The sequence below is a fragment of the Triticum aestivum genome, chromosome 2D, assembly GCF_018294505.1.
Source record: "Triticum aestivum cultivar Chinese Spring chromosome 2D, IWGSC CS RefSeq v2.1, whole genome shotgun sequence".
NCBI lineage: Eukaryota > Viridiplantae > Streptophyta > Magnoliopsida > Poales > Poaceae > Triticum > Triticum aestivum.
The window spans coordinates 278178219-278322397 of NC_057799.1; positions in this window are offsets into that span (position 1 = coordinate 278178219).

A 144179-nucleotide genomic window follows, 5' to 3' on the forward strand; every position below is an offset into this window, starting at 1 on the left:
GCAATTGATGGGATGGATCAAAATCTCCTAAAATGTATGAGGAAACTATGGGGGTCTCCTCATGAGCAATATTGGAAACATCATATGGAGAAAATGGACAACATCCAAAACAATTCATATCCGATGGTAGGTAGTCATGGCATGGCATGTGGGATAAATGATGCAAAGGGAGCATATCAATATTATCACAAGAAAAACAAATGCCAATAACCATGGGCTTGTCATCTATGCCATATGTGCAAATTGGGTTAATTTTAATGGCATATGCATAGTCACTACGAAGAGATTGCAAATATGACATATGATTGATCTCATGCATAGCATATGACAAGTCAAGCGGATTGTCAAACATGATGTGACCTAAAGAATTGTCACAAGAAATCCTATGTAACATGGCATCACAACTAATAGACTCCACATGGCAATCATCATACTCATCATAAATGGGTAAATCATCCCATGGGGAAATCTCACTAGCATGAAGCAAGGTAATAGGTGGATCAACATCATGCAAGCAATCAATGTCAAGAATGTCCACTAGTGGGACTAGAGCATCACCGTCACCTATGTTACCTTGTTCATTCCACTCAAGTGGTGTAGGTGAGGTGGGAAATACCAAATGGTGGTCATCTTCATCTTGATGGAACCATGTGGGGGTGCATCATATTCCACCATGGCCATCGTCATGTCCATAGGAAGGACGAAGTCGTCGTGAAATGAGACCTAGCACCAAATGAGAAGACACAATAGAGGTAGAGGTTAAGTCGTTAGAGTTCAAAATCTCCTCACTCTCTCTATGTGGTGGTCCACTCACTCCCTCAAGGTAGGTGCACTCAATCGCACGTATGGTGGAGTCACTCATCTCACTCAAGTGGTGGGGGTTGTGGCTCTCCTCACATGGGAATTGGGGCAACACATCGGATATGGGGCTAGTGGTGAAGTCACCCTCACTCTCAATATGGTGGCACAAGTCACTCAAGTCATCATACGTCGCCGTGGTCGAAGTGAAATACTCAACCATCTCATCGCCGTCACCGTGGATGAAGGCCGAAGATGGCACATCATCACTCTCGCCTCCTAATATGGAAGCATCATCCTTGCTCGTCACCATGTCGCTTGCCTCAAAAGCTTGGTCCTTGAAGGTCTCCGTAGTCGTACTCGTCGCCGCACCATCTTGAAAAAGAGTCGTGGAGGACTCGGCATCATCAATGCCACAAAGAGGAATGGCGGTGAAGTCGAACTTGGGAGCATCGTCTTGGAGCTCGTCGGGCTTGGACATCTTTGTGGTACTAGCCTCATGCTCGTCGTCTTTGAGTTTGGACTTCGAGAAGTGTGCTTGGGGTGTAGAAGCCTTGGCCTTCATGAGTTCTTGTTCCGCCTTGAGAGCACCAATGTAGTTGTCGTCGAGGGACTTGTAGTTCTCGAGGAAGATGGTCTCGGAGATGTCATTGTTCAATCCCATCCTGAAGTGGAACTTCATTGACATGGGGTCGTCCACGCCGGCTCGTCGCAAGGCAATCTTCATCTCCTTGAAGTACGCGTCGATGGACTTGGATCCTTGGTTGGTGTTCTCCAATTGGCGTAGAAGTTGTTCCGTGTAGGTTGGAGGCATACACTCTCGCCGCAAAGCTTTCTTCGTCTTAGGCCAACTCATGTCGTAGGTTTCCGAAGGTGTGTGAAGCCACCGTGTCGAGGCGTAGTCGTGGAAGTTTCTTGTGGTGCACTTCACTTGATCTTCGGGAGGAACTTGATGTAGCTTGAGGTAGTCATCCATTAGGTGCTCCCACTCGAGATACTCCTCGGGTTCTTGAGTCCCATAGAAAGGAATCGCATGGTCGGTGTCGAGGTCGTAGTAGCTCGTGGAAGTCGCGGACTTGAGCTTGGGGAGCTTCTCTTGAGCGTAGTCTTGAGGTGCTTGTTGGCGAAGATGCCGTATATCCGAAGGTGAAGATGCCTTGAAGTCGCTTGGCGAAGATGCCAAGGGAGATGGTGAAGTCGTTGAGCGGTTGTTGGTGTAGAGCTCTTGACCTTCACGTTCTTGGTGGTAATGGTGTCGATGCCGATGTGACCTTGCCGGAGATGGTAGCTCGGAGGCATGTGCTCTTGAGCGTCTTCTCGAAGATGAGGAAGATCACTTCTATGACTTGATGAGGGATTTGATCTCCTCCATTTGAGCTTGCATCTTGGCGTCGTTGGAGTTGTTCGTGGCATCGAACTCATCGTTGTTGTAGACCGAAGGTGAAATGCCTTGCCTATCCATCACAAGACTCGAGCAAATGTGAGTGGGAGAAAGAGAAGAACGATACCAAATGTACCTTGACCGATGTTGAAGATGGATCAATGATCACTCAATGTGTAACAAGGAAATAGCACAATTGGTACCAATTGTTGTCGGTTTCTCACACCTACAAAAGTAAGGCTTATAGTGGAGCTCGGTGAGGATAGTGGCACAAAAAAATTGATGCAAAATGTTAGCAAGAGTCAATAATGTTGAAAAATATTCACAAATTCGCAAGTGAAACAAGTAGACCAATAGCAAAGAGTGGCACACAGAAACACACACACGGATAGATAAATGGGGTCGTGCAACCAAGGAACGAGCACAAAATGTGGAGTCCACGGAAAACGCTCGTATTGCACAACTCAAGAGAGACGCTAGCACGATTGCTCAATAGGCGGATACGACACTTGTACACAACCTATGATATGCAAAATGGATAAACTTCTATCCCAAGTATGCTATGCATGTATGGTTCCCGGTGTTTCTCTCAAGATGATCCAAGATGATCGGATATGACAATCTTATATGCAATGTGGTATGATGCTATGGCACTTGCTTACAAGCTTCTTTGCTCTTCTCTTTATCTTAAAAGCTTGTTATTTTTTTGTATGTATGGCCACTTTGCAAAATGCACAAACCAAGATAGCAATAGTGTGTATGCGGGAACAAACTTGTGGCACAAGAGATGATATGAAACCAATATGGTATGGTATGTATGCTATGGGAAGAATGATCACTAGTGTGCACAAGTAACGTTGCCGGCAATACTCAAATGGCTAGTCTCGATAGGCAAGTGACGCAAAATGGGCTAGGGGGTTATCAATGCAATTGCAAGGGGATATACAATGGAGTCGTCGAGGTTACCGTCCTTGGCGATGATGAGTGGCGGTGTTCTTGATGTAGATACCAAGATGATGGAGACTCGTCCCTAAGTAGCCAAAACACCTTAGGAAACGGAAAAACCACAACTCAAAATCTCAAGGACAAAAGTCAAACGGTGGTAGTATAAGCGGTGGTGGTTTTGCGGAAGCTCAATGGGATTGCGGGAATGCAATGATGGGTTTTGAGACGCAATGCGGAAGTCGAGGGTAAGGTGGATGGACTATACCCAGTGTCGGAATTGGAAGCACGGTCCCTAAGTAGCCGAAACACCTTAGGAGACACAACTCACAACACAAACAAAATTGGGTTAAGTTGGGGTGGTGGAAGTGTATGGTGGGTAAGCCTATACGGAAGTTATGGTGGCGGTTGATGAAGAAGCAATAGTCCCTAAGTAGCCTAAACACCTTAGGAGACTCGAATCACAACTCAAACAACCACAAATGCTATGGGGGACAAAATTGGTGAGGTTGCGGAAGTCGGTGGTGGTTATGCGGAAGTTATGGTGGTGCTATGCGGACGTGTATGTGGGCACCGGGACAAAATTTGACGAAAGTTAGGCGGTAAACGGAGTGGAGGATGGAGTTAATGCTGTGAGGGGCCGGATGTCCGGGCTGATGGCCGGATGTCCGGGCCGGGCCGAATGTCCGGGCTCGGGATCCGTGGATGAACACCGCGTGGAGAGGTCAAATCCGAGGCAAAATTCGGAAGATTTTGTGGATGGAAATTGGGGAAAAGCTAGATCTACCTGCAACACACGAAATCCGCGGATCAAATCCAACAAAACTTCATCACACCAACAAATCACAAAAAAAAATTGGGCTATTTTTTTGGGGCAATTTTCGGATTAGGACGAAAAACAACAAAATCAAGCTAGAAAACAAAGAGAGGGGGCTCCGAAATCATGATCAACGTGGCTCATGATACCAACATGATGTAGGGTGGAACCCTAGGTGACCGATCTTTCACGAAAGGAGCGGATCCCTACAACGAACGTGATGAACACGAGGGGAAACACGAGAGGAACACGAGGGGAATCACTCAACCAACAAGAATAGATCACACATGCACTAGATCGATGAACACAAAGGTGAGATACAAGATCCAAAGTCAACAACGGACGATACAAACGGTAACCGGTTCTTCTCCGTGAGGAGGTCTTGAATCCACGAGGGGATCTTCCTGTGAGGGGTCTTGAATCCAAGGTGGATCTTCTCCGTAGAGGGGCCGCAGTATCTCTCATGGAGTAGATCCGATATGGATGAGCAAAGATCTATCTCTAAATGATATAATCCTTTTCTAACCCTAGAAAGAGGAAGGGGATGAAGTATATATAGTCTAGGGGGGTGAAGAGGTACATGGGCTTCGGCCCTTTACTGTGCGCAGACAGACGGAGCCGGATGTCCAGGCGTTGGGCCGGATGTCCGGGGCTTCAGGAGGGGCCGGATGTCCGGGCTGACGGTGCAACCTTCTGTAGTCTGTGGATATGCGGGGCCGGATGTCCGGGCGAGAGGTCGGATTTCCGGGGCTTCCGGAGGAGCCGGATGTCCGGGGCATGGGGCCGGATGTCTGGGCCCTGTAGTACTTCGCTGGCTGGGTTGCTGCTGTTGTGAGGTTCCAGGGGCCGGATGTCTGGGTCCTGGGAGCTGTCTCCGTCTTCTTCTTCTGTCGTCGCTTCCAGGCCTCCCTCGCGGATGGTGTAGTTGTACCTTGGCGCTTGCACTCCTCCTCGTCATCCATAGTGTTCCGACAATACCTATGCATGCACACGAGTGGAGTGTCAAGTAGTATACCATCCTCGAAGGTGTCAAGTGCGCACGTGTAAAGGAGATGATTCACCTTTGTGTATGTGAAGTAGATGTCGCACGTGTCACTCGCCGAATGGACTCTTGACATGGTGATGTCCATAGGATGCTCCGCATCACCGGGCTTGCCCGAGCACGGTCGTCGTGCGCATACCACGCCCAGCCCCCGCTCACGAGGAGCTCGCAAGGGGAGGGGCAGCAGGCACCAGTCCCAGAATAAAGCATGCAACCAAAACGCAAGAAATCAACACGAACAAGAGAAGACTCCCCCACACTTGACAACAAAAAGGCTTCAAGTTCAATCCAAAATGGCGGCGAAACGAGTTACAACAAAAGGGATGAAAGCAAATGGCCACGTCCGGCACCTAGCTAGTCTTCTTGTCTTCCCACCAGCGCGGAGCTAAGTGCTTCCACTGGCTGTGAGCATAGTCATTGGGGACAGTGTAGACGGCTAGCACGGAGCATGGTGCTTCCACTAGGACGTGGGCAGGAGCCCCCGAGGCCCGAGGGCGGCACTCCGGAGACTCCGGGGCATGTACAGCCCCACTCATTATTACATGAGAGTGTCATGAGCGGAGACCTTCACAGGCGTGAGCCTTGCATCATATCGCCAGACGAGGCCCCCGCCCTGCGCCACCCTCGACCACCGTTGGGGCGTCCGAAAACCAGGACGAGGCCAAGGGGCAAAGTGGACGCTGGCCGCGCCCTCGGTGACCACGGGCCCTCTGCCGGCGGGAAGGGCTAGCTGGCGCCTCCCCCGGCAGAGGACCTACCTCCGTGCTGGGCCTTGCTCTAGGCCCCTCCCGCGCAGCCCCCAGTGCACCGCTCCCGCCGGCGGTGGAGCCACCGCCCTGGGGTCTCCGACTGCTGCCATGGTCTGGTTCACCTGCAGCCCATGGTTAGCGTAAGCTTGCTCCCGAGGTATTGGCCATACCCCGTCGTCGTCGTCGCTGAAGGGGTCGGCGAAGCCTCCGGGTGACTCATGGAAGGCCCCCGCTTCGGGCGTTCCGCCCACCCATCCTAGCTCGGGGAATGGGTTGAGGCCTTCCCCTGGCATGTACTCCAGGTTCATCATGCGGGGCATGTAGGCGTCCTCGGTCACCCCGCGGGAGCTGATAGAGGCGAAGGTGTCCCGATGTTTCGATGAGATAGCAATCGTTTTCTGTGGGAGTCGACTTTGACAATCCAACTACGAACGTGCGAAGACGTCGCGCCTTAGCAATCGCTAAACCAACTTTCGAGGGGTTATTGACCAAGCCGGAGCACGATCAACCTGACCACAAGAGTTTGTTTCCTACGAGCAAACGAAGAACAAGCAAGAAACTGAGAATGCAATCTGGATATTGCGAATAAATGAGGAAAAGCTTTATTAATGAAGGTGGGGTTCTGAGACGCCTTTGTCTGGTCGTTGAACACAAACGAAGTACGCGAAGTTGCAGCTATGGCGAACTTTTAATCTAAACAAAACCCAAAGCCTAAACGATGCCCTAAGGGCTGTATATATGGAGGAGAGAGGGGAAATTTCGTGGCCCTTGGAGGAGGGGTCCGAAACCAACCCTAACTCTTGTTTCCCCACACATACAGACTCTAAAAACTGCCTATAATCAAGTATTTCGAAATTACATGGGCCATGCCCAAAAATAAGGTGACGCAGCACCTAGAATAGCCTCTGGACAAAATTTATGAAGTGGCATCTTGTATATTTCGTCCAAGGCTTCATGCACTCATTATGGTGGCATCAAAGTCCTGAAATCATCACTTGTAACTCCGTTCTTGTCCCCCTTCCACATGCCATCATCTCCATGCTTGAACTTGCTCCAAGGTTCATCTTTCTTGTCCAAGCTAGGACCTTCATTTGTAAGCAAAACAAATGTATGCAATTTAGGCAGCATCATATTCTCATGAACATTAGAATCGAAAGTACCTGATAATTCAATTGGCGTGCGCGAGCTCTAGTAATTGGTCCAGTATGTATAGCAGCAGGGGCTGTGGGTGTAACAATGGTATTGATGTCCTCATCATCCTGCCCTTCTTGAAATAAAGTCGTCCTCGACGAAAGCTCATCTTCCTCTCCCAAATAAGGCTTCAAATATGCAATGTTAAAAGTGGGACTAACCCCAAAATCTGCAGGCAGCTCAAGTTTATATGCATTATCATTTATTTTCTCTAACACCTTAAAAGGACCAGCAGCACGTGGCATTAGCTTTGATTTGCGCAAATTAGGAAATCTATCCTTACGCAAATGTAACCAAACAAGATCTCCAGGTGCAAACACAACATGTTTTCTACCCTTATCTCCAGCAAGTTTATATTTACCATTCATACGCTCAATGTTTTCCTTAGTTAACTCATGCATTTGTAAAATCAATTCAGCACGTTCTTTAGCATGAAAATTAACCTTCTCCAAAGATGGAAGAGGCAACAAATCAATAGGTGCACGAGGTAGGAAACCATACACAATTTCAAAAGGGCACATCTTAGTAGTAGAATGCAATGAACGATTATAAGCAAATTCAATATGAGGCAAGCATTCTCCCCACATTTTCTTATTATTCTTCAAAACAACCCTAAGCATAGTAGACAATGTTCTATTGACTACTTCAGTTTGTCCATCAGTTTGGGGTGACACGTAGTACTAAAAAGCAGTTTAGTCCCCAACTAAGCCCATAAACATCTCCAAATGTGGCTAAGAAATTTAGTATCACGATCTGAAACAATAGTATTTGGCACACCATGCAAGCGAATAATTTCATGAAAGAACCAATCAGCAACATTAATAGCATCATCGCTTTTATGACATGGTATAAAGTGTGCCATTTTCGAGAACCTATCCACGACAACAAATATGCTATCCCTCCCCTTCTTTGTTCGAGGTAAACCTAAAACAAAGTCCATAGATATATCCTCCCAAGGAACACTAGATACAGGCAAAGGCATATATAAACCATGAGGATTTAGTCGTGACTTAGCTTTTTGACATGTAGTGCAGCGAGCACCAAAACGCTCAACATCACGTCTCATCTTTGGCCAAAAGAAATGTGTAGCAAGTATATCCTCCGTCTTCTTCACGGCAAAGTGTCCCATTAATCCTCCTCCATGCGCCTCCTGCAACAACAAAAGACGAACCGAGCTAGCTGGAATGCATAGCTTGTTAACACGAAACACAAATCCATCATTAATGACGAACTTGTTCCATGTTCTTCCTTCTTTACAATTCTGCATTACATCTTTAAAATCAGCATCATGCACATATTGATCTTTGATGGTCTCCAAACCAAATATTTTGAAGTCAAGTTGTGAAAGCATGGTATAACGACGAGACAATGCATCAACAATAACATTTTCTTTACCCTTCTCGTGTTTAATGGCATAAGGGAAAGTCTCAACGAATTCAACCCATTTAGCATGTTGACGATTCCGTTTAGCTTGACTTTTAATATGTTTCAAAGATTCATGATCAGAATGTATAACAAATTCTTTGGGCCATAAATAATGTTGCCATGTTTCTAAAGTCCATACAAGAACATATAATTCTTTATCATAAGTAGAATAATTCAGACTAGGCCCACTCAATTTTTCAGAAAAGTATGCAACAGGTTTGCCATCTTGTAATAACACACCTCCTAATCCAATTCCACTAGCATCACATTCAAGCTCAAAAGTCTTATTAAAATCAGGAAGTTGGAGTAAAGGAGCATGTGTCAACTTATCTTTCAATACCGTGAAGGCTTCTTCCTGTGCGGTACCCCAAACAACAGGCACACCCTTCTTTGTAAGCTCATTGAGAGGTGCAGCAATGGTGCTGAAATCTCTCACAAAACGCCTATAGAATCCAGCGAGGCCAAGAAAACTCCTCACTTGTGTGATTGTTTTGGGATGTGGCCAACTCTCAATAGCTTCAATCTTGGCTTTATCAGCTTCAATTCCCTGTGGAGTAACAACATAGCCAAGAAAAGATACTCGGTCGGTGCAGAAGGTGCACTTCCCAAGGTTACCAAACAAACGTGCATCATGTAGAGCAATAAAAACAGCACGTAAATGTTCCAAATGTTCCTCCAAAGATCTGCTATAAATCAGTATATCATCAAAATAGACTACCAAAAATCGTCCAATGAAAGCACGTAAAACTTCGTTCATTAGTCTCATGAAAGTACTAGGCGCATTAGTTAACCCAAAAGGCATGACTAACCACTCATATAAACCAAACTTAGTTTTAAATGTTGTTTTCCGTTCATCTCCCAGTTTCATACGAATTTGATGGTATCCACTACGCAAATCAACTTTGGAGAAAATTGTAGAGCCACTCAATTCATCAAGCATATCATCTAGACTAGGAATAGGATGACGATAACGAATAGGCACTAGTATAATAGGAACTACAATCAACACACATACGCGACGTACCATCCTTTTTAGGCACTAGTATAATAGGAACAGCACAAGGACTAAGAGATTCGCGTATGTAACCTTTGTCGAGCAGCTCCTGTACTTGACGCATAATCTCTTTCGTCTCCTCTGGATTGGTACGGTATGGTGCACGGTTGGGTAGCGATGCACCGGGAATTAAGTCAATTTGATGCTCAATCCCTCAAATAGGTGGTAATCCCGGTGGCACGTCTTGTGGGAAGACGTCAGCGAACTCCTGCAAAATGTTAGTGACAGCAGGGGGCAAAGAGGAAGGCACGTCCTCGAATGAAAATAATGCCTCTTTGCACACAAAAGCATAGCAAACAGATTTGCTAAAATCTAGCTCATCAATATCAGATTTTGTGGCAAGTAAACATGCACTTTTCAATTTAATTTCAGAAGCAACACTACATGGTTTATTATTAGGTTTCATTTGTTGCTCAAATTCTTTTGCCACAATCTGATTTTCACTCTTATTTTTCTCCTGTTTTTGCTTTATGAGCTCTATTAATATCATCTTTCAAAATGGATTCAGGAGTCATAGGAAGCAAAGTAATATGGCTATCCTTATGAACAAGAGTATACTGATTATTTCTACCATGGTGTACATAATTTTTATCAAATTGCCATGGTCTACCAAGTAATGAGGAACATGCTTGCATGGGTACCACATCACAATCAACATAATCAACATATGCAGAGATACTAAAATGCACATGAACAGTACGTGTTACCTTAACCTTGCCGTTGTTGTTGAGAGATAGCTTCTCCACCATCTCCATGCCAGCCAAGTTGTTGCAGCTCCCTCCATCTATGATGACGCGAACAAAACTTTCCTTCACAACTCCCTTTGTATGGAACAAATTATGCCTCTGATTTTGCTCAGCTTGTGTGACCTGCACACTCAAAACACGTTTAGCAACTAAACATTCATACCTGTCAGCATCTTTAGGAGCCATGTATCGCGTCTCATGATCAGAATCATCTCCACCGTGTTCTTCACGTGTAATAAGAGCCAAAGTCTCCTCATCATAGTCACTAGCAGACTCATACCCACCATCCTCAGTAGCAATCATCACACGCTAAGATTTGCATTCTCTCGCCAAATGTCCTCTTCCCTTACAACGATGACAAATAATATCACTTGTGTGCCCTGCTGATGCCATGGAAGAAGAAGAACTCTGTGCAGGCCCGATAGGTGTGCTCTTGGCAGATAATGGTGGTTGTGCCTGCTTCCTTGTATCACGGTTGGAGGTAACAGCTGATGGAGGTGTTAGAGCAGTAGAATCTGTGGAAGTAGAGGATGCACGCGGTGTCCATGATGAAGGTCAACCTGCAGAAAAGTTAGTCCGCGCCAATGCCTGTCGATCCTGCACTTCACGTTCAGCTTTACAAGCAAGATGGAATAAATGAGTGATATTATTATAATCCTTATACTCTAGAATGGTCTGAATCTCTCTATTTAATCCACCCATAAAACGTGCAAGCATAGCTTCATTCTCCTCAACAATACCACATCTAATCATGCCAGTTTGTAATTCATGATAATATTCTTCTACAGAATTTTGTCCTTGTCTTAAGCGCTGCAATTTTTGAAGTAATTCACGTTGATAATATGGTGGAACCCAACGAGTACGCATAGCAGTTTTCAAAGCAGCCCAAGTAGCTGGAATAGGATATAATCTACAATGTTCAGACCACCAAACACATGCAAAACTAGTGAAAGCACAAACAGCAGCAGGAACACGTCTCTCCTCGGGATATTGTAAACATGTAAAACGTTGTTCAGTTTCTAACTCCCAACTAAGATATATATCAGGAACATATCTACCCTCAAATGGTGGAATATTCAATTTTAGTTTAGGAAGATGGTCATGATCTCGTACCTCATGTGGTGGTGCATCCCTACCGTTGCGATGATATGCATGAGGACGACCTGGTGGTGGTGGTGCTGGTGGTTGCACGTAGTTCTGATTTTGATCAACCTCATCCTCGTAATGGTCCTCCACCTCTACAGTAGCAGCAGGATCTATAGAAGCATCAACAGCAGCACCAGAATTTTGCCCAGGGTCAATGGGAACGCGCTGTGCTCGTCCCACTTGATTTGGAAGGCGACGTTGTTGTTGTTGTAGAGGTGCGACAGGTGCAGCCGGTGGTGGAAGACGCGCAAGCAGGTCATTAAATCTGTTATCGAGCTTTGTTTCGAACGTCTTCTCAAGGCCAGTGATCTTCTCCATGGCCTCTTCAAAATTGTTCAGCACATCTTGCACCTGTTCAGTCATCATTTGCTGAAACTTATCATGAAGCTCCTTGTTCATTAAGTTCTCCCTGTCAATCTTGTCGACTTGTGATCCTGGCATGGTTAGCAGCAATAGAAACACACGAGAATATGATCCTACAGACTACTAACAAGTGGTGGTGGTGGTGGGTGTCACAAATCCGTCAAGCAAATCTCAAATTCTTACCAGTTCTTACCCAGCAGCAGGCGGTGATCCGCAACCGATGTAGTCAAAACTCTCAATGCTTGGATAGAGCGATTACCAGGGAGAGTCAAACGCACGATGTAGATGTATGTGGAGCTGGGAAGGCTTATAATATGGTAGCACAAAGGGTCAGCAATAATCAATTCAGAGATGCAAAGTTGAATAAATGATCAACGACGGGACTGTGCTGGTCCTAGGCTAGACCGTGCTAGAGACGCGAGCCTAGAACACTATCAAAATCACGACGCTGCACATAAACAAGGGAAAAGCACACTCTAGAAAAAAATTTGCTCTGTTTTTTTGCGCTCTTTCTTTTGCGCTCCTCTTTTTTTGCGAAAAATCACTATAATGGCGAGTGTCTCAAAACTCTTCCCAGGTCAAATTGACAGGATGGGCACGAATTTTTTTTGACTTTTTTTTTGGAAATCAGGGCAGCGACGACGAAAAAGTGCGACAAAAAATCACTATGATGGCACGTGGCTCAAAAGACTCAGAAAAGCCTAAAAACAGGATAGGGAAAAAATATTTTCGGCTGCCAAAATTTGGGCCTAAAAACTGCCCGAGGGTCTCCAGACCTTTTTTTGGAAACCTACTCAGGCAAGGAAACACAAATCGGAAATTAGACGGATCTCGAAAACAAACCTAATATGAAAGTAACTCGGATTGGTGGTGGATATATGGTGGTAGGATATGGCAGCGGTGGTGGTATATGGATACAGATTGGTGGTGGTATATGGATACGGATTGGTGGTGGTATGTAGATACAGATTGGTGACGGTATATGGAGATGGATTGGCGGCGGATAAGCGGTGGTGGTAGATGGCAGGGGCGATGATGATGGTGCGGCGGCGGCGTGACAACTTATGACCAGAACTCGAAACTCTAAAAAACTAGACTCTAAGACCAGCAAATAGACACGATGATGCAACCGCAAATTCAACAAAGCAAAATACTGAAAAGACTATGCAAGGGCTCAGACTGGTTCGGATATGATGAACTAACCCTAATTTTTTTGTGCCTTTTTCGTGGACTATAGGTATGAAGGACAGACTCGATCTAAACTACGGAAAACTGGAAAATCTCACCGAGCAACCTGGAAATCTGATACCACTTGATAGAGGCGAAGGTGTCCCGATGTTTCGATGAGATAGCAATCGTTTTCGGTGGGAGTCGACTTTGACGATCCGACTACGAACATGCGAAGATGTCGCACCTTAGCAATCGCTAAACCAACTTCCGAGGGGTTATTGACCATGCCAGAGCACGATCAACCTGACCACGAGGGTCTGTTTCCTGCGAGCAAATGAAGAACAAGCAAGAAACTGAGATTGCAATCTAGATATTGCGAATAAAAGAGGAAAAGCTTTATTAATGAAGGTGGGGTTCTGAGACGCCTTTGTCTGGTCGTTGAACACAAACGAAGTACGCGAAGTTGCAGCTATGGCGAACTTTTAATCTAAACAAAACCCAAAGCCTAAACGATGCCCTAAGGGCTGTATATATGGAGGAGAGAGGGGGAATTTCGTGGCCCTTGGAGGAGGGGTCCGAAACCAACCCTAACTCTTGTTTCCCCACACATACGGACTCTAAAAACTACCTATAATCAAGTATTTCGAAATTACATGGGCCAGGCCCAAAAATAAGCTGATGCAGCACCTAGAATAGCCTCTGGACGAAATTTATGAAGTGGCATCTTGTATATTTCGTCCAAGGCTTCATGCACTCATTATGGTGGCTTCAAAGTCCTGAAACCATCACTTGTAACTCCGTTCTTATCCCCCTTGCGCATGCCATCATCTCCATGCTTGAACTTGCTCCAAGGTTCATCTTTCTTTTCCAAGCTAGGCCCTTCATTTGTAAGCAAAACAAATGTATCCAATTTAGGCAGCATCATATTCTCATGAACATTAGAATCGTTACCAAGAAACGAAAGTACCTGATAATTCAATTGGCGTGCGCGAGCTCTAGTAATTGGTCCAGTATGTATAGCAGCAAGGGCTGTGGGTGTTACAATGGTATTGATGTCCTCATCATCCTCCCCTTCTTGAAATGAAGTCGTCCTCGACGAAAGCTCATCTTCCTCTCCCAAATAAGGCTTCAAATCTGCAATGTTAAAAGTGGGACTAACCCCAAAATCTGCAAGCAGCTCAAGTTTATATGCATTATCATTTATTTTCTCTAACACCTTAAAAGGACCAGCAGCACGTGGCATTAGCTTTGATTTGCGCAAATTAGGAAATCTATCCTTACGCAAATGTAACCAAACAAGATCTCCAGGTGCAAACACAACATGTTTTCTACCCTTATCTCCAGCAAGTTTATATTTACCATTCATACGCTCAATGTTTTCCTTAGTTAACTCATGCATTTTTAAAATCAATTCAGCACGTTCTTTAGCATGAAAATTAACCTTCTCCAAAGATGGAAGAGGCAACAAATCAATAGGTGCACGAGGTAGGAAACCATACACAATTTCAAAAGGGCACATCTTAGTAGTAGAATGCAATGAACGATTATAAGCAAATTCAATATGAGGCAAGCATTCTTCCCACATTTTCTTATTATTCTTCAAAACAGCCATAAGCATAGTAGACAATGTTCTATTGACTACTTCAGTTTGTCCATCAGTTTGGGGTGACACGTAGTACTAAAAAGCAGTTTACTCCCCAACTTAGCCCATAAGCATCTCCAAAAGTGGCTAAGAAATTTAGTATCATGATCTGAAACAATAGTATTTGGCACACCATGCAAGCGAATAATTTCACGAAAGAACAAATCAGCAACATTAATAGCATCATCGCTTTTATGACATGGTATAAAGTGTGCCATGTTTGAGAACCTATCCACGACAACAAATATGCTATCCCTCCCCTTCTTTGTTCGAGGTAAACCTAAAACAAAGTCCATAGATATATCCTCCCAAGGAACACTAGGTACGGGCAAAGGCATATATAAACCATGAGGATTTAGTCGTGACTTAGCTTTTTGACATGTAGTGCAGCGAGCAACAAAACACTCAACATCACGTCTCATCTTTGGCCAAAAGAAATGTGTAGCAAGTATATCCTCCATCTTCTTCACGCCAAAGTGTCCTATTAATCCTCCTCCATGAACCTCCTGCAACAACAAAAGACAACCTGAGGCATGGGCAGGGAGCAGAAAGGCGGCGTACCTCTGGAGGCAGAGCCAATAGTTTGGCGACGCGTTCCAGCGGCGCATCGCGGCCACTCTCCGCTAGCCTGCATTGAAGCAGCTCCCGCGCCACGATGAGCGCGGCTCGCAAGTTCGCCTGCTCCCGTTGGGTGTGCGGTGCCGTTGCCGCAGCGTAGCCTGAAGATCTTGTGATGGCACGCGTGCGCCGTGGCGCGAGGGTGGAGGGCGCTTGGCCGCGCCGCCCGCGTTGTTGGCGTCCTAGGAACAGGGGTGCCCAAACTTGCCTGCCTGCAGCCCACGGCGTGGCTCCACCAACGGCCCGGTACGGCCCAGCTTTGGCAGCAACAACTCAAGACCCTCGCGAGGCGGACGACACCAAGACCTCCCTGGGGCGGCCTAGCTAGGTCGGCTCCCGAGGAGCGGAGATATCTATGCAGGGGGCACCTCGCGAGATTCACATGATGTGAGCCGTGACGACCAAGGCCAGGCGGGCGCCAGCGGGCGCAGTGCACCAGTTTCCTCTTTGGTGCTAAAGAGACAAGCACAGACGAGGAGTCCCGAGGCATTAGGCAAAGGTTTCCATATCGGTGCAACAAGACCAAGACCAGCAGGACGGCAGGACGCAGGTCACCGCGGAGCCCACAGCAGCATCACCATTAGAGCCTTTGGCACGCAAAGACTACTTTTGTTAGGATAGCTTGTACTAGTTGTCTCCCTTCAAAATTGGCCGTTGTGGGATCCCTTCCCACCTACATTTGGGAGGAGGACCAGGGCCTCTATAAATAGGACTAGCCACAACCATAGGAGGCAACTCATCTTGGATTGGATCCATTCCATCCTCACATCCACCAGCTCATCGAGCTCAAGAACACCTCTCCTCGCGAGGCTGTTCATCCACTGTACTAATTCATCCTCAGCCCTCGAGGCAATCCACCACCACACTGGAGTAGGGTATTACACCACGCGGTGGCCCGAACCAGTATAAACCTCTGTGTCTCGTGTTCTTTGGGTTCACCGAGCTAAGCCGTGGAATCGTTGGGTACGTAGGCTGGGGAAAAAGAGTCCTTCTTGCGCACCCCAGAGTTCGAACCTCTCAAGGGTCTGCGGAACCCTGAATCCGACATTTGGCGCGCTAGGTAGGGGTGTGCCGAAGCTTCGCCTCCCCGCCTGCTTTGTCTCTCCGTCCGGCTCCCATGGCAGGCGCCACTCCTCCGACTTGATCGACGGGCGCGCGTAGAGGCGCCATGGGCCTCTGAGCCTTCACCCCCGCCTTGCAGCAAGTGCGGTGGCCACACAAGTTCAAGCCGGAGATGCCGCCTTGCTATGACGGCGCGGCGGATCCAGCGGCCTTCCTGCTGGCATACGAGGAGACCGTTCTAGAAGCCGGAGGCGATGACAAGGTCATGGCCAACTGGTTCCCCATGGCCCTCGCCGGCGCACTACGCGCCTGGCTGCTCAACCTGCCAGGATCTTATGTGGCCTCCTCAGAGGAGCTGCGCGGCCTTTTCATCGCGCGCTTCGCAGCTCCAGCACCCCTCGCTGTTGCGGCCCTCCTCGGTGCCTCGCAGGCACCGCTCTTTGACCGCCATGTCAAGCAATTCTTCTGCCACATGGGTGCCGCCTCTGTGCAGCAGGGAGCCCCTCCGAGATGGGCGGCGCCCAAGTCCGACCTCACCTTCGACTCAGGGGGCCACCCGGCGACCACCGCTGGCTCGGGCACACTCCCGATGATCTGCACACCCACCATCTGCAACGTAGCGGTGACTAAGACCCTCATTGACGGCGGGGCCAGCCTCAACGTGCTCTCCGTGGAAGCTTTTGGCTCGCTTCACGTACCGTACGGCCGGCTCCGTCCCACCAAGCCCTTGTCCGGAGTTGGCAACGGTTCTACCAGCCCTCTAGGGCAGATCCACCTCCCGGTCACCTTCGATACCCGTGACAACTACCGCACCGAGCATATCGACTTTGACATCGCTCGCATCGGCCTCCCGTACAATGCCATCCTCGTGGACCCTGCCCTGGCTCAGTTCATGGTGGCGACCCATCCGGCCTACAACCTCATGAAGATGCTGGGAAGCAGCGGAGTCCTCATCGTGGCTGGAGACACCAAAGAAGCCCTGACAGCCCTCAAGCTCGCCTTCAGGGCCGTAGCGGCAGCATGCCCGGCCGACGGAGCCACTCCCGGGGCTAAGGGGGCTGCGCCAGCCAAAAAAGAAAGAGTTGTTCACTCAAGATCGGGCCAAGACGAAGCAGGTGCCGGTAGACGAGGATAGGGCCTCGGGGGCCACCTTCACCATAGGTGCCGACCTCGCCCCAGACCAGGAGAAGGAGTTGGTGAATTTCCTACATGCGGACAAGGAGGTATTCGCCTGGGAGCCCAAGTAGCTAGTTGGGGTCCCAAGGGAGTGATCAAGCATTACCTGAGGGTATGCCCTAACTTGCGCCCGGTGAAGTAGAAGGCACGACGGCAGTCCACGGAGAAGCAGTCCTTCATCGTCCAGGAGACCCGCAAGCTACAAGAAGCAGGTGTCATCTGTAACATGCAATACCCGGAGTGGCTGGGAAACCCAGTCGTCTGCCCAAGAAAGGCGGGAAGGAACGTATGTGCGTCGGCTTCACCAACCTCAATAAAGCCTGCCCTCAAGACCCGTTCCCGCTTCCGCGCATCGACCAGATCGTCGACTCCACCGCCAAGTGCGACTTGCTATGCTTCCTAGATGCCTTCTCGGGCTACCACCAGATCAAGATGGCTGTGCAGGACGTCGAGAATACGACCTACTTGACCCTGTGCGGGGTGTACTGCTACACCTGCATGTCGTTCGGGCTGCACAATGCTGGGGCGACCTTCCAGCAACTGATGCACATCGCTCTGGGCCAACAACTCGGGAGGAACGCTGAGGCCTACGTCGACGACATTGCGGTAAATTCTCAGGAGGCAAGGACCCTCATTCAGGACCTAGAGGAGAGTTTTGCCAACCTGCGCAAGGTGGACCTGCGGCTCAACTCGGAGAAGTGCGTGTTCGGCATCCCCTCCGGCAAGCTGCTGGGTTTCCTTGTGTCGCACACGGGGATCGAGGCGAATCTGGAGAAGGTCAAGGCAATAGAAGACATGAGCCCGCCGCAAACTCTCAAGGAAATGCAAAAACTCACGAGCCACGTCACCTCGCTGGGGTTTTTTATCTCCAAGCCGGGGGAGCGCGCCCTACCGTTCTTCAAGCTGATGAAGAAGAAGGGCCCATTCGAGTGGACCCCGGAGGCCGACTTGGCGTTTCAAGGCCTCAAGAGATACCTAACCAGCCCACCGGTGATGGTAGCGCCTCGTCCCCTCAAGTCCCTGGTGCTTTAGCTGGCCGCCACACCTCATTCCGTCAGTGCAGCGCTGGTCGCCGTCCGGGAGGAGCGCCAAGACAAGGGCCTGCCGCACCTTCGGTTGGGATGGTGCGGCACCGAGACAGTGCCCCTGAAGCCACAGCGGTGCCAGCAGATGACCAGGCTCCACAAGACGGCGCTCCTGAGACTGCGGTGGCCCCGATGGGCAACGAAGCTCCTGAGGTCCCCCGGCCTCAGGAAGCGACCCAACCTCCGGAGACCTCGGACTCCATCGACGCTCCCGCCCTCGTCAAGCACCCGGTGTACTTCGTCAGCACGGTGTTACGGGACGCACGGGCACGCTATCCCATGCCTCTACTCGCTCTCCTCGTGGCCTTGCACAAGCTGCGTCACTACTTCCAAGGACACCCTATTAAGGTCGTCTCAGCCTACCTGCTGGAGAGGTTGCTCCGAAGCCCCAACGTTGCGGGAAGGGTTGCCGAGTGGAATATCGAACGGCAGGCTTTCCAGCTGGAGTTCAGCACAACCAGGGTCATCAAGGGAGCCGCCCTCGCCGACTTCGTCGCGGAATGGACCGACGCTCCGGAACCCAAAAGAGGCGAAACTGATCCCTCTCGCCAGGAAGTGAAGCGCTAGATGGTTGGATCATGTACTTCGGCGGCGCGTTCGCTCGTTAGGGCGCGGGGGCTGGAGCCGTGCTCATCTCGCCCACCCAGGACAAGCTCTACTACGTCGTGCAGCTCTACTTCCAGTAGGGCGAGAAGGTCTCCAACAACATCGCGGCGTACGAAGGCTTGATCGCTGGCCTTAAGGCTGCGGTTGCCTTGGGAGTGAAATGTCTCACCATAAGGGTTGACTCACAGTTCCTCGTCAACTTCTCCAACAAGGTATACGAGCCGAAGGATGAGCATATGGAGGCATACCTCGCGGAGGTATGCAAAATAGAGAAGCAATTCTTGGGCCTGGAACTGCAGCACGTGCCCCGTGACACGAACAAGGAAGCCGACGAGATTGCCAAGAGGACGTCCAGACGCCTGCCCCAGGAGCCCGACATCTTTGAGGAACGACTCTTCAAGACTTCAGCAGCCCCTCCGGCTGCGGAACCGGCGCCACCTCAGGAGGGGCTTCCCCCACCTCCAGCCTTGGGAACCCCCGCCTGTGGTCCGACCTCAGGAGCAGCCCTGCTCCTAGCGCTTGAACCCCAGGAGGGGAGCTGGGCCGAAGAGTCCAGGGCATACCTGATGCAAGGAACACTGACAGAGAAGGAGGAAGATGTGGAGCGCGTGGCCCGGCAGGCTACATCATACTGCATTCAGGATGTTGAGCTGTATCAAAAATGGTCGAATGATGTTTCCTTGCGATGTATCTCCAGGGAGCAGGGGTGCGAGCCGTTAGCTGACATACATGGTGGGGACTGCGGGCATCATTTGTCGTCACGCACCTTGGTGGGCAAGGCGTTCCACAGTGAGTTCTACTGGCCCACGGCTCTCAGCGACGCAACCGAGCAGGTAAGGTCCTGCGAGGCATGCCAGTTCCACGACAAGCAAATCCACCAACCTGCTCAGGGCCTCCAAACTATTCCGCTCTCATGGCCATTCGCGGTCTGGGGGCTAGACATTCTGGGTCCGTTCCCTCGAGCGCCCGGGGGCTACCGCTACCTCTACGTCGCCGTCGACAAGTTCACCAAGTGCGCGGAGGTGGAGCCAGTACGTACCATCCCTGCCGGCTCAGCAGTCAAGTTCATTAAGGTCCTCGTGAGCCGGTTCGGAGTCCCTAATCGTATCATCACTAATAACAGCTCGCAGGTCACTAGCAATCTCTTCAAAACATATTGTGCTAACCTTGGAACACAGATCTACTACGCTTCAGTAGCGCACACCGGGAGCAACGGCCAAGCTGAACGCACCAACGGGAAGGTCCTGAGAGGCCTCAAGACAAGAACCTTCAAGAAGAGGCTCAAGGCCTGCGGCAGAGGCTGGCACGATGAGCTCCAGTCCGTGTTGTGGTCCATCCGCACCACCGCCACCAAGCCGACGGGCGAGACTCCATTCTTCCTCGTCTACGGAGCCGAAGCGGTTCTCCCTCATGAGTTCAAGCATCACTCGGCGCGGATCTTGGCGTTTGACGAGGCACGTCAGGATGCCATGCGGGGGATGGACCTCGTGCTGGGAGAGGAACACCGCCGCCAAGCCTCGCTCCGAGCGGCAAGGTACCAGCAGGCGTTGCGGCGGTACCACTGCCGCAACGTCTGCTCCATGACGCTCGAGGTGAGCGATCTCGTCCTTAGGCGGGTGCTCTCCAGGGAAGGGCTGCATAAGCTCTCACCCATGTGGGAGGGCCCGTTTAGGATAACCCGCATCTCCAGGCCTGGCGCCATGCACCTGGAGATGCAGGACGGGATCCCCATCCAGAACGCCTGGAACATCCAGCACCGCTGGAAGTTCTACCCATGAAGCAAGGCCTAGTGCCTGTGAAGGTCTCCGCTCGTGACACTCTCACGTAATAATGAGTGGGGCTGTACATGCCCCGGAGTCCCTGGAGTGCCGCCCTCGGTCCTCGGGGGCTCCCTCCCACGTCCTAGTGGCAGCACTTAGCTCCGCGCTGGTGAGAAGACTAGACTAGGCGCCAGACGCGACTGTTCATTTACTTTCAGTAGCTGGTTTGCAACCTTTTTAATGGAATTTGAAGTTCTGGTGTTTCTCGATTACTTGGCTAGGTTTCCCTTTTCTCTTACCTCGCTCGCTTCTTTGTCTTGAGTCAGGGAGGGCAGCAGTTGCCTGACGCTCTCCCTCGTACGCCTTGCGCGGGGGCTGGGCAGGTGCGTGCTTGTGCTGGGCTAACCTAGACCACGGGCAAACGCACCTCGCCAAAGCCCTGTCTCCCCAGAGCTTCGGCTCCCATGATCTTCGCGAGGCGCCCTCGAATGACTCCCGATTGGCGCACCCCCATAGGTCCGTGCCCCATGGGTACCACGACGTGGTGCGCTAAGCCGTGATCAGCCCATGCCCGAGGGCTCGCGCAAGGAGGAACAAGGCGCCCGACAGATATCCTAACAAATCATGCAGCTTCGCGATGCCTCCTGAGGTCAGCTGCTCCCGAGTTGGCAGCAAGGAGACCTCACCAGATGCCAGAAGGCGCGCCCTCAAGAGATGGGAAACTACCCCGAGCGTACGAAAAGCTAAGTTATCCCTCTACGTCTACGTGGAGCACAAATGTCACAACACAACACAAGAACAATAAACATAGCATAATGGTACGGATACCATGGTTCATTACATGCCCCAGCAGGGCCATCTACTTTTTTCAAATGCAGGAAGAAAGGAAAGGTTACACAAAGTGGGCGCACAACCGCGTCACTCCCCGGACTCAGTCGGAGCCTTCCTCATGCTTCACTGGAGCACGACGTCAGGACGACCCGCCACCATCCTCGAAGCGATCCCGGTGACGTGGCGGCTGGTCGTAGCCACCGTTGCTGGAGCTCTCGCCAGAGGAGGAGCCGCCGCCGCTGGATGAGCCATGGCCATCGCCAAGGGCGAGCTCGCCCTCGGCATCGTCGCGGCCGTCGTCGAGGCCAAGCTCGCCATCACCACTGCTATCCTCAGGGTAGCACCCTTCGCGGCGACCGTCTTCCCCAAATACCCTCACATAGAGGGTCGCGACACCGTCGTACTTGAAGTGGAGGGTACACCGCCTGCTCAGGCTGCGCGCGCGGGCGAACGTCTGCCAGCCGTGGGCCAGGACCACGTCGCCTGCGGAAGAAACCTCCACCGCGATCCACGAGGCCCTGCTGCAGCAGCTGTCGGCTTGCAGCCAGAAACTGTCGAGACCCACGGCCGGCAGCTCATCGGCAAATGAGCGCGGGAGCTGGAGCCAGGTGCCTGCCGGCTGCTCTGACCACACGATGAACTCCGGGAGCACCTCTGCCAAGCGGAAGCGTGGCTGAGGGGGCCGGGCGACCACGGCGCGCCTTCCCACGGCACAGGGGCTGCTCCACCTAGAGCGGCCCCCGCCACGGGAGGAGGCACCGTTGCGGACACCTAGGACGATGTCGGACCCCGAAGTAGTACGTCCGCGCCCACGAGGAGCAACAGCATGGGTCGCGGCATGCTTACAGGGGCGACCATGCCCCCTCTTGGGCGGTGGTGAGCCGAACCCCTCCTGGCGAGCCTTCCCTTTCTCCGCGACCGAGAACCTCTTCGTCGGCGCCATGGGTGTCACGGCAAGATGGCGAAGCGAGGAGGAAGAAGAAGGGGCGGGCAGCGAGAAGGAGATGAGCAACGGGGGCTCCGGCCCTCTCCTCATTGATAGCCAGAAGGAGGCCAACCGTCGACCTCCATGATCGCACGCAATGATGGTTTTCTTCTGCATGCAGCAGGGTCTCGTCAAGCCAAATGGTTGCCAAGGCAGCATGGGAAGCGGAGGCGCCCACGTCCCGTCAATCGCCATGCATCGACCGAAGCTGCAGGCGGTTGGGGCCCGCGGCGCTCCGCACTTGCCCTTTGGCTTCGCCTTGAAGCCAAGTTCGAGCGCGCCTTGGGCCCGGGGGCTACTATCGGCATCCTAGGAACGGGGGTGCCCAGACTTGCCTGCTTGCGGCCCATGGCGTGGCTCCACCAATGGCCCGGTATGGCCTAGCTTCGGTAGCAACAACTCAAGACCCTCGCGAGGGGCCAAGCCTCGCGAGGCGGACGACACCAAGTCCTCCCTGGGGCGTTCTCTCCCGAGGAGCAGAGATATCTATGCAGGGGACACCTCGCGAGGTTGATACGTGTCCAACGTATCTATAATTTTTTATTGTTCCATGCTATTATATTATCTGTTTTGGATGTTTAATGGGCTTCAATATGCTCTTTTATATTATTTTTGGGACTAACCTATTAACCGGAGGCCCAGTGCCAGTTACTGTTTTTTGCCTATTTCAGTGTTTCGCAGAAAAGGAATATCAAACAGATTCCAAACGGAACGAAACCTTCGTGAGGATCTTTATTGGAACAAACACAATCCAGGAGACTTGGAGTGCAAGTCAGAGACGCAACGAGGCGGCCACGAGGCAGGAGGGCGCGCCCAGGGGGGTAGGCGCCCCCCACCCTCGTGGGCCCCTCCTATCTCCACCGACCTACTTCTTTCCCCTATATATACTCTTATACCCTGAAAACATCCAGGGGAGCCACGAAACCACTTTTCCACCGCCGCAACCTTATGTACCCGTGAGATCCAACCTTGGGGCCTTTTCTGACGATCTGCCAGAGGGGGATTCAATCCTGGAGGGCTTCTACATCAACTCCATAGCCTCTTCGATGATGTGTGAGTAGTTTACCACAGACCTTCGGGTCCATTGTTATTAGCTAGATGGCTTCTTCTCTCTCTTTGGTTCTCAATACAAAGTTCTCCTCGATGTTCTTGGAGATCTATTCGATGTAATACTTTTTGCGGTGTGTTTGTCGAGATCCGATGAATTGTGGATTTATGATCAAGATTATCTATGAACAATATTTGGTTCTTCTCTGAATTCTCATATGCATGATTTGATATCTTTGCAAGTCTCTTCGAATTATCGGTTTAGTTTGGCCTACTAGATTGATCTTTCTTGCAATGGGAGAAGTGCTTAGCTTTGGGTTCAATCTTGCGGTGCTTGATCCCAGTGACAGAAAGGGAACCGACACGTATTGTATTGTTGCCATCGAGGATAAAAATATGGGGTCTATATCATATTGCTTGAGTTTATCCCTCTACATCATGTCATCTTGCTTAATGCGTTACTCCATTCTTATGAACTTAATACTCTAGATGCATGCTGGATAGCGGTCGATGTGTGGAGTAATAGTAGTAGATGCAGAATAGTTTCGGTCTACTTGAAACGGACCTGATGCCTATGTTCATGATCATGCCTAGATATTCTCATAACTATGCGCTTTTCTATCAATTCCTCGGCAGTAATTTGTTCACCCACCGTAATATATGCTATCATGAGAGAAGCCACTAGTGAAACCTATGGCCCCCGGGTCTATTTTACATCATATTAGTTTATCGTCAACTTGCCAATTTCTATCGTCGTTTATTTTGCAATCTTTACTTTTCAATCTATACAACAAAAATACCAAAAATATTTATCTTATTATCTTTATCAGATCTCACTTTTGCAAGTGGCTGTGAAGGGATTGACAGCCCCTTTATCACGTTGGTTGCAAGGTTCTTGATTGTTTGTGCAGGTACTAGGCGACTTGCGTGTAGTCTCCTACTGGATTGATACCTTGGTTCTCAAAAACTGAGGGAAATACTTACGCTACTTTGTTGCATCACCCTTTCCTCTTCAAGGGAAAACCAACGCATGGTCAAGAGGTAGCAAGAAGGATTTCTGGCGCCGTTGCCGGGGAGATCTACGCTCAAGTCAAGACATACCAAGTACCGATGACAAACTCTTCTCCCACGCATTACATTATTTGCCATTTGCCTCTCGTTTTCCTCTCCCCCAGTTCACCCTTGCCGTTTTATTCGCCTTTTTCGTTCGCCTCTTTTCGCTTGCTTCTTCTGTGCTTGTGTGTTGGATTGATTGTTTTTCAAGATGGCTCAAGATAATACTAAATTATGTGATTTTTTCAATACCAACAACAATGATTTTATTAGCACTCCGATTGCTCCTATTACCGATGCTGAATCTTGTGAAATTAATGCTGCTTTGTTGAATCTTGTCATGAAAGATCAATTTTCTGGCCTTCCTAGTGAAGATGCCGCTACCCATCTAAACAACTTTGTTGATTTGTGTGATATGCAAAAGAACAAAGATGTGGACAATGATATTGTTAAATTAAAACTACTTCCGTTTTCGCTTAGAGATCGTGCTAAAACTTGGTTCTCTTCTTTGCCTAAAAATAGTATTGATTCATGGAATAAGTGCAAAGATGCTTTTATCTCTAAGTATTGTACTCCCGCTAAGATCATCCCTCTTAGAAACGATATTATGAATTTTAAGCAACTTGATCATGAGCATGTTGCACAACCTTGGGAGAGGATGAAATTAATGATACGTAATTGCCCTACACATGGTTTGAATCTATTGATGATTATACAAAGTTTTTATGCCGGATTGAATTTTGCTTCAAGAAATCTTTTAGATTCGGCCGCGGAGGCACTTTTATGGCAATCACTTTAGGAGAAGCTACTAAACTCCTAGATAATATTATGGTTAATTATTCTCAATGGCACACCGAAAGATCCACTAGTAAAAAGGTTCATGCTATTGAAGATATTAATGTTTTGAGTGGAAAGATGGATGAACTTATGAAATTGTTTGCTAATAAGAGTGTTTCTTCTGATCCTAATGATATGCCTCTGTCCACTTTGATTGAGAATAATAATGAATCTATGGATGTGAATTTTGTTGGTAGGAACAACTTTGGTAATAACGCATATAGAGGAAATTTTAATTCTAGGCCTTTTCCTAGTAATTCCTCTAATAATTATGGTAATTCCTACAACAACTCTTATGGAGATTTTAATAAGATGCCGTCTGATTTTGAGACTAGTGTTAAAGAATTTATGAATTCGCAAAAGAATTTCAATGCTTTGCTTGAAGAAAAATTGCCTAAGATTGATGAGTTGGCTAGGAACATGGATATAATTTCTCTTGATGTTGATTCTTTGAAACTTACATCTATTCCACTTAAGCATGATATCAATGAGTCTCTCAAAGCCATGAGAATTTCCATTGATGAGTGCAAAGAAAGAACCGCTAGGATGCGTGCTAAAAAAGATTGCTTTGTGAAAGCGTGTTCTTCTAGTTTTCATGATAATGATTATGAAGATCTAAAAGTGATTGATGTGTCTCCTATTAAATCTTTGTTTTCCAATATGAATTTTGATAAAGATGGGACTGGAGATGAGTTAACTTTAGTTAAAAGGCGTCCCAATTATTCAGAGTTTTTAGATCTTGATGCAAAAAATGGTAAAAGTGGGACTGAAGAGGTCAAAACTTTACATAGCAATGAACCCACTATTTTGGATTTCAAGGAATTTAATTATGATAATTGCTCTTTGGTAGATTGTATTTCCTTGTTGCAATCCGTGTTAAATTCTCCTCATGCTTATGATCAAAATAAAGCTTTTACCAAACACATCGTTGATGCTTTAATGCAATCCTATGAAGAAAAGCTTGAATTAGAAGTTTCTATCCCTAGAAAACTTTATGATGAGTGGGAACCTACTATTGAAATTAAGATTAAAGATCATGAATGCTATGATTTATGCGATTTGGGTGCTAGTGTTTCCACGATTCCAAAAACTTTGTGTGATGTGTTAGGTTTCCGTGAATTTGATGATTGTTCTTTAAATTTGCACGTTGCGGATTCCACCATTAAGAAACCTATGGGAAGGATTAATGATGTTCTTATTGTTGCATATAGGAATTATGTGCCCGTAGATTTCATTGTTCTTGATATAGATTGCAATCCCACATGTCCTATTATTCTTGGTAGACCTTTCCTTAGAACGATTGGTGCAATTATTGATATGAAAGAAGGAATATTAGATTCCAATTTCCATTAAGGAAATGCATGGAACACTTTCCTAGGAAGAAAATTAAATTACCTTATGAATCTATTATGAGATCCACTTATGGATTGCATACCAAAGATGACAATACCTAGATCTATTATTGTTTTTATGCCTAGCTAGGGGCGTTAAACAATAGCGCTTGTTGGGAGGCAACCCAATTTTATTTTTGTTCCTTACTTTTTGTTCCTGTTTCGTAATAAATAATTCATCTAGCCTCTGTTTAGATGTGGTTTTACGTTTTAATTAGAGTTTGTGCCAACTAGAACCTTTGGGAAGACTTGGGTGAAGTCTCTGCGATCTTGCTGTAAAAAACAGAAACTTTAGCGCTCACGAGATTAGCTATCATTTTTACTGGAGAGTGCTTTTAGGTTGATTCTTTCTGAAGATGATTAATAGATAAATTCCTCAAGTCCACCAATTTATTTCAGAATTTTTGGAGTTCCAGAAGTATACGTTTGATACAGATTACTACAGACTGTTCTGTTTTTGACAGATTCTTTTTGTGTGTGTTGTTTGCTTATTTTGATGAATCAATGGCTAGTATCAGGGGGTATGAACCATAGATAAGTTGGAATACAGTAGGATTAACAACAATATAAATAAACAATGAGCTAATTACAGTACCTTAAAGTGGTGGTTTGTTTTCTTACACTAACGGAGCTCATGAGATTTTCTATTTAAGTTTTGTGTTGTGAAGTTTTCAAGTTTTTGGGTAAAGGTTTGATGGATTTTCGAATAAGGAGTGGCAAGATCCTAAGCTTGGGGATGCCCAAGGCAACCCAAGGTAAAATTCAAGTACAACAAAAAGCCTAAGCTTGGGGATGCCCCGTAAGGCATCCCCTCTTTCGTCTTCGTCTATCGGTAACTTTACTTGAGGCTATATTTTTATTCGCCACATGATATGTGTTTTGCTTGGAGCGCCTTGTATGACTTGAGTCTTTGCTTTTTAGTTTACCACAATCATCCTTGCTGTACACACCTTTTGGGAGAGACACACATGAATCAGAATTTATTAGAATACTCTATGGGCTTCACTTATATCTTTTGAGCTAGATAATTTTGCTCTAGTGCTTCACTTATATCTTTTTAGAGCACGGTGGTGGTTTTATTTTATAGAAATTATTGATCTCTCATGCTTTACTTATATTATTTTTAGAGTCTTTTAGAACAGCATGGTAATTTTCTTTGGCTATAAAATTAGTCCTAATATGATGGGCATCCAAGATGGGTGTAATAAAAACTTCCATATAGAGTGCATTGCATACTATGAGAAGTTTGATACTTGATGATTGTTTTGAGATATGAAGATGGTAAAATTAGAGTTGTGCTAGTTGAGTAACTGTGAATTTGAGAAATACTTATGATGAAGTATGCAAGTCCCGTAGCATGCATGTATGGTAACCGTTGTGTAACAAATTTGAAGCATGAGGTGTTTCTTTGATTGTCCTCCTTATGAGTGGCAGTCGGGGACGAGCGATGGTATTTTCCTACCAATCTATCCCCCTAGGAGCATGCGCATTGCTTGGTTTTGATGACTTGTCGATTTTTTCAATAAGTATGTGAGTTCATTATGACTAATGTTAAGTCCCTGGATTATACGCACTCTCACCCTTCCATCATTGCTAGCCTCTTCGGTACCGTGCATTGCCCTTTCTCACCTTGAGAGTTGGTGCAAACTTCGTCGGTGCATCCAAACCCCATGATATGATACGCTCTATCACACATAAGCCTCCTTATATCTTCCTCAAAACAGCCACCATACCTACCTATTATGGCATTTCCATAGCCATTCCGAAATATATTGCCATGCAACTTTCCACCTTCCCGTTTATTATGGCACGCTTCATCATTGTCATATTGCCTTGCATGATCATGTAGTTGACATCGTATTTGTGGCAATGCCACCATGCATAATTTTACATACATGTCACTCTTGATTCATTGCCCATCCCGGTACACCGTCGGAGGCACTCATATAGAGTCATATTTTGTTCTAGTATCGAGTTGTAATCCTTGAGTTGTAAATAAATAGAAGTGTGATGATCATCATTATTAGAGCATTGTCCCGTGTGAGGAAAAAAAAGAGAAAGGCCAAATAAAAAAAGGAGAAAGGCCAAAAAAAGAGAAAGGCCAAATAAATAAAGGAGAAAGGCCAAAAAAAGAGAAATGCCAAAAAAATAAAAGAGAAGGCCCAAAAAAAGAGAGAAAAAGAGAGAAGGGACAATGTCACTATCGTTTTTCCACACTTGTGCTTCAAAGTACCACCATGATCTTCATGATAGAGAGTCTTTTATTTTCTCACTTTCATATACTAGTGGGAATTTTTCATTATAGAACTTGACTTGTATATTCCAACACTGGGCTTCCTCAAATGCCCTAGGTCTTCGTGAGCAAGCAAGTTGGATGCACACCCACTTAGTTTCATTTGTTGAGCTTTCATACATTTATATCTCTAATGCATCCGTTGCATGGCAATCCATACTCCTCGCATTGACATCAATTGATGGGCATCTCCATAGCCCATTGATTAGCCGCGTCGATGTGAGACTTTCTCCCTTTTTGTCTTCTTAACACAACCTCCATCATCATATTCTATTCCACCCATAGTGCTATGTCCATGTCTCGCGCTCATGTATTGCGTGAAAGTTGACAAAGTTTGAGAATACTAAAGTATGAAACAATTGCTTGGCTTGTCATCAGGGTTGTGCATGATGAGAGCATTTTGTGTGACGAAGATGGAGCATGGCCAAACTATATGATTTTGTAGGGATGAGATTTCTTTGGCTATGTTATTTTGAGAATACATAATTGCTTAGTTAGTATACTTGAAGTATTATTATTTTTATGTCAATATTAAAATTTTGTCTTGAATCTTTCGGATCTGAACATTCATGCCATAATAAACAAAATTACATTGAAAATTATGTTAGGTAGCACTCCACATCAAAAATTCTGTTTTTATCATTTACCTACTCGAGGACGAGCATGAATTAAGCTTGGGAATGCTGATACGTCTCCAACGTATCTATAATTTTTGATTATTCCATGCTATTATATTATCTATGTTGGATGTTTAATGGGCTTTAATATGCTCTTTTATATTATTTTTGGGACTAACCTATTAACCGGAGGCCCAGTGCCAGTTGCTGTTTTTTGCCTATTTCAGTGTTTTGCAGAAAAACAATATCAAACGGAATCCGAACGGAACGAAACCTTCGCGAGGATCTTTCTTGGAACAAACGCAATCCAGGAGACTTGGAGTGGAAGTCAAAGACACAACAAGGCGGCCACGAGGCAGGAGGGCGCGCCCAGGGGGGTAGGTGCGCCCCCACCCTTGTGGGCCCCTCGTAGCTCCACCGACCTACTTCTTTCACCTATATATACTCTTATACCCGGAAAACATCCAGGGGAGCCACGAAACCACTTTTCCACCGCCGCAACCTTCTGTAACCATGAGATCCCATTTTGGGGCCTTTTTCGGTGATCTGCCGGAGGGGGATTCGATCATGGAGGGCTTCTACATCAACTCCATAGCCTCTCCGATGATGTGTGAGTAGTTTACCACAGACCTTCGGGTCCATTGTTATTAGCTGGATGGCTTCTTCTCTCTCTTTGGTTCTCAATACAAAGTTCTCCTCGATGTTCTTATAGATCTATTCGATGTAATACCTTTTGCGGTGTGTTTGTCAAGATTATCTATGAACAATATTTGGTTCTTCTCTGAAATCTTATATGCATGATTTGATATCTTTGCAAGTCTCTTCGAATTATCGGTTTAGTTTGCCCTACTAGATTGATCTTTCTTGCAATGGGAGAAGTGCTTAGCTTTGGGTTCAATCTTGCGGTGCTCGATCCCGGTGACAGAAAGGGAACCGACACGTATTGTATTGTTGGCATCGAGGATAAAAAGATGGGGTTTATATCATATTGCTTGAGTTTATCCCTCTACATCATGTCATCTTGCTTAATGCGTTACTCCGTTCTTATGAACTGAATACTCTAGATGCATGCTGGATAGCGGCCGATGTGTGGAGTAATAGTAGTAGATGCAGAATAGTTTTGGTCTACTTGACACAGACGTGATGCCTATGTTCATGATCATGCCTAGATATTCTCATAACTATGCGCTTTTCTATCAATTGCTCGGCAGTAATTTGGTCACCCACTGTAATATATGCTATCATGAGAGAAGCAACTAGTGAAACCTATGGCCCCCGGGTCTATTTTACATCATATTAGTTTATCGTCAACTTGCCAATTTCTATCGCCGTTTATTTTGCCATCTTTACTTTTCAATCTATACAACAAAAATACCAAGAATATTTATCTTATTATCTCTATCAGATCTCACTTTTGCAAGTGGCCGTGAAGGGATTGACAACCCCTTTATCGCGTTGGTTGCAAGGTTCATGATTGTTTGTGCAGGTACTAGGCGACTTGTGTGTAGTCTCCTACTGGATTGATACCTTGGTTCTCAAAAACAGAGTGAAATACTTACGCTACTTTGCTGCATCACACTTTCCTCTTCAAGGGAAAACCAACGCATGCTCAAGAGGTAGCAGAGGTTCACATGACGTGAGCCATAACGACCAAGGCCAGGCGGGCGCCAGCGGGCGCAGTGCACCAGTTTCCTCTTTGGTGCTAAAGAGGCAAGCGCGGGCGAGGAGTCCCGAGGCATCAGGCAAAGGTTTCCATATCGGTGCGACAAGACCAAGACTAGCAGGACGGCAGGACGGAGGTCACCGCGGAGCCCACGGCAGCATCCCCACCAGAGCCTTTGGCAGGCGAAGACTACTTTTGTCAAGATAGCTTGTACTAGTTGTCTCCCTTCAAAATTGGCCGTTGTGGGATCCCTTCCCGCCTACATTTGGGAGGAGGACCAGGGCCTCTATAAATAGGACTAGCCACCACCATAGGAGGCAACTCATCTTGGATTGGATCCATTCCATCCTCTCATATCCACCAGCTCATCAAGCTCAAGAACACCTCTCCTCCTGAGGTTGTTCATCCACTGTACTAGTTCATCCTCAGCCCTCGAGGCAATCCACCACCACACTGGAGTAGGGTATTACACCACGCGGTGGCCCCGAACCATTATAAACCTCTGTGTCTCGTGTTCTTTGGGTTCACCGAGCTAGGCCGTGGAATCGTTGGGTAGGCAGGCTGGGGAGAAAGAGTCCTGAATCCGATGGGGTGCGCACGAAGAACACTCTCTCCCCAGCTCGCTCGCTCAACGATTCCACGGCCTAGCTCGATGAACACAGAGAACAAGGGACACGGGGGTTTATACTGGTTCGAGCCACCTCGCGGTGTAATACCATACTCCAGTGTGTGGCGGATTGCCTCGTGGGGCTGAGGATGAACTAGTACAGTGGATGAATAGCCTCAGGAGGTGAGGTGTTCTTGGGCTCGATCAGCTGGTGGGTGTGAGGCTGATCTGAATGATCCGTCCGACCTCCCTTGCTACGGTGGTGGCTAGGTCCTATTTATAGTGTCCTTGGTCGTCTTCCCCAAATGTTTAGGCGGGAAGGGATCCCACAATGTTCATGTTTGAAGGGGGACAACTAGTACAAGCTATCCAGATAAAAGTAATCTTCGCCTGCCAAAGGCTCTGGTGGTGACGCTGTTGTGGGCTCCGCGATGACCTCTGTCATGCCGTCCTGGCGGTCTTGGTCTTGTTGCACCGATACGGAAACCTTTGCCTGATGCCTCGGAAATCCTCGCCTGCGCTTGCCTCCTTAGCACCAAAGAGGAAACTCGTACACTGCGCCTGCTGGCGCCCACCTGGCCTTGGTCGTCATGGCTCACGTCACGCGAACCTCGCGAGGTGCCCCTCGCATAGATATCTCCGCTCCTCGGGGGGCAGCCTAGTGAGACTGCCCCCAGGGAGGTCTTGGCATCGTTCGCTGAGGGAGTCCTGGACTAAGGGGTCCTCGGGCGTCCGGCCTGTTATTCATTGGGCCGGACTGATGGGCTGTGAGGATATGAAGGCCGAAGACTATACCCGTGTCCGGATTGGACTCTCCTTGGCGTGGAAGGCAAGCTAGGTGACCAACAATGAAGATTCCTTCTTATGTAACCAACCCCATGTAACCCTAGATCTCTCCGGTGTCTATATAAACCGGAGAGCGTAGTCAGGATAGATATATACACATTACCATAGTCATACATGCTAGACTACTAGGGTTTAGCCATTACGATCTCATGGTAGATCAACTCTTGTAACACTCATATTCATCAAGATCAATCAAGCAGGAAGTAGGGTATTACCTCCATAGAGAGGGCCCGAACCTGGGTAAACATCGTGTCCCTCGCCTCCTATTACCATCGATCCTAGAGGCACAGTTCCGGACCCCCTACCCGAGATCTGCCGGTTTTGACACCGAGATTGGTGCTTTCATTAAGAGTTCCACTGTGCCGTCGTCGAAAGGTTCGATGGCTCCTTCAATCATCGATAAGGACGATGTCCAAGGAGAAACCTTCCTCCCAGGACAGATTTTTGTATTCGGCGGCTTCGTACTGCGGGCCAACTCGCTCGGCCATCTGGAGCAGGTCGATAGCTACGCCCCTGGCCATCAGGTCAGATTGGAAGCTTGAACTACATCACGGATACCCGTGGAGACTTGATCTTCAGTGGGTTTGAGACCGCAACGATTGCTCTCCCTCGCCCCGATGAACATGACTTAGATCTGTCATCGGATCACATCCATGAGATGGTTCATGTTGCTGCAACGGCCTTAGAACCGAAGCAGATCGTGCCCTCCGAGGCCACAAAGTCCGCGGCGTTGGAGCCACACACGGACTCGACATCCTGCAATGTTTGCATCAATGGAACTCCGGACTCGTCTCCGGCTATACGTTCCAGACCAGGTACACGTACAGACACCGAGCTGGATCGGTTATCTATTTTCGAATTTAGTGCTGCAGACATCTTCCAGCATTCACCTTTGGGTGACGTGCTAAACTCTTTAAAGAACTTGTCCTTGGAGGAGTTCTCACAGCGAACTATGTTCGGTTCAAGCTAGAGGCGGATGACGAGGAATTTTGCTTCCCACCCGCCACCCACTTCATAGCCACTGTCGATGACTTAACCAACGTGCTTGACTATGGCTCCGAAGACATCAACGGTATGGACGACGATGACGACAAGGAGCAAGGCCAAGACCCACCATTCACTGGACGTTGGACGGCCACCTCTTCGTACGACGTGTACATGGTTGATACACCTAAAGGATCTGGCGACGACAAAGAAGAGCCAGATGCGAATAAACCCTCTGAGACGCAGTCCAAGCATTGGCGGCCCAAACGCCGTTCTAAGCCCCGTCGCTCAAAATATGGCAACACTAGCACCGGAGAAAATAGTACTCCGGGCGACGCCGAAAACAATGAAGACCCTGTCGGAGCTGCATCCGAACAGGAGGAACACGACAACAGGCAAGATAACCCTGATGAACAGGCCATAGAAGATGACTCGGAGGATGATAGTTACCGTCCACCCTCCGAGGAGGAGACAAGCCTCGGCAACGAAGACTTCATTGTGCCTGAGGATCCTCTGGAGCAGGAGTGCTTTAAGCTTAAGCTCATAGCCACTGCAAGGAGCCTGAAAAAGAAACAGCAACAGCTTCAAGCTGAACAAGATCTGCTTGTCGACAGATGGACCGATGTCCTGACAGCCGAAGAATACGGCCTCAAGCGCCCAGCCAAGAGCTACCCGAAACGCAGACTGCTACCTCAATTCGATGAGGAGGCACCGGAGCACATATCTTCCTCGCGTAATGCGGAACGACCACCACGTGGTCGAGACAGGGCGGCCGACCGGCCACCCCGCAGTCGGAATAAAGCGGCAACTTAGGCCGAACAACAGCCTGCCCCACTGCCCCGTATAAATAGAAACGGAAGAGTTCAGGGTCACACGTACGACCTCCGGCAAACCCTGGACAGTAGAGCAGGACATACAAGATCGATCTACGGATCGCGAGGACGTGCCTCGAGGCACGACGACGACTACCTATTTGGACGTGAAAAACCTAACCATGCCCGGGCCGAAGGCAGCAGACGGGCTCCATCAGAGCTACGCCGCGATGCGGCCCGATATAGAGGCGCCGCACACCCTCTCTGCTTCACAGATGAAGTACTGGATCATGAATCCCCGACGGGTTTAAGCCCGTCAATATCGAATAATACGACGGCAGAACCGATCATGCAGTATGGATCGAGGATTTTATTCTCCATATCCATATGGCTCGAGGAGATGACCTCCATGCCATTAAATACCTCCCACTAAAGCTTAAAGGGCCAGCTTGGCAATGGCTTAATAGCATGCCTGAAAATTCTATCGGCAGCTGGGAGGACTTGGAAGAAGCCTTCCTGGACAACTTCCAAGGAACTTATGTCCGGCCACCAGATGCCGATGACTTAAGCCACATAGTTCAACAACCTGGAGAATCAGCAAGAAAATTCTGGACTAGGTTCCTAACCAAAAAGAACCAGATCGTTGACTGTCCGGATGCCGAAGCCCTAGCGGCCTTCAAGCATAGCATCCGTGACGAATGGCTCGCCCGCCACCTCGGCCAAGAAAAGCCGAGGTCCATGGCAGCCCTCACGGCACTCATGACCCACTTCTGCGCGGGAGAGGATAGTTGGCTGGCTCATAGTACAAACACAGCCAACGAAACGGGCCCCTTCGAGGCCAAAAACAGCACCGGCAAGCTCCAGCGCAACAGACATAAATGCCGAAGCAATGGCGATAACACCGATGACACTACAGTTCATGCCAGATTCAGTGGCTCCAAGTCCGGCCAGCGAAAGAAGCCCTACAAAAGGAGCAGTGGAGGACCATCCAGCTTGGACCGCATACTCGATCATCCTTGCCAGATACATGGCACCCTAGACAAACCGGCCAACCATACTAATAGAGATTGCCGGATCTTTAAACAAGCCAGCAAGGATAATAGCGGAAACAAGGAAGGGGAATCACAGAGCGAGGACGATGACGAGGAGCCCCGACAGCCGAACACTGGGGGGCAAAAGAAATTTCCCCCTCAAGTCAAAACAGTGAACATGATATACGCTACACACGTTCCCAAAAGGGAGCGCAAGCGCGCACTCAGGGACGTCTATGCGGTAGAGCCAGTCGCCCCAAAATTCAATCTGTGGTCATCATTCCCGATCACCTTCGACCACCGAGACCATCCAACTAGCATCCGGCATGGTGGTTCAGCCGCACTGGTCCTCGACCCAATCATCGATGGATTTCACCTGACACGAGTCCTAATGCACGGTGGAAGCAGCCTCAACCTGATCTATCAGGATACAGTACGTAAAATGAGCATTGACCCCTCGCGAGGGAAGCCCATGAAGACTACCTTTAAAGGAGTCATACCAGGCGTAGAGGCCCGTTGTATGGGCTCAATAACGCTGGAGGTAGTATTCGGTTCCCCGGATAACTTCCGAAGCGAAGAACTAATCTTGGATATCGTCCCATTTCGTAGCGGCTATCACGCACTGCTTGGACGAACCGCATTCGCTAGATTCAACGTGGTGCCACATTACGCTTATCTCAAGCTCAAGATGCCCGGTCCATGTGGCGTCATTACAGTAAATGGAAACACGGAACGCTCCGTCCGTACAGAGGAGCACACCGCCGCCCTAGCAGCAGAAGTATAGAGCGGCCTTCTCAAGCAGCACTATAATCTGGCTGCCGAGCCCCTGGACATCATTAAGAGGGTCTGGACTACACTACAACAGGACAGCTCGTCTCGTCACGAGCTGAATTAGCAATTTGGCCTCCGTCCCAGCCCCGATGAGGCAATGGCATTAATACCGCGCGTACATAAACTACGCACTCAAAACCCACGGGTATTAACGGAGGCATAACTCATTCGCGATCCACAAGCACGGCTTGACCGACCCTGGGATTCGCACGCTTTTACTTTTTTTACAGGTTTTCTTCTCTTTTCGAGGTCTATACGGACAACCCGCTTGCAGAACACACCAAGGAGGCAAGGAGCTCTGGCTTACAAGGGAATCCCCAGGTGGTCTCTACTAAACGATTGCCATACTTGCTTTTCATACCCGCATGTAGCTCGCCCTTGGTTGCGGCATGTTAAATAGCCTTACTTGCTTATTGCATTACTTGTACAAAGTACGCCTCGACGTACTAGTTACATCACAATGGTGAATACACGGTAGCGTCAGCTTATTATTTCATTTTCACGTTTCCTCACCTCGGTATTAATCACTTATTGCACACGTACACCATGGTACGTATTACTACGACAGGAGCTTCATTACACCCAACACTACGGCAATAAAAAGTCCGAACACTTTTATAGTATAGTTTGGCACCCCGAACTTATAGCATTATATGCATCGGCACCGAATCATGTCTTTGGTCAATAGTTGGGTTGCCCAGCTCCTGTGCTTACTACCTTACGTTCTACTATATCGGCTAGGGTAGTAAAGGGAGAACTACTGCGATTGTGTCCCGGTTCTTCCGGACGAGCACCTCAGTAGAGAAAGCCAGAAACTGACTGTCATGATGCGGCGATAGCCGGTCAGCTGTTCGAGAGGTTCCAAATCGTTAGAGATTTTTTCCGCTTCTTGCGAAGAATCGGTTCCTCCGATTAGGCGTATAGCGCCCCTAGTTCGGTCTTCCGAATACCAGGGGCTTCGCCAACTTTCTTAATTGTCAAACTCCTATGGCTAAGTGAGGGCGGTAAAGGCCGCATAGTCTGACTGCCTTGTTCGTTGCGCTAAACACCTCATTTAAGGACCAGAATGTGGAGTAAAGAGTGTTTAGATTTATCCCGAACACCCCCGTACTATCTACGTGGGGGCAGAAGCCGACGACTGGTCAACCCTCAGATTTAATAAACGGCCGCACAGGAGGTAAAATTTAAATCATAAGCATTATACTACATAACCTCATTGCTCCATATTACAGGGCAAGGTAATACACATGTTCTCATGAGAATATGATATCCTTCGAACATTGCTCCGCCACAAGGCGGGACCCCTCCAGGACACCATCAAAATAGAGCTCGGGCCGATGATGCTCCTTGCCCTCCGGCGGCCCCTCGGTCATTAGCTTCTTGGCATCCAGCTTTGCCCAATGCATCTTGACGAGGGCAAAGGCCATACGCGCACCTTCAATACAGACCGATCGCTTCACGGCTTCGAGCAGCGGACAGGCACTCACAAGCCGCTGCACAATTCTGAAGGTATAGGATCGGCAGGCCACAGCTGGACTATCAGGTCCTTCATGGCTAGCTCTGCCAACCTGTGCAGCTCGACCAACTGCTTTAGCTGGTCACTGAAGGGCACCGGATGTTCGGATCCCAGATATTGGGACCAGAATAGCTTCTCCGTAGACATCCCTTCTTCGGCTCTATAATGCTCGGCAGCATCTGATACACTATGCGGCACATGTGTAAACGCCCCTGGAAAATCCAAATTCAGGATAAGTACAAGGAACGTTTCTTCTACATACTTGCTATGCATGATGAAAGACTTACCCGCCGTAATCTTCTTGGCCGCCTGAATTTCCTGGAGGGTGCTCTGGGCTTCGGCTCGTGCATCATGCACGCTCTGGCGGGCCTTTGCCAATTCGGACTCTTGCACCTTTCAATCGCGCTCCAAGGACTCAAATCTCTCTATCGCGCCCTGGAGCTGTTGCTGCGCCTCGCCAACCCGGGCCTCGTGCTTCTCGCGCGAGGCGCGTTCCTTGGCCGCTTTGTCCTCAGCCTCGGCTAGCGCCTTCTTAAGGGCTGCCACCTCGGTCGTGGCCCCTAATAAAGGTTATGACATTTTAGTCCGGTCAGACTATTCATTTTTTCGAAATGTACCCACAGGTTACTGCATACCTTGGCTATCCTCCAGCTGCTTCTTCACGAGGCCGAGCTCCTCCTCGGCCCGCTCAGTTTCTGCTTCAGTCAGGAGACCTCCGCAGCATGAGCAGTGGCAGCCTGCAGCGATACCTGCTTATTCACATAGACAACTCATGTTAGACTCCTGCGATATTTATTCTTGATGCTCTGTTCGGCTTTTCCTCCCGAACACCAAAGAGAGCATCAGGGGCTACTGTCTATGCTGTGATATTTTTCTTACAATCACATTACTTACCTCAAAGCCCGTTAGAAGGCTAGTGCAGGCTTCGGTCAGTCCGCTTTTGATGAACTGAACCTTCTCTATTACCGTGTCCATAAGGACACGATGTTCATCCATGATAGAGGCGCCTCGTAGCGCCTCCAGCAGATTATCCGGTGCCTCTGGTTGGACAGAGGTCACCGGTGGAACAGGCACATTCCATCCTTGTGGGGAATGCCGTTCGCTGGACCCTGGAGCCGTGTAGATCTCCGGAATGGTATCCGGCTGAGGTCCGAAGGACTCGGGCCCCGTCACCAGTCCCCATGGGGACTTTTTCCCCCATATGTCCGGCGGACGAGGAGTCATCCTGGGGCGTCACCCCGATGATCTCCGGAATCTCCCCCCGTCCTGGGAAAGTCTTTTGGGACGCCACCTCGTCATCACCCTTGGGTGAGACGGAATGAGCAGGTGGCGGAGACATCCTAGCCATCTGTCGAGGATCGCGGGGAGCCATCGCGTGCCGGACTGCAGTGACAAAGTTTACAATATGTCAATATTACAAACCAGGAAGGCTAGACGTTTGCGGATTCTGGTACTTACGAAGCGGCCCGAGGCTTGGTCCGGCAAGGTCGCTCCGGACTGCTGTCAACATCCCACGCGGAGTTATCCGCGAGGGAGCCTTTAACCCTCTTAGGCGCTTTCGCTTCTGGACTCGTGGGGGCCGCTCTTTTCTTCTTCCCCACCTCAGGTGGGGAGTCATCTTCTTCCTCCTCTTCATCGTCGTCGCTGTCGGTGTCAAAACCGGCGGATCTCGGGTAGGGGGTCCCGAACTGTGCGTCTAGGATCGATGGTAACAGGAGACGGGGGACATGATGTTTACCCAGGTTCGGGCCCTCTCTATGGAGGTAATACCCTACTTCCTGCTTGATTGATCTTGATGAACATGAGTATTACAAGAGTTGATCTACCACGAGATCGTAATGGCTAAACCCTAGAAGTCTAGCCTAGATGAATATGGTAATGAATGTCCCCTATCCGGACTATGCTCTCCGGTTTATATAGGCACCAGAGAGATCTAGGGTTACATGGAGTCGGTTACATAAGAAGGAATCTTCACAGCTGGTCGCCTAACTTGTCTTCCACGCCAAGGAAAGTCCAATCCGGACACAGGTATAGTCTTTGGCCTTTGTATCTTCATAGCCCATCAGTCCGGCCCAATGAATAACAGGCCGGACGCCCGAGGATCCCTTAGTCCAGGACTCCCTGAGTAGCCCCTGAACCTGGCTTCAATGACAAGGAGTCTGACGCGCAGATTGTCTTCGGCATTGCAAGGCGGGTTCCCTCCTTCCGAACTAAGGAATAGTCTTTGGATGTAGTAGATATATCCGGACCTGTGTATATAATTGTAGAAAATAGAATATTCCATGAGTCTAATTTGTTGATAACTGTTTATGACATTGCATCACGCCTGCCCGGTTACTATTTCCAACCGTTGGCTGGCACGTCGCCCCACGTCTCGGGACGCGGTTTTACTGGCACGTCTCGCCAAGGCAGAGATCGTGTTCTCTTATTCACGGGATTTTCATTAATGCAGGCATGGGTAACCCAACCGTCCCCTGGGTACAACTCTCTGGAGATAGGTAAGTTTCGAGACCCAGGTGGATACGCTTAGTATTTGGGGTCTTTATATAGGGTCCCAGACTCGTCTTCTTCCTTTGCGCTTGCTTCTTCCTCAACCCTAGACACCCCAAGTTCCAACCCTCGGGTTCCCATCGCCACCAGCCCTAATCATGTCCGGATCCAGCCGTCAAGGCCGGTGGGTGGCTTCTTCTATCACAGAGGAGGATATTGCGAAGCTCCGCGCAGCGAGGTATCTGACCCCGGAAATCCTTCATCGGCTTCCTGTACAGGGGCATGTCGTTCCTACCCACAAATCCGGCGAGAGGATAGTGTTTGTATCCCACTTCCTCCATGGGTTAGGGTTCGCGCTTAACCGCTTCGTCCGGGGGCTCATGTTCTACTATGGGCTAGACTTTCACGATCTGGCCCCGGACTCTATTCTCCTCATCTCGACATTTATCGTCACGTGTGAGGCCTTCCTCTAGACTCCTCCGCACTTTGGTTTGTGGCTCAAGACCTTTGACGTGAGGCCGCAGGTGATAGAGGAGGAGCAGGCAGAGTGCGGCAGCGTCATAATAGGCAAGCTTGCCAGCGCGGTTTGGTTTGAAGGATCTTTCGCCAAGTCTTCCGATCTATGGCAGCAGGGGTGGTTCTATATCAACGAGCCGCGGGCTCCAAGTGGGCGGCTACGCCTGCGTTCCGACCCGGTCCTCCAATTCAGCTTGCTTCATGGATCAATAAGGGACTCGACTGGGGATCCGTCAATGAAGTGCAGACCCTGCAAGGTCGCATCCGAAGCCTTACCGAGAAGGGCATCGGTCTTGTGAACGTCGTTCAAGTAATGCTAGTCTGCCGGACCCTGCCATGTTAGCGGAGGCCTCTCTGTATGTGGGAGTTTAATCTAGAAGGGCGGCGGCCTCTTCAGCACTTCTTCGACACCACGCATGAAGGAATGTGGAATTTATATTTTGGGGAACAAGAGCAATGGCCGGACACTACCGAAGATGTCGGCCTTGACTGCAATCATCCGGACACTGCAGTAAGTACTCAAACTCCGAACACCTTCTATTCAAGCATCTCTTGAAAAGATACTAAAAATCCGTCCCTATACAGGACTGGATAAAGAAAGCGGTGTTAATCTGGTGTCCGGCGCCCCTTCCCGAAGACTCTGCGACCGCCCTGCTGACGAGAATGCTGATTCCCACACCGTACCAGGTGTCTGCAGAGGAGGGCGAGAGCGGGGAGCCCGAAGGCGATACCCGTCCTAAGGACGAATTAGACGCTGTGTTCGGGGAAACCGAAACTCTTTTGCCCGAGGGCAAAGGCACGGAGGAAGCCCTCCATGGCAAAAAGAGGGCTGCTTCCGAAGATCAGGAGGGGAAGCCTTCCAACAGAGGAAAAATTCCATCGTCGGGCAGTTTGGGCCGGGCGAGCGATGCTGCCGTAAGGTTTTATGGCGAGGACGAATCTCTGGCCAAACCGTAAGTGAAGCTGGGGCACTTTAAACGTACCTCATTATTTTCCTATTAGTGAAGTAATCATCCGACATATGCACATCCATGCAGGTTAACGCCTGGTGTTTCTCGATCATCCTCTTCCTCGGGAGACCTTCTTCCGGAGATGATGGAGAGTGACACGCCATCTCCGGCCTCTTTGCCCAACAGGGGGGATGATACCGAGGTATCGTCCCGAAGGGCTCCTCCCGATCGTCAAGCAGTGCAGGAAACGAAGAAGGCGTTACCCGAAGGTGGTGCCTCTGTCACTCAGGGTTCAGGAATCAAGAATGACGGCCCCGAACCGTCCGGTTTACAACTGGAGACGATTCTGGGGGCGAGTAAGCGGATTCCTTCAAAGGAATGCCGTACTCTGGCGGCGGTTTCCGAAGACCCCGGAGCGCCGGAAATGCTGCGGCGAGCGTCTATTTCAGAGAAGCACCGTGCCTTGATGGTTATGGTGGTCGAAAAGGTTCTATCCGTGAAAAGCGGATTGAACGAGGCCTTCTCGAGCCTTCTAGGAGGTTTTGAGGTTTGTGATGTAGTTTTGCCAATTGAATAATATTGACAGAATGCACCTGTTGTATATGCAGTAGCCCCTGAGACTCGGATTGCCTTCCGAAGGAGGCGATCGGAGGATCAAAAAGTTATGCTCAGTTACTAACCTTGATTTAACTTGGGATACAGGCTGCCTCCCCTTCTGCGGCTACCCGAAATACGGAAGTGGCTGAACTGCAGCAAAAGCTGGATATTGCAGAAGATGACATTGCATTGATCAACAGGCGTCTTGACGACTCGCAAGGTATATATTTCGAGCATTCCTTACACCAATGTGCTTGTAATGTAGGCCTGCCGCCGAAAAGGGTTTTATATGAAATGTGCATGATTGCAGATGGTGCTGCCGCCGTTGAAGCTCTTCGGGCGGAGCTAGCCCGGGCCAAGGAGCAGGCCCGGTGTAGTGATGCGGCTGCCGAGAAGGCATCGGCTGATCTAAGAGCTGAACAAGCAGCTCGGCGCCAAAGTGAGGAGAAAATATCTGCACTGGCGCTTGAATTGAAGAATACTGCCAGCCGCTGTGAATTCCTTGAGAAGGAGAATAAAGCCAAAATGGCTGAACTTGATAAGGCCGTACGAGAGGCGAGTGAAGCTCGGTCTGAATCTAGGGCAGCTCGTGAAGAGATTCGGCAGGCTAAGGAGATAGCGGCCGGTAAGCCCTTTTTGCTTCAGACTAAGTTTGGCGATCCAGACTATGCTCTGCTAAACCAGGTCTGGAGTTCTCCGGCTGAATTTTTGGACTTGCCGAAGAGTTCTTCCGATGCAGTGCAATTTTACCAAGTGCAAGAGGGGTATGCAACGGAGAAGCTTTTCTGGTCACAATTTGGCGCATCAAAGCGCCCTCTGTTGCTGAATGAACAGATGTCCCAATGGGCCGAGCTTCATAGGATATCCGGCGACGCCATGAAGAACGTCATAATTCGGTTGTGGCCGAGTGAGCCTGTTCCCAAGAGCTATTTTGGCCTGGTGCGGCGTCTTGTTGATGCAGTGCCGCGTATCGATGCTGCGAAGCGGTCGACGTGCATTGAGGGTGCACGGATGGCCTTTGCCCGTGTCAAGACGTTTTGGGGGAAGATGAAGGCCGTTGATGTTGTGGTGAAGAGTCCGCCCAAGGGAAAGGACCGTAATGAGCCGGAGCATTATTTTGAGGACGTCCTGGAAGCCGCCCGCCTGATAGAGGGTCAATGCTCGAAGAACATAATGTTCAAGTGAGGTGTATTAGAATTGTAAAAGACAATTTTATAATTGATCTATTTTTATATTTCTGCTCGAAAGCTTGAATTCCTCCTGTGCGGCCGTTTTAATATAATCTGAAAGTTTTCCAGTCGTCGGCTTCAGCCCCCTCGTAGGAAGTACGGGGGTGTTCGGAAAAGCATTTAATCACTCTTTATCCAACGTCTTGGTCCGTAAAGGAGGTGATAATGCAGCGAACCAGGCAATCGGACTATAAGGCGTTAACACTTTCACTTAGCCATAGGAGTTTTATGGTGGGGCTACGACATAGCCCCTGGTATGTATGCGGCGTATAATTCCTTGCATATTTGATCTGAAAAAGATCCCTCGTGTGACACGGAGAATCGCTAAGGATTCCAAGAAGTCGTCAAGTGGTTGATCAGCTCTCGCCGCATCATGACAGTCAGTTTTCGGCTTTCTCTACTGACGTGCTCGTCCGGTTTAGACCAGGGCACAATCGCAGTAGTTCTCCCTTTACTACCCTGGCCGATAGAGCGGAACGTAGGGTAGCAAGCACAGGAGCCGGGCAACCCAACTATTGACCCCAGACAATGATTCGGAGCTGATGCATATAAGGCCAAACTTGCGACGCCGAAGGACGCTATAGAGTTGTTCGGACTTTTGCTGGCAACTCTTTCGTTCCCATACCGAGCGCCTGGCAGGGTATGCCGAGGTGTATCTGTAACATAGTCGTTGAGGCCGTACTCATTGTTGAAAGAGTATGAAAGATTACTTCGGACGAGGTTTACTGGGAGCGGAGCAATACACCTATGACGAATTGATGTGTGTATATATATATATAATAAAAAAGAAACCACAAGCCCGGCTATTTGACATGCTCGGGGTCGGGAACAGAGGAAAAAGGGCATAGTACAGGCTCGGAATAAAGAGTGTGGTTTACAAAAAGTTATTTTGGACCTCCTGTCGCACGTCTGCGCCGCCCGTCCTCGAGGAGGGGAATCCATAACGGAAGTAGCCCCTTAGGTGAGTGTATGGATCCGAACTCCGATAGAGTCCGTTGTAGATGCTGTCGTGTTGGTCACCTGTTCTTTAAGAAATGATACAGAAAAATAAGAAAACGGATAAAAACGTTACGGGGATTCTTACAGGGTTGTCCATATTGTGCTTCCGCCGATGCCCATGGTATCTTGAGTGCGTAATGATGTACGCGTGGTGTAAATCTCGCCGGTATGGTAGGTGGGTGGCGAAAGCCGAACCGCTATTTCCGTTCCGGGAGTGGTCGAACTTCGGAGGGAAACTGCTTCTGGCCCCTGATGTTCGGCTGGCGAGCCGCTCCGTCGTCTTTATTGCCTGGTTGCCTCCTACCCTTTCTATCGGCGTTAAGCTCGCCTGCCTGCTTGAGGACCCAATAGTTTCTGTTGGTATGGTTAGCTGGCTTATCAGGATGACCGTGAATCTGACAAGGTCGGTCCAATATTCTGTCATGGGTGGATGATCCATCCTGGTTTGCCTTTAGTGGCTTCTTCCGTTGACCGGGTTTCGGATTGTGAAATCCGGCGTAAACCGCTGTGTCGCGTAATCTTTCAGTATTGTTGTGTTCGGTTCGTCGTGGCTTGCCGTTGCCGTCTCGAATTTCTGAAGTGCCTGGGTCGCTGGCGTTGTTGCTTTTACGAGCGAGCCAGTTGTCTTCTCCCGCACAAGAGCGAGTCATTAGAGCGGTAAGGGCTGTCATGCATTTGGGTCCTTCCTGGCCGAGGTGACGCGCTAGCCATTCGTCCCGGACGCCATGTTTGAAGGCCGCGAGGGCTTCTGCGTCCGGACAATGGACAATTTGGTTATTTTTGACTAAGAACCTAGTCCAGAGCTCCCTGGCTGACTCGCCGGGCTTCTGGACAATATGACTTAAGTCATCGGCATCTAGTGGCCGGACATATGTTCCTTGGAAGTTGTCTCGAAAGGCGTCTTCCAAGTCTTCCCAGCTACCAATAGAATTTTCTGGCAAACTGTTTAGCCAGTACCGAGCTGGCCCTTTAAGCTTGAGAGGTATTTATTTAATGACATGAAGGTCGTCTCCGCGAGCCATGTGGATATGGAGGAGGTAATCCTCAATCCATACCGTGAGATCTGTTGTTCCATCATATGATTCGATGTTAATGGGTTTAAACCCGTCTGGAAATTCATGCTCCATTACCTCATCAGTGAAGCAGAGAGGGTGTGCGGCTCCTCTATGTTGAGCCACACTATGAAGGATGTCTGGCGAACTCCGATTACGGAGTTCGGACCGGGCGTGGTCGGCTCTGTTGTGTCCGAATGGGTGACCATCATCACCGGTCGGGGCATGTCCCCGCGATCTGTGTATTGACTTCGTGTGTCCTGTTCTGCCCTCCAGGTCCTGTTGGATGTCGCGAGTGTTCCCTCGAGCTGTTTTGTTCCTGTTTTGACGGCCGGATGGGTTGGTATGGTGCTCTGCTTGGGCTGCTGCTTTATGCGGACCGAACTGTGGTCGGCCTACAGCATTATTCGATGGTGGTGTGGGCTCCGACGCCCTGCCATCGTATTGAGGGAGCCACCTACTCTTGGGGTGGCTCTTGTCTGGGCCGCTAAGGCCGTATTCTTCGGCGGCCAAGACCTCGGTCCATCTATCATTGAGCAAATCTTGGCTCGCTTGAAGCTGCAGCTGCTTTTTTCTTAGGCTCCTTGCACTGGCTATGAGTCGGCGTTTAAAGCGCTCCTGCTCAACAGGTTCTTTAGGCACGATAAAATCCTCATTGCCGAGGATCTCCTCTTCCTCGGAGAGTGGGAGATAATTGCTATCCTCTGAGTCTCCATATGTGGCCTATCCATCAGGGTTGTCTTGCACGCCTTCCTGTTCCTCCTGTTCGGATCCTACCTCAACAGGGTCTTCATCGTCCGGAGTGTTATCTTCTCCGGTGCTAGTATTATTTTCTCTTGAGCGTCGTGACTTAGAGCGGTGTAGGGTGCGCCGGTGTTCGGACTGTGTACCAGGAGGTTTATCCTCAACTGGGTCCTTCTTGTCATCGTCGAAAGCGTCGTTGGGTGTGTCTATCATACACACATCGTACCATGAAGTGGCCATCCCGCGTCTAGCGGGTATTGAGTTCTGGCCTTGCCCCTCATCGTCGTACATACCGTCGATGTCTTCGTGACCGCGGTCAAGCGTGTTGGTTGGGTTTTCGACAGTGGCTATGAAGTGGGTGGCGGGTGGGAAGCAAAATTCTCCATCATCGGCCGCAAGTTCGAACCGAACATAGTTCGGTGGCGAGTCGCCCGCCAGAGATAGGGTTTTTAGTGAGTTTAGTACATCGCCCATGGGCGAGTGTTGGAAGACGTCTGCGGTGCTGAACTTGAAGATCGATAACCGATCGAGTTCGGTATCTGCGGACTCGCAGGGTTCGGAACCTGTCGCCGGGGACGAGTCCGGGGTTCCGCTGATGCGGATATCATACGCAGTAGAATCTGTGTGCGGCTGCAACACCGCGGGATCGGTAGCCCCCGTGATGGGGTTGAGCTACCCATCTTGGGACGGCTTGATCTGCTCCAGATCTAAGGCCAGAGTTGCTACATGAGCTATCTCCTGGATGCGGCCCGATGACAGGTTTAAGACGTGTCCATCGGCGCGGCGGGGAGCGATTGCCGCGGTCTCGAATCCGTCGAAGATCAAGTCTCCACGGATGTCCGCAACATAGTTCAAGCTTCCGAATCTGACCTGATGGCCAGGGGCGTAGCTGTTGATCTGCTCCAGATGGCCAAGTGAGTTGGCCCGCGGTATGAAGCCGCCGAATACGAAGATCTGTCCGGGGAGAAAGGTTTCTCCCTGGACAACGTCATCATCGACGATTGAAGGGGCCATCGAACCTTTTGTCGACGGCACATTGGAACTCTCAATGAAAGCACCAATGTCGGTGTCAAAACCGGCGGATCTTGGGTAGGGGGTCTCGAACTGTGCGTCTAGGATCGATGGTAACAGGAGACGGGGTACACGATGTTTACCCACGTTCGGGCCCTCTCTATGGAGGTAATACCCTACTTCCTGCTTGATTGATCTTGATGAATATGAGTATTACAAGAGTTGATCTACCACGAGATCGTAATGGCTAAACCCTAGAAGTCTAGCCTATATGAATGTGGTAATGAATGTCCCCTATCCGAACTATGCTCTCCGGTTTATATAGACACCAGAGAGATATAGGGTTACATGAAGTCGGTTACATAAGAAGGAATCTTCACAGCTGGTCGCCTAACTTGCCTTCCACGCCAAGGAAAGTCCAATCTGGACACAGGTATAGTCTTCGGCCTTCGTATCTTCACAGCCCATCAGTCCGGCCCAATGAATAACAGGCTGGACGCCCGAGGACCCTTTAGTCCAGGACTCCCTCAGTCGTCGGTGGACGAAGAAGAAGTCTCGTCTTCGGACGTCACGTCCGGAACGCCTTTTCGGCGAGGGCCCTTCTTGGCCCCTTTGGCCGCTTTCCTGGCCGTCTTCTCTGGCACCTCATAAGGTGCGGGAAAAAGAATTTTTGTCAGTAATGGGAATTCTTGGTCTTCGGGCTGCAGAGCCGGACAGTTAATCCCCTCTGCTACCTCGATTCAGGCCTGAAAACATGGATGGGAAAGCTTAGGCTTTACCTCAAAATATGCCAGTAAAAGGTATGCCTTGAAAACACGAAATAACTTACCGAATTGGCTTGGCGCTTTAAGTTAAGCCTGCGATCCTCGGTCATAGGCAGCGGCATCTCGCCGGCCTTGAAAAGCACTCTCCAGATGTCTTCGTGCGTCATGTCGAAGAGCTCTTGCAGTGTCTGGTGCTTGGCCGGATCATACTCCCACACATAGCAAGTCCGGCATTGGGACGGAAGGACCCAACGAATGAGCATGACCTGGACCATGTTGACAAGCTTGATTTTCCTGTCTATCATGTTCTGGACGCACATCTGGAGCCCAGTCATCTCATCCGAGGGGCCCCAGGTTAGGCCCCTCTCTTGCCAGGAGTTGAGCCGCATCGGGATTCCGGATCAGAATTCGGGGGCCGCCGCCCAGTTGGCGTCGCGCGGCTCGGTGATGTAGAACCACCCTGATTGTTACCCCTTCACCGTCTCTGCGAATGAGCTTTCGGGTCAGGTGACATTGGGCATCTTGCCCACCATAGCGCCTCCGCACTCTGCTTGTTGACTGCTCACTACTTTCGGCCTCACATTGAAGGTCTGCAGCCACAGGCCGAAGTGATGTGGGATGCGGAGAAAAGCCTCACAAACGACGATAAATGCCGAAATGTTGAGGATGAAGTTTGGGGCTAGGTCATGAAAATCCAGCCCATAGTAAAACATCAGTCCACGGACGAATGGATGAAGAGGGAATCCCAGTCCGCGGACAAAATGTGTGAGAAACACAACCCTCTCATGGGGCTCTGGAGTAGGGACAATCTGCCCCTTGGCCGGGAGTCGGTGAACGATCTCCTTGGCTAGGTATCCGGCCAACCGGAGCTCCTTGATGTCCTTCTTCTTAACGGAGGAGGCCATCCACTTGCCTCCAGCTCCGGATCCGGACATGTTTGGAGTGCTTTCTTGGACAAGGACGGAAGGGCTGAGGGAAAGAAAGGGCATAGGTGAGAAAAGGGAATCCTTACCCCCTTTATAGAGGCCGCGAATATCAAACGCCTCCTCACTCGCCTTAAACTTGCCTGTTCCCAAGGGCCATGCAAATGGCACGGTTGGGTTACCCACGCCCGCATTAATGAGGATCCCGCAGTAAGGGGACACGATCTCTGCTTTGACAGGACGTGCCAATTACAACCGCGTCTCGAAACATGGAATGGCAGATGAAAAACGGTTTGAAATTATGACCGAACAGACATGGTGTCGTGTTGTAAAAAAGCCGTCAACAGATTAGATTCGTGCAAATATTATATTCTCTCTGCGGTTGTGTGTGGTATGCATTACAGGCCCGGATACAATCATCGCATCCGAAGACTATCATGGAGTTCGGAAAAAGGGGAACCCGCCTTGCAATGCCGAAGACAATTTGTGCGCCGGACTCCTCGTCATTGAAGCCAGGTTCAGGGGCTACTGAGGGAGTCCGGGACTAAGGGGTCCTCGGGCGTCCGACATGTTATTCATTGGGCCAGATTGATGGGCTGTGAAGATATGAAGGCGGAAGACTATACCCGTGTCCGGATTGGACTCTCCTTGGCGTGGAAGGCAAGCTAGCTGACCAACAATGAAGATTCCTTCTTATGTAACCGACCCCATGTAACCCTAGATCTCTCTGGTGTCTATATAAACCGGAGAGCGTAGTTCGAATAGATATATACACATTACCATAGTCATACAGGCTAGACTACTAGGGTTTAGCCATTACGATCTCGTGGTAGATCAACTCTTGTAACACTCATATTCATCAAGATCAATCAAGCAGGAAGTAGGGTATTACCTCCATAGAGAGGGCCCGAACCTGGGTAAACATCGTGTCCCTCGCCTCCTGCTACCATCGATCCTAGACGCACAGTTCGGGACCCCCTACCCGAGATCCGCGGGTTTTGACACCGACATTCGCCTGGCGAGGCTTGGCCCCTCGCGAGGGTCTTGAGTGGTTGCTGCTGAAGCTGGGCCGTACCGGGCCTTTGACTGAGCCACGCACGCGGGCCACAGGCAGGCAAGTCTGGGCACCCCCGTTCCCAGGACGCCGGCAAGGTGCCCCCCTCCGGTGGTTCTTGGCTCCAGAAATTCTTATTTATTGAATAAAAATTGCTCGCAAAGTTTCGCTCCAATCCGAGAACTATTATTTCTGCACAAAAACAACACCATGGTAGTTCTGCTAAAAACAGCATCAGTCCGGGTTAGTTTTATTCAAATCATGCAAATTAGAGTCCACAACAAGAGGAAAAGCATTACGAGAAGTAGATACGACGGAGACGTATCAACTCCCCCAAGCTTAAACCTTTGCTTGTCCTCAAGCAATTCAGTTGATAAACAAAAAGTGAAAAAGAAAAAACTACGAACTCTTTTGCTCTTGTTTACATAAATAAGCTTAAACAGCACCCAGGTTTTCAGCCAAGATTATAACTAGCCATGTCGGAAATAACTCTTAAAAATTATATTAACTCATATCAATGACATAATCAGCTAGCAAGCAATAATAAGATATCTGAAACAACAACATGTTGTCAAAACAACCATGATATAATATGACAATAGTGGTATCTCGCTAGCCCTTTTTGAGACCGCAAAACATAAATGCAGAGCACCTCCAAAGTTCAAGCAGCGACTAAACATTGTAATTCATGGTAGAAAAGATCGATTCATGATGCACCCAACATTAGCTACACACAATGCATGAGGATGACAATAGTGCTCTCAGCTTCTGGCGCTTATTTGAGAAGGTGATGACACAACATAAAGGTAAATAGATAGTCCCTTCGTAGAGAGAAGCAGTGATTTGCAGTGGTGCCAGAGCTCAACTTTTTAAAACGGAGGTAAATGAAATTTTGAGAAATGCACCCTTCTTGTTTACTTCGCGACCATTAGTTATCGGTATCTTCCATGCTAAACACATTAGTGGCAGTTCCCAAGCGATAAAAGTAAAGGTTTACTCCCCCTCCACCAACAATCACACTACACGGCTTGTCCGAAACAACAGGTGCTGTCCATACCAACAACAGTGTCAGGGGAGTTTTGTTTAATTATTCGCAATTTGAATTCGGGACCAGGAATCCCTATTACTGCCCCTCTCGTGCAAGGACGAGTGAATAAACACTCATCATGAGAATAACCCTCTTAGCATGGAAGATACTGACTACCTCCTGTCGCTCTGTGAACAATCCAGGCACACAAAAAGGATATTTATTTGAAGGTTTTAGAGGTGGAACATGCAAATTTACATAGGACGGCAGGGTAATCCCGCATATAGGTAGGTTCGGTGGACTCATCTGGAATAACTTGGGTTTCAGGTTTTTGATGCACAAGTAGAATTCCCGCTTAGTACAGGTGAGTGCTAGCAAATAGGTTGAGAAGCAGCCAGCTAGAGAGCGAAAACGGTCATGAACATGCATTATGCATAAGTAACATTGGATAATAGCATGAATAGGATTTGAACACCATGAACATAAATATCACAGAGGCTATGTTGGTTTTGATTCAACTACATGCATGAACATGTGCCAAGTCAAGCCACCCGAACATTCAGAAGAGGATACCATATCATCATGCTACATCACAATCATTTTAATGCAATGTTGACATCCAACATAAGTCATTATCAACTCCTATCTACTTAAGCATGGCATGAGAAACTATAATATCTAATTGTCATTGCAAACATATTTGATCATAATAGGCTGAATCATGGATACTAGGTTAAGAATATTTACAAAAACGGAACAAGTCGAGTTCATACTCGTTTCTCTCTGCCATAGCCAGTTCATCAAATATCGTCATTATTGCTTGTCACTTGCATGATCGAACGATTTGAAAATAATAATAGTGCAAGAGTGACGTGGACTAAGCTGGATCTGCAAACATTTTATTCGAAAAGGAGAAGACAAAGTAGCATGGTCTCTTTGTTAGATCAACAATAATGCATATGAGACCCACTCAACATTTTCATCGTGGTCTTCTCCTCGGTATGACTCAGAAAAAAAAAGAAAAGAAATTCAGAGAAACATGGTGAAATATTTTTGGAGTTTTTTGTTTTTCTGAAAGAAAGCAACTTAAAGAAAGAAAAACAAAAACGAGAAAAACTATTTACACAGGAAAGCTCCCAACAAGCAAAAGAAGAACAAGGAAATCTTTTTGGGTTTTGTTTTTAGTACTACAACATTTAAACCAGGAAGAAAAACCGAAAAGAAGCAGGAAGTATATTTTTGGATTTTCTCAAAGTTTTTCACACACACAAGAAGAAAGCGAGAAAATAAACTTAACATAGATGATACATTGAAAAAGTGTGGACACCGACAACTAGAATGAAATGTGTGAACATGATTGTAATGTCGGTGGAAATACGTACTCCCCAAGCTTAGGCTTTTGGCCTAACTTGGTAATCACCACTCGAAGATGGGGTCCTATGTTGAAGTGCTGGGGAGCAGGCACCTGACGGTCCCACTCCTTAGGCTCCTCATCTTCTGCAGCTAGATTGTTCCCGGAGGCGACAATGTCCTCAGGCATAATCCTGTATCCGCCCCTAACAATAGGATCAAACAAAGCAGGTGCAGGCAATGGAATAATATCACGAGTGTCCACACTGAAAACTAGGTTATAAGGAATAGGAATGTCAGTGTTCTCGCCAGCAGTAAACTGGTGGTGTTCCATAGCCTAACGATCTAAACAAACCTTAGGTCAAGGATAATCATGCTGGCGTATCCGAATGTTAAAGTGACTCGCCAAACGAGTAGCATAAATACCACCATGTATTTTACCCTTGGATCTATTAATGTGGAGGTGACGTGCCACAATAGCCCCCAAGCAATAAGTGTTGTCGCCATAAAGTGCACGGCGTAAAACAGCGAAGTCTGGGGCACTGAGTGCACCTGACGTCTCTCTAGCAAGCAAACACTTCGCAATGAATAGAGCAAAATAATGCACAGCAGGAAAGTGCAAGCTAGTGGCGGTGACACCTGACATCCCTCTCTCATACCCCACAGTCATAGTGTGGTAAAAACCATCAAACTCTGTGGGGCTAGGCTCTACTAAATCCCCGTCACAAGGGATCATGCATATGTCAGAAAATTCAATGAGTGGTATCTGACGGGTTTCAACATATAAATTAAACTGCACCTGAGAAGGATTATTCCTACTTATGAAATGGAAACTTTGCACAAAGGAATTTGGAGGAGATGATACTGTTCGCATTCAGTCGCGATGAAGTCGGTGAGGCCGGCATTAGCAGCATATTGTGCAAACTCTTGACGGATTATGGCTCCCTCCATGAAGGGGTTATGCGGCCATTCGCATGGCCGTACCTCTGCCAATCTCCGGGTGCGGAGATCACTGTCAGATGACTCCCCAATAACTCCCTTGGAGTTCTTCTTGGAAGCAAACTTCCTAAAGATACTCATCATTTTCATATGAACAAAATTCTGAAATTTTTAGTCCACAAAATTTTTCTCAACCAAACTTTACAAGAGTGATAGCAACTACTCATAGGGATGCATAGAGGCCATATCAAGCATTCAAACTACTTAGAACTCTATGAATTCAACATGCAAGCTCATCTACAGCAGCACCAAGGGTAACTGGAATTTTTCGGGGTTCGTTTGGACATTTTTATACATTAATTGAGTTTTCAATGCTTTTATATGCATAATTCAAATTTGAACTATAGGCACATGCTCTAATTCATATAAATTAGTTGAAAATTCAAATCTGTGTCCTCGGTTGCATGCTTAGGTCCCATGCAAGAAATGGGAATGAATGTCAAACACCCTGCCACCGTCACTCGGCTGCTAACATTGAGATACCTGGTTTTTAGATTCTAATAAATCCAAAACTCGTCTGAAATTCATGAAACTTGGCATGCTATCATGGAGCAGCATCAACATGCCATGGTAAATTTTTTTGTCCCATTTGGGGCAGGTTTGGGTATAAGCTTCTCACAAACCAGAGCTTCTCATAACAAGCCTGATGGTTTCGGTAGGGAACGTGCCACCTTTGGGGATGAAACGATATCCATTGCCTCTTATTGCTTTCAAAAAATTTCTAGTGTCAACATAGAACAACAGGAGTGTTGTGTTAAATTTTGGAATTTTTCGGGTTTGTTTGGACACATTTTTATACAATAACTGGGTTTTCTAGGCATTTTATGTGCATAATTCAAATTTGAACTACATGCACATGCTCCAGTGCATATAAATTGGTTGAAAAATCAAATTCATGTCCTTGGGTGCATGCTTAGGTCCCATGCAATAAATGGGAATGAATTTCATACACTAGGGCACTTTTGATTGCCGGCAAAACATTGAGATACTTTGTTTTCAAGTAAATCCAAAACTCGTCTGAAATTCATGAAACTTGGCATGCTATCATGGAATGGCACCCGACATGCAGTGGTATTTTTCGTGTCCATTTTCAGGGAAGGCACACTGGAATAACAACCAACAAAGGCATTTTGAAAAAATAGCTACCACTTTAATATCTCAAACGTTTGTATAATTCAAATCGTGCGCGTTCTGTTAACCATTCACATGACGCCACGTGTATTGGTTTTAATGGCTATAGGAGGTGCCGTGCGAACAGCTGCTTGACTGAACGGGAGGCATGCGAGCGCAGTCCGGTGCACAGGCTGGCCGAGAGGCGTGCAAGCTGTCCTCCAATGCGCATGCTCACTGGGAAGCGAGCCCTTTGACTTCCATGGCCGCCCACCTTCCTCTCCAATAATGGCACCCGAGCCGCTGTTTAATACGGGGAGCCTTAGTGTTCGCCTCTCATTCCCCTCCCTCCCGCAGACCTCCACCAACGCCATGGAACAGAATGATCATCTGCCACTAGTCTTCAAGTTTGGTGAAGTCGATTCCGAGCCGGAGGAGATAGAAAATAAGGAGGAATGGGGCCTCATGGACATGACCCTTAACAAGCTGGCCGCGGCGGTTGCTGCCCCTGCTCCCGTCCCAGCTCCCATCCCCGCGCCCGTGCCAACACCCATCCTCGTAGCATTAACGGGCTGGTCGCCGAGCACTATCGCAGAGCTGGAAGCCGCGGGCGTCAGCGAGGTCTCCGCGGACCCGTGTGAGCTCGTGTATATGCCAGCGCCCGTGCCCGTGCCCGTGCACGCCCCTCCACCCACCGCGGCGCCGGTCCCCGTGCGTTTGGTGCACCCGCCGCGCCCGAGCCTGTGCGCGCGCCCCCTCAACGGCATGGGACGCCGCTGTCAACCGCTACCTCTCAGGGCCGCCAGTTGCCGTCCTCCCGCGCCCTGCCCGTCGATCGCGCGATGACATGATGTTTGATTTACAAGTGAAGAACATTCTGTGCTGCCTTGAAGACTTCAACAACGGCATCCCGGAGGACGACAACGACGGTGCGGCATGCCGCCGCCGCCGCCGAAAATAGTTTTTTTGGGGTTTAATACTGTATCTCGATCATATGAATATAAATTCGCAGTTTGACTGAATGAAAGATATGGTTTGAACGAACTTGCATTTTTCTCTCTTAATGTACAGACTTATCAAATGATTTTGTTTTGAAAAAAGTCAATGGTTTTTAAATATTAAACACTCAACGCAAACGTTATAGTTAGAACACACGTATGCAAACTGAAAGCTTCCCCAGGAAACCAAGGGAAAATGTGCCAAGTAGGATTTGTGAATCCCTTCAATGCAAACGGTTGTTTTGGATGACCCGTGTGCAACCACGTATAAACAATTTGGTAAGATTTGCATCTGTCATATTGGGTATGTTGCCATTTGTCAAACTGGAAAGATTGACATTTGTTGATCTAGTAACATTGCCATTTTTAACCTTGTAACACTGCGATTTCTCAAAATATGCAGCTAAAAATCACTATCACTATCAAATTTTTGCAACTAAAATTCAGTAATTAAGCAAAAATATCATTCATAGATTAACCCATCATTCTTTATACAAATAGTTCAACTCGACAGCTGAACCGACCAAACTTTGCCCCAATTGTTACCAACCACATACTGAAATAGCTAGTTCAACTATATACTAGCTAATTTTAAGTACGTTGTACAATTCCACCACATATATAGTCAGATGAACTGAACAAAATAGTGCCTAAATACTACTACTACGGAGGGGCTTTGTACTACTTCCGGCAGCCTATCCTTTACCGAGCGCGCTCAGTAAGAGGCGGAGGAGGAGCCTACCGACGAGCTGGACAACTGCAATACGGTGCCTGCCGCTGTTGCAGCTTCAGCGACGCTCACCTCAAACGCCCTCTGCCGCTCCAGATGACCCCTCTTGAAGCGGTGATTCTCCTCGTAGATCTCCTGATTCCTCGCCTCCAAGGTGGCGTGTGTCATGGCCACGGCGGCGGTAAAGCTCTTTGCATGCTCGACGAGGCGCTCCTCCTCCTCCCGCAAGAACTCGGTGTAGCACGCAAGGTCGTTGACGCACGTGCGGGCCTCCACCTCGGCCTCCCGCGTTCATACGGCGGTGGTGGAGAGGGTGATGACCCCGGCGGTCGACGGTGGGCTGGCGGCCACGGCGGCCGACGATTGGGTGGCGGCCACGACCACCACCTCCCGCCTTCGGGCCGCAGTGACGGAGCGGGTGATGGCCGACAGTGGGGTGGCGGCCATGACGGCCACCTCCCGCCTTCTGGCCGCGGCGGCGGAGCAGGCGATGACCCTGGCTTTCGATGGTGGTGTGGCGGCAACGGTGGCCGGCAACAGCTGCCGACGGGCAGCGGCGGCGGAGCATGTGGTGGGCGTTCCGTGCACACCCAACAGGGACGCCACACGCACTACACTACACCGGGGACTGCACCGCTGCCGCGGTGTAGCCTCCTAGCTGGAGCTATCCTCTGATGACGGCGGAGTGGCTGAGCGACAACGACGGACCGGTGCCACTAGCGATTGTGGGAGAAGCAGACGAGATAAGCTACTAGGAGGGAGGGGAAAATGCGACGCAGGACTCGCCGGTCATGAGGGTTTATATAGCAGGCCGGTAAGCATTGGGATTTTGGGGGATTTCACCGAGTCCGGCGGGAAGCTTGCGCGGGAATGGGCTCACCGATGATTCATTGGCGCCACTTCGAGCCACTGTTTGGCCAAAAGAACGCCCCCGCGCGCTGCGCAAGCTTGCGCTGTAAGCCGTCTGCGGCGGCGGAGTGGCAAGACGGGCGAGAGGAGAACGAAAGGCCACGTACACATACGGTTAATAAAAAATGTTTGCGGTTTAATTACCTACTATAGCCCCGTCCTGGTTTATAAGTAGGATTTGACTATAAAATATGAATGCATGTCGCCAAAGATTATATAGTTGGATTCGTATTTGAACATAGTTTCCAATTATATAATCTTTATAACATGCATTAACATTTTTTTGGTTAAATTTAAGGGCAAAGTATGGCATAGAATATAAAGGGGACTATAGACCAAGACGGAGGTAGTAGCACACGGCCGCTCTCTACGCAGCGACGCAACTGTCGGCCGGCTTGTAGGCGACCATTTCCTGTGTGTTCAACTGCTCTATGCGTGTGGTTGCTTGCGGTTGAGGCGGCCGCGGCGCGCTCATCTGCTCGCATCCCGCCGCGTGCGCTCTACTCTCACGTCTCTCCAGGTGCTCTGCCCTCGTCCCTCCACGTGTGCTGCTAGTGTTTGGGGCCAACGCACGATCACGCACGTTCGAGTGCATGCGGTTGCACCGGGCACGGCGCGACGATGCAGTTACCCGCTGCAAAAACAGCCATGTGGACGCGCCGACAACCCAGGCCGCCCGGCCCCCATTTATTCATGCGGCCATTTACCTTCATCTCTCGCGTCACACGACACAATAAGCACACCCACGACGACACATACAGAGAGGACATCCAGCAGTTCCAATGGCGCTCCACATGGCTTCAAATCGCTCCCAGCGGCCGCCGAAAACAACGGTGGGTAGTTCACCAAGCATCACGCCGTGGACACCCACGTGAGGGGGAAGGCCCTCTCGGTGGTGTACACGAACGATTCGGTCTCGGTGGAGAGCTCCATCCAAACTATGGAGCAGTTCCTTGTCGAGGACAAGTACCAAGTGGTTGGCTTCACCCTCGAGTACACCATCGGTCGTGCCGGGCACGATCAGAAGGTTGTCGTCGCCCAGTTATGCGTGCAACATGACGTCCTCATCTACCACTACCACCTGGCCACAAGGCCTTGCGAGCGTTTCTCCAGGCTTATTAATAGCTGCGACTACAGTTTTGCTACGGTGGACACCACCAACGATCTAAAAGCGCTCAAGGTTTCGGGCTTGAAATGCCTGAATCTTGTCAACATCCAACACCACTACAAGGTATGGGGCAGCGACAACAACAAACTGAACTCCCTGGTTGACCTCGCCTCGGCCATCATCGACCCCTACTACATGAAGATGAAGAATGAGAGCAAGAAGGACAAGAACGCCTGGCACAGTGTGGCATGAGAGACTGGATAAACAACACGTCAAGTACGCGGCCAAGGACGCATACACAAGCTACGAGATGTACAGGCGGATCATTGACATGAGGAAGTGTCTTCTGCTTGCCCCAGATGAGGGATCGAACCACAGAGCAGTGGCGAGAGCGTCACAAGAAGTAGATGACTAGACGATCGTTTCTCCTACTTTAGAATGCATGCAATTGTTTATTGAGGTGTGTGCGAATGATCTGTATAGTCACTTATGTAATTGGATGTTTATTTCAGTTATATATATATATACATGTTATTCTTCTGTAGACAGAGCAAATCACACGGCTTATTAGCAATTTGTGTTATTATTGGTCTTCACACACATTTTTCATTACGGATCTGTTTGCCGCGTATGACGCACATCTTGTTCAGTTGAACCATTTCCATTGTGTTGCCTAATCACACACAGTTCATCCTAGTGAACTGTATGCCGTATATCGCACACACCCTCATCTGGCTGCCCGTTTCTGTTGTTCTGCATCATCGCAAACAGTTCTTCTGGATTAACCGTTTGCCACCCATCGCACACGCAAATCTAATATGAACCGTGTTTGATGTCGCCGCCATCGCAAATGTTTTGCATCTTTTTTGATGGTTTAATTACATCACCATTTGTGATTGATGCATCGCACACAATTTCGTCGAAGGGTCTCTGATTCGACTGTCACGTTTGGACCATCCTGCAGTAGTGTGTGCCTACACTTTCACTACTCATTTTCTGAGAGAGAACCACCTACTCATGTGTGGAGACCAAGACATTCCAATCCAACTGTCGGGCGATACGACACCTACGGGACCACGAAGAATCCCTTTTGCTACGGTTGGCGGGCGCGGGGTTGTGGGAAGAGCGGGATTAGAAGAGTCCGAATGCGTAATACCCTACTCCTGCTGGTTTATGTTTATCTGGTGTTCTTGGACTAGCTACAAGGCGTGCAGGGTCCAAAGAGTCCGAGTCCTCTCTCAGTATGCCGCGGGCCTCCTTTTATAGATAAAGGGGCTTCCACAGTGGCACACAGGAGCTGGAAAGCTATACAGTGGTCGAGCCTATCCTCTGGCACCGTAGGACAAACACATTTAATGCGCTGCCGACGTGCCCTTCTTGCTTTAGCGGGGACGGCAAGGAAGCTCGTCCCAGCTGTCGCCGCTTCGCCTAGCTTCGACGCGCGTCCGAACTGACGAGGCGTGTAGTGCCACGCTGGCTGGCTGGCTACTGAGTTGATGCGGTGGCAGAGTCTTCACGAAGATCTGCATGCCACCAAACAGGTGCTTGCTGAGTTGGCCTAGAGGCTGCACGTCACCCCGCAGGTGCTTGCCTAGTTGGAGGGCTGGCAGCGGCATTGGAACGGCGCTGGAGTCTTGGTGGGTGCGGGCCGGGCTGCGACCCCGCGGGTGTCTTCGGCAAGAGTATTGCCGGGACCCCGGCAAGGGTCTTGCCGCGGCATCGTGGTCGTCTCCGGCAAGGGTCTTGCCGAGGGTTTCGTGGGTATCCTCGGCAAGAATCTTGCCGGGGATCATCATCTTCTGGTTATCATCTAGTCTTGTGTGCTTCTGGTCTTCACAAAGATCTGCATGCCACCACGGAGGCGCCTCCCGAGCTTTGGTTCCAATGTGGTTGAGGGCGTTTGGAACTCTCAGGCTCAAGGGTGGCAGCCCTGTTGGCGCCGGGCAAGTTGCCCCGGCAAGGTTCTTGCCGGGGCTATGGAGGCCGCCCCGGCAAGGGCCATGCCGGGGCTATGGATGCCGCCCCGGCAAGGGCCTTGCCGGGGGAACTCACCTCGCCCTTCTACTCTTCGTGTCTCTGGCTTGGCATTGCTTCGCCCGTCTTGTGTCTTTGCTTCCTCTGCCCCGCCAAGCATGGCCTCAGGTGGGGCTACATCTGCCCGCGCACAAGTAAACGGGTACAAATAGGACCCCTACTTTTGACACCAACAGGAGCCCCTGGGCCACATATAAGAGCGGGGCGTTATTGGGCCAGGCCCAGAACGGTGCGCGGGCGGCGGGTTTCTACTGCAGTAACTCCATCGCTTGCTGCGCTTCCCCACGACCCGCGTTGAATGCGCGACGTGGGGGTCGCGCGTGACGTGGGCTTCATGCGAGGGGCGGTTGCTGCCCTCATGCGTCACATCGTGGTAAATGGTAAAGAGACGGCCCGCGCCTTCCCCATAAAAAGGAAAAATTGCAGGCGCGCTGCTCATCTACCCTCTGCGCCTCTTCCAGTCTCGGAACCACCATTCCTCTCTTCTTCCTTTGGGCGAAAGATTCGAAGCTCTTGCATCTGCTTTCTGCCGATGCGCCCCCATTGTTCTTGATCCTTCGCCCCCTTCTAGCTGCCATGGCGCCCAAAACCAGCAGGGGCAAGGGAGCGGCCAAGAACGCCGGGGAGAGGGAGGCGCCGGAGAGCGAGTCGGCGGTGCGGCGGACACAGCTCACCTACTTCCCTTCGACTGTTGATGCGATCCACCTCAAGAACTTCTTCTTGCCCCTGTGGGGGAGGGAGACGACGGGGCACCCTGCCACGCGCATCGTCCTTGCCGATTTGGCCAAGGCCGGCCTAGATCGGTAACCCTTTTTCGTCGATTTCTTTTTCTTGCGGGCTCTGCCCCGCTTTCTCTGATTTCTTCAACGACGTCATGCACACCTACGGCTTCCATCTCCTGGATCTCACGCCGAATGTCGTGGCGTGCATGGGTCTCTTTACCCACCTCTGCGAGGGCTTTGCCAGGGTGCTGCCCAGCACTGCGCTCTTCCGCCACTACTTCTACCCTTGCCTCCAACCAGGGGGCGCCATCTCTGGGAGCATCGCCTAGATCCCGAGGACCCAGGAGAAAGGACGTACCCGGAGGGTGCCTAGAAGGAGAGGTGGGAGGAGTGGAGGGGCTGGTGGTGCTGGATCGAGAAGAAGGACCCGCAGGAGTTCTGCCGGGTTCGTCAGAGCCCGTCGACCCGCCGCGGGGACTGGAGCGACCTCGACGCCAACGACAAGAAGCTCTCGATCGCCACCACCCGGATCCATCGCCTCACCACGGCCGGGCTCACCCTCGAGATGATTGGGGCGGACTTCATCCGTCGTCGAATCGCCCCGCTGCACAACAAGGGTAGGCCGGCCTAGGACTTCAGGAATACGGCCGACGTCTTGAGACTTCGTCCTGGCCTGAAGCATAACTTCATGGTGATGGGCACGCCCGCTTCTGTCAAAGGCTCTTTTAGCTCGACGTGGATGGCGATGGCAGGGCTGAGAGAACCGGTAGGGCCGCGAAGGCCGGCAAGGTCGTCAAGGGGCCCCTGTTTGGGTTGCCGGTGGGAGTGGTTCCGTTGAGCAACAACTCCCGCCAGTCCGCCATCATCGCCATGATGCTGGACTTCAACGCGCATGGCCTTGACTCGGCCTGGGCCGAGCCGCCGGCGGAGAAGGCACGGGACTTCTTCGACACTTTGTCAGAGGCTTATGTCCGCGACGAGCTGCTACTCATCCAGGACACCACCAAGGCGGAGCTGGACTACATTGTCGCCAGGGCGGTGGAGGCGGCGCTCACCAGGGAAGCCGGCAGCGATGGTGGCTTGGAGGATGAGGATGACGCGGCCATGGAGGAGAAGGAGGTCGCCCAGTGGGCGGAGTCTGCCGGGGAGGCCAGCAACGCCGGCGATGGGGCTCCCCTCGTTGAAGACGCGGGCGACGAGTCATCCGAAGAGGTGGTCGAGGTGAACGACCCCCTGGCCATGGGGAGGCAGCGCGTCCTGCGGCGGGCTACCTCTGGCGAGCTGGTCCAGCCCGGCAGGATCACGTAGCGGCAGCCACCCCAGGAGCAGCTCGTGCGCGAGACGAGGGCGATGAAGGCCGCGGCAGCGAAGAAGACGGCGAAGGTCGGGGTGGCGAAGAAGATGGCGACTGCTTCCTCCTCGTCCAAGCTGTACCGGACCCCATCCCCTTCCCCTTCGGACAGTACCTTGGAGGCCAATTTGACCTCGGATCTTTCAACCCGGCAAGGAAGAGGAAGCTAGTGGAGGAGGTGGAGGAAGAGTGAGTATTTTGCCCCCGCCCCACATCATCTCCTGACTTTACTCCTGTGTTATCCTTCTTTGATTTGGTGTCATCTTCACAGGGACACGGAGACGCTGGCGCAGAGGGTGGCGAAGAGGGCCAGGGCCTCGACGGGCGACAAGCCCCCGGCGGGTACTTCGGGTACGCCGCTGTTGGTGGAGAGCAGCCCGGACAGTAGCCCCCGACGCAACCCCCGCCTCAGCCCCCAGCGTAAGCTCATCACTCACTCCCCCATTCATGAACTTTGGGGCGTGAATCCTTGATGCTGATCTTGCCGGGTTAGCAGGAGAAGAACGGCAACAGGAGGAGCCGCCGAGGGCCACCCCCAACACGCCGCCCCTCTCGACTACGCCGCCCCGAGGAGCGTCCCCGGCAAGGGCATGCACCACCGAGCTCATGCATATGGACGAGGAGGAGGCGAGCTTGGATGCCGGGGGTTCTGCCCCGGCAACGAATGCTGGCGGGGAGGGCGCTACTTCTTCCCAGCCTAGTGTGGGTCGGCAGGGACCACCACCCTTTTTGGTATTTAGACCCCTCCTCGGCGGACCGGGGGGACATTGACACCGTCATCGAGGAGGTCAGCAGGGATGCCGAGGCCGAGGCCGAGAAGATCGCCGCCGAGGAGGCCACCAAGACCGTCGCCGAGGATGCTGCCAAGGGGCCTGCCGGGGAGGCCAGCAAGGGGCCTGCCGGAGAGGCCGGCAAGGCCGCTGCCGGGGAGGGGGTGGTTGACGACCAACCTTCCTCCTCGGCTGCCTCTGGCTCGGGAAAATACCTGAAGGTGGCCGACGACCTGTTCGTCCACTTCCTAGGAACGGCGAGCACCAGGGCGCCAACCGAGGGGGAGGTGTTCGACGATGAGGCGCTCGCTGCCGCCGGGCTCGAGGTTGTCGACGAACCGAGTGCCGGTGGCGGTGGTTCCCAAGAGGAGCAGCTGCTTCAGGCCATGAGCGCCAACTTCCAGAAGCTCCAGGAGCTTCACCGTGCCCGCCTGGACAGGGCAAAATCCAGGATGGCGGTGGTGGACAAGGCGGAGGCGGACCTCGAAGAGCGCGTCGCTGTGACGCAAGCCTGGTTCCGCCAGGCCCATGACGAACTGAAGGTTGCCCAGGATCTGTTGGCTGAGCGCAAACAGGAGCTCATCCTAAAGCAGGCTAACGTTGAGAAAGCCCAGGAGGTGGCGAAGGAATAGGCTGCCAAGGACGAGGCCGCTTGGCACCAGCACCAGGCCGAGCTGAACTCCCAGGAGGAGGACCTTGCCGCTCGTGAGGAGGCGCTCGCCGCCACACTCCGCGGCAAGGATGAGGAGGTCGGGAAGCTTGTCGCGCAGGGGACCAAGGAGCTGGAGCAGAGGCACAAGGAGGCACTCAATGCTCAAACCCTGGTCCATGCCGGCAAGGTGAAGGAGCTGGAGGTGGAGCGGGATGGGCTGAATAAACAGGTCCTGGAGTTGGCGGAGGAGAAGGACACGATCAACGGTGCTTTGGTGGAAGCGCAGGCCACAGTCGTCGGCAAGGCTGAGCTGCTCTCCAAGGCCAACGACTCCATCAAAGACCTGAAGCTGAAGCTGGAGGGTCTTGAGGGGACGCTTTTAGAGGACAGGGTCCGGGAAGAGACCCTGACAAAGGACCTGGAGGAGGAAAGGCAGCTGCGGAGGAATGAGGCCGCCAAACACAAGGAGTACGCGGAGGGCATAGACCGTTGGGTCAGCCGCCTCGCCGACGTCGCCGGCAGGATCACCACGAAGCTGGCTACGATGGCTGAACGTGAGGTACGCCCCAGAGCTGAACGTGAGTCCCAATGCCAAACTGACCCTGTTCTTCGAGGGCGTTCTTGGAGCCTTGGAGCAGCTCCGCTCCAACCGGGCAACTTATCTGGCCAACGAGTCCCGGAGGCTCTGCCGGGGCGCCCTGACCAAGGTGCTCACCAAGGTGGCATTCTGGAACCCCACCGTTAACTTTGCCAACGCGTTGGAGAGCTTGCCGGAGGAGGCGGACCTCGCGGTGCGCAAGGAGCGTGTCAAGCCCATCATCGACTGTGTCGATGGAGTTGAGAAGGTGGAGGGCCAGCGCTGGGACTAGGCACCCCGTTTCTCGTCGCCGCAGCGATTATTTGATGTAATATAACTCTGCAGTACTTTAATATCAAGCATGCTGTCTCCTTGTTAGATCTTTCTTCGTATGTTTGCACCCTACGCTTGGTGAGATAAGGCTGCCGGCACGTAAACCCATGCCGTGGTGCTTTGAGGACGGATCCTTAGCACCCTGCTGGGCGAGCTCTTGCTGCCGGGCAAACCACCTTGCCATTCTCAGCGTGGCCGCTCGAATTGTCAAGCGGACTCGAGACAGAAACAAGGGCATTGCTAATAGCGGAAGGGTCCCATTGTGTGCAGGTTTCCCATACAAGGAATGAGATCTTTCGAGGAAGACAGACTTATATATAAATGAAAGTAGCCAAAATTTGGCATGATTTAGCTTTTCGGGGCCACGCAGATAGATGTCGAAGCTGCAGACGACACCAGAGGGCGGCTGATCGGCGTCGCCTTCTCCTGTCGAGCCATCCTTATGACAAAGTTGATGCATCAGCTCCAAAACCGGATTCTCACAGCTTGCGCCCCCTACCTGGCGCGCCAAAGATGTCGAGGGATACGACACCTATGGGACCATGAAGAATCCCTTTTGCTATGGTTGGCGGGCGCGGGGCTGTGGGAAGAGCGGGATTAGAAGAACAACGCAGGGGGATTATCCAGGTTTGGGCGGCAAGCGATGCGTAATACCCTACTCCTGCTGGTTTATGTTTATCTGGTGTTCTTGGACTAGCTACAAGGCGTGCAGGGTCCAAAGAGTCTGAATCCTCTCTCAGTACACCGCGGGCCTCCTTTTATAAACAAAGGGGCTGCCACAGTGGCACACAGGAGGTGGAAAGCTATACAGTGGTCGAGTCTATCCTCTGGCACCATAGGACAAACACATTTAATGTGTTGTAGACGTGCCCTTCTTGCTTTATTGGGGACGGCAAGGAAGCTCGTACCAACTGTCGCCGCTTTGCATGGCTTCGACGCGCGTCCGAGCTGACGAGGCGTGTAGTGCCACGCTGGCTGGCTGCTGAGTTGATGCGGTGGCAGAGTCTTCACGAAGATCTGCATGCCACCACACAGGTGCTTGCTGAGTTGGCCTAGAGGCCGCACGTCGCCACGCAGGTGCTCGCCTAGTTGGAGGGCTGGCAGCTGCATGGGAACGGCGGTGGAGTCTTGGTGGGTGCGGGCCGGGCTGCGACCCCGCGGGTGTCTTCGGCAAGAGTCTTGTCGGGGCCCCTGCAAGGGTCTTGCCGCGGCATCATGGTCGTCCCCGGCAAGGGTCTTGCCTCGGGTTTCGTGGGTATCCTCGGCAAGAATCTTGCCGAGGATCGTCATCTTCTGGTTATCATCTAGTCTTGTGTGCTTCTGGTCTTCACAAAGGTCTGCATGCCACCACGGAGGCGCCTCCCGAGCTTTGGTTCCAATGTGGTAGAGGGCATTTGGAACTCTCAGGCTCAAGGGTGGCAGCCCTGTTGGCGCCGGGCAAGGTTCTTGCCGGGGCTGTGGAGGCTGCCCTGGCAAGGGCCTTGCCGGGGGAACTCACCTCGCCCTTCTGCTCTTCGTGTCTCTGGCTTGGCGTTGCTTCGCCCATCTTGTGTCTTTGCTTCCTCTGCCCCGCCAAGCGTGGCCTCGGGTGGGGCTGCAACTACCCGCGCACAAGTAAAGGGGTACAAATAGGACCCCTACTTTTGTACACCAACACCAACCACAAGAATCTTGATCTCTAGCCTTCCCCAAGTTGCTTTCCACTCAAATCATCTTTCCAGCATAGCCAAATCTATGAGAGAGAGTTGAGTGTTGGGGATACTATCATTTGAAGCACAAGAGCGATGAGTTCATCATCACCGCACCATCTATTACCTTTTGGAGAGCGATGTCTCCTAGATTTGTTAGGTGTCACTTGGGAGCCTCCAACAAGATTGTGGAGTTGAACCAAGGAGTTTGTAAGGGCAAGGAGATCGCCTACTTCGTGAAGATCTACCCAAGTGAGCCAAGTCCTTCATGGGCGATGGCCATGGTGGGATAGACAAGGTTGCTTCTTCATGGACCCTTCGTGGGTGGAGCCCTCTGTGGACACGCACAACTGTTAGCCTTCGTGGGTTGAAGTTTCCACCAACGTGGACGTCGATAGCAGCACCTAACAGAACCACGCCGAAAATCTCCGTGTCTTCATTGCGTTTGCACACTCCAATACCATCCCTTTACTTTCTTGCAAATTGCATGCTTTAGTATTTCTGCTGCTCATACTCTTGCCATGCTTGCTTGAAATGTATTGTGAATGCTTAAACTTGTGCTAAAACTCCACCTCAGCTTAAGGAACATAAAAACTACTACTTTTCTTTGTTGAGGGTCTAATCACCCCCTCTAGACACCTCTTCTCGATCCTTTCATTACCTCAGTGTCTCGTTTCATTTTTTTACTCCTGCATCTAACACCTACAAGTCCAGTCTCAACTTGTTGATTGCATGTTGAGAATCATGTAGACATTGTATTGCCACCTCTAGTTGATGCTCGAGAACATCAGCACATTCTAATTCCAATCCATAATCATTCGGTAACGGCCATGCCGCACTGCTCGCAGATCTTTGTGTTGATGTCACTTCATCCTGAAATGTTTCTCTAAGTACACATGACTAGGGCAAAAATATAGTTACAACACTGAAGCGAGCAAGATAGACTATTTTGTACATGGCAAAACAAGACTAACAATATTGTTACACGTCATGAAGCATAAGTAGGTGATATTTTAAGAATTATAAAAATGGTAGTCTGTGCAACCAGCATATAGAAATCTCACTTAGCTCACCAGAGGAGCATGATGTTGGGGCCAAATCCAAAACACAAACAAGTTACAAATTTAGACCACGTGTTGTGTATAAGTAAGCAAGCAGTTGGCCATTCTTAGCTCAATTAAAGTCTTAACGAGCATAATGAACAGCAGAGGGATTCATACAAACTATTACAAGCAAAACTATGCAATCATTAGCCTAGTATAAACTAGATTGTGAGCCTCATGCAGTAATAGTTGGTTAATAGACTTCAAAGCTTTAGGCACACTTCGCCTGAGTGATTAAATGGTAAGGACTTTAATTATGTCAACTAATAGTTATACAAGTACCCAACATCAGGCATCATTGTTTGGGCATCTCATTAACTGGGGACAAATAAATCAATTGAAAAGAGCAATTTAACTATGATTGAAACAAACAAGCAATTGAACTATTGAGTTGGCAGCATGCATACATGCATGCCCCGATAACATCCATGGCCTAGATACATTTACTATATAAAGGAACAAGTAATGTAATATTGTTTGCCCCCTACGAAGTATCTCGACTAGTATGTAATCAATATCCTAGTAATGATAGGGAGGCTAATGATGTGAATATTCGTTTGGTTATGACATTTATGACATCGACAACTCTACCATGGCAGGAAGCAGTTTCACACTGTTCACTACTATAAGATGTTTTAGATATTTAAAAGTAGACTACATCCATAGTGAGTGAAAAGACACATTAAAATGTGTTTACATACATCTGATTTACAAAAAAGTTAGAACATCATATAGTAGTGAGCGGAGGGTTTTTTAATCAATGGCCCAATGACTGGCTTACAGGTGAAGAACCCTACGCAAGCACAATGTCAGACAAATAGGATGTCCTGGTAATTGTAATACAGTGACTTGCCATAACTAGTTGAACAGGCTCAGCGCTGCTCCTCCTTCTCTTGAAAGGCTCCTTCCTAACATCTTGTACTTGGAAATCCTCAATCTTATCTTCATTGCACTCCCTCTGCAAGGTGACACAAACTAGTTACTGGTCTCCTTGGAAGATAAATATGCATACTTTCCAGTCTGTGAACAACACAAAAGGGTGAGTTTATAACAAAACAACACCACATAATGAAACATGCCATATCTCTTGCACACAATGAAATGAGCATTTACTATGTGTGCACTGGGTAAAAACTAGGCATACCTTCGAACTGGATCTCCAGGTACTCTTGGAGAGCCTACTTTAGTGTACAACCAAACCTTTATGGCACCTATGAGTTATACAAGCCTCCACTGCAGCAGCCCTTAGTGTTTAAATCATTGACAAGCTCTGTTAGGTCAAGAACAACAAGTAATTAATCAAAGCAAACAGTCCTGGTATGGCTGGCTGATACAAACAAGCAATTGAACAGATGTGTGAGCAAATCTTACATATCAAGAAAAGAAGCATAGAAGGAGGCTTAAAGACCATCACTTGACTGACCAGATTTAAGGGGCATTTAAACATCATGTGCAACGTATGAACTAACATAAACATTGCATATTTCAGATTCTATAATGAAATGCACATGTACTAGGTTATGCCATGTATGATGCCTAAATGTACACTATAGCAGGCACGAGTGATTCATCATTGCATGCACAACTGAATTGCAGGTTAAAGGCCAGTTCTATTCCGCCTTTTGAGAGCTTATTGTTAAAATAAGCCATAACAGATGTAAAGAAGTCATTTTTGAGTTATGGGCTTGGGCTCAACTTATTCCACTTTGGAGGGGGGTGTTTCAGGTAAAAGCTCACTAAAAATTGAAGAGAAGGGGAATAGTGAAATGACTCTATGTCTGCCTATATTACACTCAGAGTGCCATTGCTCCCGCCCGGTCACACCTGACCCTCAAGTAAAAACAAACACGCAAGCACTCGTTGCCCTGCCCGCTTGCATCTCCTATCCCCTTTCCCTCTACCTCGATCCCCTGCCTGCAGCGCTAGGGTTCCTCCAGCAAGCCGTCGCCACTAGTCCCATCTGGCATGGTCCTCAATGATGCTCTGTCCAGCTAGGCTACATGGCCGGTGGGTAGGTCCAAATATCCCCGACTGCTCCTCCCTCTGGTGCCGCCCCTCATTCTCATGGTCTCCAGCAACTGCTCCACTGTGGTCCGTCCAACGCACTACTCTGGTGGGAGCCGCACAACTACCACCGATGCCCCACTCCGACAGAAGGCACCTCGTTCCCCCTCCCCTCCTCCCAGGTCGTGGCCTTGAGGTGCTGTTGAAGGATGAGCTCATCTAACAAGGTGAGGATCTCCTCTGATTTTTTGCCAAATTTTCATTCTGATCCTCTATACGATGAATTGCTATGAGCTGCTTCTGCTGTTGCTATATCATGCGTTGCTTTGAGCTGCTCCTACTGCTGCTATATGATGAATTGCTATGAGCTGCTGCTGCTGCTATATGATGAGTTGCTATAAGCTGCTCCTGCTGATGCTATATGATGAATTGCTATGAGTTGCTCCTGCTGCTGCTATATGATGAATTGCTATGAGCTGCTACTGGTATATGATGAATTGCTAGCTGCTGCTACTACTGTATGATGAGTTGCTATGAGCTACTGCTGCTGCTATATGATGCTTTCAGGTGGTGCTACTATATGATAATAACCAGCCACTTGGACCATCAAATTTTGATCAATAATTGTTCTTCATTTAAATTTAGGTCATGTGTTCTTCATTTAAATTAGGCAATGGGATCTCTATGGAAGACATTGATCAAAGTAGATTGTGCCAAGTAGATGGTATCTTTGTATTTGCATTTCGAACAAATATGATGGTCTGCTTTCCTATCATATTAATTACTGCACTGGGTTCAATTTGTGATGTTTGCAAGTTAAATTAATTTTCATATGGGCAGCAAAATGACAAAATATAATGCAATCTAGACTTTTCACTGATCGTACCACAGATAAGCTAAAAGGCAGGCAATGAAAAGGACTATTTGGCTTATTATCTGGAGCTTATATTCAAAGGTGCTTATTTTCTTAGGATAACTCGAAATAATTGTCCCTAAGAAACTTGGCCAATAGAACTGACATACAAATAACATGTCACGATGATTGCAATGGAGGCCCAGTTCTTTTGCCAGATTCTCCCAGAATCTGACCCCTACCAGGATTCTTCTAGAATCTTTGAGCCCCATTTGTTTTACAATCCTGTCTAGTTAGGGTCTAATTAGTTAGGATTGTAAAAGAAAAGGGGGTCAAAGATTCTAGGAGAAGCTAGAGAGGGGCAGATTCTGGGAGAATCCTACAAAAGAACTGGGTCGGAGTGACCTACCATAGCACACTGTATAGGCTCACCGCTGCCTCTCCTTTTTTTGCGATGGTCCATGAAATTTCCACATACTTGTACTTTTTCATTGCATAACCATATCTGCAAGTTGACACGAATAATTTCAGATATCTCTACATGATAATACATTGCATATCCCTTGCGCATATTTAAACCACCAATTAACGATTGTGTGCGTAGCATAAACTAGCCATGACTATGTGTGCTGGACTAGCGGGCACTCTAAGGGAGCCTAATGTAGTGCACTGGAATTCCTACATGCCACCTACGATTTTGTGTAATGTACTACCTCTGTTCCTAAATATATGCCTTTGTAGAGATTCTAGTATGGACCACATATAGATGTATATAGATGCATTTTCGAGTGTAGATTCACTCATTTTGCTATGTATGTAGTCTATAGTGGAATCTCTAGAAAGACTTATATTTAGGAATGGAGGGAGTATCATGTATGACATCTACATCTCTAATTTAGCAGCTAGTAGTGGAAATCATTGTCTGCACAAAGGGATTACTGGTCGAAAATCCTAGCAAACCACGCTGGCAGGCACACAACAATACAAGAGAGAGGGACGCACTTACAAGATCATAGCAATGCCTCAGTCCAGGTTCTTGGTTGGCCAAGCTGTTAGATCCATAAGAAACGCCGTCCTTGTAGTTTTTGCCAGCTGCATAACATGTAACAGCGACCTGTTAGTATATTTGAAGTACATCGAGTAGGTGATGCTTGACGGGTTTAAAGGTGACAAGTACCTAGGCCGTGGCGGGTGCTTTGCATCTTGCCAGATGGTGGGAATCGGGTTAGAAACGTCAATGGTGATGATGCTGCGCTGGCTGTCGGGGTCCGGTAAGGAGATCTAGAAACATCGAGTAGGGTGTTTGTGGAGCGGCTTTGGTAGGGTGGACTACGTGTGGGTGAAGCAGATCTGAGGCCGTGGACAAGGGCGTCGGTGAAGCTGCTCCGGTGGTTGGGTTCAGGATGGTGTTGACGATGCGGAACTGCGGACATGGACGGGGCATCAAAAGCTGCTCCGGTAGGTTGGACGAGGGTGGGACGAAGCGGATCTGAGGCCGTGGACTTGTGCATTGGCAAAGCGGCCCTGATAGGGTTGAGAATGGTATAGACGAAGCTACTCCGGTAGGGTTGAGGATGGTGTCGGCAAAGTGGCTCTGGTAGGGTTGAGGAAGGTGTCGACGAGGAGGATCAGAGGCCGTGGACGGGGGCATCAGTGGGGCGGCACCGGGGTTGTGGACTAAGCGTCTCCAGTGGGGAGTACGAAGGAGCCGTTGCAGATGCGCTGCGGTTGACGACAGTACCGGTGAAGCAGATCCGGCGCCGTCAACAAGGCTGGCACTAAATGGGCTGTCGTATAGTGGTGGATGAGTAGTCTACTTGTTTCTAGGGGAGGTGGGAGGGGTAGATGCGGCCGCAGAAGCAGATCCGGCGAGGTGGACGCCGCTGACAGTGAATGGGCTCTGGTACACCGGTGGATGAGCTGTCTAGGGTTTCGAGAGGGGAGGGGTAGAAAGGCCGATGAAGTAGGGATGGCATGATGTAAGATGCTCTCGTGCTGTGGAGTAGTCATTTTTGCGGGAGGGGGAGAGGAAATGGGGGTGTCGTGTGGTGGGGGGAACTGGATGTTACCAAAGTAGCCCCGACCTATTATGTAAATGAGGGCCTACTGTAACTATTGTTCTCCGTGCACTATGGACAAAAGGGGAATTTCACATGCTAAAGACTAGGTGGCGGAAATTTTAGAAGGAGGCGGGAGATTTTGCCGCCCGCGGGATCGTTCGAATTCAGTTTCAACTAATTTTGGACAGTGCTAACGGGAAGGCCATGCGAGACTGTGTACACGGGGCACACGTCAGCAGTTAATAACTGGTATGAAGTCCACCCCAGAAAAAAAGACAATAACTCGGGATGATGCATTGATAACTTGGACGTTCACACAGGCGCGGCCAATCGTATGGGTGTAGAGGCGCGTTCACAAAAAACGGATCAAACGCTCAGCCTATGTATTTCTCATGTAAATATATATTTTAGTGCCATTGGTTATTTCTTTTAAACATAATACATTGACGTGTTAATTTTAATATAGAGGCACAAAAAGAAATGGATATTGTAGTCCCACGAAAGAAATGGATATTGTAGTCCGCTACTTAAAAGTGTTACCTCATATGATTACATGGCCTCCATTTCATAAATTGCGTACCCATTGAATTCATATATGAATATTACATATATTACTTCATAATAGAACCTTAAATCATCCAAGACTAATGAATTTGAATGCAAAACTAACATTGGTGCATGTACATGATAACTATAGTGGTTGTTTGAAGAAACATCCCTGTAGATTTGGCATGCACAATTGAAAAGTACTATTTGGAAATAAAATGCAATATGTGAGTGTCCAATCTTTATAGCATTGAATCGATATTGTATCTTTGTCCATGATACGAAGTAGATATTGATTTATGTTCAAGCGATGCATGTCCACGATCGCTAGATAGTGATACGTGAATGAATTGTGAAATCTCTCTCACACGCATACACATCTCATTTCTCCGTGTGCATTGGAATCACACAGGCGCACTTTGTGTATTTCTCTCCCTCCGTCAAGGTTAGGATTCGTCTTTCTACCCCATCCTACAAGTCTCTCGCAGAAAAACACACGCTCTCTCTATCGAACACGCCCACCCCTTTAGTTCCGCCCACCCACCGCCACTAATGTCTCAAAGTATAACTATGTCTCGCACACATATGCATAAGGTTAACCCGAGTCGTGGAACCATATGAATACATACAATGAGATTCCAGCAGAGCACCTTTTGTTTTGAGATTTCGCTCTTTCTCTCTCTCTCTCACACACACACACACGACATTGTTTCTCTCTTCATTTTTATCTGACACTTGCATGCACACCGCTTGCTTATCTCCGTGATGCTTTAAGTATGCCTCACACACATGCTATCTACCTATCCCTTAATATAGATAGGTATCACACAAACCGCTTTCTCCCTATATCTAAGTGTCGCTACCCTCCCCCCCCCACACACACACCCACCCACACACACAATTCCCGGCACCGAAGGAGTAGGGTGACACCTCGATCTTGATAATGATCTATCTACTGGCTTCTCTCTCAAACACACACACACACACACGCACACACACACACACACTTCCCGACACCGAAGGAGTAGGGTGTCACCTCGATCTTGATACTAATTTATCTACTGGCTTCTCTCTCAAACACACACACACACACTCGTTAGTCGTGCCTCTGTGCCTACCGCGTGCACACTCTCGATACGTCTTTCTCTCTCCCCCTCCCCACCCCCACAACTATGACAGCAGAAGGGTAACAACTCGATCTTGATATTAATCGATGTCGGTATACCAAAGTTTGGGTCCTTTAGCACCCCATACTTGTGCACGGGCAGTCGTAGCCCCACGCGCGGTGAGGCATGAAGAGGGCGATCAAGGATAAAAATGAGATACAAGGCGAAGAGAAGTGGCCAAGCCAGAGACCAGAGAACAGAGGACGAGCTGGACCCCGACAAGATCCTTGCAGGGACGGCTTGCGAGACCCTGGCAAGATCCCTTCCGGGACGACTTACAGAGCACTAACAAGAGCACCACCCTTACGGTTGAGAGCTCTGACACCATCGACAATGTTAAGGCCAAAACCCAGGGGCGCGCACATAGTGGAGTGCAGATCTTTGTGAAGGCCAGAAGACAAAGTACCCAGCAAGATCATTGTCAAGGACGTCTGCGAGGCCCCGGCAAGATCCTTGCCATGGACATCGGCAAGACCACGGCAAGACTCTTCCACCCCATCACCACTCCAGCGCAGTGGCCGGACTGCCAGCCTAGCAAGCACCTGCGTGGTGGCATGCAGATCTTCGTGAAGATCCTGCTACCTCTCCAGCGCAGCAGTTGGCCAGCCAACTTGGCACTGCATGCCTCGTTGGCATGGGCGCGTATCAAGACGGAGCGGGGCGGCGACGGACAGGACGGGTTCTATTCCTGTCCCCGATAAAGCTGAAGGGCACGTGAGCAATGCATTTACTGCGTTTGTCCTAAGACGCCAATGATAAACATAGACACTGTAGCTACTTTACACCTCCTGTGTGCCACTGTGGCAACCCTTTGGACATATAAAAGGAGGCCCAAGGCATACTAGAGGAGGATTCGGACTTTTGGACCTCTCGGCCCAGCTTGCATGCGTACCAGCTAGCCGAAGCTCAAGAACACAGAATATACACTCAAGCAGGACTAGGGTTTTACGCTTCTCAGTGGCCCGAACCTACGTAAAAAGCCGTCGTGTTGATCATTAGATCTGCTCTTTGCACCACCCCTCTTCCCTGCCAAACCGTGGAAGGGATCCACGTGATCCCGAAGGTGTCGTTCACACCGACATCTTTGGCGCGCCAGGTAGAGGAAGAAGAGTTCTGCAAACCTGATCTAGCGGTTAGCACGTCATTTCCTCGATCACCATGGCCCCCAAGAAGTAGGGGATCATGGCGATCAGTTCCTCTGGAGCCGAACCGCCCGTACCAGCACGGATGGGCGACGGGGTAGTCACAGAGGCGCGTATCACGACCATCCACGACACTCCGACAACCAAAGCCAGGCGAGCGGCATCGTTCATGCCCAAGACGACGAGGCGCACGCCATGGGGTCCATGGGCGAGGCCGTGCGGCCTACAGGCGGCGCGGCGACATCCAACACACCCCCGCTGGCTCCTGCACCGCAGTCCCCCCAGGCCGTCCGTGACGTTGGTGACCCCGGGCACCGCCACGAGAAGAGCCCTCGGCATCATTTTCGAGATGTGTAGGGCTAGCAAGCACTAATGAGCCACCAAGACTCCATGTTCCTATTTTATCTTCTTTCTTGTTCACAAAGGACAGAAGGTTCCCTTGCATACAAGTTTGCCAGTGGGATAGAGAGTGTGGATGCCAACAAGTGACGCTCGAGGTGGCGTCTTGCGATAAAGAATACAACAGCAAAAGCTAAGTCACGAGACTTCGAGCAATTTTTCCTTTAATATCAGGTTATTTTCCTCGAATGGTCTCGGTCCTTGTATAGGAAAACCTGCAGGCAAAGGAACCATGTCGGGATTGGTTGCGCCCTTGCTCTGTTTCGAGTCTGCTCAACGGCTCAAGTGGCCGCACTAAAAACGACAAGGTGCCTTGCCGGCAGCGGCACCCCCAGCAGGCTGCTAAGGATCCGTCCTCGAAGCGCTCGCGGCTAGGGTGCGCGCACCGGCAAGCCTTTCCCAGTAACGCGTAGGGTGTGTACCATACAAAGAGGAATCGTACGAGGAAGCTGCGTCATTATTTTCAAGCACATGCATGAGATCACCGTCATCACTCGCTTCCCGTTGCAACAAATCTTGCACTACCCAGATGCAACCGGAAGGATTGTGGAATGGGTGTTGGAACTGTCAAGCTTTGGTCTCAGGTTTGAAAGCACCTCAACAATCCATAGTAATGTCTTGGCGGAGTTCATTGCAGGATGGACCTCAACGTCTGACGAAGAAATTCAAGAGGCCACTCTCCCCGGCAAGGAAACAAGCCGCAACTGGACTATGTACTTTGATGGGGCTTTCTCGCTGCAAGGCGCCGGTGCCGGTGTGCTTCTTATCGCACCCACCGAAGAGCACCTCAAGTATGTAGTCCAAATGCACTTTCCCCGAGAGAGATTGACGAACAACACCGCAGAGTATGAGGGGTTGCTTGCCGGTCTCAGAATCGCGGCAGACCTTGGGATCAGAAAGTTGATCGTCCGTGGGGATTCGCAACTCGTAGTGAAGCAAGTGAACACGGATTATCAGAGCCTGCTGATTGAAGCCTATGTAGATGAAGTGAGAAAGTTGGAAGAACATTTTGACGGTCTACAAGCAGAGCATGTTCCCCGAGCGGAGAATAGCATTGCTGATGACCTGTCACAACGTCCTGCCCTCAAGTTACCTGTGGAACTAGGGACCTTTGTGCTCCAACTAACTCAGCCATCCATTGAACCATCGGCAGGACAGAATAAGCGAAGAAAATCAGGCCCCGACAAGTACTTTCCCACCGAGCTCCCAGGAGCCGCCGGCAAGGGTGTTGTCGAGGACGCCGAGCATGCCGGGGAGCAACAGGCTCTGGCAGGGCCTCAAGCCCTTGCCATAGAGACAACCGCTCCCACGGCTGAAGACATGCCTCTAGTCCTTGTCGTTGAGCCTCAGGCTCCGGCATGGGCACAGCATACCGTTCAGTTCCTCCAAACAAGGGAACTCCCTGAGGAACAGGAAGAAGCGGAGAGAGTAGCCCGTCGGTCTAGCATGTTCCAGTTTGTGGACGACGTCCTATACAGGAAAAGACCGAACGGTGTGAAATTGAAGTGCATTCCCCGGGAGGACGGACTGGAGCTGTTTGCAGAGATACACGGAGGCATATGTGGCTCTCACATAGGATTGAGAGCCCTTGCCGGCAAGGCATTCCGACAATGTTTCTTTTGGCCCACTGCTCTCCAGGATGCAACTGCACTAGCAACCAAATGTGAAGCGTGCCAGTTCCATTCGAAGAAACTACATCAACTAGCTCAAGCTCTTTAGACAATCCCTCTTTCCTGGCCATTTTTGGTCTAGGGGCTCGACATACTGGGCCCCTTTCCCCATGCTGTCGGGGGCTTTGAGTACTTGTACATCGCGATCGACAAGTTCACAAAGTGGCCAGAAGTGGAAGCAGTGAGAAAGGTGACAGCACAATCAGCCATCAAGTTCTTCAAAGGACTAGTTTGCCGTTTGGTGCGCCAAACAGAGTCATCACCGACAACGGCACGCAGTTCACAAGCCGCACCTTCATGCTGTACGTCCAAGACCTCGGCAGCAAGATATGTTTTGCTTCTGTTGCACATCCACGAAGCAACGACCAGGCGGAAAGGGCAAATGCTGAAGTGTTACGGGGCCTCGGGATGAGGACTTTTGATAGGTTGCACAAGTGCGGAAGACGCTGGATTGACGAGTTGCCGGCAGTTCTTTGGTCAATCAAGACAATGCTAAATCGAGCCACCGGCCAGACGCCCTTCTCCCTCGTATACGGGGAAGAAGCAGTTCTCCCCACAGAACTCACATACTGGTCAACTCGAGTGCTCGCTTATGATAAGCTTGAGCAAGAGCAGTTGTGGCAAGATGATGCTACGCTCTTTGAGGAAGATCGTCTTCAGGCTGCTGTGTGAGTTGCGCGCTACCAGCAAGCCTTCCGCCGCTACCATAGCCGCAAGGTTCATGCCCGAAACTTTGAGGAAGGCGACCTTGTTCTTCGGCGCGTTCAGTCGGCCAAGAATTCCAACAAGTTGACGCCAAAGTGGGAAGGCCCTTATCGGGTAATACGAGTCACCAGGCCCGGCGCAGTCCGCCTAGAGACCGAAGATGGTATCCCAGTGAGCAACTCCTGGAACATCGAACATCTTCGTAAGTTTTACCCGTAAGGCGCGGTTGCCGGGCCCCCCGGCAGACCATCTTTTGTATGAGCCTTGCCGGCAAGGCATGTAACCCTTTGTACAAAGCCAGGCGCAGACCCTGAGCAACAGATGAATAAACAAAGCGCTGGCGCCCTAAGAATTAGCATGCATGTTAGGTTGAGTTTCTCTCTGGTAGGGTTGATAGTGCTTAGCGGCAACTAACCCCTGGCATAGAGGTTGAGTGCGTGTCTCTTTGTCCCTTCCAGTCCTTTTTGGTTCGCAGGCCGCACGGGCACTTCAGCGGAACTTTTTGGAGGAAAGGAGGTGAACTGACACCCCGACCTTGGCAAGCCAAGGCTTTTGAGGGCAGGAGATTCAGATAACTCCTTTTTTTCCACTGCGTACTTCTGTATGAAACTTGAACATACAAAACTTCGCTCGATCCCATGCCACCATGCTCCCTCCTTCCCTATGCCCAAAACCCCTTTTGGGCTGGAACTTGGTTGTAGTTGCGATGGAAGGGGGACGGACGACGGGCCTAATCCTACTTTGCCCCTACCTCCACCAAGGGTGTGAGTGTAGTCGTGGTATAAAGCGGGAGGACGGCGAGCCCTGTTGCCGGGCGATGTTGTTTACTTAGAAAGATAACAAGGACTTGTTCCTTGGTGTGAGCTGCTACCTCTTGAGCACTGCGTTGGTTTTCCCTTGAAGAGGAAAGGGTGATGCAGCAAAGTAGCGTAAGTATTTCCCTCAGTTTTAGAGAACCAAGGTATCAATCCAGTAGGAGGCCACGCACGAGTCCCTCGCACCTACACAAACAAATAAATCCTTGCAACCAACGCAATAAAGGGGCTTTCAATCCCTTCACGGTCACTTACGAGAGTGAGATCTGATAGATATGATAAGATAATATTTTTGGTATTTTAATGATAAAGATGCAAAGTAAAGAAAACAAAATAAAAATGGCACCAGAAATAGCTTGTTGTCTGGAGATTAAATATGATGGAAAATAGACCCGGGGGCCATAGGTTGCACTAGTGGCTTCTCTCAAGAGCATAAGTATTATGGTGGGTGAACAAATTACTCTTGAGCAATTGACAGAATTGAGCATAGTTATGAGAATATCTAGGTATGATCATGTATATAGGCATCACGTCCAAGACAAGTACACCGACTCCTGCTTGCATCTTCTACTATTACTCCACACATCGACCGCTATCCAGCATGCATCTAGAGTATTAAGTTCATAAGAACAGAGTAACGCTTTAAGCAAGATGACATGATGTAGAGGGATAAACTCATGCAATATGATATAAACCCCATCTTGTTATCCTCGATGGCAACAATACAATACGTGCCTTGCTGCCCCTACTGTGACTGGGAAAGGACACCGCAAGATTGAACCCAAAGCTAAGCACTTCTCCTATTGCAAGAAAGATCAATCTAGTAGGCCAAACCAAACTGATAATTCGAAGAGACTTGCAAAGGTAACCAATCATACATAAAAGAATTCAAAGAAGATTCACATATTGTTCATAGATAAACTTGATCATAAACCCACAATTCATCGGTCTCAATAAACACACCGCAAAAGAAGATTACATCGAATAGATCTCCACAAGAGAGGGGGAGAACATTGTATTGATATCCAAAAAGAGAGAAGAAGCCATCTAGCTAATAACTATGGACCCGAAGGTCTGACGTAAACTACTCACACATCATCGGAGAGGCTATGGTGTTGATGTAGAAGCCCTCCGTGATCGATGCCCCCTCCGGCGGAGCTCCGGAAAAGGCCCCAAGATGGGATCTCACGGGTACAGAAGGTTGCGGCGGTGGAATTAGGTTTTTGGCTCCGTATCTGGTAGTTTGGGGGTACGTAGGTATATATAGGAGGAAGAAGTACGTCGGTGGAGCAACGTGGGGCCCACGAGGGTGGAGGGCGCGCCTTGGGGGGTAGGCGCGCCCCCTACCTCGTGCCCTCCTGGTTGATGTCTTGACGTAGGGTCCAAGTCCTCTAGATCACGTTCGTTCCGAAAATCACGTTCCCGAAGGTTTCATTCCGTTTGGACTCCGTTTGATATTCTTTTTCTGCGAAACTCTGAAATAGGCAAAAAAACAACAATTCTGGGATGGGCCTCCGGTTAATAGGTTTGTCCCAATAATAATATAAAAGTGTATAATATAGCCCAATAATGTCCAAAACAGAATATAATATAGCATGGAACAATCAAAAATTATAGATACGTTGGAGATGTATCAAGCATCCCCAAGCTTAATTCCTGCTCGTCCTCGAGTAGGAAAATGATAAAAACAGAATTTTTGAGGTGGAATGCTACTTGGCGATTTTAATGTAATTCTCCTAATTGTGGTATGAATATTCAGATCTGAAAGATTCAAGATAAAAGTTCAATATTGACATAAAAGTAATAATACTTCAAGCATACTAACTAAGCAATTATGTCCTCTCAACATAACATGGCCAAAGAAAGTTCATCCCTACAAAATCATATAGTTTAGTCATGCTCCATTTTCGTCACACAAGAATGCTCTCATCATGCACAACCCCGATGACAAGCCAAGCAATTGTTTCATACTTTAGTAATCTCAAACTTTTTCAACCTTCACGCAATACATGAGCGTGAGCCATGGATATAGCACTATGGGTGGAACAGAATATAATGATGGGGGTTATGTGGAGAAGACAAAAAGGGGAAAGTCTCACATCAACGCGGCTAATCAATGAGCTATGGAGATGCCCATCGATTGATGTTAATGCAAGGAGTAGGGATTGCCATGCAACAGATGCACTAGAGCTATAATTGTATGAAAGCTCAACAAAAGAAACTAAGTGGGTGTGCATCCAACTTGCTTGCTCACGAAGACCTAGGGCATTTGAGGAAGCCCATTGTTGGAATATACAAGCCAAGTTCTATAATGAAAAATTCCTACTAGTATATGAAAGTGACAAACAAGAGACTCTCTATCATGAAGATTATGGTGCTACTTTGAAGCACAAGTGTGGTAAAAAGGATAGTAACATTGTCCCTTCTCTCTTTTTCTCTCATTTTTTTGGGCCTTCTTCTATTTTTTATGGCCTTTCTCTCTTTTTTTCTTTTTATTCTCACTTGGGACAATGCTCTAGAAAATGATGATCATCACACTTCTATTTATTTACAACTCAATGATTACAACTCGATACTAGAACAAAGTATGACTCTATATGAATGCCTCCGGCGGTGTACCGAGATATGCAATGAATCAAGAGTGACATGTATGAAAGAATTATGAATGGTGGCTTTGCCACAAATACTATGCCAACTACATGATCATGCAAAGCAATATGACAATGATGAACGTGTCATGATAAACGGAACGGTGGAAAGTTGCATGGCAATATATCTCCGAATGGCTATGGAAATGCCATAATAGGTAGGTATGGTGGCTGTTTTGAGGAAGATATAAGGAGGTTTATGTGTGAAAGAGTGTATCATATCATGGGATTTGGATGCACCGGCGAAGTTTGCACCAACTCTCAATGTGAGAAAGGGCAATGCACGGTATCGAAGAGGCTAGCAATGATGGAAAGGTGAGAGTGCGTATAATCCATGGACTCAACATTAGTCATAAAGAACTCACATACTTATTGCAAAAATCTACAAGTCATCAAAAACCAAGCACTACGCGCATGCTCCTAGGGGGATAGATAGGTACGAAAAGACCATCGCTCGTCCCCGACCGCCACTCATAAGGAGGACAATCAAAAAACACCTCATGTTTCAAATTTGTTACATAACGTTTACCATACGTGCATGCTACGGGACTTGCAAACTTCAACACAAGTATTTCTCAAATTCACAACTACTCAACTAGCACAACTTTAATATCACTACCTCCATATCTCAAAACAATCATCAAGCATCAAACTTCTCTTAGTATTCAACACACTCATAAGAAAGATTTTACTAGTCTTGAATACCTAGCATATTAGGATTATGGGATAATTAGATTTATGCCCCTAGTTGTGTTCCACTCGTCTGTTTTACCCCTAATTCCCAAAAGTCACCGGTTCTGTCCAAGTCACTTCGATCCTCTTATGCTTTTGCCCTTTGACCGTTTGACCGTCAGTTTGAAAACTTCATAACTAATTCATACAAAATCAAAAAAATGCAAATAATATACCAAAATGTTCAGAAAAACATCACCTATATGTCAGTGTCATTTGCATTCATGAAAAAAGTGTTGGAAAGTGCACATCCGAGTTTTAGCGCTTTTGATACCACCATGAATAGTAAACTCTAAAAATTCAAAAAAATTCAAAAAAAATATGGTGGCAAAGAATGACAAGTGTTTTAAGTGCTTGCCAAGTTTCATTAGGGAACGACATTCGTGGAAGTCGTGGCAAAAAAATAATCTATTTTGGAGTGTTGATTGTTTTTTTTGCCGCGGCACCCATGAATGTTATTCCCTGATGAAACTTGGCAGGCACTTAAAACATTTGTCATTCTTTGGCACCAAATTATTTTTTAATTTTTTTGAATTTTTTTAGTTTTTACTATTCATGGTGGTAGCATAAGAGCTAAAACTCGGATGGGCACTTTCCAACCCTTTTTTCATGAATGCGAATGACACTGACATATAGGTGATCTTTATTTGAACATTTTGGTATCTTATTTGCATTTTTCCGATTTAGTATGAATTAGTTATGAAGTTTTCAAACTGACGGTCAAACGGTCAAAGGGCAAAAGCATAAGAGGAGCAAAGTGATTTGGACAGAACCGGTGACTTTTGGGAATTAGGGGTAAAACAGATGAGTGGGACACAACTAGGGGCATAAATCTAATTATCCCTAGGATTATTTAAGAAAATTACCATGCTGTTTAAGACTCTCAAAATAATATAAGTGAAGTATGAGAGAACAATAGTTTCTATAAAACAAATCCACCACCATGCTCTAAAAGATATAAGTGAAGCACTAGAGCAAAAACTATATAGCTCAAAAGATATAAGCGAAGCGCATAGAGTATTCTAATAAATTCCGAATCATGTGTGTCTCTCTCAAAAGGTGTGTACAGCAAAGATGATTGTGGTAAACTAAAAAGCAAAGACTCAAATCATACAAGACGCTCCAAGCAAAACACATATCATGTGGTGAATAAAAATATAGCTCCAAGTAAGTTACCGATGGAAGTAGACAAAAGAGAGGATGCCTTCCGGGGCATCCCCAAGCATTGGCTTTTTGGTGTCCTTAGATTATCTTGGGGTGCCATGGGCATCCCCAAACTTAGGCTCTTGCCACTCCTTGTTCCATAATCCATCAAATCTTTCACCCAAAACTTGAAAACTTCACAACACAAAACTTAACAGAAAATCTCATGAGCTCCGTTAGCGAAAGAAAACAAAACACCACTTCAAGGTACTGTAATGAACTCATTCTTTATTTATATTGGTGTTAAACCTAATGTATTCCAACTTCTCTATGGTTTATAAACTATTTTACTAGCCATAGATTCATCAAAATAAGCAAACAACACATGAAAAACAGAATCTGTCAAAAACAGAACAGTCTGTAGTAATCTGTAACTAACGCAAAATTCTGGAACTCCAAAAATTCAGCCAAAATAGGAAGACCTAGAAAATTTGTTTATTGATCAGCAGAAATTGGTATCAATATTTTATCACGTTCTGGTGATTTTTAACAATTATTTTTGTGAACAGAAAGTTCCTGCAATTTTCAGCAAGATCAAATAACTATCATCCAAGAAGATCCTATAGGTTTAACTTGGCACAAACACTAATTAAAACATAAAAACACATCTAACCAGAGGCTAGATCAAATATTTATTCCTAAAAAGAAGCAAAAAGCAAAAAAGTAAAAATAAAATTGGGTTGCCTCCCAACAAGCGCTATCGTTTAACGCCCCTAGCTAGGCATAAAAGCAAGGATAGATCTAGGTATTGCCATCTTTGGTTTTTAATTTCTTAGCAGAGTTATGCTCGAATCCTGGAGGTTCTTTACGCTTCCATTCATATTCCGATATTTTCTGATCTAAAGAATCCAAGCGCTTATTGCAAAGAGTAATCAACATGTTCATGCGGTAAAGATCTCCAGTAACACCCTTAAGGGGTTCAAGAGCTTTTTGTAAAATTTTCGTTACTTCGCAAATTTTCTCAAAAACTTACGTTTCTTCCTGGGTATGATGAGGCCCCTTTTGTTGAGGTAATGTTCCCACTATACCTTCTATAACTTCATGCGCAATATGGGGATCAATTTCAATAAAATTGCCTTTGGCAACGCAATCCAAGAGTTGTCTATGAGACATATTCAATCCAACATAAAAATTGCGAAGCAAAATTCTAAGGTTCACTTCAAAAGTACAATTACGGTAAGACTCCATCATTCTAGACCAGGCATCTTTTAAGTTTTCTCCTTGTATTTGTTTGAAGTGAAAGACTTCAAACTCAAGGGACAACAGACTTGATAGGGGACTAGCCATAACGACACGCAAACGAAAAAGAGGCGAACGTAAAAATAAGAGGGCGAATAAAATGACAAGGGTGAAGTGGGGGAGAGGAAAACGAGAGACAAATGGCGAATAATGTAATGCGGGAGATAAGGGTTTGTGATGGGTACTTGGTATGTTGACTTTTGCGTAGACTCCCCGGCAACGGCGCCAGAAATCCTTCTACCTACCTCTTGAGCACTGCGTTGGTTTTCCCTTGAAGAGGAAAGGGTGATGCAGCAAAGTAGCGTAAGTATTCCCCTCAGTTTTTGAGAACCAAGGTATCAATCCAGTAGGAGGCCACGCCCGAGTCCCTTGCACCCACACAAACAAATAAATCCTCGCAACCAACGCAATAAAGGGGTTGTCAATCCCTTCACGGTCACTTACGAGAGTGAGATCTGATAGATATGATAAGATAATATTTTTGGTATTTTTATGATAAAGATGCAAACTAAAGAAAACAAAATAAAAACGGCGCCAGAAATAGCTTGTTGTCTGGAGATTAAATATGATGGAAAATAGACCCGGGGGCCATAGGTTTCACTAGTGGCTTCTCTCAAGAGCATAAGTATTACGGTGGGTGAACAAATTACTGTTGAGCAATTGACAGAACTGAGCATAATTATGAGAATATCTAGGTATGGTCATGTATATAGGCATCACGTCCGAGACAAGTAGACCGACTCCTGTCTGCATCTACTACTATTACTCCACACATCGACCGCTATCCAGCATGCATCTAGAGTATTAAGTTCATAAGAACAGGGTAACGCTTTAAGCAAGATGACATGATGTAGATGGATAAACTCATGCAATATGATATAAACCCCATCTTGTTATCCTCGATGGCAACAATACAATACGTGCCTTGCTGCCCCTACTGTCACTGGGAAAGGACACCGCAAGATTGAACCCAAAGCTAAGCACTTCTCCTATTGCAAGAAATATCAATCTAGTAGGCCAAACCAAACTGATAATTCGAAGAGACTTGCAAAGATAACCAATCTACATAAAAGAATTCAGAGAAGATTCAAATATTGTTCATAGATAAACTTGATCATAAACCTACAATTCATCAGTGATGTAGGGCGGAACCCTAGAGGCCGATCTTTCACATTTGGAGAGGATCCCTACAAGGAACACGAAGAACGCGTGGAAGAACACGAGGGAAATCACGGGGGGAAACAAGAGAAACACTCAACCAACATGAATATGATCACACATGCGCTAGATCCAAGAACACAAAAGAGATACATGATCCACGATCAACAAGGGACGATACATAGGGTAACCGGTTCTTCTCTGTGAGGAGGTCTTGATGGGGCCACCCAAGAGGGGGTCTGGAATCCAAGGGGATCTTCTTCCTAGAGGGGCCGCGGTCTCTCTCATGGAGTAGATCCGTAATGGATGAGCAAAGCTCTATCTCAACTATGAGCTAAACCAACGCTAACTCTAAAACGTAGGTAGGAGAAGAGTATATATAGTCTAAGTGACGAAAGGGTACATGGGCCTCAGCCCAAGTCGCTGCGCGCAGGCAGGGCCGGAAGTTCCGTGTGAGGCGGGAAGTTCCGGGCACCGGAGGTTCCGGGGAGGGTCTGGCCTAACCAGAGAGTTGGCGCGGGTGGAGCTGGGTTGGCATCCGGGGGCCGGAAGGTTCGGGCTGGCCGGAGGTTCCGGGGGCCGGGCGGTCCGGGATGGGTTCCGGGCTAACCAGAGAGTTGGCACGCTTGTGCTGGTCGAAGACGTCGGAGGCCGGAAGCTCCGGCTCGACCAGAGGGTCCGGGGGCCGGAAGTTCGGGCTGTCCAGAGTGTTGACGCCTGTCTCTTCTTCTTCAGCCCTCGGGTCCGTGTCTTGAGCATTGTACCTGATCACGCATAGCATCTCAGACTTAGGCAGTAGCCATGTCTCACTTGAAGAGGAGGGAAACTCAAGTAGGAGTGATGTCACCTCGGATTAAATAGCACGAGCCCTAGCTCTTGTCATGGGTCCACTTGGAGCTTGGATAGTTGAGCTGGTGTCCATGGGGATGATCGTGGGATGCTCCGCATCATCTCCCCTCCCTTGGGAAAGATCTGACCTCGGATCGAAATCCTCATCACCATGGTATGGCGAAAGGTCCTTGATGTTGAAGATGTCGCTCACGGTGTACTTGTCGCGCGGGAGGTCGATCTTGTAAGCGTTGTTGTTGTAGCATGCAAGCACCTTGAAGGGTCCATCGGCGCGAGGTAGGAGTTTGGACTTGCGTTCGTTTGGGAATCGTTCCTTGCGAAGGTGTAGCCACACAAGATCTCCAATGTTGAATATCATGGGTTGCTTGTTGACGTTGAGCTTGGTCGCGAGTCGTTGTACTTGGCGCTCGATGGTGTGCCTTGTATCTTCATGCATCTTCTTGAGGTGGTTGACTCGGGCACTCGCGTCCATGTTGGTGCGCTCTTGAAGAGGAAGAGGAAGAATGTCCAAAGGGGACAACGGGTTGAAACCGTAGACGACCTCGAAAGGGGACTTGCCGGTAGTTGAATGTCTTGCACGATTGTAGGCGTACTCGGCGATGGGTAGGCACTCCTCCCACTCCTTGATGTTCTTCTTGATTAGCACGCGGAGAAGAGTGGATAGCGTGCGGTTCGTCACCTCCGTTTGGCCGTCGGTTTGTGGATGGTATGCCGTGGAGAAGAGTAGCTTGATTCCGAGCTTGGCGCATAAGCTCTTCCAAAAGTAACTCAAGAACTTGACGTCGCGGTCCGAGACAATCGTCTTTGGCACTCCATGAAGTCACAAGATTTCCCTACAAAAGAGATTGGCAACATGTGAAGCATCGTCTATCTTGTTGCAAGGAATGAAATGTGCCATTTTTGAAAATCGGTCCACAACAACAAAACGGAATCCTTGCCATTTCTAGTTCTAGGCAAACCAAGCACAAAATCCATGCTAATATCTTCCCAAGGGTGATATGGAATGGGAAGTGGCATGTAAAGGCCATGAGATTGAGCTTTAGGCTTAGCTTTGCGACATGTAGAGCATCGGTTGGTGAAGCGGTTGACGTCGCGAAACATCTTTGGCCAAAAATAGTTCTTGGAGAGCGTCGCAAGTGTCTTGTCGCGTCCAAAATGTCCCATTAGTCCTCCTCCATGAGATTCTTGCAAAAGCAACAAACGGAGAGAAGACTCGGGGATGCAAAGTTTGTTAGCTCTCATAAGGTAACCATCTTTAATGTAATAGCGTTCCCAAGATGGATGTGTCAAACACTTTGCATAAGGAATAGCAAAAGTAGGATCATGCTCATACAAGTCTTTTATATGCTCAAAGCCAATGACATTCAATTCAAGTTGAATAACGAGCATGCATATACGGGAAAGCGCATCCGCCACAACGTTTTCCTTGCCCTTTATGTACTTGATGACATAGGGCAAAGACTCTATAAACTCACTCCATTTAGCATGACGCTTGTTCAACTTAGTTTGACCCTTAAGATACTTAAGCGTTTCATGGTCGGTATGGATGATAAATTCATGAGGACGAAGGTAATGTTCCCATTCACGCAAAACTCGCACTAAAGCATATAGCTCTTTGTCATAGATGGGATAATTGAGTTGCGCGCCGGAAAGTTTCTCACTAAAGTATGCGATGGGGCGCTTCTCTTGCGTTAACACACCTCCTATGCCATTACCACTAGCATCACAATGGATTTCAAAAGGTTTGTCAAAGTTTGGTAAAGCAAGCACGGGAGCATGAGTAAGCAAATTCTTAAGCTCATTGAAAGCGATATCTTGGGATGTTCCCCAAACAAACGGTGCATTTTTCTTACTCAAAGCATGCAAAGGTGAAGCAATGGTGCTAAAATCCTTCACAAATCTACGGTAGAAACCGGCTAAACCAAGAAAACTACGCACTTGTTGCAAATTGGTTGGTTGGGGCCAAGTTTTAATAGCATTGATCTTAGATTCATCAACATGAACACCCTTAGAAGAAACTACAAAACCCAAGAAAACAAGCTTATCAACACCAAAGAGGCATTTTTCCATATTAGCATAAAGTTGCTCTTTTCGAAGAGTTTGTAGCACGGTGCGAAGGTGGGTGACATGCTCTTGGAGAGATTTGCTAAACACAAGGATATCATCAAAGTAGACAACAACAAATTCACCAATGTAAGGGCGAAACACATAATGCATAAGACGCATGAAAGTACCCGGTGCTTCCGATAAACCCATAGGCATGACTAACCACTCATAGAGACCAAACTTTGTTTTGAAAGCGGTTTTCCATTCATCACCCTCTTGTATGCGGATTTGATAGTAACCACTTTTAAGATCAATTTTAGAGAAAATAGTGGCACCGCTAAGCTCATCTAGCATATCGTCAAGGCGTGGAATGGGGTACCTATAGCGAACGGTGATAGCATTGATGGGTCTACAATCGGAACACATGCGAAAGCTACCGTCTCGTTTTGGCACAAGGATGACCGGTACGGCACAAGGACTCAAACTCTCACGCACATGTCCATGGTCTATGAGATGCTTTACTTGCCTTTGTATTTCTTTGGTTTCTTCGGGGTTGACGCGGTAGGGAGCTTGTTTGGAAGTGGCGCTCCGGGGATGAGGTCTATACGGTGCTCAATGCCTCGTAGTGGAGGTAGACCCGGAGGTAGCTCATCGGGGAAAACATCTTGGAATTCCTGCAATAGAGAAGATAACACCAAGGGTAGATTGTGAGAGGTGTTAGTTTTTGGTGCCTCGTCCTTGTACAAGAGGACATAGTGTAGGACACTTGATGGGTTCTCACACACTTCTCTCATCTCTCGTTTGGTGGCAAAAGAACTAAGTTTTTCTTGTCGCTCATCGTGGAGGCACTCAATTTTGGCTTGTGGCGCTCACTCTCTTTTTGGTGGTTCGCTCTCTCACTATTCTCTCCACGATGGGTGGCTTGCTTGTCGGCGAGCACTTGGCTTGGAGACATAGGTCGTAGCACAAACTCTTTCCCTTTCATCTTGAAACTATAATGGTTTGTACGCCCGTTGTGGATGACACCTCGGTCAAATTGCCATGGCCGTCCAAGAAGGAGGTGGCACACGGTCATCGGAAGGACATCACACTCCAAAGTGTCCTCGTAAGCTCCGATCTTGAAGGAGACTTGTACCCTATGCTCGACTTGGATGGTGCCGTTGTCGCTTAGCCATTGAACCTTGTAGGGGTGCGGGTGCTTCATCTTGACCAATTGGAGCTTGGAGCATAGTTCTTCACTTGCTAAGTTATGGCAACTCCCTCCATCGATGATGACCTTGACGGACCGTCCATTGATACCGGCCTTCGTGTGGAAGATATGGCATCTTTGGTCTTCATCTTGTTGATGTTGAAGAGTCAAGACCTTGGATACAACAAGAGCGGGACTTGAATCTTCGTCACAAAAAACTTGATCATCTTCGTCTTCGTTGTTCATTTGGCGGTGCATGGCCACTTGCTCAAGGGCTTCCATTTCTCCTTCACTCATTGAGTCATAGGTTTCGTCGTCGTTGAGGATCATGGTGCGCTTGTTGGTGCACTCGAAAGACTTGTGGCCTCGGCCGCCGCATGTGAAGCATTTGAACGAACTTGTCTTGATGGTCTCATCGGTTGGGGTAGATGATGATGAAGCTTTCTTGAAGTTGCTTGTAGTAGGAGGATGACTTGAGCTTGTCGAAGTCTTCTTGTAACTTGACTTGTCGCCATTGTAGATGGCTTGGTTGAGGTAGAAGGTGTTGGAGTCGTCGAAGCTTGATTGTTGGAGAGGCCATAGGACTTGGATGAGAACTTGGCATACTTGAAGTCGTCTTGCACTTGGCGTTCCGCTTTGGTTGCTTGGTGCACTAGCTCGATGAGGTTTGAGTATGGTTGGAAGTCGGCAATCTTCTTGATAGGGTGATTGAGTCCATTCAAGAAACGTGCCATAGTTTGCTCATCATCTTCTTTGACATTGGCTCGTATCATGGAAATCTCCATTTCCTTGTAGTACTCTTCAACGCTCTTGGTTCCTTGCTTGAGTTGTTGAAGTTTCTTGAAAAGGTCACGGTTGTAGTAGTTTGGCACGAATCGTGCTCTCATGACATCCTTCATTTGGGTCCAAGTGGTGATGGGTGGTTCACCTCTTGCCGCTCGGCGCTCAATGACTTGTTCCCACCAAATGAGGACGTAGTCTTGTAATTCAAGGGATGCCATTGCGATCTTCTTCTCTTCTTCGTAGTTGTGCAAGCGGAAGATTTTGTCGACCTTCAATGCCCATGAGATGTACTCTTCGGGGTCATTGCTTCCGGTGAACTTTGGCATGGTGAACTTTAGCTTGCCATAGCATTGTTCTTCATTATGTTGGGGTCGGGGATGATGACGCCCACGTCATTGCGGATTGTCAATCTCATGTTGCTCTTGGCGAGGAGGGTTGTCTTTCTCATGTTGCTCTTGGCGAGGAGGGTTGTCGACCTCATGTTGCTCTTGGCAAGGAGGGGGTCCATTGTTTTCTTGCTCTCGATGGACTTGACGTTCTTGTCTCGCTTGAGAAGGAGCTTGCCGATCTTGAGGAGGAGCTTGTCGATGCACACGTGCTTGGTAAATCCTTTCTTGAGCTTCGTCGCGAAGTCCTTCTTGATGTAGACGATCTTGTCGACCTCGATTGGCTACAGCACGACTTGAATCTTGAAGGGCACATTGCGCCTCAAGTGCTTGAGCTTCACGTAGTTGTTGTTCTTGACGTTGCGCCTCGGCATCCTGTGCATCTTGATGTTGTCGCGCTCGCTCCTCTTGTTCTTGTTGTCGTTGGCGTTGTTGTTCTTGTGCTTGCGCAAATGTAGCTTGGTTTTGACGGTGTCTATGCTCTTGAGAGTCGGTGACGTGTAGAGGATTACGGTTTGCTTGACGGTCTTGACGCGGGGCACGATGAAGAGTGTCGATGTAGGTGTACTTGAACCGGAGATAGTGTCGTCGGAGTGTCGACTTGAGCGGCTCCGTCGTGAAGAGGATGAAGTTGTAGAAGAGAGGACCATCATGGTTCGAATATCTTCTTTGAGGGAACTCATGGATGTGTCGAAGTAGTCTCTTGTACGTTGCTCGGAGTGTCGTAGATCGGTGGCGAGGTTGTCGATGCGATCGCCCAAAGCAAGTTGTTCTTGATGCAAAGCTCGGTGTGCGCCAAATAGTTGCGTTTTGGTGACGAAGGAAGACATGTCATCGTCTTGCTCCAATAAGAGTGGGTTGGTAGAAGTACTTGGCCTATCCATCATTCCAAACAAAGATATGTGAGTGGGAGAAAGAGAAGAACCAATACCAAATGTACCTTGACCGATGTTGAAGGTGGATCAATGATCACTCCAATGTGTAACAAGGAAATAGCACAATTGGTACCAATTCTTGTCGGTTTCTCACACCTACACAATTAAAAGCTTATGGTGGAGTTCGGTTAGGATGGTGGCACAAAATTTGATGCAATTGTAAGTGAGACTCAATAATGTTGGAAAACATTCGCAACTTTGCAAATGCAACAAGTAGACCAATAGCAAGATAAGGTACACAGAAACACACACGCAAATAGATAAGTGGGGTCGTGCAACCAAGGGTGAGCCAAAATGTGGAATCCACGAAAATGCTCTTGTTGCACAACACTAGAGAGACGCTAGCACGATTGCACAATAGGCGGATACGAAACTTGTGCACAACCTACTAAGCAAAATTGCAACGACTTCTATCCCAAGTATGCTATATGTATGATGTTTCTATGCTTTGATCCAAGATGATCGAGTATGACAATCTTAATGTTGTATGATGCTATGGTTCTTGCTTATAAGCTCTTTGCTTATCTTTCCCGTTTGCTTAAAAGCTTGTTTGGCTCTTTGTTTGAGCTCTTTCTCATGCAATGCTTTACGAACCAAGATAGCAATTGAGTATATGCGATGACAACTTTGTGACACAAGAGATGATACCAAGATATGCACCACGATGATTTGGTATGTATGCTATGGGAGAGTATTATCACTAAATGTGCACAAGTCACGTTGCCGGCAATACTCAAAGGCTAGTCTCGATGGGTAAGGTACGCAAAGATGGGCTATGTGGTTGTCAAAGCAATGACAAGGATTAGACAAAGATGTTGTCGAGATTACCGTCCTTGCTTACGGTTGAAGGTTTCCAAAGGATGAGATTGTAGTCGTTGTCGTAGTGCACGGTCTTCAGTACGTTGGCGAAGATGCCACTGCACCGTGGACGGAGTTGTCGAAGTAGCGGAAATCATCGAAGATGTGCGAACTTTCTGTCTAAGCCGGAAAGTCCGGGCTAGACGGAAGGTCCGGAGTCCGGAGGTTCCGTGGTGGCCGGAAGGTCCGGGGCGAGTCGGGCCGGAAGTTCCGGTGGTCGCGAAACTGGCAAGAACAAAGAATTGGGGCTCGTGGATTTGGGCGAAAAAACTTGAGGAAAAACCCAAATCCGAAGGGGAAAAAATTGGTGGAAAAGAAGGGTGTGGAAGCTAGATCTACGAGCCACACACAAAATTCACGGATAAAATCCAACAAAACTTCATCACACCAACAAATCACAAAAAAATTTGGGGGCTATTTTTGGTGGGGATTTTCGGATTTAGGACGAAATCAACAAAATCAAGCTAGAAAACAAAGGGTAGGGGCTCCAAAAAGTGATCAACGTGGCTCATGATACCAAGATGATGTAGGGCGGAACCCTAGGGGCCGATCTTTCACGTTTGGAGAGGATCCCTACGAGGAACACGAAGAACGCGCGGAAGAACACGAGGGAAATCACGGGGGAAAACAAGAGAAACACTCAACCAACACGAATATGATCACACATGCGCTAGATCCAAGAACACAAAAGAGATACACGATCCACGATCAACAAGGGACGATACATAGGGTAACCGGTTCTTCTCCGTGAGGAGGTCTTGATGGGGCCACCCAAGAGGGGGTCTTGAATCCAAGGGGATCTTCTCCGTAGAGGGGCCGCGGTCTCTCTCGTTGAGTAGGTCCATAATGGATGAGCAAAGCTCTATCTCAACTATGAGCTAAACCAATGCTAACTCTAAAACGTAGGTAGGAGAAGAGTATATATAGTCTAAGTGACGAAAGGGTACACGGGCCTCGGCCCAAGTCGCTGCGCGCAGGCAGGGCCGGAAGTTCCGGGTGAGGCCGGAAGTTCCGAGCGCCGGAGGTTCCGGGGAGGGTCCGGCCTAACCAGAGAGTTGGCGCGGGTGGAGCTGGGTTGGCATCCGAGGGCCGGAGGGTCTGTGCTGGCCGGAGGTTCCGCGGGCCGGACGGTCCGGGACGGGTTCCGGGCTAACCAGAGAGTTGGCCCGCTTGGGCTGGTCGAAGACGTCGGAGGCCGGAAGCTCCGGGTCGGCCGGAGGGTCCGGTAGCCATGTCTCACTTGAAGAGGAAACTCAATAGGAGTGATGTCACCTCGGATTGAATAGCACGAGCCCTAGCTCTTGTCATGGGTCCACTTGGAGCTTCGATAGTTGAGGTGGTGTCCATGGGGATGATCGTGGGATGCTCCGCATCAATCGGTCTCAACAAACACACCGCAAAAGAAGATTACATCGAATAGATCTCCACAAGAGAGGGGGAGAACATTGTATTGACATCCAAAAAGGGAGAAGAAGCCATCTAGCCAATACTATGGACCCGAAGGTCTGACGTAAAATACTCACACATCATCGGAGAGGCTATCGTGTTGATGTAGAAGCCCTCCGTGATCGATGCCCCCTCCGGCGGAGCTCCGGAAAAGGCCCCAAGATGGGATCTCACGGGTACATAAAGTTGCGGCGGTGGAATTAGGTTTTTGGCTCCGTATCTGGTCGTTTGGGGGTACGTAGGTATATATAGGAGGAAGAAGTACGTCGGTGGAGCAACATGGGGCCCACGAGGGTGGAGGGCACGCCCTGGGGGGGGGGGCGGGGCGTAGGCGCGCCCCCTACCTCGTGCCCTCCTGGTTGATGTATTGACATAGGGTCCAAGTCCTCTGGATCACGTTCGTTCCGAAAATCACGTTCCCGAAGGTTTCATTCCGTTTGGACTCCGTTTGATATTCTTTTTCTGCGAAACTCTGAAATAGGCAAAAAAACAGCAATTCTGGGCTGGGCCTCCGGTTAATAGGTTAGTCCCAAAAATAATATAAAAGTGTATAATATAGCCCAATATTGTCCAAAACAGAATATCATATAGCATGGAACAATCAAAAATTATAGATACGTTGGAGACGTATCACGAGCCTCACTCATGCACAAAAGAACCCAACAAACACCCTTTTTCTTCATTAATATGTTGATTAACAAGTAAAATTCATACGGAATGTAAGCATGAGCAAGGGGTTACAAAGTTTAAATTTGCCAAGTGTCCGCGGGCTTAAGATCTAAAAGAAGATAAGATGCCCATAATCCCTTTCTTATGCCTCTCCTCAGGAAATGGACCAAGATAGCGGGAGGGCAAAAAGAGTGCCTAGGCGAGGTACACACGGCAGAAAACACCAAGAGAACATCCCGGCTTTCGTCCAGAAGAGGGCTGGTGATGACGGTTCCGGGGGAGGAGCCAAAAGATGAGGCAGCGGGCCGGCAATACGAGACGAAGGCATCGATGCCATCATACTCCGACTTGACGGCCCGCCACCCACCTTCTTCGTCTTCTCCGGCCTTCCAGTGAGAGCCACCAGAAGCGATAGCCCCGAGAAGTTCAAGGAGCTGACTTGAGAAGCCACCGCCAAGAACTACCCGCCAACAAATCGCTCTGCCGGGGAGAAGGCCAGGTGCAGATGATGGTGCAGCCGGCATCGCCTGGGGATGGTGCGCCCGACGTTTAGTCGGACCTGTCCTCGTCATCCTCCGCATCGGTTTCCTCCTCGTCGCTATCGCTCGAGGAGGAGCTTTCATCATCGGTCGAGCTCTCTGCGCAGCACCCTAACCGGATTCCCGAGCGCCCAAAGACCTTGACGGAGAGTAGGTCAGCCTCCACTAATTTGAAGCGGAGGACGTGCCCCTTCATCAGGAAGTGGGCGCATGCGGAGGTTTTCCAACCGCGACGAAGAAGCATCACATGAGGGATGGGGAACTTTACGTTCGCCCACATATCGCCATTGCAACATACTTTCATGTGAAGCCTCAACCTCGATGGCTGGTCGACCTCCAGCACCCTCGCGAACAGCTCGGGAAAGTGAAGACGGCTAATCGGCGGTTCGCGCAGCTGCAAAATAAACTCCAGCGCCGTGTCTCTGACATGGCTACTTGACGAAGCGGGAGGAGACGGCGGCGCCGCAGGTGCCCCACTTCCACGTCCACTTCTGCCTCGACCACCTCGCCGACCGCGACCCCGTCCAGCACCTCCGCCTTGGGCGCTTGGCTCTTCCTTAACCACCGCAGCTCTCTGGCGAGAGGAAGATCTAGTCGCCTCCGCAGGGGGGCGATCGCGACCACGCCCTCTCGGCATGATGGTGGATGGAGAACGGAGAAGAAGAGAAGACACAAAGGGATGCCCCTCCTTCTCCTCCCGATCCCCCTTTTATAAGCCAATCAAGTAGGGCTGGGGGATGGCTCTATACCTTCTCTGAAGGGCCCTTTCGAGTCCGACTCATTAAGTCCATTGGCAACAAGCGAGGTCGTCGACCGCCCTCCCCGCGCCAATCAAAGGCGTGTGGGTATCTGCCATGGCACGCCTTTCCATATCCCGCACGCCTGCCACCTACCTCGCGCCATGCATGCGGCGTACGTGGCAGAAAAGGAGGGCGTAGTGGGAAGCGTGAAACGCTGATTACCATCCCGTGAATAAAGGCTATGCACGGGCCGCTACGAGCACGACACACGAGAAGATTATAGCAGTAATCCCCTACCACGCGTGCCCGCGCACTATTTGGGCCTGGCCCAACGACGCTTCGCGCTCGTATATGGCCCAGGCCCGGGGCTCCTGTCGGTGTACTAAAGTTTGGGCCCTTTAGCACCCCATACTTGTGCATGGGCAGTCGTAGCCCCACACGCGGCGAGGCATGAAGAGGGCGATCAAGGATAAAAATGAGATACAAGGCGAAGAGAAGTGGCCAAGCCAAAGACCAGAGAAGAGAGGACGATCTTGTCGGGACCACTTACAGAGCACTAACAAGAGCACCACCCTTGATGTTGAGAACTCTGACACCATCGACAATGTTAAGGCCAGAACCCAGGGGCGCGCACATAGTGGCATGCAGATCTTTGTGAAGGCCAGAAGACAAAGTACCCAGCCAGATCCATGTCAAGGACGTCTGCGAGGCCCCGGCAAGATCCTTGCCGGGGAAACCGGCAAGACCGTGGCAAGACTCCGCCACCCCGTCACCACTCCAGCGCAGTGGCCGGCCTGCCTGCCTAGCAAGCACCTGCATGGTGGCATGCAGATCTTCGTGAAGATCCCGCCACCTCTCTAGCGCAGCAGCTGGCCAGCCAACTTGGCATTGCATGCCTCGTCGGCATGGATGTGTGTCAAGACGGAGCGGGGTGGCGACAGACAGGACGGGTTCTATTCCCGTCCCCGATAAAGCTGAAGGGCACGTGGGCAAAGCATTTATTGCATTTGTCCTAAGACGCCGAAGAGAAACATAGACACTGTAGGTACTTTACACCTCCTGTGTGCCACGGTGGCAACCCTTTGGACATATAAAAGGAGGCCCAAGGCATACTAGAGGAGGATTCGGACTTCTGAACCTCTCGGCCCAGCTTGCATGCGTCGCAGCTAGCCGAAGCTCAAGAACACAGAATATACACTCAAGCAGGACTAGGGTTTTATGCTTCTCAGTGTTCCAAACCTGGGTAAAAATATGTCTGTCGGTGCAACAAACCCGGGGTCTGTTTCCCAACTGTGCACAGCCACAAGATCAAGATTGAAGCACCTGCTCAAGTCAGAGATTGGAGAGCCAAGAGATTTGAAGAACCAATGTGCAGCTCAGAGAGACCATGATCGAGCCAGAGAGGCAAGATATCGCCAAGAGAAGGGCCTCCCTTGCCGGGTAGGCGAGTCCGGCAAGGGGCGAGGCCACCACCAGAAGCAAGCAACCAAGGATCCCGGGCAGAGCCTGCCGGGGCTCGTGGGGGCTGAACCACCCCGCCAACCACTCAGGCACGACCCGCATCGTCAATTAGTGCGGTGTCAAGCCGCAAGATGATTAAGTGGCAGCCATTCAACACATGGCAGACATTTCCTATAGGAGAAACCCACCAATGACACCCGTCCTGCGACGTGTCAAGGGAACAGGCACGGAGGTGGCAAGATAGCCCAGCAGGCCTTGCCGGGCAACCAGTGATGTGACACTAAGTGGCGCATTTAATGCACCCTGTCAGCCCACGGAGTTAGGTATGATAGCACTGTTTGCTACCATATCAGTGTATAATGACCACTTTGCCACTGTGGTGATCCCTTAATCTATAAAAGGAGGCCCATGGCACTCGTGGGAGGGGTTAGAAGGTTGGAAAGTTGATGAACTGAAGCCACCCTATGCGCGTAGTCGCTACGGCCCCGAGGCAAACCTTGCCGGGCAAGTGTACTATGCACCACCACACTCATTCCTCCATCAATCCACCAAAGCAGGAGTAGGGTCTTACGCCTCGCGGCGGCCCGGACCTGGGTAAATTGCTTGTGTGCTCTCTGCCGTGCTTCCGTGCGCTGATCTGCTCTTTGTACAACGCGACGTCCCCCCACCGAACCAGCAAAGGGGCCACCCGTTCCATAGGTGGTCGTGGATATCCCGACATCTTTGGCATGCCAGGTAGGGGGCTCGCTTGCGCGAACCTGAAAGCTTGCGCAGCACGTCATCTTCAACGCCATCTTCATCTTCAACGACGCCATCGACCATGGTGCCCAAGAAGAAGAAGTCCGGTCCTTCGGCCCATCCATCCACCTCAAAGGCTCCGCCGCCCGCAGCCTATAATGCTGCGGGGGATGCGGATACGAGCGAGGACATGAGTGCTACTGGGGCCGTCGCTGGAGCAGGTGGCGCCATCACCACTCCCCCCAAGGCCGACACGGGGGCTGGAGATGTCTTAGGAGAACAGCATCAGCAGCGTCTCGACGGTCACGCTCCGCGAGGTGCGGACGAGGGGGTCACTATGCTCGCACCCCCTCCTCCCACCAGCGGGCACAGCCATAGTAACGACGCTCGGTCCGGGGTGAGCTATCGTCCTTCGGCCGCCCCTGCTGCGGGGGCGGTAACGGCGCATGTGCCTCCTCCAGGACGAGCCGACCAGACTGCCGCGCCCAACGGAGCCATTGACCCTCGACCACCACCGCCGCGCAACCCTGCTGCCTGATACGTCTCCAACGTATCTACTTTTCCAAACACTTTTGCCCTTGTTTTGGACTCTAACTTCCATGATTTCAATGGAACTAACCCGGACTGACGCTGTTTTCAGCAGAATTGCCATGATGTTATTTTTGTGCAGAAATAAAAGTTCTCGGAATGACCTGAAACTTCACGGAGAATAATTTTGGAATTAATAAAAAATACTGGTGAAAGAATCAACACTAGGGGGCCCACACCCTGTCCACGAGGCTGGAGGGCGCGCCCCCTGCCTCGTGAGCCCCCAGAGGCTCCACCGACCTCAACTCCAACTCTATATATTCACGTTCGGGGAGAAAAAAATCAGAGAGAAGGATTCATCGCGTTTTACGATATGGAGCCACCGCCAAGCCCTAATCTCTCTCGGGAGGCCTGATCTGGAGTCCGTTCGGGGCTCCGGAGAGGGGAATCCTTCGCCGTCGTCATCATCAACATTCGTCCATCACCAATTCATGATGCTCACCGCCGTGCGTGAGTAATTCCATCATAGGCTTACTGGACGCTGATGGGTTGGATGAGATTTATCATGTAATCAAGTTAGCTTTGTTAGGGTTTGATCCCTAGTATCCATTATGTTCTGAGATTGATGTTTCTATGACTTTGCTATGCTTAATGCTTGTCACTAGGGCCCGAGTGCCATGATTTCAGATCTGAACCTATTATGTTTTCATGAATATATGTGAGTTCTTGATCCTATTCTGCAAGTCAATAGTCACCTACTATGTGTTATGATCCGGTAACCCCGAAGTGACAATAATTAGGACCACTCCCGGTGATGATCGTTGTTTGAGGAGTTCATGTATTCACTAAGTGTTAATGCTTTGGTCTGGTACTCTATTAAAATGAGGCCTTAATATCCCTTAGTTTCCAATAGGACCCCGCTGCCATGGGACGGTTGGACAAAAGATGTCATGCAAGTTCTTTTCTATGAGCACATATGACTATATGCGGAATACATGCCAACATTACATTGATGAACTGGAGCTAGTTCTGTGTCACCATATGTTATAACTGTTGCATGAGGAATCGCATCCGACAAAATTATCCATCATTGATCCAGTGCCTACGAGCTTTTCACTTATGTATCTTTGCTTAGTTACTTTTCCGTTGCCACTGTTACAATTACTACAAAACTGCTACTATTACCTTGGCCACCATTAACGTTACTTCCATACAACTTTGCTACTAAATACTTTGCTGCAGATATTAAGTTTTCCAGGTATGGTTGAATTAACAACTCAACTTCTAATACTTGAGAATATTCTTTGGCTCCCCTTGTGTCGAATCAATAAATTTGGGTTGAATACTCTACCCTCGAAAACTGTTGCGATCCCCTATACTTGTGGGTTATCAAGACTATTTTCTGGCGCCGTTGCCGGGGAGCATAGCTCTATTCTTTGAGTCACTTGGGATTTATATGTGTTGATCACTATGAGGAACTTGAAAAACGAAAACACCAAGATTTATCCCTCAACTACGAGGGGAGGTAAAAATCTGCCATCTAGCTCTACACTTGATTCACCTTCTGTTATGGGTAAACTTGCGACACCTACTCCTGCTATTGATTCTCATATGTCGCATGTTATTGATGATGCCACTTCTGCTATGCATGATACTTGTGATGAAACTACTTCTATGCTTGATAATACTGTGCCATTAGGTGAATTTCTTGATGAACAACTTGCTAGGTTTAGAGAGAATGAAATTATTGAAACTGATAATATTGATGAAAGTGATGATGAAGATTCTCCCCCTAGATATGAATTGCCTGATGTGCCTGAGGGTTATGTTATGGATGAAGAAACTGCTAGAGACCTTTTTGCTTGCAAAGATAGATATGATCTTAAGAAACTGTTAGCTAAGCTGAAAGAAAAATCTTTGAATGCTAGAATGAAATATAACCCTGCTTTTGCTACTTCACCTATCTGTATTTCTGATAAGGATTATGGTTTCTCTGCCGATCCTGAGTTGATTACTTTGGTTGAATCTGATCCTTTTTATGGCTATGAATCTGAAACTGTTGTGGCACATCTTACTAAATTAAATGATATAGCCAGCCTATTTACTCATGAGGAAAAAATTCGTTACTACTATATCCTTAAGTTATTTCCGTTCTCATTAAAGGGTGATGCTAAAACATGGTTTAATTCTCTTACTCCTGGTTGTGTTCGTAGTCCCCAGGATATGATTTGCTAAATATTTTCCCGCTCATAAAAACAAGCTGCCTTAAGGGAAATATATAATTTTGTGCAAATTGAAGAAGAGAGTCTTCCACAAGCTTGGGGGAGGCTTCTCCGATTACTTAATGCTTTGCCTGATCATTCTCTCAAGAAAAATGAAATACTTGATATCTTTTATAATGGACTAACTGATGCTTCCAGAGACCACCTGGATAGTTGTGTTGGTTGTGTTTTCAGGGAAAGAATTGTTGATCAAGCTGAATTGCTATTGAATAATATGTTGAGTAATGATAATAATTGGACACTTCCTGAACCAACTCCGAAGAAAAGGGGTATTCTATTTCTCAGTCCTGAAGATATGCAAGAGGCAAAGAAATCTATGAAAGAAAAGGGTATTAAAGCTGAAGATGTTAAGAATTTACCACCTATTGAAGAAATACATGGTCTTGATAACCCGACACAGGTAGTAAAGGTAAATTCTCTGAATAGATTTGATGAAGGTGATATTCCTTGTTATAAGTCTGCTAGCCAATGCTTAGATGAGTTTGATAATTTTATTGCTAAACAAGAAAACTTCAATGCTTATGTTGGTAGACAATTGAAACGTAATTCTTATATGATTGAACACTTGAGTGATTATATGTCTAGAGTTAAAGGTGAACTTAAACTTATTAGTAAACATGCATCTATGGTTACCACACAAGTAGAACAGGTGCTTAAGGCTCAAAATGATTTGCTCAAAGAATTAAATAATAAGAAAAATGATAATGTTGTTAGAGTTGTGACTAGAGGGGGTAGAATGACTCAGGAACATTTGTATCCTGAGGGCCACCCTAAGAGAATTGAGCAAGATTCTTAGAGAACTAATGTTGATGCACCTAGTCCTTCTAAAAAGAAGAAAAAGCAAAATGATAGGACTTTGCATGATTCTAGTGAACCTGTTATTGAGACACCTGAGAATCCCAATGATATTTCTATTTCTGATGCTGAAACACAATATGGTAATGAACATGAACCTAGTGATAATATTAATGATGATGTTCATGTTGATGCTCAACCTAGCAATAACAATGATGTAGAGATTGAACCTGCTGTTGATCTTGATAACCCACAATCAAAGAATCAATGTTATGATAAGAGAGACTTTGTTGCTAGGAAGCACGGTAAAGAAAGAGAACCCTGGGTTCAGAAACCCATGCATTTTCCTCCTAAACCATCCAAGAAAAAGCATGATGAGGATTTTGAGCACTTTGCTGAAATGATTAGACCTATCTTTTTGCGTATGCGTTTGACTGATATGCTTAAAATGAATCCTTATGCTAAGTACATGAAAGATATTGTTACAAATAAAAGAAAGATACCGGAAGCTGAAATTTCCACCATGCTTGCTAATTATACTTTTAAGGGTGGAATACCAAAGAAACTTGGAGATCCAGGAGTACCAACTATACCATGCTCCATTAAAAGAAACTATGTTAAAACTGCTTTATGTGATCTTGGAGCCGGTGTTAGTGTTATGCCTCTCTCTTTATATCGTAGACTTGATTTGAATAAGTTGACACCTACTGAAATATCTCTGCAAATGGCCGATAAATCAGCTTCTATACCTGTCGGTATTTGTGAGGATGTGCCTGTTGTGGTTGCAAACGTTACTATTTTAACGGACTTTGTTATTCTTGATATTCCCGAGGACGATAGTATGTCTATTATTCTTGGTAGACCCTTTTTGAATACTGCAGGGGCTGTTATTGATTGCAACAAAGGCAATGTCACTTTTCATGTTAATGGTAATGAGCATACGGTACACTTTCCGAGGAAACAACCTCAAGTCCATAGTATAAATTCTATTGGAAAAATTCCAACGATTACTATTGGAGGTTTTGAATTTGCTCTTCCTAGTGTCAAGAAGAAATATGATATTCTTATTGTTGGGGACATTCATATCCCCCGTGAGGTAACTTAGTGTTATTCGAAAATTCTCCGGTTTCATGCGATTCGGAAAGAGTTTTTTAACAAGACTTGATCAACCTTGTCAGTGAATCCTTTTGATAAGCATGAGATGGATAAAGTTAGAAAGCACAAATCTCTGTACCATCCTTTTACTTTCTGTTATTTAGATTAAATAAAGCAAAAATAGTATTTTCTGTTTGTTTTCTGAATTATCCTTGCAATAAAAAAATACCCCGAAAATAAAAGTTCTCCAAATGTCCTGAAATTGAAATATGATTTTTTGTAGAATATTTAAGAATATATTGCACTAAGAACACACCAGAGGGGGCCACCGCCTGGCCAGGAGGGTCCAGGGCGCGCCCCTGCCTCGTGGACCCCACTGGACCCCCTCCACTTATTCCTGCACCCACTCACTTCGTCTTCCTGCAGAAAAAATCCTCCCACAGCTCAAACCCGTGTTCTAGCTCATCTTGCTTCCATTTTTGACTCCTTGCTCAAAGCTCCATTCACAAAACTGTTTTGGGGGATTGTTCTTCGGTGTGTGACTCCTCCAATGGTCCAATTAGTTTTTGTTCTAGTGCTTTATTTATTGCAAATTTTTGCTGCTTAGGTGACCCTGTTCTTGAGCTTGCATGTCAAATTTATATGGTCCAAAGTAGTTTTAATGCATGGTATAGCCTCTAGGCACTTGTGGGAGTAGTTGCTATCAATCTTGTTGAGTTTGGTTCACTTTTATTTTGAGTCACTAAAAATTTCAGAATTTTTTTTCAAAGGAAGAAATATATTTAGGAAAATGTACCAAGGAGGTTCCTCAAGGAAGCAAGGCCCAAGGCTTGCAATACGTGAGCCGGACAATGAACTACCACGGAAAGCTCAAGTGCGGCCTTGTGAATGGCCGTCAGAGGAGTTTATGGTCCGGGCAGGCATCAAGGAAGAATTTGACGCGTATGTGCGTAATGCTGCTCTTGAGGGCTTCGTGTCAGATAAGTGCCCGCAATACCACTACCCAACTGATTCCTTTGTGAGAAGGTATAAATTTACATCCTCGCGCAATTCTCACACTGTTTTATTTGATCTTTATGATAAATCATATACCATGGACCTAGAAGATTTTAATAATGCTTGCAAACTCCCGCAGTGGGGCAATGTTAGTGAACCTCGCAAATCTGAATATAAAGACTTTCTTGCTAGTTTCACTGTGGGGGAATCTAGAGAAATCACACATGCTACCATAGGGAGCATTCATTTTCCTTCCATACATTATTTTGCTCTCTTTATAGGTAGATGCATTAACGGTAAGATGAAGCTTGTCACATATGCGTTCCAGATCTTTGTGTCCTCAAAAGTGCGGTATTAGGTGATAAACAATATAACTTGGGGGCTATTGTTGCACGAAGGTTGCATCATAATGGTACAAGTGGAGATTTGTTTGGTGGAATTTATGCAACTCATGTAGCTAATTATCTTGACGTACCCATACGTAGAAATGATTTGGAGTTACCTCCTGCTTTGTTGAGAGGAATGAACAGTTCCTCCAGTACTGACTAATCTTCAACAGACGTCGCACTATCCATGTTGCTCTCCCTGCCCCTACTTTCTTTGACTTTCAGGCAAAAAGGAGATATGTTATAACCAGGGAGGAGGCGAACGAGTATGAAAGGAGGACGGAGGCAGCTCGCCTCCAAGCTGCAGCTCGTCAGGCAGTAGCCCCTGCATCTCAGTACGACCCCAATTACAACTTTGGATATCCGCCAGGCCAGCCGTGGACCTAGACCAACTTAGGCCAAAAGCCTAAGCTTGGGGGACTATGTATTTCTCACAGACATTACATTCACGTTCACACACTCATGCCAGTTGTCGGTGCTCATACTTTTTCATTGTACTATCCATACTAGTTTATTTTCTGTTTTAATCCTTCTTCTTGTGTGTTTGAAAAACCTTAAGAAAAACAAAAAAAATAGTTGTACTTTTTAGCTTTACTTTCCATGCATGTAGTAGTAATAATTAAAAGAAAACCCAAAAAGATTTCTCGTTCTTCTTTTGCTTGTTGGGAGCTTTCCCGTGTAAATAGTTTTATTTCCTTTCTTTGGGGGTTGAGAGGAGAAGACCATGATGAAAATGTTGAAGTGGCTCTTATATGCATTATTGTTGATTTAACAAAGAGCCCATGTTACCTTGTCTTCTCCTGTGTATTAAATGCTTGCAGATTCCAGCTTAGTCCAATGCACGTGCACTATTATTATTATCCACACCGCTCGGTCATGCAAGTGAAAGGCAATAATGATGATATATGATGGACTGATTGAGATGAGAGAAGCTGGTATGAACTCGACCTATCTGGTATGAACTTTACCATTCTGCTCGGGAACCGCCTATAATGTGTGTAGCATGGAAGATATCGAGATCTCTCGGTTCTTATGTTGACAATGAAAGTATGCCACTCAAAATATTATTTATCTCTATTTCAAAACTCGAGCTTTGGCACCTCTACAAATCCCTGCTTCCCTCTGCGAAGGGCCTATCTATTTACTTTTATGTTGAGTCTTCATCCTCTTATTAAAAAGCACCAGTTGGAGAGCACCACTGTCATTTGCATGCATTACTATTAGTTTACATTCATTATGACTGTGACTGGATCTCTTTTACCATGAATTACCATGTCTAGTCGGTCCTTGATCTTCAGAGGTGCTCTGCATTTATGTTTTGCGGTCTCAAAAAGGGCTAGCGAGATACCATCCTGTTATATCATATTATGATTGTTTTGAGAAAGTGTTGTCATCCGAGATTTATTATTATTGCTCGCTAGTTGATTATGCCATTGATATGAGTAAACATGAGACCTAAGTGTTATTGTGAATATTTACAACAACAAGAGCAAACAGAGTTTGTAAAAGTTTTTCTTTATCACTTTTAGTTTGTCAACTGAATTGCTTGAGGACAAGCAAAGGTTTAAGCTTGGGGGAGTTGATACGTCTCCAACATATCTACTTTTCCAAATACTTTTGCCCTTGTTTTGGACTCTAACTTGCATGATTTGAATGGAACTAACCCGGACTGACGATGTTTTCAGTAGAATTGCCATGGTGTTATTTTTGTGCAGAAATAAAAGTTCTCGGAATGACCTGAAACTTCACGGAGAATATTTTTGGAATTAATAGAAAATACTGGCGACTGAATGAACACCAGGGGGCCCACACCCTGTCCACGAGTGTGGAGGGCGCGCCCCTGCCTCGTGGGCCCCCTGGGGCTCCACCGACCTCAACTCCAACTCTATATATTCACGTTCGGGGACAAAAAATCAGAGAGAAGGATTCATCACGTTTTACGATACAGAGCCGCCGCCAAGCCCTAATCTCTCTCGGGAGGGCTGATCTGGAGTCTGTTCGGAACTCCGGAGAGGGGAATCCTTCGCCGTCGTCATCATCAACCTTCCTCCATAACCAATTTCATGATGCTCACCGCCGTGCGTGAGTAATTCCATCGTAGGCTTCCTGGACGGTGATGGGTTGGATGAGATTTATCATGTAATCGAGTTAGTTTTGTTAGGGTTTGATCCCTAGTATCCATTATGTTCTGAGATTGATGTTGCTATGACTTTGCTATGCTTAATGCTTGTCACTAGGGCCCGAGTGCCATGATTTCAGATCTGAACCTATTATGTTTTCATGAATATATGTGAGTTCTTGATCCTATTCTGCAAGTCAATAGTCACCTACGATGTGTTATGATCCGGTAACCCCGAAGTGACAATAATTGGGACCACTCCCAGTGATGACCGTATTTTGAGGAGTTCATGTATCCACTAAGTGTTAATGCTTTGGTCCGGTACTCTATTAAAATGAGGCCTTAATATCCCTTAGTTTCCAATAGGATCCCGCTGCCACGGGAGGGTAGGACAAAAGATGTCATGCAAGTTCTTTTCCATAAGCACATATGACTATATTCCGAATACATGCCTACATTACATTGATGAATTGGAGCTAGTTCTGTGTCACCCTATGTTATAACTGTTGCATGAGGAATCGCATCCGACATAATTATCCATCACTGATCCAAGGCCTATGAGCTTTTCACATATTGATCTTTGCTTAGTTACTTTTCCGTTGACACTGTTACAATTACTACAAAACTGCTACTGTTACCTTTGCCACTGTTACCGTTACTTCCATACTACTTTGCTACTAAGTACTTTGTTGCAGATATTAAGTTTTCCAGGAGTGATTGAATTGACAACTCAACTGCTAATACTTGAGAATATTCTTTGGCTCCCCTTGTGTCGAATCAATAAATTTGGGTTGAATACTATACCCTCGAAAACTGTTACGATCCCCTATACTTGTGGGTTAACACTGCCCAAGTGGACGTTCCACAGCTGCGAGGACGCGGCACTACTGCCGCCGCCGCTGCTAGCACCATCAGGAGCCAGGCGACGGTGCGGTCGACGTCATCAACATCTATGCCAAGCACAGCTACGGAGGCCATGGCCCGAGCTCAGCTACTACTGAGGTTTCTGGCGGCAGCCGAGCAGAGGGATGAATGGCGTGCCACCATCCAGAGCCTGCTCGGTTTTGCAGAGGCTAGGGGCTCGCGATGAGCTGGCCTGCCACAACCTCCCCAAGCGACAGCAACCGCCCGCACTGCTGGCCGAACGGAGGGGGCTGTCCTCATGGCGCAGTCCACACCATGGCAGCCGACGTGGGCGTAGCAGAATCAAGACCCCGACGATGTCTCGATTGCCTCTTCTGACCCTCGAGCACGTCTAAGCCAACGTCGAGCCCCGGAAGATAGGAGGCGGGGAGACGCACGCATCGTCATGGATCGGTGCCCCACGACCTCCGCCAGACCGACGGGTGCGGCAACCTCGACGTCAACGAGCCTGCACTTGGTGTTGGCTGGTGCCTACCTTTCGAGGTCGGTTGCCCTGCCTTTACACGAGAGCTGTGGCAAGTCCGTTGGCTGTCCGTTCGCACGTTCAAGCCAGAGATACCTGAGAAGTATGACGGAAGGCTAAACCCGGCAGAGTTCCTGAGCATCTACACCATCGCTGTTCAGGCTGCCGGGGGAAGAGCCGAGAAGGTGTTTGCCAATTACTTCCCTTTGGCCCTCAAGTCTAATGTGAGGTCTTGGCTGATGCACCTGCCGGAGAACTCCATTTCATCATGGGCAGATCTGTGCCACGAGTTCATCGGTGCCTTCACCGGTGGTCACCAAGAGCCCGGCAGGCCCAGCGACCTGCAGCTTCTCCAGCGGAAGGAAGGAGAAACCCTCCGTAAGTATTTATAGAGATTCAGTAAAGTTCATAGGAATATTCCAAATATCCATCTGGCAACCGTTATAGCAGCCTTGCAGTCCAATGTGCACAACCATCGCATTCGTTCTAAGATGAATGTGCGGTTGCCCAAGACTATGAAGGAGCTGTACACACTGGTGGATAAGTGTGCTCGGATGGAGGAAGGAAGGAAGTTGCCCGGAGAGGAGGATTGCATTAATGTTGATTCAGAGGATGAGGCTGAATCAACCAGTCAAAGAAAAGGCAAGAAGCGCAATAAGAAGCCAAGAGATAAGGCAGTGATGACTGTAGAAGGTTCGGGCACACCTAGTACCGGCAAGAATGCCAAGGCTGAGGCCCCCGGCAAGGAAGCTGCCGTGTGCGCTGCCTGCTGGGAAGCTGCTGCCGCTGAAAAAGTTGGGAAAGGTGATGGGCCGTACTACAAGATCCACCGAACCAAGGGCCACGACCTTCAGGAGTGTTATCAGGTTGAGCAGCTCGTCAAGAAACCGCAGAGTATGATAAGAGTGATAAGGAGAAAGGTCAGAACGCTGCTGGCGGTAAGGGCCGAGGCGGTGAAGCAAATCGCCCCGGCAAACCCTTTCGGAACCAAGGAAAACCCGCCAGGGGCCAAGAGAAGGAAATATGTGATGATGTGAGTGATGAAGGGAATGAAGAGGAAACCAGTGAGCAGGAATTTCAGAAGGCCACTGACGCCTTATGCATTGATGGAGGTGCATCTTTACACAGCTCTCATCGCCAACTCAACCGATGGGCACGAGAGGTCAATGCTGTGGAAGCAGTGCCGGAGGCCTGGAAGCCGCTCAAGTATTTCGGCACGCCCATCATCTTTGATGAGGAGGACCACCCTGCCCGCACCACTGCGGTAGGGTGTTTGCCATTGTTGGTCTCCCCAACAATTCGCAACCTCAAGGTCACAAAGATGTTAGTGGATGGCGGGGCCGGGTTGAATCTTTTTTCCCCGACAGTCATCAACAAGCTTCAGATAGGAGAAGAAGAGCTAGAGGTTACCGACACGTTTCAAGCGGACCCCGAAAGTAGATGCAGCACTGCAAGAATTGAAGGCCTACCTATCGTCTGTGCCTACCTTGGTTGCACCCCAACCCCAAGAGCCGTTGTTGCTTTACTTGGCGGCAACCAACCAAGTGGTCAGTGCGGCCTTGGTAGCACAGCGAGAGGGTGATGAGGAAGGAAGTGGTCAGATCACGGCAGAGTCAGAAAAGGATCAGAACGGTAGTGAGCACGACAATGAGAGCAACCCCAAGGACGCGGCAAGGAAGAAAGTGGTGCAGCACCCAGTATACTTCGTCAGCTCCTTGTTGCAAGGGGATATATCGAGGTACTCTGGCGTGCAAAAGTTGATCTTTGGCCTCATCATGGCCTCAAGAAATTGCCACTACTTCCAAGCCCATGAGATTATGGTTGTCACTCGTTTTCCGTTGCAAAGGATACTCTAAAACCCTGAGGCCACCGGCAGAGTAGTAGAGTGGGCTTTGGAATTATCTAGCTTCGGTTTGAAGTTTGAGAGCACATCAACTATTCAGAGCAGGGCACTGGCAGAGTTTATTGCAGAATGGACGCCAACCCCTGATGAGGAAGTGACAGAAACAGTCTCCCCGCCAAGGAATCACCCCAAGAATGGATTATGTATTTTGATGGTGCTTTTTCCCTACAAGGTGCAGGGGCTGGCGTGCTTCTTGTTGCCCCCTCCAGGGAGCACTTGAAGTACCTCGTCCAAATGCACTTTGCCCGGGAAGAAGCCACCAACAAGACGGCTGAGTATGAAGGGCTCCTTGCCGGGCTCAGGATTGCAGCAGAATTGGGAATCAAGAAATTGATCATTCGAGGAGATTCACAGCTTGTGGTGAGACGAGTCAACAAGGATTATCAAAGTCCATTGATGGAAGCATGCGTCAAGGAAGTGAGGAGATTGGAGGAGAACTTTGATGGGTTGCAAACAAAGCACGTACCCTGTGCGGAAAACAGCATAGCTGATCACCTGCCAAAGTGTGTTGCGCAGAAACTTCCTGTGGAACCAGGAACTTTTGTTCTCCATCTCTCTCAACCCTCCGTATCACCAGCCACAATGGCCCGGAAAAGGAGAAATTTGGACTACGGTAAGCCTCTCCCGGTCGAGCCGTCCGCTCCCAGCAGAGACCCTGCTGGAAACAACTCCTCACAGCCTGCCGGTCCACCCCCTCCAGCCGGGCCTATGGACCCCGCAAACGAGGCTGGTGCTCCCGCAGCAGAGGAGGTGCCGCTAGTCCTCGTTGCTGAGCCCCAGGCTCCAACTTGGGCAAGGCACATTGTCCACTTCCTCCAAATCGAAGAACTTCCCGGCGACCAAGATGAAGCTGAGAAAGTAGCCCAGAGGGCCAGTATGTATCAGTTTGTCGATGACACTCTATACAGAAGGAGGCCCAACGGTGTGAAATTGAAGCGTGTCTGCCGGGAGGATGGAAATGAACTGTTGGCTGAGATTCACAGAGGAATGTGCGGCTCACACATTGGATCAAGGGCATTAGTTGGGAAAGCATTCCAGCAAGGACTCTATTGGCCCACAGCCCTCCAAGATGCAGTTGAGCTTGTCACGACATGTGAAGCCTACCAGTTCCATTCCAAGAGAACACACCTGCCTGCCCAAGCCCTTTAGACAATCCCTCTATCATGGCCATTTTTGGTCTAGGGGCTCGATATCCTCGGCCCCTTCCCTCGAGCAATCGGGGGCTTTGAATTCTTGTTCGTTGCCATCGACAAGTTTACAAAGTGGCCGAAAGTGACTGTCGTGAGAAAGGTGACTGCTCAATCAGCTATCAAGTTCTTGAAATAATTGGTGTGTCGTTTCGGAGTTCCGGCAAGGATCATCTCTGACAAAGGCACCCAGTTCACGAGCCACGCCTTCATGCAATACGTTCATGCCCTCGGATGCAAGATCTCATTCGCTTCTATGGCACACCCCCGGAGCAATGGACAAGCTGAGAGGGCGAATGCTGAAGTGCTTCGTGGACTCCAGACAAGAACTTCTGATACGCTGCAGAAGCACGGCAGGCGGTGGATCGAGGAGCTGCCAGGTAGTTCTCTGGTCCCTCAGAACGACACCGAACCGAGCTACCGAGTAGACTCCCTTCTCCTTGGTCTACGGGGCAGAAGCAGTTATCCCCACGGAACTCATTTACGGGTTCCCTTGAGTGCTTGCCTACATTGAAGTAGCGCAACATCAGCACCGGCGTGACGACGTTGTGCTACTCGAGGAGAACCGTCTCCGGGCTGCTACGCGTGCCGCACGCTACCAGCAAGCCCTGCGCCGCTATCACAGCCGCAGGGTTCATGCCCGGTGTTTTGACGAAGGTGACCTTGTCCTTAGGCGTGTTCAGTCCGCCAAGGGTACCAACAAGCTATCACTGAATGGGAAGGCCCTTACCGGGTGGTACGAGTCACCAGACCCGGCGCGATCCGTCTGGAGACCGGAGATGGCACTCAGTTGCAAAACTCATGGAATATTGAGCATCTTCGTAAGTACTACCTGTCAGGCGTGAGGTTGCCGGGCACTGCCCGGCAGCCACCCTTTTGTACAGGCCTTGCCTCAACTGCATGTAACCCCTTGTACAAAGCCGGGGCGATGACCACGTGCAAGAGAAAATAAAGAAGCGCTGTAGGGGAGCCACAACTAAGATTGCATGCATGCATGAGCACACCCAGATCATTGCATAAGAATTTCATCAGCATTTGCATATGCATATAGATAGGATTGCATCCTGCATTCATTCTAATCTGCATGGAGTTGCAGGTTCCTACCGTGAACTTGACTTCGACAAAGGACGAGAAGATTGCACGGCGCAGCGATCCCCGGCAAAGCCAAACAGATAAGTTTACCTCTTGTCCATTAGTGTTCTGTAAAGCTATAACTTTGCATGAGAAAATCTCGCCTCTCTCTTGAAACTTAGGTGCTCCCATCCATGACTCGAACGATGCTTCGGTCAGGATGGTCGCAGTGGCATTTGATAAAAAGCAGTTGGCGGGGGGGCTGGCCCCTGTGTCTGTTCCCCAGCAGACGTAGCGCTCCGGCAGACAAAGGGGGTGCGGCAGGATATCTTGCCGGAGAAAACTTGTTATTTTTATTAAAGAGGGACTCCACCTCTGCATGGACATACACATGCACGGGCTCCCGGCAAGGTTCATATTTTTCATTCATATCCTGATACAAGTACAAGCATTACAGAACACAAAGATGGACTCGAGAGATTAGATTATTTGAATTAAAATTTGGCAATTGCCTACAGGTTTATGATTGAAAAAAGATAAGTGCCCTGTTACGCCGTTGCCCTTGTCCATCCCCTGCAGGAAGAGGTCGAAGGAGCTGGAGGCGGGCACAGCTGGGATTTGGCACCTCCCCAGGATCAGGACAGGGCCGCTCCCTAGCAAGGAGGAAGAAACCGGAAGGCAGGCGTAGATGGCGACGCTACCGGAGGACCAGATGTGAGGCATGGAGTCACCGGCAAACACGACTCGTCGAAACGGTCGTCCCCGTTCTTGATGCGTCGTGGGTTGCCGCTGCCGCCCGGATCACTACCACCCGAAGACCTCGGCGCGACCACCATGGCGGACTCCATGCTCTCTAAGACCTTCCATAGAGAGCATGGTCGTCCCCAGGAGCCCTGGCGTTGGAAGTTACCACACGTCTTGAAGACGCGCGAGAAAGCAAGGAGCCTCCCTGATCGACGAGGCGACCACACCCAGGAGGAGCCAGATTCGCCCCCGTTAACGGCCAATCCTTCCTACGGCTCCTCCCTGATATCGCCGAAAGAAGAATGAGGAGCGGTCGACTACCACATGGCGTGCCCCCTTCGAGCCACGACATGGTGTCGGCCGCGTCCCCTCCCACTAAGATCAAGGCTACGGGCGACGCAGCGGCGAACACGCCGGGGTTGCCACCCACGGCATCAGCGCCGCGCCGCCCGAACCTTCCTCCCAGATCCAAGGGTGACCCCAAGCAGAAGCCTGGGGGCTGGCCCCGGGCTCCTCTCTTCGACATCGCTGGCAGAAGCAGAAAACAAGAGGAGAAGAAGAAGAGGAATGCAGAAATGGATGACTTTGCCCTCCTTCGCCCCTCCCTTTTATAGGACGGCGGGGAGGGGCAGCAGCTCCATCGACGGGTGACCACCGCCCTCCTCCACCAATTCAAGGCGGGCGGGCCCTCTCCAAGATGCTCTCCCGCGCCACGCGCCTCCGTTACCTACCCCATGCGATGTATGCAGGATACGTGGCCAAAGGCTATGCGCACGCTGTGGGAAGAGTAAATTGGCAATTTCTACCCCGTGCGTTAAAGTCATTCACGGGCCATCACTAGAGCAGCCCCACCAATATTGGCTCTACACCACGCACGGGGAAATGAGAAACTGCCCCAAGATCAAGACTAATGAAGCAGCAATGAAAAACCTAAGGGGCTAACCCCTTCAACGATTCTTCCTGTGCACTTATTAGGCCCTACCCCGACGACGCTCAGCAGCGCATTCGGGGCAGGCCCGGGGGCTTCTATCGGTGCAGCAAACCCTGGGTCTGTTGCCCAACTGTGCACAGGCACAAGATGAAGATTGAAGCACCAGGTCAAGTCAGAGATTGAAGAGTCAAGAAATTTGAAGAACCAACGTGAAGCTCAGAGAGACCAGGATCGAGCCAGAGAGGCAAGATATCGGCAAGAGAAGGGCCTTCCTTGCCAGGAAGACGAGTCCGGCAAGGGGCGAGGCCACCACCAGAAGAAAGCAACCAAGGATCCCCTGCAGAGCCTGCCGGGGCTTGCAGGGGTTGAACCACCCCGCCAACCACTCAGGCACGACCCACATCATCAATAAGTGCGGTGTCAAGCCGCAAGATGACTAAGTGGCAGCCATTCGCCACATGGCAGCCATTTCCTACAGGAGAAACCCACAGATGACACCCGTCCTGCGATGTGTCAAGGGAACAGGCGCGGTGCTGGCAAGATAGCCCGGCAGGCCTTGCTGGGCAACCAGTGATGTGACACTAAGCGGCGCATTTAATGCACCCTGTCAGCCCGCAGAGTTAGGTATGATATCACTGTTTGCTATCATATCAGTGGATAATGACCACTTTGCCACTATGGTGACCCATTAATCTGTAAAAGTAGGCCCATGGCACTTGTAGGAGGGGTTAGAAGGTTGGAAAGTTGATGAACCCAAGCCACCATACACGCGTAGTCGCTATGGCCTCGAGGCAAACCTTGACGGGAAAGTGTACTACGCACCACCACACTCATTCCACCATCAATCCACCAAAGCAGGAGTAGGGACTTACGCCTCGCGGTGGCCCGAACCTGGGTAAATTGCTTGTGTGCTCTCTGTCGTGCTGCTGTGCGCTGATCTGCTCTTTGTGCAACGCGATGTCCCCCTGCCTAACCAGCAAAGGGGCCACCCGGTCCAATAGGTGGCCGCGGATACCCGCGACACCGTCATGTTGATCATTAGATCTGCTCTTTGCACCACCCCCCTTCCCTGCCAAACAATAGAAGGGATCCACGTGATCCCGTAGGTGTCGTTCACGCCGACAATCGATCAATTGGCTTGTTTTTACACACACAGACACACACACACACGCACGCACGCGCGTGCGTGCTAGTTGTGTCTATGTGCCTCGCTCACACACACTCGATACATCTTTCTCTTTGTTGCACCCTCAATATGTAGATTTCTCGCATGCGCACAGTTGTAGTGATGATGACGCTGAACCCTGTGTGCCTTGTTTTTACCAGCCTCATGTGATAGTTTTCACCATGTTTTCTGTTAATTAACAAGGCAACCTTTTCTTTGTTACTACTAGTGAATTTGAGATCATTCGGGCAGACAGAAAATATATCACTTCAGCTCAATTATCGCAGTATCTATTTAAAAAGAAACTAGCAAGATGATGGTGTGTATAAAAATATATCACACCAACTCCTAAGCTGCCAGTCGGTGACCCGACGCACTGAGTCGAGGAGGAGGAGGTCGTACATTGATGGATGCATCTTTCTTCTTGCCTCGGCTAACCACCACTGTGATCGCATCATCGTGGCCTTAATTCTTATTGTGCTATTGCGTTCTTATTCCAGTCAATACAAACATGTGTGATCCCTTTGCTCACATTTGGAGGCAATTATATGCATCATTGTAACTAGTACTCCATCCATCAATTTATAAGTTTTGCTTACCTTTTCCATCAACTTCATGCAACGCACGGGCATCTTGCTAATATCACTACAACATGTCGGACCGCATATGACCAAACCGAGGTTGCGCCAACCTAGCTACTATCCTACTTGTCTGGTGGAAAAAGCCCCGCCCTAGCGTTTCCAATTGCTATTTCTATCTATCGATCGTGCCAAGGAGCATAACCAAATGTTACAATTTATACATGTTTCTCTACTCCTATAAAAGACTCAGTTGGTCATGATGGTGTGTCTGCCATCCGCCATTTATGACCATTAGATCTGCATCTAACGGTTGTGATGTAAGTTGTGGCCTTTTTGCAGCAATTCCCACTTCTCTACTCCAGTTTACACAAAACCCCTTAGTATCCTGAAACCAACCACATTCCTCCCTTACCTCACCAAAACAGCCCAAAGAATATATTTGGAGTGAAACATAAGATATTTTTGGTGATATGTATATCAAAAGTAAACAGTTTTGTTTCAAATTTGTGAATATGTATTATTCTACTTGGATCAGTTGCAACGGACGGGCACATTGCTATAGAGATATATCTCTTGCATCGTCAACAACGAACATCTGGTATACTGGTCCAGGCCGGATGCTGGCAACGCGATGACCTGAGTTCGAATTCTGTCCTAAACTTTAGTTTTTTTATATTTTTAATATATACTTCTTTCGCTAGTGTACTGACAGTGGAACCCACAGAGTACTTAGAATACAAGATTAAGGATGGATTTGTTTCTTTTTAACTTTCTGTACGAATTTGTAGCCAGCCTGCAAGTCATGTACACTGTACTGACAGTGGAACCCACAGAGTACTTAGAATACAAGATTAAGGATGCAATTAACTTTTTATAGAGGCAGAATCATACACGCAATTAACTCAAATGGATTGGATGTGACTCTATTATTCTCCAATGGCAACCGGCAAATTTCCTCCCTCTTCCTTCCGTGGAGGACAACATCCAACGCCAGCAGCATACATTTTCACAACTCTAACCAACTAGAGGAAATTCGTGCAAACACGGACTGATTTCATATAAGCATGAAGGATTTCGTATAAAAAAGCCAGATCTTCTTATAAACATGACGGATTTCATTACATTTACATGAACTAAGCGGTGCCAATCCAGCTCTTGTAGTATAAATAATACCTAATCTAAATGGCCGCCCGCGGATCCCTTTGTCTTCCTCATGTCCAGCAGACACTTGCGGGGTCGATGAAGGTCCTTGCGGGAGACGAAGCAACCAAGAAACCACCTGTATATGCAGTCGTCGCCTCGATGGTGGCCTTCATGGAACCCAAGCGGCGGCGGCCTCCCGTGTTAAACTTCTCCTCGATGATGGTGGCGGACACGGAGAAGCTGGCCACCGACTCGTCACTCTCCCCGCACCCGGCTTCTGTCTCTGCCTGCATGGCGCTACCGCAGGCATGGGAGGCGTGCCCACAGACACGGGAGGTTCGGCCACTGCACACACAGGAGGCGTGCCCGCAGACACTGGTGGCGTGGTACGACGCCCGTGTCGCCGTGCCGGCGTGGAGAAACTTGCCACTCCTCATCGAGCTGAACTGGAGCGGCGAGTTACTGAACCACGCGTCGGCTTGGGGCGGCAACTAGCTCCGTCGGGCCAGGCGAGGTAGGTGAAGCACCGAGCGGCCTTGCTCGTATACGGATGGCTCGGCGGGCCACCCAGCCGGGTAGTATGCCGAAGAACGGCTCCTCGGAAGCCATCGGAAGAGTGGAGAAAATGGTGAAGGAGGAGATGGGGGAGCGGCGGACGCGTGTGATTCTTGCCTACTGTCTGGCCTCGTTTAAATAGAGGGCGGGCGGTAGGAGCTTGGCCGGTGTCTGGCCTCGTTTAAACTGAGGGCGGACGGAGGAGCTCGGCCGGCGTTGCATTTAATTTCGGCCCGCTCATGAACGGACGTTTGGCCGGAGTAGGTTTCTCGGTTTGCATGCGGGTTTAACGGAGGCGAGGAGGCGTGTTTAGCCGGGCGTGCAGCGAGCGGCGCAGTACTATTCGATTTGACAGCTACTAGTAAACCAGGATAGTTCCCGATACGACTTTAATGCAGATGAGGGAGAGGGTAGCGGTTCTGGAAATGTTGAACGGCCGATGATGCATCCTCCTTCAATTAGCATGTTGAATGCATGAGGGAAGTAATGGGAGGAGGACGGGGAAAAGAGGCAGCAAGATTTGAATGCAATGCAGTTTGCACTCATATAAGGGCGCCCCTCCATTCCAATCCATCTACCACATCATACGTACCTAAGCACCTACACTAAGCGCAAAAGTGCTCACTCCAGACCCATGGTGGCGATGCGCACAGGTGGCTAGCGGCTGTGCCAGATGGTCCACGATGTCGGCCTGCGGCATGGCACCGAGGATCGTCTCTAGACGGTGTTGGCGACCGGCTAGTTCATGGCCATCGCCGACGCCAGCTACGACTCTCGGTTGGACCAGATGATCGTTGCCACCATCAACAAGTTCACCGTCGTCAAGAAGATTGCGGACGACATCACCGTACTCCTCTAGCCCGCGCCCGGGCTCCTCATTGCCTGCCACCCTAATTGGCCTCCATGGCAAGAACCTCTTTCAAGCACTGGTGGCCCTACGGCTTCCTGCCAACGCAACAAAGAATGTCCACCAGGAGGTCGCGCTCGCCGCGAGGTGCCTCGCCCTGCAAGAATTCGTCGACCTACACATCCACGAGTACGAGCAAGTCGTGTACATAGGTATCTACAAGGCCGGTGAGGACGCTACGATGTTGCCCTTCGTCAATCGGCTGGAAGGATTGGACGTCTGTGTTGAGAAGCACCTTGACCTCGCCACAAAAGCCGCCGCTCCTAAGCTGCCGGTCGGTGGCCCGGCGCACTGAATCGAGGAGGAGGAGGAGGTCGTACGTTGATGGATGCATCTTTCTTCTTGCCTCTTGTAACCACCACTATGATTGCATCATCGTGGCCTTAATTCTTATTGTGCTATTGTGTTCTCGTTCCAGTCAATACAGACATGTGCGATCCCTTTGCTCACATTTCGAGGCAATTATATGCATCACTGTAACTAGTACTCCATCCGTCAATTTATAAATTTTGCTTACCTTTTCCATCAACTTCGTGCAATGCACGGGCATCTTGCTAGTATCACTACAACATGTCGGACCGCATGTGACCAAACCGATGATGCACCAACCTAGCTACTATCCTACTTATCTGGCGGAAAAAGCCCCGCCCAAGCGTTTCCAGTCGTTATATCTATCTATCGATCATGCCAAGGAGCAGAACCAAATGTTACAATTTATACATGTTTATGTACTCCTATAAAAGACTCAGTTGGTGATGGTGGTGTGTCTGCCATCCATCATTTCTGACCATTAGATCTGCGTCTAACGGCTATGAGGTAAGTTGTGGCATTTCTGCAACAATAGCCCACTTCTCTGCTCCAATTTGCAGAAACCCCTTATTATCTTGAAAGCAACCACATCTCTCCCTCACCTCATCAAAACAGCCTGAGAAATATATTTTGAGTGAGAAGTAATATATTTTTAGTGGTATATATGTATATCAAAACAAGAGTGTTTTCTTTCAAGTTTGTGAACATGTACTATTCTACTTTGGATCTGTCGCAACGCACGGGCACATTGCTAGTAAAAGGAAAAGGCCTGCCGCGTTGGCGTCGCACCCCCACACGCCCCAGGAATCGGGAGTACACCACGGCCCGTCCGGCACGCCACATACACTACAAAAACACACATCCGTGACATTTTGGGCCGAACAAAAAAAATTCATGCTTATGACACTTCTATGATGATAATTGTGACAAACCCGGTATCATCATAGATGTGGTGGGCTCCTACTTCTATGACAAAAAATCATGACAGAAAATGGGCTTTTTGTCCTGGGCGGGCTGGAGACGCAGCTGCATGACATTCTTTGGGCCATCCATGATGGAGAAAACCATGGTAGAAGCGAGGGCGAGGAAAATATTGGGGAGTTCCCGGTTATGGTGGGTGGTCGGGGGCCGAGCGATGCGCCTTTCTCACATGCACGTACTTGTCTGGGTGCGAGGCGTTGGGCTGTAACTAAACCCAAGTGAGGCCTTCGCCTACTGAACCCGAGCGATTGCACTGTAGGCTACGCATTACTGAACCCAAGCGATTGATCCCTCCCTGGCTGTTAACTGAACCCGATCGAGCGATTCCTTCGCTACTACTGCTAACTGAAGCCGATCGAACCTGCTGCCTCTTGATGAACAGTGAGCGTTGTTGGGGGGGGTTGGATGAACAGTTCCCGGTTGGGTTGGATGAACAGGACCCCGTGGTAGTAGAGGTCGTTGCCGCTGGATGAACAGGACCCCGATCGATCGAGCCAGTTGGGGGTGGATGAACAGGACCCTGTGGAGGGCTGGTTGAACAGTAGCCGGTGCAGGGCTGGATGAACAGTAGCTCATGGAGGGGTGGTTGAACAGGACCCCGTGGAGAGGGCTGGTTGAACAGTAGCCGGTGGAGGCTGGATGAACAGGAGCCCGTGGATGAACAGTCGCAGGTGGAGGCTGGAGGAGGTCGACGGTGGATGAACAGTAGCCACACCCCTCCCGAGAACAGCACCCCCATTTCGATTGTAGCGCTCCAACAGAAGTCCGTTTCCTCCGTTTTGAGGTACGCCACACCCCTCCCAATCAACAGGACCCCGTTTCGACCATAGGAGGTCGATGAGAAGTCCGTTTCCTCCGTTCTGCGGTACGCGACACCCCTCCCGGTGAACAGGATCCCATTTCGACCATAGGCGGTCGAACAAAAGGCCGTTTCCTCTGTTTTGCGGTACGCCAGGCCTCGTTTCGATCGGCTGTTCCGTCCAAGCCGGTTGGCTCCCGATGAACATGACGCATTCCGTTACCTCCCGATGGACACGACGACGCAGTTTCTCCGTTCAGACCCAGCCATGTACACGATCCCTGGCCGTATGTATGTGTGAGTAGGCGTTCGAGACCCCGCCCGTATGTAAATGCATGGCCGTATTTACTTTCTTGCACCCTGGTTGTACGTATGTGTACATGCTACATGCGCGCCTCTACTACGACACGTGTCGTTCCTTACTCGGCCACAGTTCATCGCTACAGCCTGCAGACAGACTGATCGACCAGTATGTACGTACACGTTCGCGACCAGAATGACAGTGCTATGTACGCTTCGACTAGGTGGGTACCGACTGTCAGGGAGGATAAGGAGGCACTTCCTTGCAAGCGAAGATGTAGCTGGTGGGTCCCAGCAGTCAAGGGGAAACATTTTTTTCACGAAATACGGTGGCCCATCTGGTGGGTCCCTGCTATCAGGTGAAGGAATCATTATTTTGCACGTAATAAGGAGGCACTTCCTTGCTGCGGCCGTGGACCCAGCTGTCAGCCTCTCCACGTACAGTACTCTTCCGATGGAAGTCGTTCCTTGACCACATTGACCATGTTGCGCCGAGAGCACCAAGGCGGTGGACGACGGCGAGGCCTAGGAAGGGGACGAAGCAGAGCTGGGGAAGACGCGGCAGTGGATGCCCACGCGGAGAGGAGTATGGGGGTTCACTCGTTTGGCTGCGGTGTGAGGCTGCTGTAGCCGCAGAATAACAGGGGGTGTGGGTGAGTAGAGGGATGGCTTGGCCAGTGGTGGGAGTAGTAGGGGGTGGTGAGGCCTCCGCGGTAGCATAGTCGGCCACGGGAGGCAGGAGCACATGGCACGACCGACGCTGGTTTGGGCGGCTGGAGCAAGAAGACCAGAGGTTGAAGAAGAACTACGGTCGTTGGATGGACATCATACGGTCACTGGAGCTAGAATCGTTCATATTGACTAAGTTGGCAAAGCCCTCCGTCCACGTCAACTTAGTAGGCCCACAAGTCAGCCTCCCACTATGGTGGGTCCCAGCTAGCAGGGGGTATTCATTTTTTGTGCGTAATAAGGAGGCACTTCCTTGGTGCGAAGATATAGCTGGTGGATCCGAGCTGTCAGCGGGGGGAACGTTTTTTTCGCGAAATACAGAGGCTCTTCCGATGGGTCCCAGCTGTCAGGTGGAGGAATCATTATTTTGCGCGTAATAAGGAGGCATTTCCTTGTGTGCGGCCGTGGACCTAGCTGTCAGCCTCTCCACGTACAGTCAACTTTCGATGGATGTCGTTCGTTGACCATGTTGACCACGCCGCGCCGAGAGCACCAGGGTGATGGACGACGGCGGGGCCTAGGAAGGGAACGACACGGAGCCGGGGAAGACTCAGCAGTGGTCGCCCATGCGGTGGGGAGTACGAGGGTTGACTGGTTCGGTTGTCGTCGCCGGAAAATAACAGGAGGTGTGGGTGAGTAGAGGGATAGCCAGGCCAGGTATGCGAGTATGGTGGGGCCGTGAGGCCTGCCCGGCAGCACAGCCGGCCACGGGAGGCGGGAGCAAGTGGTTCCACCGGCGCTGGTTTGGGCAGCTGGAGTAGGAAGATCAGAGACTGAAGAACGATTGTCGTTAGATTGACATCTAACGGTCTGTCGCTGGTAGAGTCGATTGTTGACTTAGTTTTTTTTGAGAAACCTTGTGTGGCAGACAACATAGAGCCCACAAGTCAGCCTCCAAATCTGTGACAGACAACATAGAGCCCACAAGTCAGCCTCCAAATCTGTGACAGACAACATAGAGCCCATTTGCTATTTTTTTAATAATTTTCAGCCCGTTTGCTAATTCTTAAGGAATTTATTACAGCCCATTTTCTGCGCAGGACCACGATCAAAAATTTCAACCTTATTTTGCATATCTCGGTGGAGTCCGAACTGTTGTAATCCCGAAATGATAAACATTTATTTTTTAAGAACTTATTGATTTTCTAAAAAAATCATTTTGTTTCTATAAGAAAATAATACGTGGGACAATTGAGTTGGTTTACGGGAAAACCAGTGGTAAAAATCAGCGCTGGGAGGGAAAACAACAACAAAAAATAAGGATGTAAATATGAAACGGGAACTTTATGTATTTTCAATATAATGATATGTGTATATGAACTAGTAAAACTATAGGTAGAGATTAGAAAATGGAAGTAGGGCATGGCGTTTCAAGAGGAAAATAGAACTGGGCTGTGTGTTTGATTCGGTAAAAAAACTGCGCGCGGATGTTCTAAGACAAAATATAACTAACGCTGGCGGGCCAGAGGCCAGTAGATACCTGCTGGATCTTTGTGCCCCATTGTCGTCAGGGGTTGGGCCTATTAAAAACAAAACCAAGCATGGGCAGTCTACAGCCCAGTTGAAACTTGCTCGACCTGAAAAAACAATATACCTGCTCGACCCCAGTTATCAGTCTGTACTGGCAGAATTCCCTCATTTATTGAGTACGTTGAAGACTTCATGGGTTTCACCGTCTCAGACGTCAGCATTATTTTTCCATCGTGATAATAAGTGCATGCACTTGCTTGCGTACGGCCATGGACCTACTGGTTCCGTACGGTTAGGCTCTGTATGGACAGCCGTCTTGTTGTTCTATGTACGAATTTCATGCAAATCAGATGGTTTTCAGTGAAAGCATACTAAATTCATTGTGTCGGATTACGGGTTCCGGCAAACCCTTGAGGTTCAAACATTGGGGTGCGCACGAAGATCTCTTTCTCCCTAGCTTGCTCTCGCAATGATCTCAAGGCCTAGCTCGCCGAACCCAAGGAACAAGAGACATGAGAGTTTATACTGGTTCGGGCCACCGTTGTGGTGTGGTGGATTGCCTTGTAGGCTGAAGATGAACTAGTATAAGGGATGAACAGCCTCCTGAGGAGAGGTGTTCTTGAGCTCGGTGAGCTTGTGTGTGCGAGGATCGCCTTGGTGGAGTGGATCTGATCCAAGATGAGCCAATCCCTGACTAAAGTGGTGGCTAGTCCTATTTATAGAGGCCCTGGTCCTCTTCCCAAATGTTAGGCGGGAAGGGATCCCACAACGGCCAAGTTTGAAGGGGGACAACTAGTACAAGCTATCCTAATAAAAGGTGGTCTTCGCCTGGCAAAGGCTCTGGTGGTGACGCCGCCGTGGGCTCCGCGGTGACCTCCTTCCTGCCGTCCTGCTGGTCTTGGTCTTGTTGCACCGATACGGAAACCTTTGCCTGATGCCTCGAGACTCCTCGCCTGCGCTTGCCCCTTTAGCCCAAAAGAGGCAACTAGTACTCTGCACCCGCTGGTGCCCGCCTGGCCTTGGTCGTCACGGATCACGTCATGCGCAGCTCGCGAGGTGCCCCTTGCATAAATATCTCCGCTCCTCAGGAGCCAGTCTAGTGAGGCTGCCCTCGAGGAGGTCTTGGTGTCGTCCGCCTCGCGAGGCTTGGCCCTGCATGAGGGTCTTGAGTGGTTGCTGATGAAGATGGGCCATATCAGGCCGTTGGTGGAGCCACGCCCTGGGCCGCAGGCAGGCAAGTCTAGGTACCCCCGTTCCCAGGACGCCGACAATAGCCCCCGGGCCCAAGGCGCGCTCGTACTTGGCTTCGAGGCGAAGCCAAAGGGCAAGTGCGGAGTGCCACGGGCCCCAATAGCCTACAACCTTGATTAACGTGTGGCGATTGACAGTACGTGGGCGTCTCCGCTTCCCCACGCTGCCTCGGCAATTGTCCGACTGACAAAAGGCTGGCGCGTGCCGTGGAGCCTTCATTGCCTCCCTTCATCTTGCTCCAGATCCCCTTTCCTGCTCCTTGCACCAGATCCCCTTTCCTGCTCCTTGCTCCTGGAGACCTCAGATCCGCATCCATCCCCCCTTCGAGCCTGAAGCCGATGGCGTCCGGCAAGGCAAAGGCCGCTCTTCCGCCCTCCTGTTACGAGCCGGCTTTGAGCACGCCCAGTGTTTCGGAGAAGAACCTTGCCGCCACGCTCCTGATGACGGCGGAGAGCAGCAACAAGAAAGGGAAGACCGTGCTCCGGGCAGGCTCCGCCAAGACGGAGGCCTTAGGAAGCACCTTCTACCCCTTCTTTGCGAGTAGTGTCGTCGCAGGGCTGGTCCCCCCTTCTCCGATTTCTTCTACGCTGTCCTTAGCCACTACAAGATGCATGCCCTTCATCTTCATCCCAACTCCATCCTCCTCCTGTCGATCTTCGCCTTCTATTGCGAGGCATACATGGGGGTGATGCCGTCCGTGGCGCTGCCTCGCCACTTCTTCTACCTCCGGAACAAGGACGGCCATTGCTCGGGGTGTGCCAACTTCATCACGGCCAACGGGTCCAACGCGATCTTGAAGGCTGGGAAGAAGGCCGAGGGCTTCAGGAGCAAGTGGGTCCTGATACGTCTCCAATGTATCTATAATTTTTTATTATTCGATGCTATATTATATTCTGTTTTGGACGTATAATGGGCTTTATTATACACTTTTATATTACTTTTGGGACTAACCTATTAACCGGAGGCCCATCCCAAATTGCAGTTTTTTTCCTATTTCAGTGTTTCGCAGAAAAAGAATATCAAACAGAGTCCAAACGGAATGAAACCTTCGGGAACGTGATTTTCGGAACAAACGTGATCCAAAGGACTTGGAGTCCACGTAAAGAAAGCAACGAGGAGAGCACGAGGCAGGGGGCGCGCCTACCCCCCCAGGCGCGCCCTCCACCCTCGTGGGGCCCATGTTGCTCCACTGACGTACTTCTTCCTCCTATATATACCTACGTACCCCCAAACCATCAGAAGCATCCACGAAAACCTAATTCCACCACCGCAACCTTCTGTACCCATGAGATCCCATCTTGGGGCCTTTTCCGGCGCTCCGCCGGAGGGGGCATTGATCACGGAGGGCTTCTACATCAACACCATAGCCTCTCCGATGATGTGTGAGTAGTTTACCTCAGACCTTCGGGTCCATATTTATTAGCTAGATGGCTTCTTCTCCCTCTTTGGATCTGAGTACCAAGTTCTCCAAGAATCTCGTGGAGATCTATTCGATGTAATCTTCTTTTGCGGTGTGTTTGTCGAGACCGATGAATTGTGGGTTTATGATCAAGTTTATCTATGAACAATATTTGAATCTCCTCTGAATTCTTTTATGTATGATTGGTTATCTTTGCAAGTCTCTCCGAATTATCAGTTTGGTTTGGCCTACAAGATTGATCTTTCTTGCAATGGGAGAAGTGCTTAGCTTTGGGTTCAATCTTGCGGTGTCCTTTCCCAGTGACAGCAGGGACAGCAAGGCACATATTGTATTGTTGCCATCGAGGATAAAAAGATGGGGTTTATATCATATTGCATGACTTTATCCCTCTACATCATGTCATCTTAATTAAAGCATTACTCTGTTGTTATGAACATAATACTCTAGACGCATGCTGGATAGCGGTCGATGTGTGGAGTAATAGTAGTAGATGCAGAATCGTTTCGGTCTACTTGTCACGGACATGATGCCTATATACATGATCATACCTAGATATTCTCATAACTATGCTCAGTTCTATCAATTGCTCGACAGTAATTTGTTCACCCACCATAATACTTATGCTCTTGAGAGAAGCCACTAGTGAAACCTATGGCCCCCGGGTCTATTTTCCATCATATTAATCTTCCAATACTTAGCTATTTCTATTGCCATTTATTTTACTTTGCATCTTTATTTACTCTCTATCATAAAAATACCAAAAATATTATCTTATCATATCTATCAGATCTCACTCTCGTAAGTGACCGTGAAGGGATTGACAACCCCTTTATCGCGTTGGTTGCGAGGTTCTTATTTGTTTGTGTAGGTGTGTGGGACTTGAGCGTGGTCTCCTACTGGATTGATGCCTTGGTTCTCAAAAGCTGAGGGAAATACTTACGCTACTTTACTGCATCACCCTTTCCTCTTCAAGGGAAAACCAACGCAGTGCTCAAGAGATAGCAAGAAGAATTTCTGGCGCCGTTGTCGGAGAATCTACGCACAAGTCAAGACATACCAAGTACCCATCACAAACCCTTATCCCTCGCATTACATTATTTGCCATTTGCCTCTCGTTTTCCTGTCCCCCACTTCACCCTTGCCGTTTTATTCGCCCTCTCTTTTCCGTTCGCCTGTTTTTCGCTTGCTTCTTGTTTGCTCGTGCGTTGGATTGCTTGCTTGTCACGATGGCTCTACCTAGATTTGGTGATCTTCACCTTAAAAGGTTAGAAGAGATCAAAAGCAACGTTAGAAGTTTTATGACTTTACAATTTGAGCATAATAATTTCTTTAGAAACGAGCTGAAGGAACAAAAAACCTTTATGAGATACATGAGTAAAGAGCTCGATGACATGTCTAAGGAATTTTATGGTTTGAAATCTCTGATTGCTCATCTCGAAAAATTAATAGCTGAAATTTCGGATAAGCAAGCCACCTTAGTTAATAAGATGGCCGCTAAAGCGGAATTTTTTTGTGAGAATAAAGACGAAGATCTAAAAGTTATTGATGTGTCTCCTATTAAATCTTTGTTTTGCAATATGAATCTTGATAATGATGGGGCTGGAGATGAGTCACCTTTACCTAGAAGGCGTCCCAAAAATTCGGAGTTTTTAGATCTTGATGCAAAAATTGGTAAAAGTGGGATTGAAGAGATCAAAACTTTAGATATTAATGAACCCACTATTTTGGATTTCAAGGAATTTAATTATGATAATTGCTCTTTGATAGATTTTATTTCCTTGTTGCAATCCGTGCTAAAGTCTCCTCATGCTTATAGCCAAAATAAAGCTTTTACTAAACATATCGTTGATGCTTTGATGCAATCTTATGAAGAAAAACTTGAGTTGGAAGTTTCTATCCCTAGAAAATTTTATGATGAGTGGGTACCTACTATTAAAATTAAAATTAAAAATCATGAATGCTATGCTTTGTGTGATTTGGGTGCTAGTGTTTCCACGATCCCAAAAACTTTGTGTGATTTGCTAGGATTCCGTGAATTTGATGATTGTTCTTTGAACTTGCACCTTGCGGATTCCACCATTAAGAAACCTATGGGAAGAATTAATGATGTTATTATTGTTGCAAATAGGAACTATGTGCCCGTAGATTTCATCGTTCTTGACATAGATTGCAATCCTTCATGTCCTATTATTCTTGGTAGACCTTTCCTTAGAACGATTGGTGCAATTATTGATATGAAGGAAGGGAATATTAGATTCCAATTTCCATTAAGGAAAGGCATGGAACACTTCCCTAGAAAGAAAATAAAATTACCTTATGAATCTATTATGAGAGCCACTTATGGATTGCCTACCAAAGATGGCAATACCTAGATCTATCCTTGATTTTATGCCTAGCTAGGGGCGTTAAACGATAGCGCTTGTTGGGAGGCAACCCAATTTTATTTTTGTTTTTTTTTGTTTTTTGCTTCTGTTTAGGAATAAATATTTGATCTAGCCTCTGGTTAGATTTTTTATTTTTTAATTAGTGTTTGTGCCAAGTTAAACCTATAGGATCTTCTTCGATGAAAGTTATTTGATCTTGCTGAAAATTCCAGAAACTTTCTGTTCACGAAAACAATTGTTAAAAATCACCAGAACGTGATAAAATACTGATTCCAATTGCAGTAGATCAATAAAAAAATTGTCTAGGTCTTCCTATTTTGGTAGATTTTTCTGAGTTCCAGAAGTTTGCGTTAGTTACAGATTACTACAGACTGTTCTGTTTTGACAGATTCTGTTTTTCGTGTGTTGTTTGCTTATTTTGATGAATCTATGGCTAGTAAAAGAGTTTATAAACCATAGAGAAGTTGGAATACAGTAGGTTTAACACCAATATAAATAAAGAATGAGTTCAATACAGTACCTTGAAGTGGTGTTTTGCTTTCTTTCACTAACGGAGCTCACGAGATTTTCTGCTAAGTTTTGTGTTGTGAAGTTTTCATGTTTTGGGTAAAAGATTTGACGGATTATGGAACAAGGAGTGGCAAGAGCCTAAGCTTGGGGATTCCCATGGCACCCCAAGATAATCTAAGGACACCTTAAAGCCAAAGCTTGGGGATGCCCCGGAAGGCATCCGCTCTTTCGTCTACTTCCATCGCTAACTTTACTTGGAGCTATATTTTTATTCACCACATGATATGTGTTTTGCTTGGAGCGTCTTATATGATTTGAGTCTTTGATTTTTAGTTTACGACAATCATCCTTGCTGTACACACCTTTTGAGAGAGACACACATAAATCGGAATTTATTAGAATACTCTATGTGCTTCACTTATATTTTTTGAGCTATATAGTTTTTTGCTCTAGTGCTTCAATTATATCTTTTAGATCACGGCGGTGGATTTGTTTTATAGAAACTATTGATCTCTCATGCTTCACTTATATTATTTTGAGAGTCTTAAAACAGCATGGCAATTTGCTTTAATTATAATATCATGAGAAATTTGATGCTTGATAATTGTTTTGAGATATAAAGGTGGTAATATCATAGTTGTGCTAATTGAGTAATTGTGAAATTGAGAAATACTTGTGTTGGAGTGTGTGATTCCCGTAGAATGCATGTATGGTGAACCGTTATGTAACAAAGTCGGAGCATGAGGTATTTATTGATTGTCATCCTTTGTGTGGCGGTCGGGATCACGCGATGGTTAACTCCTACCAACCCTTCCCCTAGGAGCATGCGTAGTAGTACTTTGCTTCGAGGGCTAATAAATTTTTGCAATAAGTATATGAGTTCTTTATGACTAATGTGACTCCATGGATTATACGCACACTTACCTTTCCGCAATTTTCTAGCCTCTTCGGTACCATGCATTGCCCTTTCTCACCTTGAGAGTTGATGCAAACTTCGCCGGTGCATCCAAACCCCGTGATATGATACGCTCTATCACACATAAACCTCCTTATACCTTCCTCAAAACAGCCACCATACCTACCTATTATGGCATTTCCATAGCCATTCCGAGATATATTGCCATGCAACTTTCCACCATTTCGTTTATCATGACACGCTCCATCATTGTCATATTGCTTTGCATGATCATGTAGTTGACATCGTATTTGTGGCAAAGCCACCGTTCATAATTCTTTCATACATGTCGCTCTTGATTCATTGCATATCCCGGTACACCGCCGGAGGCATCCACATAGAGTCATATCTTGTTCTAAGTATCGAGTTGTAATTCATGAGTTGTAAGTAAATAAAAGTGTGATGATCATCATTATTAGAGCATTGTCCCAAGTGAGGAAAGGATGATGGGGACTATGATTCCCCCACAAGTCGGGATGAGACTCCGGAATAAAAAAAAGAGGCCATGAAAACAAAAAAAGAAGAGAAAAAGGCCAAAAAATGAGAGAGAAAGAGAGAAGGGACAATGTTACTATCCTTTTACCACACTTGTGCTTCAAAGTAGCACCGTGATCTTCATGATAGAGAGTCTCTCATTTTGTCACTTTCATATACTAGTGGGAAATTTCATTATAGAACTTGGCTTGTATATTCCAATGATGGGCTTCCTCAAATGCCCGAGGTCTTCGCAAGCAAGCAAGTTGGATGCACACCCACTTAGTTTCTTTTGTTTGAGCTTTCATACACTTATAGCTCTAGTGCATCCGTTGCATGGCAATCCCTACTCCTTGCATTGACATCAATTGATGGGCATCTCCATAGCCCGTTGATTAGCCTCGTCGATGTGAGACTTTCTCCTTTTTTGTCTTCCCACATAACCCCTATCATTATACCTTATTCCACCATAGTGCTATATCCATGGCTTGCGCTCATGTATTGCGTAAAAGTTGAAAAGGCTGAAGCACGTTAAAAAGTATGAACCAATTGCTTGGCTAAAACCGGGGTTGTACACGATATGAATATTTTGTGTGGGGAAGATGGAGCATAGCCAGGCTATATGATTTTGTAGGGATAACTTGCTTTGGCTATGTTATTTTGATAAGACATAATTGCTTGGTTAGAATGCTTGAAGTATTATAGTTTTTATGTCAACATCAAACTTTTATCTTGAATCATATCGAATCTGAACATTCGTGCCACAATAAGAAGAATTACATTGAAATTATGCTAAGTAGCATTCCACATCAAAAATTCTGTTTTTATCATTTACCTACTCGAGGACGAGCGGGAATTAAGCTTGGGGATGCTTAATACGTCTCCAACGTATCTATAATTTTTGATTGTTCCATATTATATTATATTCTGTTTGATGTTTAATGGGCTTTATTATACACTTTTATATTACTTGTTGGACTAACCTATTAACCGGAGGCCCAGCCTAAATTGCTGTTTTTGCCTATTTCAGTGTTTCGCAGAAAAAGAGTATCAAACGGAGTCCAAACGGAATGAAACCTTCGGGAACGTGATTTTTGGAACAAACGTGATCGAGAGGACTTGGAGTCCACGTAAATAAAGCAATGAGGAGAGCACGAGGCAGGGGGCGCGCCTACCCCCCCAGGCGTGCCCTCCACCCTCGTGGGGCCCATGTTGCTCCACCGACGTACTTCTTCCTCCTATATATACCTACCTACCCCCAAACCATCAGAGGCATCCACGAAAACCTAATTCCACCGCCGCAACGTTCTGTACCCGTGAGATCCCATCTTGGGGCCTTTTCCGGCACTCCGCCGGAGGGGGCATTGATCACGGAGGGCTTCTACATCAACACCATAGCCTCTGATGATGTGTGAGTAGTTTACCTCAGACCTTCGGGTCCATAGTTATTAGCTAGATGGCTTCTTCTCTCTCCTTGGATATCAATACAAAGTTCTACACGAATCTCGTGGAGATCTATTCGATGTAATCTTCTTTTGCGGTGTGTTTGTCGAGACCGGTGAATTGTGGGTTTATGATCAAGTTTATCTATTAACAATATTTGAATCACCTCGGAATTCTTTTATGTATGATTGGTTATCTTTGCAAGTCTCTTCGAATTATCAGTTTGGTTTGGCCTACGAGATTGATCTTTCTTGCAATGGGAGAAGTGCTTAGCTTTGGGTTCAATCTTGTGGTGTCCTTTCCCAGTGACGGCAGGGGCAGCAAGGCACGTATTGTATTGTTGCCATCGAGGATAAAAAGATGGGGTTTATATCATATTGCATGAGTTTATCCCTCTACATCATGTCATCTTACTTAAAGCATTAGTCTGTTCTTATGAACTTAATACTCTAGATGCATGCTGGATAGCGGTCGATGTGTGGAGTAATAGTAGTAGATGCAGAATCGTTTCAGTCTACTTGTCACGGACGTGATGCCTATATACATGATTATACCTAGATATTCTCATAACTATGGTCAATTCTATCAATTGCTCGACAGTAATTTGTTCACCCACCGTAATACTTATGCTCTTGAGAGAAGCCAGTAGCGAAACCTATGGCCCCCGGGTCTATTTTCCATCATATTAATCTTCCAATACTTAGCTACTTCTATTGCCGTTTATTTTACTTTACATCTTTATTTACTCTCTATCATAAAAATACCAAAAAAATTATCTTATCATATCTATCAGATCTCACTCTCGTAAGTGACCATGAAGGGATTGACAACCCCTTTATCGCGTTGGTTGCAAGGTTCTTATTTGTTTGTGTAGGTGCTTGGGACTCGAGCGTGGTCTCCTACTGGATTGATACCTTGGTTCTCAAAAACTAAGGGAGATACTTACGCTACTTTACTGCATCACCCTTTCCTCTTCAAGGGAAAACCAACGCAGTGCTCAAGAGATAGCAGGTCCTCATGGACGCCAAGTGCTCCCACACTCAGCTGGTGCTGCCGACGGAGATGCCCTCGCCTCACGACTGGTGGGTCCGCGCGAAGCTCACCGACCCCCTGGCGCAGCAGGTGCTGGAGAAGATGAATGTTGTCCTGAAGCATGACGACTCGAAGGCGGCACAGCTGACAGGGGCCAATAGTCAAGGAATTCCTAGCACAGCGCATAGCTCCTCTCTAGGCGCGCTCGCGCCCCTTGTGGAGCTCGGGGAAGAGGAGGAAGACCTCCGCCTGCACCCACGTGCCTTGTCGGACGAGGAGCTGGGCACGGCTCTCCGCCTCTTGGTCGGAGATGATCAGGGGTATCGGCCGAACACCCATGTTCCCTTGTACCACCGCCCAGATGGGGCGAAGATAGCCGCCGCCATGCCTGTCTTTGATGGGCGCGGGCTCGTGCCGCTAGCGCCTTCCAAGGCCACGGGGGTGGTGGCCCCAGTACTGGTGTCTTCTGGCGACTCTGGCGAGGAGGAGAGGCCCGATTCGGAGGCGACCCGGAGGGGGAGGGGGAGACCTCTCCTCTTGCAGCGGACCTCCTCCGCGCCCTTCCTCACGATGACGAGGCCGGCGACCATCTGGTGAGGGAGTCTAAGGCCCCTATTGGGGTCACCACGAGGTCCAGGGGCACCCCCCCCCCCGAAGAAGCCGTCAACCGGGGTTCCGACGAAGAGAAAGTCGGCATTAGTCTCCCGAGGTGGCGCCCTTGTTCTGACGTCGACCGGTGCTGCCACCGGGCCGGCTACCGCAGCCTCATCTGCTCCTGGAACTCAGAAGCCGGCACCCCAGGCTGCGACGCCCCCGGGCTCCGCGCTTCTCAAGAGGCCGCAGGACTACGCCGTCGTGGACCAGTAAGCACCTTGTCCTGATTTTGTTCTTGCTCCTGCTTTTGCCGCTGCTTCCTGACGTTCTTTCCTTGTACCGCCAGGCCGACGCTGGCGGCGAAGAAGAAGAGAGAGGGAGAGGCCGCACCCTCGGGGACCTAGCAGCCTAGCATGGCCACACCTCGTCCGGCACAGAAGGGCGGCAACAGCCCTCGCGCCTCTCCGGCCCGGTCATCCTCGCGAGGCGCGGAGGACCGTCCCCAGGAGAAGGCGACCTCCACAGCCAAGCCAGCTCCGGAGGCGCCCGCTCTCAGCTCGCTAGCCGAGGTCCCGATGGCCACGGAGCTCCTGGCTTCTTCTTCTGCTGCCATCAACTCGCAGATCTTGGCGATGATGCTGCCTCCTCCTTCCGCCACGCCGCTAGCTCATGATCCTTCTGCTTCTCCCGACGCTCTGGAGAAAGCTCTTTCTGCACTGACCCAGCTCCGGGACGACCTTCAAGGCGCTGACCGTCGCCTGGTGGCGGGGCGCCTGGAGCTGATCTCAGGTTGGCTGCACTCCGACGCGTCTGTTACGGCAGCATTGGGCCAGGCCGTGGTAGCTTCCGAGGATGATAAGCGGGATGCCGACCAAGCCACGGCCGCCCGCGAGGTGAAGCTAAAGGATGACGAGGCTGCCAAGGAGCATTGCAGGGCGGCGGAGGTTGAGTTGGAGAACCTGCGCAAGGAACGGGCTGCCGTTGCTCGCCAGCTCGAGGTGCGGGAGGAGAAGGTGAAGGCTCAAGAAGAGGCGGTGACCGGCCATGATGCTGAGCTGGAGCAGCTGGCGCAGGCGCAGGCCGCGGAACGCGACCGCCTGAAGAAGCTAGAGAAGGAGCTGGAAGCGGAGAGGGTCCAACTGGAAATCAAGGCGAAGGTTCTTGTCGAGGATCGCGAGGCCTTCAAGTCCCTTGAAGAGAGATCCCACGAGGAGTTGCGGGAACTCTACGAGAAGGGCTTGGAAAAGCCTTTGGTGACTGATGACGACGGCCCCACCCAGCTACTTCCTCAGCTCGTCACGGCGCTCGAGGACGTCGTCAGCGGAATCGGCTCCATGGCGGAGGGGGAAGCACGTGCTCTTTCCTCATCGGCCTTGACGCGCATCCTCAGCCATCTTCACCTTCGCGATCCCAATGCCGACCTTGGTGTCCTGCTTGAGCCTGTGGATGAGGAGCGCTATGCAGCTGCTGCCAAGGCCGTGAAGGGTCAAGTGGAGGCCTTGCCGAAGAAGTTCCTTGCCATCGACCCTGCACCTCCAGCCGATGGTGCCGCCCATCCCATGTCCAAGGCCAACGACACGACCGATGGCGATGTTGCCGACAGGAAGGCACTTCCTGACGACGGCGCCCAAGGCTGAAGAAGAAGCTTGCTGGTGAACGATGGCGTTCCTTCCCATTTTACTTTCCTGCGAACTTTCCTGCGACATGCGGCGTGCCTCGTGGAGGCATTAAAACTTCTTTTTGTTGCTTAAGGAACAATATGTTTTGTAACATTTTATTGAGATTTCGCGACTTCCTTCCCGTTTGCTTGATGCTCTACGTCGGCAGGGCCCGACCCCGCGCATACCTCGGCCGCCGTTGGACCGTTCGGATCACCAGGACGGGACAAAGGGGTGAGGGGCTACGTGGCCAGTTAGGCTCCTGAGTCGCGATGCTCAGGAGTCCCCCTTGATGCGCAAACGGCCTGCGGGAAGGAGATGCGAAGGTAGGCCTTAGTGTTCTACTTCGGCAGGGCCCGACCCCGCGCATACCTCAGCCGCCGTTGGACATCCGGATCATTAGGACGGGACCAAGGGGTGAGGGGCTACGTGGCCAGTTAGGCTCCTGAGTCACGATGCTCAGGAGTCCCCCTTGACGCTCAAACAGACCTTCATACCTGTCCTCGCCGAGGTCCCGCTCAGGAGGGGTGCGCAACGACCAGGTCCGAGGGACCTGGCAGGCCGGCGTACGCTAGGCGTGGCCTGAGCATAGCCCCCGTGCCCAGCCCCCTCGCACGACTCTCCCGAGGGGAAAGCGTCGCAGTGAGGCTAGACACTGAGCCGGGTGGCTCCCTGAGGTTGATGCGGCCGTGGGGACTCAGTTGTTTATCACCAGCGCGGAGCATAGCGCTTCCGCACTTGCACGGGCATAGCTGCTCCTCGACCGTGTCGACTGCCAGCACGGAGCATGGTGCTTCCACTAGTGCGTGGGTGAGGGCTCCCTCTGAGTGGAGCCCCCGGGGCATGTACAGCCCCGCCCTGACACGTGGCTTGCATGGCAGGGCTAGACGAGGTGTGTCTGGGCACTCGTGAGCCAGTGCGGGACTCACGAGGCCCTACCTCAAGGCGGGTTGCGCCTGGTCTTGATTCTTGATAGTTGTTGCGATCCTGCGAGATGGTTAGGCAACCTGCGCCGGATGAATCTCCTGAGGTGATTACATGAGGAGGCCAGACACCCATGACCCTAGGAGGTGACGTGAACGGGGCCGGCCCGCCAGACAGAGCTCAGTCATTGGGTTTATCGACACTGCAGGGACGGACCCGAGCACAGACGCCGTGCATAGCCTTCTCATGCAAAAATCCTAAAGAAAGACAACTGGCGCACGGCTTCCGCCATGGTGAGGGCGGTTGTGGCTGGGCTTGCAAGGGCACACGCCGTTCATGGTATAGAAGTACTAGACAGGCAGGTGACAATTGTAAGGCAAATCATGCGAGGGAGCAAGCTAGTTTAGATAGATGCAAGAACGATACATGCCACTGGGACGGACCCGAGCGGCCTGGGGATAATGCAGCCCGAGAGGCGCTCCCAACAGAATAAGCTAAAGATGCAAAAGGATACACACCGCAGGGACAGGCCCGTGCAACTTGGGGATAATGCTGCCCGAAGGGCGCCCCCAACTGAATGAACTGGAAAGAGTCACCTGATACCATGGCTGGAGTGATGTTGGAGTAGCCGAAGATGCGTGCGGAAGAAGATGCTCCTCACGAGCCGCCAGGGTCCTGAGCCTCAGGAGGCTCCTTAGTCCCATGTGGCTCCTCAAGAACTGTCGCGACCTCTGCCAGGATAGCGTGATGCCTGGCCTCCTGAGCCGCCTGAACGCTCCGCAGGTGGCGCTGGAAGGTCGCAGCCGCGTTCGGCAAGCCGAATGGCATGTGAACATAGCTGTGAGATGGGCCCTTGCGCCGTCCAATGCGGGAAGGCCAGAAACGTCCCTGGGACGTGGCCCTGTTGAGCCCTGGAATATCGACGCAGACGCGCAGCCTGCCGTCCTCGCCAGGATGGGGGCTGCGACGGGTGGTGGGCGGCAATCGCCGCGTATGGTCCTTGCCTCTTGAAGCTCCTGGGTCGCCTTGGTGATGAACTCCTGATCACTGGGCGCTCCACGCCTTGTGCCCTCTTGAGGGAAACGTGCGGTGAAGCACGCCTCCACATGGTGCCCGAGCGCCTCCCTCGTGACGTTGGCTAGGTCTGAGGCCCTCCAGAAGAAAGCCCCTGAGCCCAGCCTAAGGAGGCCGCCGGGCGCGCCTTCCTATGCAAGGGAGGGAGGCGCCCGGCTGTGGGCGCGGATCCTGAGGTAGTGCCGCTGGAAACGCCGCTCTCTTGAGGCCCTGGGTGGACTAGCTGCTTCTTCTTCTTGGGGATGGCCACAGGAGGGTGCAGGGTGCCTTCGTTGTCATGGTCTTCGGCCGCTGAAGCTTGGTAAGCGCGCTCGAGGGAGCACACTGCATCTCTTTCTTCACAAGGGACCGTGATGATGCCGCCGCTCCCTGGCATCTTGAGGATGTTGTAGCCGTGGTGGGTCACTGCTAAACTTGGCCAAGCCTGGATACCTAAGGATGGCGTTGTACGGCTGGCGGATGTGGGCAACGTCGAAGTCGATGAGCTCAGAGCAGTAGTTTTCACGTTGGCCGAATGTGACAGTGAGGCAGACCTGTCCTATCGGGGTAGTGGAGCCATCAGTCACTCCTGAGAAGGACTTGGTAGGCTACAGCTGATCCTATGGCACTTGGAGGCTGTCGAATGTCTCGACGAACAGGACGTTGTGATGCGGAGCATCCTATGGACATCACCATGTCAAGAGTTCGTTTGGCAAGTGACACGTGCGACATCTACTTCACATACGCAAAGGTGAATCATCTCCTTTACACGTGATCACTTGACCCCTTCGAGGATAGTATACTACTTGACACTTCTCCCGTGTGCATGCATAGGTATTGTCGGAGCTTCACGGATGTTGAGGAGGAGTGCAAGCGCCAAGGAACAACTACACCATCCGCGAGGGAAGCCTGGAAGCGACGATGGAAGAAGACGGAGCTACTAAAGCTACAGCGGCCGGACATCCGGCGCCTGTGCAGCCGCCCAACAGCTGCACCAACAGAAGGCCGAACAAGCTTCAGCGGCCGAACATCCGGCGCCAGCCCCGGACATCCGGCGCCTCGCCAAAGCCCGGACATCCGGCGCCTCTCCCGGAAATCCGGCATCGAACGACAGAATGCACCCGAAGTTTGGCCACTTCAGCCCGGACATCCGGCGTGAGCCCCGGACATCCGGCGCCCCACGAACGGCCGGACATCCGGCCCCAGCCCGGACATCCGGCGCCTGCCTGCGCGCAGCCCCGGGCCAGAGGCCCATGTATCCCTTTCCCACTTACCCCTTCGTGGCTTAGACTATAAATAGACCACCCCCTCCTCCATTCGAGGGTTAGCAAAGTGATAGCTCATTTGATAGAGAGCTTTGCTCCTTGTACCACTCTACTCTTGAGAGAGGGAGACTACTACTCCTTATGGAGGCCAAGACCTCCATCTAGGAGAAGATCCTGCGGGATATATCATCAAGACCCCCTCTTGGGCGGCCCCCCTTCAAGACCTCCTCACGGAGATGAACTCTACCTTGTATCTTTCCCTTTGTTGTTCATGTACCTTGTGGATCTTGTGTGTTTGATTGTCTAGTGGATATGTGATTGGACATGTTCTTGAGTGTTTCCCCTTGTGATTCCTCTCCGTTCTTCCCCGTGTTCATCGTGTTCTTCGAGGGAACCCACTCCAATCGTCAAAGATCGGCCTACACCGGGTTAGCCCCGTATCATATGGTATCATGAGCCACGTTGATCACGTATTTGGAGTTCCTCCCACCATTTTCTAGCCTTCTTTTGCTTGATTTCATCCTAAATTCAAAAATCCCCACCAAAAATAACCCCCAATTTTTTTTGTGATTTGTTGGTTTGATGATGTTTTGTTGATTTTGATCCGTGGATTTGCTTGGTTTCAAGTGGATCTAGCTTTTCCCCATCTTTTCCCCCCTTTCCATCCACAAAATCTCCCAAATTTTGCCCTTGGAATCATCCATCCCCCCCCCAATTCGAAAATTTCCGCCCCAAACGAGATCTGGAATCGTTGGGCCGGAAATCTGGGCCCCAAGCTGGACATCCGGCTCCTGGAGCACCAAATCTGCACGGTTCTGGACATACACCCCCGGAAATCCTGACCCAACCCCGGATGTCCGACCCCTGTAGATTTCAGCCTCCCGTGTTTCACCGTTTTGTCCATAACTTTCACGCCCGGAGTCCGATTTTCGCGTTATTTAGCTCGTTAAGTAGCTATTGACATCCCCCATCCATCTAGATAAGTTTCATCACCATTTGACTCCATCTAAATTTTGGCATTTTGGCATCTTTGCCTAGGGCTTACACCATAACTTCCGCAAAACCACCATAGCCTTCCGCAACCTAACCAATTTTGTTCCCCTTAGCATTTGAGGTTGTTTGAGTTGTGATTCGAGTCTCCTAAGGTTTTTCGGCTACTTAGGGATGGTTTATTCTTCATCAACTACCACCACCAACATAAGTTCCGCATAGGCTTGCCTACCATACACTTCCGCCAACCCAACCTAACCCAATTTTGTTTGTGTTGTGAGTTGTGTCTCCTAAGGTGTTTCGGCTAGTTAGGGACCGTGCTTCCAACTCCGACACCGTGTATAGTCACCCTCGACTTCCGCATTGTGTCTCAAAACCCATCATTGCATTTTCGCAATCCCATTTAGCTTCCGCAAAACCACCACCGCATTCCCGCTACCACCATTTGACTTTTGTCCTTGAGATTTTGAGTTGTGGTTTTTCCGTTTCCTAAGGTGTTTCGGCTACTTAGGGACGAGTCTCCATCATCTTGGTATCTACATCAAGAACACCGCAACTCATCATCACCTCGAGTTCGTCATCGACATCGACCACTTCACCATCACCCGTCCGTGTCTTACAAACAAGAAACCCTCGACGGTAACCTCGACGACATCATTGTACATTCTCCCTTACCATTACATTGTTAACCCCTAGCCCATTTTGCGTCACTTGCCTATCGAGACTAGCCATTTGAGTATTGCCGGGCCACGTTACTTGTGCACATTAGTGATCCGCCCTTCCATTGCATACATACCATATCATATTGGTATTACCATATCATCTCTTGTGTCACAAAGATTGTTCCCGCATATACACAATTGCTATCTTGGTTTGTGCATTTCGTAAAGTACCCATATCAAAAAAAACTTTTAAGCAAAGAAAAAGAGTGAACAAAGAGCTTGTAAGCAATAGCCATAGCATCACAATATATCATATGGTATCATACTTGATCATCTTGGATCATTGTGTGAGAAACACCGGGAACCATACATACATAGCATACTTGGGATAGAAAGTTTATCCATTTTGCATCTTATAGGTTGTGCACAAGTGTCGTATCCGCCTATTAAGCAATCGTGCTAGCGTCACTCTTGAGTTGTGCAACACGAGCGTTTTCCATGGACTCCACATTTTGTGCTCATTCCTTGGTTGCACGACCCCATTTATCTATCCATGTGTGTGTTTCCGTGTGCCACATATTGCTATTGGTCTACTTGTTTCACTTGTGAATTTGTGAATCTCTTTCAACATTATTGACTCTTGCTAACATTTTGCATTAAATTTTTGTGCCACTATCCTCACCGAGCTACTCCATAAGCTTTAGTTTGTAGGTGTGAGTGAACAAGTCCGGTACCAATTCCCCTATTCTTTCATCTCACATTGAGTGAAACGAGATACATCCTCAACTTTGGGAAAAGGTAACTTGGTATTGTTTATCTCATTTCCTACTCACCTCTACTCGAGTCTTGTGATGGATAGGCAAGGTATTTCACCCTCGGTCTACAACAACAACAACGAGTTCGATGCCACAAACAACTCCAACGACGCCAAGATGAATGCTCAAATGGAGGAGATCAAAGCGCTCATCAAGTCCTACAAGCGATCTTCCTCATCTTCGAGAAGACGCTCAAGAGCACATGCCTCCGAGCTACCATCTCCGGCAAGGTCACATTGGCATCAACACCATCACCACCACGAACGTGAAGGTCAAGAGCTCAACACCAACAACCGCTCAATGACTTCACCATCTCCCTTGGCATCTTCGCCAAGCGACTTCAAGGCATCTTCGCCTTTGGACATACGGCATCTTCGCCCACAAGCACCTCAAGAGAAGCTCCCCAAGCTCAAGTCCGCGACCTCCACGAGCTACTACGACCTCGACACCGACCACAAGATTCCTTTCTATGGGACTCTAGAACCCGAGGAGTATCTCGAGTGGGAGAATTTGATGGACGACTACCTCAAGCTACATCAAGTTCCTCCCGAAGATCAAGTGAAGTGCGCCACAAGAAACTTCCACGACTACGCCTCGACATGGTGGTTTCACACACCTTCAGAGAGCTACGACATGAGTTGGCCAAGACGAAGAAAGCTTTGCGGCGAGAGTTCGTGCCTCCAACCTACACGGAACAACTTCTACGCCAATTGGAGAACACCATCCAAGGATCCAAGTCCATCGACGAGTACTTCAAGGAGATGAAGAAAGCCTTCCGACGAGCCGGCGTGGACGACCCCATGTCAATGAAGTTCCACTTCATGCTGGGATTGAACAAGGACATCTCCAAGACTATCTTCCTCGAGAACTACAAGTCCCTCGACGACAACTACATTGGTGCTCTCAAGGCGGAACAAGAACTCATGAAGGCCAAGGCTTCTCCACCCCAAGCACACTTCTCGAAGACCAAGCTCAAAGACGACAAGCATGAGGCTAGTACCACCAAGATGTCCAAGCCCGATGAGCTCCAAGACGATGCTCCCAAGTACGACTTCACCGCCATCCCTCTTTGTGGCATTGATGATGCCGAGTCCTCCACGACTCTTTTTCAAGATGGCGCGGCGACGAGTACGACTATGGAGACCTTCAAGGACCAAGCTTTGGAGGCGAGTGACTTGGTGACGAGCAAGGGTGATGCTTCCATCTTAGGAGGCGAGAGTGATGATGTGCCATCTTCAGCCTTCATCCACGGTGACAACGACGAGATGGTTGAGCATGGGATTTTCCCTTCGACCACGGTGACGTATGATGACTTGAGTGACTTGTGCCACCATATTGAGAGTGAGAGTGTCTTCACCACTAGCCCCATATATGACGAGTTGCCCCAATTCCCATGTGAGGAGAGCCACAACCCCCACCACTTGAGTGAGATGACTGACTCCACCATATGTGACTTTGAGTGCACCTACCTTGAGGGAGTGAGTGAACCACCACATAGAGAGAGTGAGGCCACTTCGATTTCTAACAACTTGACCTCTACCTCTATTGTGTCTTCTCATTTGGTGCTAGGTCCCATATATGATGATGCGCCGATCCTCGACGACTTCGTCCTTCCTTTGGACAAGACGATGGCCATGGTGGAATATGATGCACCCCCCACATGGTTCCATCAAGATGAAGATGACCACCATTTGGTCTTTCCCACCTCACCTACACCACTTGAGTGGAATGAACAAGGTAACATAGGTTAAGGTGACGCTTTAGTCCCACTAGTGGACATTCTTGACATTGATTGCTTGCATGATGTTGATCAACCTATTACCATGCTTCATGCTAGTGCGACTTCCTCTTGTGATGATTTCTTGCCCATTTACGATGAGTATGAGGATTCTCATGTGGAGTCTATTAGTTGTGATGCCATGTTACATAGGATTTCTTGTGACAATTCTCTCGGTCACATCATGTTTGACAATCTGCTTGACTTGTCATATGCTATGAATGAGATCAATCATATATACTATTTGGAATCTCTTCATAGTGACTATGCATATGCCATTAAAATTAACCCAATTTGCACATATGGCATAGATGACAAGCCCATGGTTATTGGCATTTGTTTTTCTTGTGATGATATTGATATGCTTCCTTTGCATCATTTATCTCATATGATATGCCATGACCAACTAGCTTCGGATATGCATTGTTTTGGATGTTGTCCATTTTCTCCATATGATGTTTCCAATATTGCTCATGAGGAGACCCCCATAGTTTCCTCATACATTTTAGGAGATTTTGATTCATCCTATCCATTGCATGATCCCAATACTTGTGTGCACAATATGCTTCCCATGAATAAACATGCTATTGATGTGCCATCTACTAGTATGCTCAATTTGCATCCCGATCGTGTTATACATAACAACTATTCTTTCATGATGGATGACATGTTCTTATACCATGCATCAAATTTCTTTGAGCGATGCTTACCTTGTGCTTACTCACACGTGCACATACACATCATGATGGATGATGTGTACATTTACCACACACACAATTTCTTTCTTTTGTGTCTCTTTTGTGTAGGTACCCATGAATACTTGTCAACCTCGCAATCCCACGAGTTGACAAAACGAGCTCTAGAGAGCAATGATGACTTGGGATCCCATGGATTGCCTTTCCCACCGCTCTCTTCGCGCAAATACTTCGCGCATTTCTTCTACATGACCCTCACTTGGCAATGGGTTATTGTCCAATACATATTCTATGCCCATCTTGCAATGTTCACTTTGCATGATATGCCCATTCCTATGCCTTTGCCATGCATTTGTGACCCATGCTTTGCATTACACATGATGATTGATTCTAGTACATGTATGTGTATTTGCAAGCTTGGTGGAGATATCACTTCTTATTGCCATGTTTGCTTTGTGCCCCATGCCTATGATGATACTATGATCTTGCTTTGTGTTCGTACTTGCGAAATGTCATGTGCCTTGTCTATGCCTATTATTTGCTCACATGACATGATTGCCATGATTTCCCCTAGTGTGTTGCATCTTCGCTCCACTAGTTTGCATGACTTGATTAATATTGCTTGCCTTGTTGCATCACCAATGATTTATACTTGCTCACTTCATGCGGTTGATGACAACTATCTACATGCTTTGCACATTATTGTTATTGCTTCTTGTCACATCTCTCCATATGTTGCCTCCCTCATGCTAGATGATTTGCCATGTATTGAGTGCAACAATGCTATTAGTCTTGCTTATGACACTACTGGAATCAGCAGATTTGCCGTCTGCCGACTCTTTGCCGTCAGCCAGCGGACGGCAAAGGAAGGCTTTGCCATCAGCCACCAGAAAGCGGACGGCAAAGAGGCAGCGGACGACAAAGATAGGGTTTCCCATCAGCCGTATCTTTGCCGTCTGCTAGCGGACGGCAAAGAAGCTTTGTCGTCTGCTAGCTGACGGCAAAGAGGGTGGGTGGCGGGCTTACGA